This window comes from Plecotus auritus (assembly GCF_963455305.1).
Source record: "Plecotus auritus genome assembly, chromosome: 10".
In the NCBI taxonomy this organism is placed as follows: domain Eukaryota; kingdom Metazoa; phylum Chordata; class Mammalia; order Chiroptera; family Vespertilionidae; genus Plecotus; species Plecotus auritus.
The window spans coordinates 60,406,922-60,514,699 of NC_137785.1; the positions used below are offsets into that span (position 1 = coordinate 60,406,922).

The 107,778-nt window shown below is 54.1% G+C and overlaps 4 protein-coding genes across 6 annotated transcripts; 3 read left to right on the forward strand and 1 right to left on the reverse strand.

Moving 5' to 3' along the window:
- Positions 1 to 3,278: 3,278 nt before the first annotated feature.
- Positions 3,279 to 16,646, forward strand: DNAJA2 (DnaJ heat shock protein family (Hsp40) member A2). Its single transcript, XM_080644863.1, has 9 exons — positions 3,279 to 3,862; positions 5,285 to 5,344; positions 5,636 to 5,859; positions 8,545 to 8,625; positions 8,853 to 8,986; positions 10,706 to 10,902; positions 14,928 to 15,072; positions 15,215 to 15,342; positions 15,876 to 16,646. The coding sequence occupies exons 1-9, from the start codon at positions 3,785 to 3,787 to the stop codon at positions 16,065 to 16,067; spliced, it is 1,239 nt and encodes a 412-aa protein (XP_080500989.1). The 5' UTR covers positions 3,279 to 3,784; the 3' UTR covers positions 16,068 to 16,646.
- A 6,745-nt stretch (positions 16,647 to 23,391) lies between these two features.
- Positions 23,392 to 46,637, reverse strand: GPT2 (glutamic--pyruvic transaminase 2). 3 transcript variants are annotated; one of them, XM_080645727.1, is made up of 12 exons: positions 46,513 to 46,615; positions 46,027 to 46,290; positions 39,732 to 39,821; positions 37,669 to 37,777; positions 34,925 to 35,058; positions 34,133 to 34,376; positions 31,471 to 31,550; positions 29,934 to 30,070; positions 28,372 to 28,546; positions 27,593 to 27,748; positions 26,968 to 27,080; positions 23,392 to 25,644 (listed from the first exon to the last, which is right to left on the reverse strand). In XM_080645727.1, exons 2-12 carry the CDS (start codon positions 46,267 to 46,269, stop codon positions 25,554 to 25,556), a joined length of 1,572 nt encoding a protein of 523 aa, XP_080501853.1. In that variant the 5' UTR covers positions 46,270 to 46,290; positions 46,513 to 46,615; the 3' UTR covers positions 23,392 to 25,553. The 3 variants fall into 3 exon arrangements, with proteins under 3 accessions (XP_080501853.1, XP_080501855.1, XP_080501854.1); XM_080645729.1 differs by having other exon boundaries at positions 23,557 to 25,644; positions 29,934 to 30,019; positions 46,502 to 46,637; XM_080645728.1 differs by having other exon boundaries at positions 23,557 to 25,644; positions 46,502 to 46,637.
- Positions 46,638 to 63,464: 16,827 nt separating this feature from the next.
- Positions 63,465 to 72,936, forward strand: LOC308235395 (histone-lysine N-methyltransferase SETMAR-like). The gene is made up of 3 exons (XM_080644152.1): positions 63,465 to 63,622; positions 66,340 to 66,436; positions 68,752 to 72,936. The coding sequence occupies exons 1-3, from the start codon at positions 63,557 to 63,559 to the stop codon at positions 69,126 to 69,128; spliced, it is 540 nt and encodes a 179-aa protein (XP_080500278.1). The 5' UTR covers positions 63,465 to 63,556; the 3' UTR covers positions 69,129 to 72,936.
- A 2,719-nt stretch (positions 72,937 to 75,655) lies between these two features.
- LOC308236383 (UPF0547 protein C16orf87) lies at positions 75,656 to 94,335 on the forward strand. The gene is made up of 4 exons (XM_080646040.1): positions 75,656 to 75,844; positions 81,882 to 81,978; positions 86,527 to 86,709; positions 92,803 to 94,335. Exons 1-4 carry the CDS (start codon positions 75,779 to 75,781, stop codon positions 92,919 to 92,921), a joined length of 465 nt encoding a protein of 154 aa, XP_080502166.1. The 5' UTR covers positions 75,656 to 75,778; the 3' UTR covers positions 92,922 to 94,335.
- The last annotated feature ends 13,443 nt before the right edge of the window (positions 94,336 to 107,778 follow it).

Genomic DNA, 107,778 nt, shown 5'->3' on the forward strand with positions numbered 1-107,778 from the left:
AATAGACTCGCCCAGGCCGTGGTATTTTGTGGAAGAGCCACACTCAAGGGGCCAAAGAGCCGCATGTGGCTCGTGAGCCGCAGTTTGCCGACCATGGGGCTAGCAGAAGCCAAACATGAACCACCAGAGGGCCTTTCCCTTGAAAAAAAAAAAGAAAAAGAAGAAAAGAAGAAAACTGAAACAAATGAGACAAGTCCAGCTCTTCTGGACTCTTTAGAGCAGAAAGAAAAGAAGATAAACGATGTGGCCCTCACCAGTTTGGCTCAGTGGATAGAGCGTCGGCCTGCGGACTGAAGGGTCCCAGGTTCGATTCCGGTCAAGGGCATGTACCTTGGTTGCGGGCACATCCCCAGTGGGAGGTGTGCAGGAGGCAGCTGATCGATGTTTCTAATTCTCTATACCTCTCCTTCCCTCTCTGTAAAAAATCAATAAAATATATTTTAAAAAATAAAATAAAATAAATAAATAAATAAAAGAAAAAGAAAAAAAATTTTTTAAAAAACAACAACAATGTGCCGAAACCGGTTTGGCTCAGTGGATAGAGCGTCGGCCTGCGGACTGAGGGGTCCCGGGTTCGATTCCGGTCAAGGGCATGTGCCTTGGTTGCGGGCACATCCCCGGTGGGGGGGTGTGCGGGAGGCAGCTGACCGATGTTTCTCTCTCATCGATGTTTCTGGCTTTCTATCCCTCTCCCTTCCTCTCTGTAAAAAATCAATAAAATATATTTTAAAAAAAACAACAACAACAACAACAATGTGAAGGCCACTGAAAGCCAACGTGTGGGAGAGGCTTTGAGGACCCGGTGGGGGAGGAGAACATGGTCACTGCCACGCACGGAGACCTGGAGAGGGGAGACCATGAGAAGGGACGGAGGGAGGGCAGTCCCCAGCGCACAGAGGGAAACCCCACTGGGGGAGCCAGGGACTGAGAGGGAGGAAGACAGTGAGCAGAGATGTGGGGACAGCCTGTAGGCAGACGGACCAAACATAAAACTGCTCATGGTTATTTGTTTCAGCTCCTGTTCTAAGTGCCCCATCTGGGTAACTCTAACCCTCAAAGCAAGCCCACGGTCTAAATACCGTGAAACCCCACGTGGCGCAGGAGGGACCCGCCTGGGACACGTCGCTTGCTCGCAGCCACGTTGTTAACGAACGGCTGAGCCAGGCCCGCCACCCACACCCTCTGACTCCACCACAGCTTCATACCGCCCCTTGGGAACGTCTCAAAAGGCGAAAAGGAAGCGGGGAAACGGAAATGGTGGAGGCCTCCCCTGCGTTCAGAGCCAGACCTTGTGGGGGCGCAGATTTCCCCCTAAGAAACCTGCAGCCTACAGGTGGAGCTCAGACTCACACCAAAATCCCGCTGAAATCCCAGGTCAGACCTGCCTCCCAAAGGCCCAGCCAAGGGCCGTGGGGCCTCCAGGGGACAGCCTGCCCCCAGGCTGTGGCATCCAGCAAGAGCAACGTTTTTATAGGATTTGTGGGAAAGGGAAGAGGTAGGTGGAAGGAGTGTCCGGGTTTCCAGGGATAGGTTTGCAAATCCCTTGGCATGTACTCCGGGCCCTCCACAATTAGGTCTTTAAAATGTGGGTGGGGTTTTTTTGTTTGTTTGTTTCATAGGTTATTATTCTTGATTTGAGAGAGAGAGGAAGGGAGAGGGGAAGACAAACATCAATGTGAGAAAGGAAGAAAGTGACATGGATGAGCCACCTCCTGCCTCCTGTACCCGGGCATGTGCCCTTGACCTGGAATCAAACCTGCGACCTCTCCGTGCAGGGGAGAACGCCCAACCGCCCGGGCCACCCCGGCCACGGCCACGGCCACCCCGGGTCTTGAGGAATGCCAAGGAAGAGAGTATCCGGAGATGCGGATGCTGGGTCTTTACTAACTCCCAGAGCGGGCTCCAAAGGAGCAGACATCCTGTTTGTCTGTGTTCATAAATATGGCTTATCCTTTTGTAACACTTCTTTTCTCCAAATTTTATTTTCCTTCATTTTATCTTATTTTTAAAATTATTTTTTCATTTTCATTTCTTTATTGATTGAGGTATTACATATTTCTCCTCCTCCCCCTTTGCCCCCCCTTTCCTCCCTCATGCCCTCACCCCTGGTGTCTGTGTCCTTTGATTAGGCTTATATGCATGCATACAAGTCCTTTGGTTGATTCCTCCCCCTTACCCCCACCCTCCCCTACCTTCTCCCTCTGAGGTTTGACGGTCTGATCGATGCTTCCCTGTCTCAGGATCTGCTTTTGTTCATCAGTTTATGTTGTTCATTATTTCCCATAGATGAGTGAGATCAGGTGATATTTATCTTTCTCTGGCTTATTTCACTTAGCATCATGCTCTCCAGGTCCATCCATGCTGCTGAAAATGGTAAGAACTCCTTTTTTACCGCAGCGTAGTATTCCATTGTGTAGATGGACCACAGTTTTCTAATCCACTCATCTGCTGATGGGCACTTAGGCTGTTTCCAAATCTTAGCTATGGTGAATTGTGCTGCTATGAACATAGGGGTGCATATATCCTTTCTGATGGGTGTTTCTAGTTTCTTTTTTTAAAATATATTTTATTGATTTTTTACAGAGAGGAAGGGAGAGGGATAGAGAGTTAGAAACATCCATCAGCTGCCTCCTGCACACTCCCCACCGGGGAAGTGCCTGCAACCCAAGGTACATGCCCTTGACCGGAATCAAACCTGGGACCCTTGAGTCTGCAGGCTGATGCTCTATCCACTGAGCCAAACCGGTTAGGGCCGTGTTTCTAGTTTCTTGGGATATATTCCTAGAAGTGGGATCACTGGGTCAAATGGGAGCTCCATTTTCAGTTTTTTGAGGAAACTCCATACTGTTCCCCACAGTGGCTGCACCAGTCTGCATTCCCACCAGCAGTGCACGAGGGTTCCTTTCTTTGGCAACACGTTTGTCTACCACCTTAAAACGAGTGTGATGCCGCCTTACAAAGTCATCTTTTATTATTATTATTATTATTGATCTCCAGAGAATTATTATTATTGATCTCCAGAGATAGAGACAGCAATGATGAGAGAGAATCATGGATGGGCTGCCTCCTGCACGCCCCCCACTGGGGATCCAGCCTGCAACCGGGCACGTGCCCTGACCGGGACTCGAACCCGGGACCCTTCAGTGCGCAGGCCGCTGCTCTATCCACGGAGCCAAGGCGGCCAGGGCCACGGTCGCCTATGAGATGCGCACGTGTTTAGGACACAGGGTGTTAGGAAATAAGCGGTTTCCCTTAAAACGCTGGAGGTTAGGAAACAGGGGGGTGACATGTGACTGCGGTGCTCTTGGGTGTAACCTGCTGCTTCTGGCGAACGTTTGGACATGCCCGGAAGGGAAACACGCGACACGCGCACCCCCTGCCGTTTTCACCGTCAGCCCCGAGGGAGCCAGCCCCAGGGCAGCCGGCATCTGGGACGGAGGCTCCCAGCGCCCGGCTCGATGCTGACCGCCGGGCCGGCTCCGTGACCGCCCCGAGCAGGGAGCCCGGGTGCTGGGAGCGCCGCGCAGGGCGCCCCCGGAGGCCGCGCGGGCCCCGGACGCGGAGGGAGGCAAGCGCATGCGCGCTGCGTTACCACCCCGACCCCAGCGGCCGCCGGCGCAAGGGACGGCTGCGCGCGGTGACGTCACGGCGCGCCGTGCGCCGGGTCAAAGTGCAGCCCCGCCCCCGCTTTCCCCTCGCTGTCTCCTCGGCCTGCGCCGCCGCTCCGCAGCTCCGTCCGCTCCGCCGCCTTCCTGCCCTAGCGCCGCCCGGCCGGCCGCCCGCCATGGCGAACGTGGTCGACACGAAGCTGTACGACATCCTGGGCGTGCCGCCCGGCGCCAGTGAGAACGAGCTGAAGAAGGTACCGGGAGCGGCCGGCGGCGGGGGTGGGGGCACGGGCCTGCGCGGCGGCGGGGAAGCCAGGCCGCGCTCCCGGGCGGCCTGCGAGCCGGCGCCGGGCCCAGGCCGGGGGGCGGCGCGGCGAGACCGGCCAGCCGCGGGCCGCGCGCTTCGGCCTCGCCTGACCTTGGCCGCCGGCCCCGCCCGCCCGCAGCTGCAGCAAACACAACCCACCGCTGCGCGCACGCCGGGCGCTTCCTTCCTCCCTCCCGCGGCGGGCGCCGGGGTCACCAGCCTGGAAAAACAGGTTGGGCCGAGGCTCCCGGCCCCGGGAGGGACGTCTACGCCGCGGACGCCGGCGCCGCGTCGGGCGGGGCCCCGGACCCAGCGGGAAGGAGGGTCGCGGCCGCCGGCCGGTGCGGCGGGGCAGGTGGTCTGTTTCCTGGGGGCCGCGGCCGCTCCGCCCTTCCTCCCTCCTTCCCTTCCTTCCGCGTGGACTCGCGCGGCGGGGGCCTGTGTCTGGGCGCATGGTCCGGGCAGGTAACCTGGCGGGTGCTGCACCCGCTTCGGGAGGCAGCGTGGGTCCCAGCCAAACACCTGAGTGTCCGCCGACTAAAAATAAATGGGAGGCCTCATTATCGCGCCGCGCAGGGCCGCGAGGCTGACAGCGCAGGATTGCACAGCACCCGAGGCGTCTGATGACACCCCGCGGCATCTCCACGGGGCCCGGAGGCTCCGCACCCGCGAACGGAGAAAACCCGAATCTGCCCCTTAGGCGGCGGGACGGGGACTGTTGGGAGGCAAAGGGACTTCCTGTTAGCTTACCGGAAATGCCGGCCCATTATGTAATTCATGGGCCTGTGAAGGAAGACTTGGGTGCAGGGGAGCTCAGCCACCTCCATCCCTTAGACCCAGGCTCACTCAGGTCCTAGGACCCCAGGTTAGGCCCCCGATGAAAATAAAACACGACCCAAACACGACCCGGAGCTCCTCCTGGCTTGCCCGGATGTTACAATTGGAGGATCCATCCTGAGCAGGAATTCTCACCTTGGCTTGGTTTTTGGTGACAATGTCTTGCAGTTTGTAAAGCTTTACTGACACTTCTCATCGAAGTCTTCTTGACCCGGTTACTGGCCATCAAAGACGTTGGGCAGCCGTGAAGATGAGGAGCGTTTCAATGTTTTGGGTTTTTCCTGTGGCATTGTTTGCATCAGGCTTCAATATAACCTCTTTGCAAGCATAACTGCTGTCTGCTTTATTGCGTTAAATCAGTGAGTACACAGTGTTAAGATGGAAAGCGGCAATGATTCCAGTGAATGCAAGCTATCTTTGAAAGGTTATGATGCTTCTCCGGAAAGTGGCTAAGTTAGGACTCGCCAATCTTTAAACTGGTCTTCGTGTATAACCCTCCCTTTCTTTGTTTGTTTTTTACCCCTTATTGAAGGCCTACAGAAAACTAGCCAAGGAATACCACCCCGATAAGAATCCAAACGCTGGTGACAAAGTAAGTAATTTGAGACTTTTTCCCCCAAGGTTTCAGTCTTAAACTTAGGTTGCCCTCCTGGTAAAAGGATGTAAGAAAAGTCCATGTATGCCCGTGAGCCCAGTTTTTATACTCGGAGTATTCAGTTTTGTGACAGGCATGCTAACGTTCTGGGCAGCGGTAGGTGATGCGTGGGGCCAGGATCAAACCAAAGGCAGCTTGCACCTTCCAGAGTTAAGTGGACTCTGGATTCCTGTAGCCTTTCTCCACCCTTCTAGTTAAAAATCTGATGGTTTTCCTTCTTCTTGCTAGTTCAAAGAAATCAGTTTTGCGTATGAAGTGCTATCCAACCCTGAGAAACGCGAGTTGTATGACCGGTACGGAGAGCAAGGCCTTCGGGAAGGCAGCGGCGGAGGCGGTGGCATGGACGATATCTTCTCGCACATTTTCGGCGGGGGACTGTTTGGCTTCATGGGCAATCAGAGTAGAAGTCGAAATGGCAGAAGAAGAGGAGAAGATATGATGCATCCACTCAAGTGAATATCTCTTTTTCCTTTTAAAAAAAGTGCTTTCCTCCGAATAGTAATAGTAGAAGAGAACAGGTCTCAAAAAGGGTTTTATCTCTCATCAGAAAGCAAACTGGTCCGTGACCTCACTGTTCCCATTGGGTGACAAGTTGAATTTGGTAACCTGGGTGTGGGCGCTTTGCTACAAATCCGAAAGGGTGGCTGGTGTTGGCACTGAGTGGGAAGATGGTTTTGTTAATGTGCTCCCCAGGCGGAGTGTATGATTGGCATTTCCAATGATGGAGGTTCTCTTTGAAGTATTTAAATCTTCCAAGTCACTTTTTATTAAAAACATACTAGCTGAGTGCCTGCCCGCCTCGTTTGTTTGCATGGCGTAGTCCCTCATTACTTGATTACTTGATCCTCAGTGAGAACTCTCCGAAATTGGTTTCCATGGAGCTTGCTGGCTTTAAGCCTGGCGTTAACCTGCCAACATATGAATGGGTCTGACCTTGACCTTAGACTGTGAGCTCATGAACCTGCTACAGTTTGAAATGAGCTTTTTTACTTCGTAAAATTTGTGAGGCCTTGGGTCCTGTCAGCTTTTCAAACGAATAATGATTTTACAAGCAAATGCCAGGGGCTGAATTTCCAGCATTTAAAGTATTTCATATTATCTATTCATTTGAATAGATTAGAGGAAGTGAAATATAACCTGTTACATTGTTTGACTCTCATTCTCAAGTTTGTATGTTGAAAGAATTTATCCTTAGAAATGTTATCATTTGGATATTATTCCAAGAGGAACACTTGTGAAGTATTGGTTAGTTGTTGTTTTTTTCCCCCATGTTTTTCTTTGACAAAGAAGTGGTGTGAGGGCTGGCCAGGATGGCGTAGTGGTTGAACATCAACCTATAAACCAGGAGGTCAGGGTTTGATTCCCAGTCAGGGAACATCCTCGGCTTATGGGCTCGATCCCCAGTGTGGGGTATGTAGGAGGCAGCCGATCCATGATTCTTTCTCATCATTGATGTTTCTCTTCCTCCCCCTTCCTCTCTGAAATCAATAAAAACATTAAAAAAAGAAAAGAAAGAAATGGCCTGAGAAGTAAGAGTGCTCGATTTCCTGGTTCCTCATATCTGCTTTAAATTTTGTTTCCTAGGATGCAGTCCGTGCAGTTTTATTTCCCGCTGCGTTCTTTTCGCATCATTGAACGTTCCCTGTTAATGATGGCATTTCGTGTTGGGTGGCTTGATGCTCCCGCCTTGGCATTTAGTCGCTCCCCTTTCCCTGGGAGGTTGCCAGTGTCTCCTGTGAGCGCGGTGCTGCTGAGTATCTGTGCGCAGCGCTCGCTCCTTGGCAGAGATTGCCAGGCAGGCGGCCGTGTTTGAGGCCGAGAAGACAGCCCCGTCTCCTGGTAGAATCTAGCCGGTTTCGTCCCACTGGCGAAGAGTTCCAGCTTTGCAGACCATTGCCCACATTTTCCCTTTCTTGGCCACGTTGGCTGAAACGAGGGCTTTGCTGGCCTCCCGGTGTGGTTTTGTGTACTGACTGTAATGTAATAGCCACGGAGAAGCCCTACCGGTTTGTTCTCTGTCAGTGATTTGGTTCAAGGTTCTTAGGAAAAGTAAAAGGCGGATACAACCAGGGGCTTTTGTCCAGGGTGTCGCTGTGGACATGGCATTACCCCGGTGCTGGGAATGTTCGGCCATCAGCGTTTCACTCTCATCCTGCCTGGAACATGTCAAGCCTTAGCTCCAGATGGCAATTTTGAGAAGTTTGAGTACCGCAAAAGACTATGTTCTGTGCAACATACTTCCAACTGTTTTTTTGTTCCTCTATTTTATTTTTATTTTTTTAATATTTTTATTGATTTTAGAGAGGAAGGGAGAGAGAGAGAAACATCAATGATGAGAGAGAATCATTGATCAGCTGCCTCCTGCACGCCCCCCACTGGGGATCGAGCCCCCAACCCAGGCATATGCCCTTGACTGGAGTCAAACCCGGGCCCCTTCAGTCCGCAGGCCGACGCTCCATCCCCTGAGCCAAACCAGCTAGGGCTAAGTCATATATTTTTAATAGACCTTTTAACTCCACCCTTTTTCTGTCTTAGAACTCTGAAAATTTGGTGAAAGTTGATGCAGTTTTGCTTAGAATTCGCTGGGTTCTTTAGAGCTTTGAGACTTGCAGGCCGTCCGTTAAAAACCTGTCCCTCTCCTCCTCTCGGTCACACGGTGGATAAGGCCACTTTTTCCCTTTCTTTTTTGAGACATGCACTCCGAATGCCACCCTCAAGTTGTAAAAGGACTTCGTGGCCTTTCTGAGTTGTCCTCGGAGGGTGCGGAGCCTTGTGGTGGAGTGAGGACTGCCGTAGCCTCGCTGTGCCCGGTCTGTCCTGGAAGCGGGGGTTCCTGCCTGAGGCCAGAGGAAGGTTGTGCACTTGAGTTTGCAGTGATCCGCTTTATCAGAAAATGCAAGCGCACGCTGCTGGCCTGACTGGTGCTGGCTTTAGGCACATCGGTGCTGTCCAGGACCATAAGACCTTTCTGATAATTCAGGCCTCCAAACAAAACCTCGGTTGGTGGCTTCATGAAAGATGGTTTTTAATTCTTGGTTTGCGAAGACTATAGTGAAATTGGCCGTTTCGGCTGACATTCATGTCTGTGTTTAAGAGAACTGGGCAACATTGGATTGACCCCATTCTTTTCTCCGCAGAGTGTCTCTAGAAGATCTGTATAACGGCAAGACCACCAAGCTACAGCTCAGCAAGAACGTGCTCTGCAGTGCGTGCAGCGGGTAAGTGTGTCCTGGTCACCGTGTCACTTTCACCGGCGCTCCGCGGCACCCTGGGCGGCTGCCAGGTAAAAGTTGTTCTTGGTTTAAACCTCACTACCCAACACCGAACATTGCTGAGCCCTCTGACAGTCAGCTTACTCAGTCACTGCGGGGCTGAAGGTGGAAGCACAGTTCCCACTTGCCTGGGTCAGTGGGCAAACCTCTAACGGAGCCTTTGCTTGCTTCAGCCAAGGTGGAAAGTCGGGGGCTGTTCAGAAGTGCAGTGCCTGCCGGGGCCGCGGCGTCCGCATCATGATCCGACAGCTGGCCCCGGGGATGGTGCAGCAGATGCAGTCCGTGTGCTCCGACTGCAGCGGAGAAGGTGCGTGCTGGGCTCGGCTTCCAGGCCGCGGTGGGCGCGTGGTTTTTCCTTCTCAGCGCGGCTGTATCTTCCTGTTAAATAATAAGAAGCCACGGAGAGTTCTGGAAGGAAATGTGAAAAGAATTACTCCATCAGGCCTAGGCCCAGTGAACCCAGATGAACCATAAATTTGTGTTCCGTTCAGTGAAACGTTCCTCGTTTCTAATAGCGAGAAGGTGGACGAGAGGTTTTGTAAAACCCTTCAGATGTGTAAGGTAACGTTTGGTGGAGGGGAACAGCCAGTGTTTGGCTACCATTCTGAGAGGAGGAGGCTTACTGTGAGACAACATGGAACCCGCCGGCCGGGCTGCCTTCCGGTAGACATGACTTACGGTCGGGCCCGCGGCCTCAGAGCGGTGCTGGCCAAAAGGATTTTCACGTGATGGCCGGGATGCTCTGTGGATGCAACGTCCAGAGCAGTAAGCACCGGCTTCCCGTGGCTACCGAGTTCTTAAATGTGACTGAGGGGCTGCGCCTTAAACGTACAGCCGTGGCTGGCAGCGGCTCTCACGGTGCCTCGCACGGGTTTAGAGCGTCCTTTTCCCATGCTGCTGGGAGGGCCGCGGTCACTGGGAAAGCTGCCTGTTACCTGCCCCTGCGAGGGAGGCTCGGTGCGTTTCCCTTTCGCAGTGGCTGACGGGCCGCTGTCCAGAAGCCAAAGTGGGCAGACCTGCCCGGGTGCCATCGCCACTTGGAGGAACTGCTATTTTGCAGAACATGCTTTGCAAAGTGTCCTAGAAACAGACTCGGAAGTTACTGATTATACATGTCCTCTAAGCCTTAAAGGGGCCAGTCAGCCATTAGAAATGGACACTTTTTCACAATCTATGTACAACTTCCAGTTTACTTCATTAGACACTAATCAGATGTGTCAAAGCGTGCGTGGGGAGGAAGGGAAGCTGCGTGTCCCGAAAGTGGTGTGGAGGGACTCGGGTCACTAAATGCAGCATCTAGCGGTTGTCCTTGATCGTGACCTACCGAAGGGAGACCCATAGGAGGGCGCCGTGCAGCTTTGGTCTGTGAGGTAAATGGAACTCACTGCCAGCGGCACGGTGCAATGATGAGCCACGAGGACACTTAGGTTTTCATTTGGGCTGTAAACGCGTGACACTGAGGCTGAACACAAAAAGGACACGTTTATAGAGTCCAGAACCTGACACCCCTTTTTTTTTAATATATATTTTTATTGATTTCAGAGAGGAAAGCAGGGGGAGAGAGAAACATCCATGATGAGAGAGAATTATGGATTGGCTACCTCTTGCACGCCCCCTAGTGGGGATGGAGCCTGCAACCCGGGCATGTGCCCTTGACTGAAATTGAACCAGGGACCCTTCAGTCCACAGGCCGACGCTCTATCCACAGGCACACCGGCCAGGGCACCTGACACCTTTTTGTTCCCGGGCCCTCGGCTTTGTTTTCACTCCAGGCAGAGTCTGGACCGGGAAGGGCTTAAGGCACATTGTGCTCGGGAATGGCGAGGCCCGGGTAGCTCGGCCCTCGGGGAACCAGCAGGGAGGTGTGAGCTTTGAGATTAAGAATGATTCTTTAAACAAAACGTTAGGTGGCCGTTAAAGGAGTTCAGAAAATGTATTTAATGAATAAAGGTCTTAGCAAGACCTACCTGACTTATGAGGGCAGCCGAGTCATCTCACCGGAAGCTTGAATGGCCTCTCTTCCCAGGAGAGGTCATTAATGAGAAGGACCGCTGTAAAAAGTGCGAAGGGAAGAAGGTGATTAAAGAAGTCAAGATTCTCGAGGTCCACGTGGACAAGGGCATGAAGCACGGCCAGAGGATCACGTTCGCGGGGGAAGCAGACCAGGCCCCCGGCGTGGAGCCGGGCGACATCGTGCTCCTGCTGCAAGAGAAGGAGCATGAGGTAACGGCCTCGGTGGTCGCCTTATTCCGGGTGGGCGTGGCGAGCGAGGTGCGGGGCAGGTGGGCGTGGGTTTCCTGGAGCAGCACTGCGCACCGTGAAGCGCCCAGTCCGGCTGAGGTGTGGGGTGGCCCCACCTTGGTGTGGACTAGCCTGCAACGCGTCGTCTGGTGGTCTCTGTCCCCAGCTTCCGTGTCTGAAAGCGAGGGCCCGGACCAGGGGCCGAAGGCAGCGCCCTTTCCCTGCACAGCCCCTGGGGGGGTGAGGGGCGGGGGGGGGGTGGGCAAGGCTTCAGTCCTCAGTGCTGCCCTGTTCACTTGTTTTACACACGGTGCCCAGGTGAGGTTCTCTTGGAAGAAAAGGTTCTGCAGTGGAACAGTTTTGTATTTTAAGTTTCTGATGGAAGTGTATGTTATGTACAAGGCAAAACCCACTGGGCCCACAGTTTGGTCTGGAGTGTGGTGCTGGGGCTGGGCCGTGGCGCTGTATTTACGGTGCTGTGTGGTGCTGGGGCTGGGCCGTGGCGCTGTATTTACGGTGCTGTGTGGTGCGCTGTAGGCCTTTACTCATGAAGAATAGATCGAGCTACTTGTGCAACAGCCCTTTAGTGATCACCCAGATGCTTTTTAAAAAATTAATGTTTATTTCATAGATTGCAGCGAGGGAGAGGGGAAGAGGGATAGAAACATCAGTGATGAGAGAGAATCACTGATCTGCTGCCTCCTGCACGCCCACACTGGGGATCAAGTGCGAAATGCGGGAATTGAACTGTTCATAGCAGGGGTCCTCAAACTTTTTAAACGGGACCAGTTCACTGTCCCTCAGACCGTTGGAGGGCCGGACTGTAGTTTAAAAAAACAACTATGAACAAATTCCTATGCGCACTGCGGGCCCGGGACGCGTCGGCTGCTAAGCAGGACAGGCAGCGGCACCCGGCGGGCCGGATAAATGTCCTCCGCGGGCCGCAGTTTGAGGACGCCTGGTTCATAGGTTGGTGCTCAGCCACTGACCACAGTGGCCGGGCCCCGAATGCTTGGCTGCAGAAGCGTTTGACGGGCTCTGGCTTTGTCCTTGGTCACACTGACTCGGTTCCAGTGAAAGTCTTCACAGGTCAACCCCCTTCTTAGTTTACACCGAAATTTTCTCCCTTTTGATGGTGATTTCTGTCAATCAAGTTTTTTAAATCACTTCACGAACCCAGTAGAGGTGAAGCCGCGGTGCGATGCAGGTTCGGGAACGGGACTGGGCTCCTTCCCCGCTGGGAGAGTTGCTGCCCCAGCCTTTCTCGGGGTGCCAGTCTCCCTACATCTGGGCCCTTGGGCGACATTGCCAAGCTCACCAAAAGCGAGGGTCTCTTAGGTTGCTGAAAGACAGTAATTTCTCGAGTTCTGCCTTAGGGTCTCATAGGTGGCAGTATCTGTAGCTCTGGTACGAGAGTCTGTTCATTGGCACTGTGTTCGCCTTGCCCTCCATGCACAGCACCATGCAAGGCATTAAAGGCACAAAGATAGAGAGATGGCCAAGGAGTTGAGATGGTCAGTCAGCTTGGGCACGAGCAAGCCGGGTTGTAAGATGGTGCCGCTGTGTATGGTGCTCCCGTGACGCATCACGGGGGCGTGGGGGCCGTTACCATGCGGTGTCTGCGTGCCGCGGCAGGAGGGTGGCGAGGAAGTAGGAGGGGAGTGGGAATGGTGGTTCGGTGTTCTGGCACGTCGGACTGACAGGAGACCTTGTCCCCCTAAGTTCAGCCTTTACTGTGGCTGTGAATTCAATGGGGACTTCAAATGGAGGTCGGTGGACTTGGAGATAAAGGACTTTGGTCAGTTCTGACTCGCGTGTACCAGCATTGGCCTCCCTGGGCTTGGCGCAACCGGACACACAGCCGGTCCTCCCTCGGGGCGGTCACCCTCAGGGCAGTCAGCGGGCCCAGGGAGGCGATGCCCAAGTGCCCCCCTGGTGGGGCCGCGGGGAGGTGTCGGAGCAGTCACGTGGCTCCTTGGAGCTGTGCAGTGCATGGTTTGCAGCAGACGGCGGCCCCGGTGGCGGGCTCCCGGGAGATGGCAGAGGCCAGCGTGGGAGCGCACCTAGGGAGGGCAGGGTCCTCCTTGGTTTTGGGGCCCGTAAATTGGAGCCCACGATGAGATGTGGGCAGTTTTTGTTTTTAATGTTTTTTATTGATTTCAGAGAGGAATGGAGAGGGACAGGGAGAGAGAAACATCCATGAGGAGAGAGAATCATGGACCGGCTGCCTCCTGCACGCCCCACATTGGGGATGGAGCCCACAACCCGGGCTGTGCCCTGACCGGGAATCGAACCCTGACCTCCTGGTTCCTAGGTCGACGCTCAACCCCTGAGCCTCGCCAGCCGCATTGGGCAGTTTCTACCACTGAACACATTCCGAACCTTCTGAAGAAACCTTGACTGGTTTGAACTAGTTCATGAGAAATCTTGTACTTACTCCGTTTTTCTCTGTTTTTCACTCCCAACTCTGGTGCTGAAGTAAGTAACGGTGAGGCCGTGAGGAGCGGGTGGGCGCTGTGTCTGCAGCGCTTGTCCATCTCCTGAGGAAAGCGCTTGCTGCTGGGAGTCTGCATGTCATGTGTGTGCGTGTGTGTGTGTGTGCGCGTGCGTGCACATGCGTGTGCTGGTGATCGGGCTGCCAAGGGCGTTTGCACAAAGGACCGTAGGGTCTGGTGATGCCAGCCCTCCTGTTCGTTCTCCAGGTGTGATGGTCATTTTAAGTGGTTTGCTGCCTCGTTCTCGGGAGTTTCTTCATTAATCCTGTTTTTCAAAAGTTTCCTAATGCTTGCTTGTGTGTTCTCTGAATTTTAGCCTCAAATTGGCTAGCCTAACCACCCCCACCCCCACCCCAACATACTCTGAGACCGTTTTTTACTGGAATCACATCCAAGTGAGCCCTGCTGTCCAAGATGCCCAAGAGCGGCGCCCCCCTGCCCTCCTGGATAGCTGCTTTTTTACCGAAGTGAGCCCAAGTGGGCTGCTTTGGCTCGCTGGGAGCTCAGAGAAAAGGGGGCCTTGAAAGCAGGTGCAGGGGGTGAGCCTAGAATGCGCTGCCGCTGCCCACTGGCTCAGTCTCGGAGGGGAGCGCGCCGACGTAGCCTTACCTGCTGAGGGCATATCGTTCCGAACGGCCGTTCCCGGCTGCGGCTGCGGGGCCTGGACGCTGGTCAGGAGGAGGGGTGAGGTCAGCTTTCCTTCGCGGGCAGATTTGGGAGGAGGATTGGGCAGGCTGTCTTTCAGCTTCCTCTCTTCTCTGAACTGTCCAGCATTCTTTGGAAGAGAGACCAGTATTGAAAAAATCTAGGCGACCTTTTGCTGCAGTTAACTTTATTAAATTTCACAAGTGAAGCGCCTGTTTGTGAGCGCTCGTAAGGAGAGCTGCGAGGCAGGCGTGTGTGCAGCTGGATGGGTTTTCCTGCCGTTGAAGCTCGGAGACATTCTCGATGTTGATGGAGTGACCTTTGCACTCGTTGCTGAGTCCACGGGTTTATTGTTGACTTGCATTCCTCTAAACGGGTTTGGAGTTTTAGGTGAGAGGAAACTTGTTCATACATGTGTGACGTGACGCGTGGTATTTGAGCGCCTCATTGGCTGAGCATTGCTGGTGGAACTGTTTATGTTGAACTTGGCCCTCCCTTGCCCTTGTTTGGATCGTGTCTGGGGAGCACTCCGGGGGCGAACCGGCTCACAGAATCCCGCTGGGCCCCCTGCACCCTTAGCCCGGCGCCGGGCCAGGAAAGGGGCGTGCAGGGCACGCCTGCTTGTGTCTGCGGCCTCAGCTGTGACTTCGGTTTGAGCCATTGCCTCCCAGTTCCAGGGCTTGCCTGCTGGGAGTTTCTGGCATGTTCCTTGAGAACGGCTAGGTCTTCCTACATAAATAAACGTGGGGGTTGGGGACGGGGCTTTTGCACTGGATGGTAAAAGGGAAGTTTTGAAGTCACTTCGCGGCACAGAGCACAGCAGTGTGGCTCCGTCCCGAGGAGATGTGTGCGCGGCTCTCCCCACAGGTGTTCCAACGGGATGGCAACGACCTGCACATGACGTACAAGATCGGCCTCGTGGAGGCCCTCTGCGGCTTCCAGTTCACCTTCAAGCACCTCGATGCCCGCCAGATCGTGGTGAAGTACCCGCCCGGCAAGGTCATCGAGCCGGGTGAGTCTCCCCCCGAGGCGGCCCCCCTGCTCTGGGAATGCCTGGTGTAACAATGGGAGGGTCTCTTGGAAAGAACATTACTGCGTCCTCTTCTTCTCGGACAGAGTTCTTATACTTTCCCCACGGCTTGCTCAAATGACAGGGTGCGTCCGGGTGGTTCGAGGGGAAGGAATGCCGCAGTATCGTAACCCCTTCGAGAAAGGCGACCTGTACATCAAGTTCGACGTGCAGTTTCCTGAGAACAACTGGGTCAGCCCCGACAAGCTCTCTGTAAGTGTCCCTGGCTTCAGGACAGGTGCTGCCTTCCAGGCCGGTCCTAGTTGAGTTTCTTTGTCACCTTCCGTTGGTTTGTGGTGCCAAGATGAGGTCACCAGATACAAGTGCTTCTGAAGGATGTGATCAGTGGCTGTGCGGTTGTTACTGAGATGAGGATCGCTGCTGTCCGTGTCCAGGGGCCGCAGGTGGTGGAAAAGCAGAGCCCCCTGGGCGTGGTGTGCTGGTGGGAGGGGGGAGCTGGGGGTGGGGGGCTCCATGCCTGAAGGAGGCACCCCCAGCCAGCCGGCTGGCTCTTCGTGCAGGAAGGCGTGTCTGCGTGTCCCATGTTTCAGAGTGGGCCGATGGTGGCTTGTTTTCTAAGCAGCAGAGGTCGCACAGAAGGTGTCTGCGGTGTGGCCTGCGGTCTCTGCTGCTCTCGCCGGGGCAGCGCTGCTCACTGGGAAGGAGCCCGCCCCTTGGCTGTGTGTGGGCAGGGCCTCCTGCAGACAGTGACAGCGACCTTTTTTGTTTGTGTCGTTTTAACGAAGGAACTAGAAGACCTTCTGCCATCCCGGCCGGAAGTCCCAAACATCATCGGGGACACAGAGGAGGTGGAGCTCCAGGAATTCGACAGCACCCGGGGCTCGGGAGGCGGGCAGCGGCGCGAGGCCTACAACGACAGCTCCGACGAGGAGAGCAGCAGCCACCACGGCCCAGGCGTGCAGTGCGCCCACCAGTGAGCCGCTCGGCGCGGGCGGGTCTCCTCCGCGTGCCCGGCGGTCTTCACGGCCCAGCCAGAGGGTCTGTCGACCCGAACGAACTGATGGCTATTTCCTGGTCTATGTGTAACTTTAAGTCGGTATAGTATCTACAGAGTGTATAATTTAACTAACCGCAGCGCTCTGCATCTTGGTCTGACGGGTCTGTGCAGAGGAGAGCACTCGAGGAGGCAGGACTGACACGCGTGCCCAGGCCGCCGGGTCTGCGCGGCGCGGTTCCTATCGGTTCCGTGTAGATTTCTGTTCCATGTTCGCACCTCGAAGCCCGCGTTGTAACGTCTGTCCAGTGTGTCCTGGAGCCTGTGTTTGGCTGCGCCCGCGTCACAGCTGCCGCAGCAGAATAAAGAGTCTCGGAGCCTGCGTCTCGCTTGGGTGCATGGGCGTGGGCTTGGCCACGGGGCGTGGCGCTGGCTGCCTGGGAACGGCGGGAAGGACGTCAGCGGTGGTCGGCATGTTGTTGGGTTTTCCTCTTTTTCTTGTTTTTTATCATCTTGTGAAAGGTTTCGAAACGCGGTAATAAAAAGCAGTTGGTGTAAATTATTTTTGTGTCACATTTTTAGGAGGAAGAACACACATTTTTAAAATGGATTTTAGAGAGAGGCCGGGAGAGAGAAACATCGATGTGAGAGAGAGAGAGGGACATTGCTGGGTTGCCTTCCATGCCAGCCCTGACTGGGGGGGGACCCACAACCTGGTGTGTGCCCGACCAGGCATTGCAGCCGCCACCCTTCAGTGCACGGAATGATGCTCCGAGCTGCACTGGCCGGGGCCCAGGAAGAGCATACTTTGAACTGTCAGATGGACCCTGGAGCTGGAGAAGGTCTTCTTAGTTGTGGCTCTCAGGCAGCCCTTGAAACCTGGGCTGGACGTGGATGCTCAGGCGCACGCCCGTTGGATCATTTGACACCACGAGCGAGAGTTGGTGACGTTGGTAGAAACAGGCTTTATTGACGTCCGTGGATGCTATGTAGAATCCAGGACATCCGGGCCACACAACTCCTCAGTCAGGGCCTGCGCATGGGGGCACATAGCCTCTGTACCCCACCATCGCCCCTCTTTAAAAGCAGGGAAACTGCAAATCAATATTGGAACCGTGTCCGCATAGAACCTGTTTCATTAAACGTTAAGTTAAAGATTCTGTCTTCATCAGGCTGAGTATTTGAGGTGGGGGGAGGGGTTGTGATTGGTGAGATTGAGGATGGACTTCGCTGCTGTCTGATAGAAAAGCAGGCCCGGATTGGTGTGAGAACAGGCGGGCCAAACCACTGTGTGAAGGGTGTCGTGTTGCTCTTCCCACCTTTCTCACTGGGACCTTGCCCTTCCCAGGACACCCTGGGATTGGAAGGAGCAGAGCCCTCCGCTGTACGCTTCACATGTGTGAGAACAGAGGAGGGAAACGGAAAGGGAAGTGATTCACGTGACGCCACCCCTGACCTAAGTCTAACGCGCCGTCTGTCCTAGGTCCGCCGGAACCTGAAGGGGCAGCAAGGTGCCCTGGCATTTGTCCCAGCGCGGGGTTTCGGTTACTGTCCTCTGCTCTACCTCCGTTGTACGAAAACGATTCTACGGCCGGCCTGGCGAGAGCAGCACGGTAGTTTTGTATCCGAGTTCCTTCCCCACGCACCACTTGAAGCGTAAGAAATGCAGCGGCAATATGCGGTTTTCGCCTTTCCAATAAAGGTTTATGAACTGGTCCGGTGTGGTCTGTCTGTCTGTGCAGGCGTCTTTTCCCGGAGCGGGTGGTAGGCCGCGTTCGGATCTGTTATTGCCCGCGGTCTTGTTGCGCTCTGCAGAGCTGTCCAGGGAAGAGGCCTTTAGAGCGTCACCTGCACAATGAATCTCCCCTCAGAAGTAATAGCGCATATACCGTTCAATAGGCCTTTAAAGGGGTGCAACTCGGGGCAGGGGGCTTAGTACACTGAGGACTTGGCAGCCTTCACCACGCTCCCTCTCCAGAACATTCCACCTTGGAAAGGAACCTGTTAGCATTCGCTCTGGTCCCTTCCTCTGGTGCAGTCACTCATCTGGTGTGTGTTTCTCAGGCTTGGCCAATTTCGGACGGTTGGTATAAAATAGGATTCTTATTTTTTTAAGTCCTCATCTAAGAGTATGTTTTCCGTTAATCTTTAGAGGGAGGGAGGGAGGGAGGAGAGGAACACTGATGTGATCGCCTTGCCCACACGCCCCAACGGGCCGGGGATCGAACCTGTGACCCATCAGTCCACAGACTGACGCTCTGACCACAGTGAAACTGGCCGGGGCTCCAGTGGGATTCTAACCTACTCTGTGTTCAGGGCTCACCCCTGACAGCGCACAGTTCTGACTTGCTATTGCCAGGTCACACTCCTGGCACAGGCACGCACACGCCTGCTCACCGCTCGTCGCCGGTGGACACGAGGTTTCCCGTTGGGAACATGCTATGAACATTCACACACAGCTTTGTGTGGGCGTCTGTCCAGTTCTGGGTAGATGCCGAGGAGTGAAGTGACTGGCTCCCCCGGTAACCGTCTAATCCTTTGCCAAGCTTCTAAAAAGGGCCGCCCCATCGGACAATCCTGCCAGCGGCGGAGGAGAGAATTCCTTTTCCACAACTGCCCGCGTGGACCGCCTGAGGACAGCCTTCGCGGTGGGGAGGGGTTGAGACCTGCATCCGCCTAGTGACGAGTGACACGCATCTTGCCGTGTGCTCACTGGCCACGCGTGTACCTTGGGAGCAGCGCGTCACTCGGGCTATCTCCGTGTCACCTCCCTCTGCTGCAGGTGTGTGTTACGTCGTCTTCCCTGCGTGGGCACCGCCTGGCTGGCATGGCCCTCAGGCCGTGCGGGGTGACCTAGACAAGGCTGAGGACGATGGTCAGGTATGGCGTGGACTGCTCCTGCTAACGTCCATGTGGGAGTGGCTTCCAACCGCCCCACCTGCCAGACTCAGCGCAGCTGTTTCAGCGAAACATCGGGAAACCTTGCCCGGCACCTGCCAATCATTCCTTTAGTTCAGGTCCAGGAAGAGCATTGGTGGCCCCACCACGTGGGGAACAACCGCGGACTAGAGTACAGTGCTGAGCATCGTCCCTTACACCTTTTCAAATGTTATTGTTGTTAGTTGTTAGTCCTCACCCGAGGATATTTTTCCTATTGGTTTTTACAGAGAATGGGAGGGGGAGGGAGAAAGACACATCGATTCATTGCCTCCCGCACACACCCCGACTGGGGCCAGGGGTCAGGGGTTGAGCCTGCAACCCAGGTACATGCCTTTGACCAGAACAACCCACAACCCTTCAGTCTGCAGGCCAACACTATCCACTGAGCCACACTGGCCAGGACTGTATATATTTCCTAATTTTCATCACCATCCTTGTCATATGTCTTTTATATATATATATTTTTATTGGTTTCAGAGGAAGGGAGAGAGAGAAACATCAATGATGAGAGAGAATCATTGATCGGTTGCCTCCTGCACGTCCCCCCCTGGGGATCGAGCCCACAATCCAGGCATGTGCCCTGACCGGAATCGAACGTGGGACCCTTCAGTCCGCAGGCCGACGCTCTATCCACTGAGCCAAAGTGGCCAGCGCAGCATATGTTTGATTTGCAAATATTCCTCCCATTCTAAGGGTTGCCTTTCTTAATGGTCTTTTGAGGCACAAATGTTCTTAAAATTTTTGAGAACGTCTAACTTATCAATTTCATCTCTCATAAACCATTTTACCCAAAAGCTGTGGCCCGGAGCAGCCCCGTGTTCACTCCCCGCGGAGTGGCTGGGCCCGGCAGCCCCGTCTGCTGACGCCACAGGAAGCCCCTGTTCAGCAACTCCCCATCGGGCTCGGGGTTCTGTCCCAAGTGCTGATCACACCCACCCCGTGTCTGTGAGACGGCCACGCCACCGGGACCGACGCGGCAGGAAGAAGTGCCGCCTCCGCCTGCACAGCCGCCGCACCGAGGAGGGGCCAGCCCGGCGGCTGAGTGCTCCCTGTTCCCGTGTCACCTCCCCGCCCTGCCAGCGCCCGTTCACAGGAAGTATGCGGTAAGAAGGCTTCCAGAGAAGCCACAGGCCAGGAAGCGATGGAGAAAGGGTCCCAGGTCAAGTCCAACCCCAAGGCCCACACGCTTCGAGGACGTGCCACACAACCCGTCAGCAGCCCCGGGAGAGCTGCTCCCTTCTCCACGCTTCCAGCACAAGGCCTGGGGGAGCTCAGTGACCTGGTGTCAGTCGGCCATCCTAGAACCTGTCGCCGGGGTCAGGCTCACCGGGCCTGGATCCCACGCCCAACCGTTCCTACCTCAGTGCCCGCGTTTCCATGAAGAGCAAGCATGTCAAACTCAAAGGCTAACAGGCCAAGTAAACGAGGCGTGCGGCCCGTGGTCCTCGAGTTTGACATGCTTGATGCAGAGGGGCCTTGCTTTGGAAGGGGACACGTCTTAGGTGTTTGAGAGACATCCATTGTCAGCATGGGGGGAGCAGGGAGTGGGGCCTCTCCTTTTCCACTGCCATCTTTATATATACGCAGAGTGGCCAGATTATTATGATCTCTGAACGCATAATAATCTGGCCACTCAGTGTGTGTGTGTGTGTGTGTGTGTGTGTACACATACTAGTGACCCGGTGCACATTAAAAGGGGATTAATTAGAGGAAATAATTTAATATTGCTATTTGCTCTTTCTCTATAATAGAAGTGTCAAAGATGAAAGAAAATTGGTAAAATGTACATGAAAACCTTCCTCCTGTCAGACTCAGGGGCTCACCACAGGACCCAGAGTCAAGTCCCTGCCCACCCACATGCACCTCAAAATCACATGACACCCAGACCTGGCCTCCTCCCTCCCCCACATTGGGCTAGATCCGGACCCGGCCAGTCCCACCCTTGTCAAGCCCTGCTGGGCAGGGGCGTAGCCTCAGGTCCCCTGGCCCTGAGCCAGGACGGGGGGCATGGCCTGAGGTCCCCCAGCCCAGCACTGGGGGTGCACCTTGAGGTCCCCCGTCAAGCTCCGCTTTGTGGGGAGGATGGCCTGAGGTCCCCTGTCAAGCCCTGCCAGGTGGGGGGCTCGGTCTGAGGTCCCCCAGCCTGGTGCCGGGGTGGGGGACGCAGCCTGAAGTTCCCTGTCAAGCCCCACCTGGTGGGGGCTGTGGCCTGAGGTCCCCCAGCCTGGCGCTGGGGCGGGGGAGCAACCTGAGGTCCCCTAGCCCAGCACCAGGATGGGAAGTGCACCTTGAGGTCCCCTGTCAAGCCCTGCCGGGTTGGGGGACACAGCCTGATTGCTCGTTAAGGCTCCTTATGGGAACTTGGCCTCAGCTTTGGGTGCAGCCATCTTTGTGACACAGTGATGGTCAATTAGCATATTCCCTCTTATTAGATAGGATTAGAGGCCCAATGCATGAATTCGTGCATGGGTGGGGTTTGGCCAGCCTGGCCAGGGGGAGGGGACATGGGCGGTTGGCAGGCCTGCCTGCTGGTCGAGGGGACAATTTGCATATTAGCCTTTTATTATATAGGATAGACACTGAGTGGCCAGATTATTATGCATTCAGAGATCATCATCATCTGGCCACTCAGTGTGTGTGTGTGTGTGTAATATTTTTTAACTATTTCAGAGAGGAAGGGAGAGAGAGAAACATCAATGATGAGAGAGGACCATTGATCGGCTACCTCCTACACAACCCCCACTGGGGATCGAGCCCACAACCTGGGCCTGTGCCCTGACCGGGAATGGAACCCTGACCTCCTGGTTCATGGGTCCACCCTCAACCACTGAGCCTCGCCGGCCGGGCTCCACGGCCATCTCTGAGCAGCAGGAATGTTGGGAGGCTGTCCCGAGAGCCCCCTTCCTGACAAATGTGGGGCAGCAGCGGGCCTGAGGCCACCTCTGGGGCAAGTCAGCTGTTCAGTATCTCCCTCTCCTTCCCTGCGCCCAGGGAGGGTCACACAGAGCTCTCCAGGCCAGGCACGGCCCACATAACCACCAGGCTGCGTGCAGAGCGAGCACGTACCAGGAAGAATGGCTCGACCGCGAAAACCTGCCCTGCCAGTGACGCAGCCCGGAAGGCCGACGGAAGGAGTTCTCCCGACGGCACCCGTGTGCATGTCCACCCTCCCCCACCCACCGCAGTGCAGTCTGGACTCACATCACTGGCATCCGTGCATACCTCGTTAGCCCACGCCGCCCGTCTCAGCAAGAGGCATGGGTGACAGGCAGCGCTTAGACCAGCCTTGGGCAAACTACGGCCCGCGGGCCGGATCCGGCTGTTCCATCTGGTTCTCTTGCTCTCCCCTCCGCTCCTTTACTTTGAATTTATATTAGTTCACACAAACACTCCATCCATGCTTTTGTTCCGGCTCTCCGGTCCAGTTTAAGAACCCATTGTGGCCCTCGAGTCAAAAAGTTTGCCCACCCCTGGCTTAGGACCTGTGTGTCCAGGTCTCGTGACAAAGCTGAACCACCACCGTGCAGGTGGGTGGGCCCGGCTGCCGAGTTAGAGGGATGTGTTTGCTTTTCAGTGAGACCCCGCCACGCCCTGGCCAGGTAGCTCAGTGGGTTAGAGCCATGGTCGGCAAACTGCGGCTCGAGAGCCACAGGCGGCTCTTTGGCCCCTTGAGTGTGGCTCTTCCACAAAATACCACGGCCTGGGCGAGTCTATTTTGAAGAAGTGGCGTTAGAAGAAGAAGTTTAAGTTTAAAAAATTTGGCTCTCCAAAGAAATTTCAATCGTCGTACTGTTGATATTTGGCTCTGTGGACTAATGAGTTTGCCGACCACTGGGTTAGAGCATCAAACCGATGCACCAAGGTTGCAGGTTCAATCCCCGGTCAGGGCAGACAAGAATCAATCGAGTGTGTAAGTAAGGGGAACGGTAAGTCAATGTTTCTTTCCCTCTCCCTTCCTCTCTCAAATCAATAAAGAGGAAACTAAATTAAAGGAAATGAATACATTACTGCTGCTGGGGACCCCATTGGTGCTTAAACATTTTTTTCATCTGGAAACTCCCTTCCTCGTAGGGAGAGGATGGCTGTGCACAAGATCAACTCAAGAATGTTTGCGGAGAGAGGGACGGTGACTGTGAGGAAGCGGACGTTACCCGGACATCCCCCGTTACATCCCATTGTAGCCCTCCAATGCCCGGTATGTAGCTGTTAAAAAACAATGTTGTGACGTGCTTTATGGCATGTTAAATAGTAGAACATGCATCCGTGTGCTGCTGCTTTTAAGACACATGCCTCCCTCGCGGTGCCGAGAGCGGGCACGCCGAGTCGAAAATAATGATGTCCTCTGCGTTCGAGGCTTGCGGTTGTTTAAATGTTTTTATGACAAAAATATACAGAAAAGTCAAATAACGGAACGAACCTCCATACGCCCGTGGCCGCGGCATCCGGGGGAAACGCTCACTGCGCTGCAGAGACGTTGCAGAGCGGGGTGTCCGCCGGAGTGTGAAATCTAAACAAGGACAGGGGCCCAGGGACCGCTTTTGACACAAAGTGTTTTATTTTGAAATTCCCAGCAGAGCTCTCATCCTCAGTGCCTTCTCGGAAGCCGCCTGTGAGAACCCAGACCGGAACCGGGGCAGACAGGCCTGCCGGCCCCCAGCCCCCCCCCACCGGCGGGTCTAAATGGACAGAATCCCTCAAGGGTGTGGATTTACAGAGTGGCCCCAAGTGGCCAATGTCTCCGTCCGGTGGTGCCCAAACAAGACACCAGGATGGAAGCTGTAGGAGAGGAGATCTCGCTGGGTCTGCGTTCACCGTGGTAAAGGCAAACCAAGTGTAAGCGGCGGCATCGTCTTAAACACCATGTAAACATTGCAAGGACTTCAGGGTTATTTAGCATCCAAAGAGATAGATATTAAAAAACTACTGGACTTGTTAAGACTACAAATACCAGCCCACCCTCCGCCCGTGAAAAAAGCAGTTGTTACAAAAATATAAAAAATAGACTCGCCTCTGCTCTGCAACCGTCCCGCCAGCCGCTCGCCGCTGCGGGCCGCGTCCTGGTTACAGACCGCGCCCTGGTTACGGACCCCGCCAGAGCCCGGCGCCATGTCCGAGCCTTTCAGGGAAGGCAGCAGTCCCCGATACCGTTCCTCGAGGCTGCGGCTGCCTTTTTCTGGGGACTGACGCCAGCGAGGGGGCCGTGGGGAGTCCGTCGGCGCATCCCCTGCCCGGAAGCTAGAGCCCGGGAGGCTGCTTTCCAAGCTCACTGCTTCGCAATCCAGCTCCTTCCTTTCTACCTTGGGACGTGCTGGGTCCCCGGACTCCTGTGCTGACCTTGGGCTCTCTAACTGCCCACTGGGGAGGCGGGGGGCACGCCTGCTCCCACTCTCTGGAGGGTGGGTAGGGCCCCGGCCAGGTGTGCTAAGCCAGGGAAGCTGCGGCGAGGGGGGTGCCCACCCCGGCCTGGGCAGGTGCAGATGCTGTGGGAGCCCTGGCTGTCTGGGAGGGCAGCCAGCAGCCGGTGTGGAGGCAAACACTGCCCGGAGTGAAACATGTTTCTGCACTCCGATGGACCGCACGTGTGCCACAGCAGCCGGGCTGCCAGGCGCGTCGCCAGTTCATGGGCAGGAAATGGGCCAAACGCAGTTTGCAAGGACTCGGCGGACACTGTGGAGACGGGGTGACTGTCCAGCCCTCGAGGAGGCCCCTCGGGCTTCAGGACCCTGTCAGTGTCTCACTGTTCCTGCTCTCGCCAGCAGAGGGCGGTGTATGTCAAGGCTCAACCGAGCCCTGGGCGAGAACCATTGTTGGGGGAAAGCAGGATGGATCCCCTCGCCACCAGGCAGACGCCTCACACAGACTGGCCCAGGTCCCAGCCAACCCAGCACCCCCAAAGCCTGGTGGGTGCATGGAGTCCTTGCTACCTGGTAGCCTGGTCACCTGGCTCACACCCCCTCGTCCCCTGCAGGACACAAGGAAAACAGAACCACCACCATGGCCTGGCACCCCCCGCGACCCACGCTCCACCTGCACTGAGACGCGCTGTCTGCCTCCGGCCAGAAGGGGGCGCCCCCTGAGCCTGCAGTGGACTCCGGGCCCCCGGCTGGGAGGCTGGGTTCTGCACCAGCGGTTTTATTTCACAGATCACGCGGCGGTCGGGGATGTCCAGTCCTCTCCGGGGTGAAGCCCTCATTTCCAGCCTCTTGTTCTTCAGAGCAGCCTCTGACCCAGCCCGCGTGCTTCTCACCCCGACGAGCCCCAGGAGCAGCGGCGGCAGCAGGTCCAGACAGCGCCCCCCACAGGCGGGCCACGTCCCCTCGACTTTGGTTGCATCAAAAAACAAGAAGAAAAACAGGGTTTCTGGGACATCCCCATTCACATCGGCTGGGAGAGACGCGCTCCCCACATCAAGGCACAAAGGAGGCTCCTGGGGCAGGATGGCGAGGAAGGCGACCGGTGGCCCTGGCGGGCCTGAGGCAGGTCGCTGGGAGGGGCTCAGTGGGGGGCGTCGAGGAGGCGGCCGGGGGCCTCAGGCGAACTCCCCGAGGAACTGGATGTGGAAGTCCTTCACCCTCTGCAGCACCGTCTTCAGCTTCTCCACGGGCGGGAGGATGGTCATCCTGGGGAGAGAGCAGGTCAGCCTGGCCGTGAGCCGCCCGCAGAGGGCAGAGGGCAGAGGCGCGGACCCTGCCGCTCGGGCCCCCCACCTGCCATCCCCGAGGAGGCGCGGGCCAGCTGCCCTGTCCACACCACGGCTCCAGCCCCGACAGCAGCAGCTCCAGCACCCGGCACCTGTCCAACCCCTATCCCCCCATTCATACACTGTTCTTATTTTTCCAACTTTAAAAACAATTTTTATGTTTTTATTGATTTCACAGAGAAGCATCCATGATGAGAGAGAATCATGGACCGGCTGCCTCCTGCACGCCCCGCACTGGGGATGGAGCCCGCAACCCAGGCCTGTGCCCTGACCGGGAATCGAACCCTGACCTCCTGGTCCATCGGTCAACCCTCAGCCACTGAGCCACGCCGGCCGGGCGCATACCTTGTTTACCCAAGTGACACATGCAAACAAAAGCCACAGCCAGGGAGGGCAGCATTGGGCCCAGCAGCCCGGCCATCATGGCAGGCGGTCTGCGGGCACGGACGACACACACACCTCCCGGAGCGGACTCACGTTTCCTACAGACACAGGCTCCCGCCAGAGGGGCCTCCCCATCTCCCCCCGCGGTCTCATCCAGGGAGAACCCCGAGGACTCCCACGTCCTCCAGCCCTGAAGGCAGGCAGCGCGCTGGGTGAGCCCTGGCTGCCCACGTGAGCCCAGCTCGAGGGGGAAAGGCCAGCCATCGCACGTGTCCGTGGGGGCACGCTGCCCACGACCCTGACCGCTGCCCACCACCCTGACCGCTGCCCACCACCCTGACCGGGTGGACACTCGGCCCAGGTGCCACCTGAGCTCATGACGGCTCTTTGTAGCGTCTGCCCAGGGACATCTGAGAGCCCTGTGCAGAGGGGGCCCCGTCCCGGACGGGTCTGGCCTCTGGGGAACCCTGGGGAGGGGAGGGGCTCCAGCTCGCTCAGCCCGAGGGCCCATCACACGGGGCCCCTGGGAACTTTGTGTTTGGACGCGGGACCTCCGCAGGCCTGTGGGACAGCGGAGGCACCGCTGAGCCCCGAAGCCAGATGCGGCCGTCGTGGGGTGAACAGGGACTCAAGTCAGCACACCAGCGGGAGCTTCCCAGGTGGCAGGTGATGGATGGAGGCAGAGAGAGGGGACGGCCCAGGAGTGACCCTGGCACGGGGCTCAGGGGGCTCTGCAGGACAGCGGGGGTGCGGGGGGGGGGGTAGCCCAGGGAGGCCAGGCTGCACATGTCTCAGTCCCCGCAGCCAGACCCTGCTGGGCGCTCCGGAGCCCCAGTTCCCAAGACAAGCCGGGTGGTACCTGAAGTGGTAGGTGCCTTCCCGCTGCCCGAAGCCGCTGCCGGGAACCACACAGATGCCCGTCTCCTCCAGGAGCTTCATGCAGTAGAACATGTCGGGGGCCATGTTGTGGGCCTGCGGGGACAGGCGGCCTCGGTTCACCGGCTTTGCACAAACGCCACCAAAAACTCCGCAAACAGTAGAACCGGAGGTTCCTTCCTGCGGCCAGGCCCCCCCCCCCCTCCCTCCGAGGACCCGCCAGATGCTGGGTGCTGCTGTGGCTGGTGCAGGGAGCAAGGGCCTGGGGGAGGCTTGAGGGTGGGAATACTTGATCCTCAGAGTAGGGTCTGTGGCACCGCCTGAGAAACTGTTAGAAGCGGATCTTGGACCCTCCCGGCTTCCTGAACCCCAAGTTCGCCGAGGGAAGCTCTGGGGCAGATGGCCGGGGAGAGGGGACGAGAGAGGGCCCTGCCTCAGGCCCCCGCACCCACAGGGCCCAGATCAGCACGCCGCCAGCCAGCACAGCAAGCAGGGCCTGGGCCTGGGGGTCGCCTTCACCCCCAGGGCCCACGGAGCGCAGAGCCCAGGGGAGGAGCGGCCCCAGCCCCACAGCCCGGGAGCCGGAGGGAGCCCCCGCCCGCGCCCACCTGAGCTGCCTCCACGGCTCTGGGCGGGAGGAGGATCTGGGGGAAGGCGTACATGGCCCCCTGCAGGGGGTTGCAGCGGATTCCCGGGACTTGGTTGAACAGGTCTTCCGTCAGCTTCGCTTTCGCGGCCAGATTGCTCAGCACGGACTCCTTCTCCTGCGGGACAGAGCGGGAGTCGGCACCCGATGTCACCGCCTGGCTGCCGCCACCGCAAACCGCCCTTCCGCGCCAGGACCGGGCGGACGTGAGGGCGAGCCTGCGTGCGTGCGTCCCGCCGGTGTTGTCACTTGCTATCGAAAGGGTCTGAACGGCCCGGCCGGTGTGGCTCAGTGGTTCGATTCCCGGTCAGGGCACAGGCCCGGGTTTCGGGCTCCATCCCCAGTGCGGGGCGTGCAGGAAGCAGCCGGTCCGTGATTCTCTCTCATCACGGATGTTTCTGTGCTGTTTCTGTCTCTCCCTCCCTCTCCCTTCCTCTCTGAAATCAATGACAATATGTATTTTTAAAAAGGGCCTGAATGGACCGCTTTAAGAGCGGAGGATGTCTGCTGAGGCCAGAGGCAGGCCGTGGTCCTTCTCTCTGGGTGCCCATCCGTGGGGCCCACAGGGAAGGGAGAAGAAAGAGGTGGCCACATTCACCCCAACACTCGCCCCGCCGCACCCTCAGACTCCGCCTCCTGCGGTTCTCCCGCGCCCGGAGGAACCACGCGAGCCCCCCGAGAACATGCCCTGGGCGCTGGGGCCCTGGCTGGGGCGGGGTGGCGACGGGCCCCGGGCCTCACCCTGATGAACTGCTCGAAGGACTCCTCCCCGGGCCCCGGCGGGTTCACCACGATGTCCATGGCGGCCTGCCCCGACACGGGCGGGCACAGGCGGACCGAGAGCAGCTTCACCAGCTGGCCTTTGATCTCGGGGTGCAGGTTGATCACCTCCATGTAGCCTCCCCGGTAGCCGCACCTGCGGGGAGGAGGGGCAGGAGACGCACTGAGTGCCGTCCGCCAGCCGGAAGCTTCCGGGGCCATCCCCGCGCCTGACACAGAGGGGCGGGCCTGCTGAGCTCCTACGGGGAGCGTGACGGGGAGGGACATGTATGTGCACACGCATGCCTGCTTACGAGGAGCAAGCACGCGCTCTCTCCTTCTCTCTCCCCGAGGTGGGGGCGCTGGGGCAGCAGCCTCAGGCCAGAGATGGACCCACATGCCAGGAGGGCAGGGCTGGCCCCCCGGTCGCCCTCGAGTGACCTTGTGGACGTCCCCCGCCTTGGACTGTTATGTCAGACACACGCTTTCATCTCGGTTGAGCTGCTGTATTTGGGGGCCTCTTTGTTACAGCAGCTGAGCCTGAACCCCCACGAATACGCTAGCCTCGTTCCAGAGGGGCCCGATTCAGGCCTGGCACCCCGCACAGGGGAAAGGTCCTTCCGGGGCACCGGCCTGGACGGTCGCTGGGTGTTCTGCTGCCTGAAAACAGCGGCAGCCCACGGGGGCGCAGCGCTGAGAGCGAGGGCGGGAGGGAGGCGGCACACAGCCCCGCGGACAACCTCCTCCGGCGGCCAGCTCTCCGGGCTCCCGCTGACGGGGAGCGGGGTCTGTGACTTAGCGCCGAGCGGAGCCAGGCTCACAGACAAGCTGAGATGTGCGAGTTTAAAAAATACACGACCTGCCCTAACCGGTTTGGCTCAGTGGATAGAGCGTCGGCCTGCGGACTGAGGGGTCCCGGGTTCGATTCCAATCAAGGGCATGTACCTTGGTTGCGGGCACATCCCCAGTGGGAGGTGTGCAGGAGGCACCTGATCGGTGTTTCTCTCTCATTGATGTTTCTAGCTCTCTATCCCTTTCCCTTCCTCTCTGTAAAAAATCAATAAAATATAAAACAAACAAACAAAAAAAAAACACGACCTTTCAGAACGAGACCTGCCCCATCAGGGCATCTCCTGGGGCCTCTTCCCCCCGCCCCCCGCCCCCGCTCGGGACTGACTGACAAATGCAGACTAATGACCGAATGCAGGCACCGAGGCAGGAACCGGCCCCCGCTTCCTCGCTGCCCCCGCACCCTCAGCCTCAGAGCAGGGCGTGACGACACCCCGCCAAACGCTCTCAGAAGCCCTGGCAGACGGCTTCCGCCTGACCCCTGGACTGGGCTCCCCATGTGAGCACACAGGCCCGGCACCCCAGCAAGGCTCCCTCCACCTGCCCTCGGCCGCACCGCACCAGGCTGGCCCCGACCGGGCTCCCGGGGGGCGTGCGGCCTGTCTGGCGTCTCGGAGCAGCAGAGGCTGAGGTTAGGGAGGCCCTCACTGTAGGGGGGCTTGACGGGGGGCGGGCGGGGGCGGGGGGGCACGTACTCGCCCATGTAGCCCTTGGAGGTGGAGTGGAAGGAGGCGAGCTCCACGTTGCTGGAGTACTCGGGGCCCAGCTCCGACAGCACCTTCTTGAAGGAGTGGAAGCGGCAGTCGGCGGAGTACACGTTGTCCTGGTACACCTGCGGACGGGGCTCGGCTCGGCTGCTTCCGGGGACCAGCCACACGGCCCGGAACCTTCCCGAAGGAGGAGAGGCCTCGGCCGGACGCAGACGCGTCCTCCCACACGAACCCCCACCCGGCCTCCGGGCCTCCTTCCCACCTCGTGTGACCAGCGACGAGACGGAGGACCCCCCGGCCCGGGCAGGGGCACCCGGGGGTGCGAGGTGGCTTCCTTCCAAGGTCAGTGACGCGAGCAGTTCCCGGCCTGTCCCGCCTCACACCTGCCCGGCTGGACCTGCACGGCCCCTGTCCCTGTCCACGCCATGTGCGCCCCCCAGACCACCCGCCCCCCCACAGACCACCTGTCCCCACCAGACTACCCGCCCCCCACCAGACCACCTGTCCCCCACCAGACCACCCGTGCCCCACCAGACCACCTGCTCCCCACAGACCACCTGCTCCCCACAGACCACCCGCCCCCCAACAGACCACCCGCCCCCCCACAGACCACCCGCCCCCCACAGACCACCCGCCCCCACACAGACCACCCGCCCCCCACACAGACCACCCGCCCCCCACAGACCACCCGCCCCCCACAGACCACCCATCCCCCACAGACCACCCGCCCCCACACAGACCACCCGCCCCCACACAGACCACCCATCCCCCACAGACCACCCGTCCCCCACCAGACCACCTGCTCCCCACAGACCACCCGCGCCCCACCAGACCACCCGTGCCCCACAGACCACCCGCCCCCCACCAGACCACCCGTCCCCCACAGACCACCCGTCCCCCACAGACATGCGTCCCCCTCTAAACCGTGGACAGGAGCGGCTCCCATGCCTGCTGGTTCTCTCCTGTCCTTGTGGCCGCAGCACCCCGCGGCAGCCCCCCAGCACCCACTCTCCTGCTTGAGAAAGGGCCCAATGTGCCACGGGAACACCTTCCCTGCTCTCGCTCTGCAGGTTCGGGGGGCAGGGCCTGGTCACTTTGCAGCCTGCCACCCCCGCCCACAGGGAGCGGTTCAGCAGTGGGGTGCCCGCCGCCCCAGGGGGTGCAGTCCTGACGCCTGTGCTGGAACCGCCGGGAAGAAATGGCTTTCTAGGCGGGACGTTAGCGGGCCTGCGTGCGGGGCCCACGGGCCGGGACGGAACGGGAGAGAATCCAGTGTGAGATGCGCGCTGAGCCCCTGCACCCGCCCCACACCTGTGCGTCCAATGCCTTTTTTCCTCTTTCTAAGTGCTTGGCGTTAGAGTTCTGGGGTTTATAACCCAGAGTCTAAACCAGTGTAGGGATGACTCGGCCACAGTCTCAGAGGTGGACCCCCCACAACACCCAAGCAGCTCGGTCAGGCCTGGATGCGCCCCCAGAAGAGCGAGACCCCCCCCACCCGCCCGCCGCGGGCAGCTGCTCGTACCTCGTCCGCCAGGAGGAAGAGCTTCTCCTCCCACGCGAAGTGGATCACGTCTTCTATGCACTTCCTGCTCTGCACTTGGCCTGGGAACCAACAAACCGATCGCAGGTCGTGCCGGTTAGAGTCTCCAGGTAAGAACCCCCCACAGTGACGCGGGCGTCACCCCTGCTCCCTGTGACCGCGAGGGACCACCTTCCCCCGGGCTGTGCCTGATGGGGTATAACGCACAGATATACACGGAGTGGCCGGATGATGATGATCTCTGAACGCATTATCATCTGGCCACTCCGTGTCTATCCTATAGAATAAAAGGCTCATATGCAAATGGTCTCCTCCACCAGGAGTTCGACCAGCAGGCAGGCCGGCCAACCGCCCATGTCCCCTCCCCCTGGCTAGGCTGGCCGGATCCCACCCGTGCACGAATTCATGCACCAGGCCTCTAATATATATACACTGAGTGGCCAGATTATTATGCGTTCAGAGATCATCACCATCTGGCCCCTCAGTGTGTATGCACATACGTTACTTGTATATACATATGTATCTGATGCAAAGCAGTACATCGAGTATGTTACCCTTTGTCACCAATAAAAACACCTGTCCTCCTGTCTATGCAAGAACATCAAGAACACGTCTGAAAAAGTAGAGCGGAACAGGTGGTGATTCAGCTGGTATCTGGCCTTGAACTGCCTAAGCGCTGAAGCAGCTCCTCGGCTAAGGGACCGACTAGTGTCCCGCCAAGCAAGGCCGACCAGGCTGCCCTGAAGCAAGCCCAGGGTTCTGGGACTCGGGGGGTGGGGAGGGCAGCACCCCTGGAGCTCCAGGTGGGTTTCTAGCCGCCACGCCCCATCTCCCAGCAGCTGACCGCGTTTCACACACTCAGACCCCAGCGAGCACAGGGGGCCCTGCCCGCTCATGACGTTACTCCTGTAAGACCTGTGCATGGCAGCATGCGCTCCTACCATAAGAGACGGTCATTTTGCCGAAACCGGTTTGGCTCAGTGGATAGAGCGTCGGCCTGCAGACTGAAAGGTCCCAGGTTCGATTCCGGTCAAGGGCATGTACCTCGGTTGCGGGCATGTCCCCAGTAGGGGGTGTGCAAGAGGCAGCTGATCGATGTTTCTCTCTCATCGATGTTTCTAACTCTCTATCCCTCTCCCTTCCTCTCTGTAAAAAATCAATAAAATATATTAAAAAAAATTTAAAAAAAAAAAAAAATATCAATAAAATATATTATAAAAAAAAAAAAAAAGAGACGGTCATTTCTTCCCAGGCAGCCGGGTGGATGGCTGTCCACACCCAGCCCGGAAGGCAGGCCCCTCTCCCCTCCACAGGGAGGCAGGGACTCCCTGGGAGGCGGGACTTGCTGCTCCCGGGGAGGGACCAGCAGCCTGGCTGGGAGCTTGTGGGAAATGCAGATTAGCCCAGCCCAGCCAATCACAGCAGAGCGCCTGGGAGTGGGGGCCAGTGGCTGGTTTCCCTGAGAGGGCTGCTCAGAATACTGATGCCCCCAGGACTCTGGGGTGCGGCCTGGCCTGGCCTGGCATTTCTAAAAATGCTCCCTTTGAGATTCTAAGGTACAGCCAGGATGGAGCAGCTGCTCCGGCTGCCTGGCCAGAACGTTCATCCCACACACCAGGACAGCCAGCGGCCCGGGGGCGGAGCTCCAGGGTTCAAGTGGCCGTGCAGCTGATGTCCCCAAGCGGCAGGTTCCACAGCGTCCTCGGCCCTGACCCAACTCATCTCCACCCAGGAGAGGGAGCCCTGGTTCTCGGCACCCGGGCGGCATCCTGATCGCACCAGGGCCTGCGAGGCCAGCAGCCCAGAGAGGCCAAAACGGGCGGGACGGGTGCTTTTTGCTTTTTAAGAAAAATATGCAAAATGAGGAGTGATTTTCAGCTTGTGGAAACAGTTCCCGCTTTTGTCTTTAGGTGGCATTTCCTGTTCAGACTCCAGGTCTGGCGATACTCCTCCAAGAAACACAAAACACACCCCCCAGTGTTTTTCAGAAAAACAGCCCGAGGCCCAGGATGAATGGGAACCTCGAGAAGGAGATTGCAAATACCAGAACAGAACAGCCCTGCCCAGGAGAAGGCCACGCCCACAGAACAGCCCTGCCCAGGAGAAGGCCACGCCCACAGAACAGCCCTGCCCAGGAGAAGGCCACGCCCACAGAACAGCCCTGCCCAGGAGAAGGCCACGCCCACAGAACAGCCCTGCCCAGAAGGCCACGCCCACAGAACAGCCCTGCCCAGGAGAAGGCCATGCCCACAGAACAGCCCTGCCCAGGAGAAGGCCACGCCCACAGAACAGCCCTGCCCAGAAGGCCACGCCCACAGAACAGCCCTGCCCAGGAGAAGGCCACGCCCACAGAACAGCCCTGCCCAGGAGAAGGCCACGCCCACAGAACAGCCCTGCCCAGGAGAAGGCCACGCCCACAGAACAGCCCTGCCCAGGAGAAGGCCACGCCCATAGAACAGCCCTGCCCAGGAGAAGGCCACGCCCACAGAACAGCCCTGCCCAGGAGAAGGCCACGCCCCCGCAGCCTGAAGAAAGCGGGAGCAAAGGGGACTTCACGTCATTCCTTAACTCTTCAGCGCCCAGACGTGGTGCACCAGCCCTTGCCCCGCCCCCGGCACCAGCGAGGAAGGAGGAGCAGCCACACCTGTGGGGTTCCCGGGGTTGATGATGCACAGCACCTTGGGGTCACAGTGCTCCTTGGCCTCCCGCACGGCCCGCCGGAGCTCCTGCACGTTCAGGGCCCAGCAGTTCTCCTCGTCCAGGTAATAGTTCACCTGCACGGCGCCGAGCTCGGAGATGACCGCCGAGTAGAGGGGGTACTGGGGGATCGGGATCATCACCCCCGTCCGCGACTTGCCGCCCCCGGAAACCAGGATCTTCAGGATCGTCTGCAACGGAGACAAATCGCATCGTCCAGGGCCACCGCTGCTGACAGCGGATGAGCCAGAGGCCCCAAGACCAGCCTCGCCCCAGCCTTGCCCCAGCCTCACCCCGGGCCAGCCTCCAGTGCAACCCTCGGGGGAGGGGGTGCCTCACTTCCTGGGCCTCACTGTCATCTGTAAAATGGGGTCTGCCGTGGGAAGGAGCAAGATCAAACGCTTTCATGTTCCCGGCACCGTGCCGGCAGAGGAGGCACACGGGGCGAGCCGAGTCAGAGAAAGGGCCGTGTCGCCAGAAACGTGGGCTCCCCGGGGGCCTAGGGCGCCTCCCCCACTGCACCTGCTGCTGTTGCTCTGCGGGAAACTGAGGCTGCAGCCCCTCGGGCTCCAGAAGACGGAACAAGGTAAGGCCCGCAGCTCCCAGGGTCGGGGAGACAGCAGGGACCGCGGGGGCCCAACCCCCCCCCCAGGCCTGCCTCCCGGCCACGAGGCTCACGCACTTGCCCCTAACACGCAAGGCCGCCCTTCGTGGGCCACCCACCAGCCCTCCCACGTACAGTAATGCCGTCGCTGGCGCCGGTGGTCAGGTAGATGTTGTCGGGGTCCGCAGGCACGCCACCGTCTCGCCGGGTGATGTAGGCAGCCACGTCCTCCCGGATGCAATTAACGCCCTGGCTGGCGCTGTAAGAGCCTGTGAGACACCCAGCGACACAGTAACCAGGGCCAGTCGGCCATATCCCAACACACAACTAACAGAGGAGGGGGTTTGGGGGGGCTCCGTGGGGCCCGACGCCCACTGCTCTAAGCTCTGGGATCATGGCGAGCTGCTGAACCACCTACCTGGGCCTCATCCACCCACCCTCTCATGCATCCAGCCACCCACTCACCTACCCACCCACCACCTGTTCTCCCAGCCACCCAGCCCCCCACGCATCCTCCCAATATTCGCTGAAACCTTGGCTTCTCACCAGTGAGATGGTGCCCATACCTGGGTCACCTGCCCCCTGGGACTTATACGCAGCCCGTGACCGTATCAGTCATGACAGCTGGGATGGCTTTTTAAAAAAATATATATTTGTGTTGATTTCAGAGAGGAAGGGAGAGGGAGAAGCATCCATGATGAGAGAGAATCATGGATGGGCTGCCTCCTGCACGCCCCACACTGGGGACCGAGCCCACAACCCGGGCCTGTGCCCTGACCGGGAATCGAACCCATGACCTCCTGGTTCATAGGTCAACGCTCAACCACGGAGCCACGCCGGCCGGGCTGGGATTGCTGTTTCATCACCAGTGCCTACCGTGGTCCACCAATCTGGACAATGTGCCACCCACAATGCACCGCCTGCCCACCCAGGGGTCCGCAGCCCTGACCAAAACCAAGCCCAGATCCCAGGGGCTGCTGGGCCCCCTCATCCCACCCGTTCAGGGTTAGCAGCGGGGCCGCCATCTACACGTAGTGCAGGGACCGGCAAAGCCAGTTTCCCGTGCCGGGCGTTGCACGGTGGTGACGGCTCGGGCTCGGGTGTCGACTGCGAAGCGACAGAAGGTAGCCGTCTTCCTGCCCCCGGCTCACCCGCCCCCCCCACCCGGAATTCCCAGGCCCTCGCCCACTGGCTGCCCCGGCTCCTGCAGACCCTCTGGCTTTGTCCTTATCTCGTCGTGCTCCAACCCACACGGAGCCCCAAAGCTCACATCTCGTCCCTGCGGGGTCTGTCCTGGAGCCACGGCCTCCCCAGCCTCGGTTCTGCCTCTAAGTCCTCCGTGGCTTCACGTTGTGCAGGGACCCGGGCCGCTCCCGGGCTGGCTGAGAGTCCTGGCGGGCGGGGACCACGGCCCGCTTCTCCCCTGCATCTCAGCCAGAGCACCTGCCCCGCTGGGCCCGGCCCACACCCCACACCCCACACCCCAAGGGGCCACCTCTCAGGGCCAGCCAGGAAGGGAAGCACAGGGCTCTTCCTAAAGGGACAGAGTCCAGGGGGAGTGGAAGGGCAGGCAGATGACAGAGAGGCCGAGGGTGGCTGAGCCCCTGCGGGGCGAGCGCGAGCATCCCTGCCCCACTTTCCGGAACATTCGGGCGTGCGCCCTCAAAAAGCTCTAAGAGCAACTGTGTGTCCCCCCACACCCCCCGCCCCGGGGTCTACAGAGGGAAGCCGATCCCCTGCGCAGGCGCTGGGCAAGGAATGGGGCAAAAATAAACAGAAAAACCAGCAGGAGATGGGAACAAAGAGCAGAGGCCAAGGGCTGGAGTCCCATCTCTGCAGGGAAGGGAGAGAGAATGTCATTTTCATATCACGGGGCCTGGCTCTGGGGGGGGAGGCTGGGCTGGGCGGGGCGGGGCGGGGCTGGGCTGGGCTGGGCAGGGCAGGGCAGGGCAGGGCAGGGCAGGGCAGAGCAGGGCTGGGCAGGGGAGGGCAGGGCCAGGCTTCCAGCAGAGAGGCCCTTAGGCCAGGCGATGGGAACAATGAAGGGGGGGGCGGCGCGGAAACTGTTGGAACCATGGAAGCTGCCAAAAGAGGGTCCGAGGCCTGTGGCAGCGCCATCCTTCCCCAAGGACGGACCGCCAGCCCCCCAGCCAGGCCAGACGAGCTGGGGGCCCTGAGCCTCCACTCCGCCTCCTGAGGCTGAGGCCAGGCCCTGGTTAAACCTTCGGCTGACGGAGGGCTGTGTCCACGCAGGCTCCCAAGGCTAACCCCAAACCCAGCCTCCCATCCACCACGGATGGCATGTGCTGTGGGACCACCCATTGTCCTCCCGATCAGAAAAGTGTAAACACCAGCCCGGATGGACGCTGGTGAGCCAAGGGCCAGAGCGATGATGCACCGATTATTTAGTCGAGACAATGGTGGCTCAAGCAATTTCCTGACCAAACAGCCTCAGAGTAAATCTTTACTAATACTTACTGACCTGTAAGGTCGTCTGTCTGCTATCGGAATGCCTGCCTGACTCAGGGCTGGACGTGCATCCACAATGGAATAAAAGGCCGGCAGGGCCTGGGCACCAGCGAAGTCCTCCCCCTGTGTTGGACCTCCGCCTGGCCCCCAAGTTCCAAATTATTATTTCCTGTCTTGTCATTTGGCCACGGCCCTTCTCCAGATCCCGAACCCAGAACCGCACGGGCCGTGGCTTTTCACAAGGTACCCCATCAGCCCGCAAACAGGACGCTCACAGCCGGAGGCTCGCAGCCGGATGACAAGAGGACCCAGCCACCCGCCACGCACACTCCCGCGCACGCCCATCGGCCGAGGCCCAGAACACTCGTTCACGTCCCCTCCGCCCTCCGGGACCGGCAGGCGGGCCTCACCCAGGCTGTTCCCGCCGCAGGCCTGCAGGATCCGCCGGGCTCGCTTCTTGGCATCTTCCGGGAAGCTGGGGCTGTCCAGCAGGTTTGGGTAGGTGCACAGTGCCATTACCTGGGGGGACAGAGGCGCGGGCTAGGCTCCTGCACCCCCTGCCCCAGAGCGCCAGGAGGGGCACGAACAACCTCGGGCAGGACAACTCGGAGGCCCGTGGGCTCCGGGGGGAGGGGTGCTTGGTGACCTGGGCTCTGGGGGGGAGGGGTGCTTGGTGACTTGGGCTCGGGGGGAGGGGTGCTTGGTGACCTGGGCTCCGGGGGGAGGGGTGCTTGGTGACCTGGGCTCCGGGGGGAGGGGTGCTTGGTGACCTGGGCTCCGGGGGGAGGGGTGCTTGGTGACCTGGGCTCCGGGGGGGAGGGGTGCTTGGTGACCTGGGCTCTGGGGGGGAGGGGTGCTTGGTGACTTGGGCTCGGGGGGAGGGGTGCTTGGTGACCTGGGCTCCGGGGGGAGGGGTGCTTGGTGACCTGGGCTCCGGGGGGAGGGGTGCTTGGTGACCTGGGCCACCGCGGGAGGAGCCCAGGGACAGGAGGCTGCCCCAGCCCCGACGCTGCCATACGGGCCAGCGGCTCCCGCACCCCCGGCCACAAGAACCAGGGGTTTCCTGGGCAGGAGGCCAGGGCTGAGCGGGCAGCACAGACCCCCTCCCGACGCCCAGCCTGAGCCCCCATCCCTGGCCTGGGTCACCCCCCTCCTCACCATCACCCCTTTCCTGGCTCAGCTGTCTGTCTCTGGAACAGCCCACCCTCACTTCACAGGTGAAGAGGAGGAAGCAAGGGCCTGTTTGCCAACGGAAGCCCGGCTCTGGGGCAGGTCCCGCGGGAGCAGGAGCCATGTCAGGTGCGCCGAGGGGGCTGCACCGCTCTGACCGGCTGGGTGACTTGGAGCCCGGCTTCTCTTCCTTTGCACGGGGGCGGGGGGGGGGGTGACCCGGCCTACCCCTCCCAGGGCCCTGCGGGGAGCAGGGGGGCTGGAGGGGCCAGCACCCGTGGGAGAGGCCGGGCCTCCACTGGCCCTGGCAGGCCGGGGTTTGGAAATGCCAGCCCCCCAAAAGGCTGAGGCAACAGGAACCTATGCTGCTGGAGCCCCAGGGGGACATTCCCCAGTGGGGAGCCTCTGCTGGGCGCCCCCCTCCAAACTCCCTGCTTCCAGGGCAACCAGGACCCCCGACCTCCCAGCCTCGACCTCCCGGGGGAGCCAGCCCGTTTGGTCTGACCCACTTCCCTGTCCTGGCCCAGCTGATGGGCCCCGGCAGCCTCCTGTGAGCTCCCCGCAGGCCGAGCCCGTGGTCCCCACCCCCACCCAGACGGCAGGGCAGGGGAAGGGGAACCGGGGTACCCAGCCCCCCGGCCTGCCCCACCTGGACCAGGAGCCACACGAGGAACACGTCTTGCTCCCAAACGGGCTCCGATTCCTGGTGGGCAAAGCTCCAGCCCCAGCTGGTCTCCGGCCTCCGTCTGGGAGACCCTATGGCTTCTCCCCTCTCCCACCCATCCCACAGCTCTGGCCCATGAGCATCTCTGTGGCTGGCGCTCAGCCTGCCTCCTGGAACCCCGGGCTCTGGGCTGGGCCAGGGGCCAGGCCTCCACGGCCATCATGCCATCGAGGCCAGCAGCCCTCCCAGGCAGGCCGGGGTGAGCTTGCCAAGGCCGCCTGGAGCCAGCACTCAACCTGGGAAGCCTCGCTACCCCCCCATGCCCTCACCAGCCAAGCCCCAAACTCAGCAACCAGGACCCCACCCTGAGTGAGGCAGAGCCTCCCTGGACCTGGTCCACCGGGGAACCCCCCCCCCACCCCCCATGGGCTCGGGAATTTCAGACAATTTTGCAAGGGGCGGGGGGCTGAGGGAGACAGCGGGCGCTGGAGGGGCCGCTACTTCCCGGGCACCCCCGTGGGATTCTGGTGCCCGCCTGGTCCCGAGGGGCTGGCCAGGCAGGGAGGGAGGCAGGCAGAGGTGAGAGGAGACAGCGGGCCCTCCCAACCTGTTCCCGCCCTCCCCGTGGCCTCCGCTCACCTGGCGGAGGAAGGTGATTGGCTGCTGGCCCATGGCCTGGGCGTCCCCGATGTTGGCACGGATGACCTCGGTGAATGGCTTTTTGATGCCCTGGGCAGACAGAGGGCGACAGCTGGTTTCGAGAGCCTCTCGGATGCTGGATTCCCGAGGCCGAGCGAGGGTCCCACGGACGGTAACCAGCAGCCCTGTTCCAGCCTCACCGGGTGTCGGGCACAGTGCCAAGCCGGGGACCCGCAGGGCCCCACTGACCCGTCACCACCAGCCGTGAGGAAGAATTAGCATTCGTCTCACTTTACGATGTGGACGCGGCTTCAGAGACTACAGACACGTCCCCGAGGCCACATAAACGCACACACAGCGCTGGGGCCTGCAGCCAAACCCACAAGCATTCATTCTTCTTACCCACACGCTCCGCCATCCCCCTTCCTCCCCAAAAGGCCACAAGGCCCGTCCTGTTCCGCCAGGGCCCCCGGGAGGCAGCTGCAGGCCACAGACCTGGGCGGCCTCAGCGCCGTGTCTGAATGAGGGTCCTGGGCGCACGTGGCGTTGGGAGGCCAAGGTCAGGGGAGAGGCCCCCACAGGCCCTGCTCCCGCCCCGGGGCCGCTCCCCCAAACAGCCCAGTAACCGGACTGCGGACGCCCTCCCACCCCTCCCCTCCCGTCAGCAGGGAGCGCTCAGGGTCATTCCCTGCGACCTTGGCTTTGCAGGATGAAGAACGTGGGCTGATTTTCACATTGGAAACACAAAAACATCGGGCAGAAGAGACCGGCTGAGGAGCAAAATCAGGGCCTCGGCCAGAGCCCAGAAAACAGATCCCAGAGAGCCGAGGAGCCCGCCGGCCCCTCCGGGGGTGGGCAACGACCTGCGAACCAGGGGGTGGAGGTTCGCTTCCGGTCAGGGCACATGCCGGGGCACATGCCGGGGTTGCAGGCTCGATTCCCAGGTGGGGGCATGCAGGAGGCAGCCAATCCATGATTCTCATCATTGATGTATCTCTCTCTCTCACTCACCCTCTCCCTTCCTCTCTGACATCAATAAAAATATATATAAAAAGAGAGAGAGAGCCAAAACCGGTTTGGCTCAGTGGATAGAGCGTCGGCCTGCGGACTGAAGGGTCCCGGGTTCGATTCCGGTCAAGGGCATGTACCTTGGTTGCGGGCACATCTCCAGTAGGAGGTGTGCAGGAGGCAGCTGATCGATGTTTCTCTCTCATCGATGTTTCTAACTCTCTATCCCTCTCCCTTCCTCTCTGTAAAATATCAATAAAATATATTAAAAAAAATTTCTTAAAAAAAAAAAAAAAAAGAGAGAGAGAAAGAGAGAGAGAGAGAGAGAGAGAGAGAGAGAGCACGAAGGAATCAGAGGCCCCGGTGAGGACACCACTGGGGGTGACAAGAACACGGGGTCTGGACGGAGGGCAGCGGGGATCGGGACCGTGGGGGTGCCCCCAGCTGCTGGAACTGCAGGCTCAGCCTGGAAGAGTGAGAAGCAACAACAGGTTCGAGGACCTCCCGGGGCGGCTGCAAAGACCATCGGAGACAAACGGGGTGAAGCTCTCACACGTCATCGTCTCACAAAGCTGCCAGGAGCGAGGCCGCCAGGCCCCGGTGGAGGGAGAAGGCCGTGGGCCAAGGCGGTGGCAGTGCCCGGGGTGACCGGGTGGGAGGCCTGAGGCACCCTCAATGCCCCCGCTAAAGGCAGGAGGCGGTCACTTTAACACTGGCCTTCCCCCTTTCGCACAACGTGTGAACCAAAGCAACTTGAGGGAACGTTCCCTTAAAAAAAAAAATTTATTTTTATTGATTTCAGAGAGGAAGGGAGAGGGAGATGGAAACTTCCACAATGAGAATCATGGATCGGCTGCCTCCTGCACACCCCCCGACTGGGGATGGAGCCTGCAACCCGGGCCTGTGCCCTGACCGGGAATCGAACCCTGACCTCCTGGTTCCTAGGTCCACACTCAAGCACGGAGCCACGCCGGCCGGGCAAAGCTTTCCCATTTTAATCAGTAATATGCACCTTATGCAAAAGCCAGTGGGCTTACGGGATGACAGCAGCTGCCAGTCAAGTGTTCCCGACCCTCCTTCCCCCCCCTCAGCCCCTCCCCATAGAAATTCTCCAGGGGCTTCTGGAGGAGGCCTGGGGGGGCGTGAGGAGGGCACCCCAGAAATGACCTTCGCCAGCAGGGCCTGACACGTCTCCAAAAGCCATGTTTCTGGGGGAAAGAGGCCTCTTCATCTCCTGGTGCCCTTCTGCCGAGTCCTGGGGGCTGGCCAACACGGAAGGCTGCCCTGGGGGCACGGAGGAGGAGGCAGTGTCCGAAGGCCAGCGGGGCGGGGCGCTGCCCCCTGCTCCGGGATGGGCCACGGGTGAGAGGAGGCGCCGGGAGACAGGCTGCAGGCAGGCGTGTGGCCTCGGGGCTCACCTTGCAGGCGCAGGCGGGAGCCAGGAAGGCTGGGGACAGGAGTGGCCCAGGCCATGGTGCAAAGTGGCGGGCCTAACACCGCCCCCCCCCCCTCCCCCCCGGGCGCAGGCCTGGCTGGGCTCCTGGCGCGGCCCCTCTGTCAGCACCGAATCGCCCAGCCCCCCAGGCCCGGCCCCCTGAACGCAGGTGATCCCCATGGCGCGGGCACAGCTCATTCTGCCGTGGGGAGTCACGTTCTGGGCCGGGAACCAGCACAGCTGTGGGCGCGCCGCCAGCCCGTGCAGGGAGAATAATGCCTGGAGCCGGGCCTGGGCCTGCCCTGCACGGCTCAGCCAATGACGGGCCTGGGAACACCGATCACCTCCTTTCTCGGGTCCGGGGACTACGATGGATGAGCTGGGGTGGGACCCAGCCAAGGGCCGCCATACAGGACACTGTTCTGGGCGGCCTCCTGCCCACACCGCCTCATCCCGGTGGCAGGCACACCACGGCGACCAGGCCTCAGCCTCGCCCCTGGGGCCTGCCAGGCCAGCAGGTGGCATTCCTTCCCCTTGAGCCCACCTGTCACCCCCCTGCACCCACCCTGCCCGCTGCCTCGCTGTGGGCTCTCAGGTGAGTTCTACCCCCGGGGCTCCCCTCCCACCCCTCGGCCTGAGCAGAGATGGGGAGCAGGCTGCCAGCGGCTTGCACCTGTCGGTGGGGAGGAGGTTAAGAGGTGTCACGGGCCTTCCGTGAGTCCTGCACTACAAATTTCTTTCTTTTCTTTCTTTTTTGTTAATCCTCACCTGAGGGCATTTTCCCATTGGCTTTTAGAGAGGGTAGAAGAGAGGGAGGGAGGGAGACTGAGAGAAACATTGATGTGAGAGAGACACATCGATTAGTTGCCTCCCACATGTGCCCCAACTGGGACCGGGGATTGAGCCTGGAATTGAACCCAGGACCCTTCAGCCCACAGGCCAAAGCTCTATCCACTGAGCCAAACCGGCCAGGGCCAAATTTCTTTCTTTTAAAGGAGCCGCTAACTGGAAAGGAAATGACCCCTCGATTTCACCACCTGTGCCTGCCCCACCCCCACTTCCAGTTTTGGTTCTCAGCTGCTGCAGGCACAGCCTGGGGGCCTCCGAGGTTACCTGCTCACACACCCTGATGCGGACAGCAGTGACTGCTCTTCCCTCCAGCTAGGGATGTTCTGGCCCAGCTGCGGACATAACAAACAACTCCCCCGCTCTCCGCCCAGTACAAAGCAGGAAGGACAGGAAGGCAAGGGGCAGAGGAGGCTGAGGAAGGACTGACAGATCTTCAAACTCCGCTCCCTGCAGCTTTCGTAAAGTGCTGCTCCCAGGGCACACGGACCCGAGACGCTGATGGGTCGGTCCTTCCCTCGGAGGTACCGGACCATCAGGAGGAAGGAAAAACAGCCCCACCCAGACGGGGCAGGAGAATGTTACCTTTCACAGGCAGGGCACTGCCCTCCGCCTCGGCCCTCCTGAGCGTTCTCCACGCCCAGTCACCGAAGCGGGAAGGACGGGACTCGCCAGGGGAGCCACCCCAAAGCCAAACACCGGAGCCACGTGGCCAGCCAGAGCCGTTCCTGTTGGCAGAGCACCTGGAGACGGAGGCGGTATGAAGGCCTGGGTGGACAAAGCTCACCCCAAGCCACCCTCCTCCCTACACATCCCTGCCCGTCCCGTCTAGAACCGAGCGGGACCACGTATAACAAGCCCAGTTTTCATCACTGCAGTTCAACACGGAGAAGCCAAAGCTGGGCCAAGTCAAACAAAAAAAAAAAAAAACGGCGGGGAATCCAGGGCTCTCAGAGGGGCGCCGAGGAAGCCAGGCTGTCTCTGGAGTGAGGGGTTGGGGGGGGCGGGAGCGGAGGCTGTGCTCGCCTGGCCCGGCTCTCTCACCAGCACCAACAGCCAGGCACCCGGGACCCAACAAAGGAGAAGGGGTGAGCCAGCGAGGGCACTGGGAACTGTAGGTGGACGAAAAGAGCGGCTCAGTTCACGCAGAGGGAGGGCGTGGGGTGTGGGGCGTCTGTCCCAGAAATCATAGCGTGTTTCTGGCTCAAGTGACCAAGAACTGTGTTCACCCGCCGACAACCCTTCCTGATCCCGCACCTTCACACCCAAACCTCCCACCTTAAAAGCCTGAGCCCAGCACACACGTGTCTCATCCATCTTTCCCGTCTCATCCGTCTCGTCTCCCTCTGCCCAGCAATTCTCCACACAGCACCGCCTGCTCCCCAAGTGCCCACACCACCCCACCTCCTCCAGGCTTTGCTCACAGTCCCGCCCTCACATCCTCTCTGTCTGCGGAGAAGTCCCACTGACCCTTAAAGGACTGGGGCGGGGGGGGGGGGGGGGGGTTCAGGCCCAGAGAACAGAGCAGCCAGCAGTCTGGAGGCAAAGGCAGAGTCCCTGCCAGTCCTCGTCCTGGTCCTCGGGCACTTCCTTCCAGGAGCCTACACCTAGGTTGGTATTTAGCAAATCGCAGAGGTAACCCCTGACCCCCAGCCAGCTCTAGAAGCAGAGAGATCAGCTGGAAAGCATAATAAACCTTGAACAAGGTAACCTCAGCTTGGTTGCGACAGGAAGATTGTTATCACTCCAGCCTGCCAGGTTATCAGCCAGGGGCAGGGCAGCCTTAACCTGCGTGCCCCGCCCGGCCCACCTCGGGGCCAAGGGAGGGCCAGAAATCAGACCCAGCCAGCCTAGGAGCCAGCTTCAAACTTGGCCCTGCAGAGAGCCAGAGGGAGTCGCTGACGCTGGCTGGTCCAGCTCACGGTTTTGAGTCAGCAGAACTGGGTGTCCCGAGCGAGGTGTCTGCAGGCCAAGAGCTCATCCAGCCCCCAGAGGCCCCGTCGGCATGGGGACCGAGTGTCACGGCCCGCCACGGCCTCCTGCCTTGGGACAGTAAGTGATCCGGTGCCTCTGAGAGCAAGATCCAGGAACCTCCCCCACCCCCATTCCGGGTCAGAACTATCTTGTTCAACTCTCTCAAACTCTTTTCCTACAAACCCTGGCGCATTTACCCTGTGACATGCCCCTCCAGACGCCACTTCACAAAGTCCACCCAGGATTGAAGTCCTCCAGGGCCACCCTCACGCCCATGCCAGCCACCTGGTTGTTCGGGGGGCAGAAAAATCACTCCTGGGTGTGTGGTCACTTGACACTCAGCGATGAACTAAGCCAAGACCCCAGCCAGCTGGCCACCAAGACGAAAAAAGTCCATCTCGGACTATGGGACAACTCACTGGGTGGCGGCTGTGTCCTCAGACAGAGAACAAAATGTGTCTGCAGATCAAGGTCCCACAGGGGGCCTAGATGGGGAACTAGGCAGGGACCCCTGCCGCCCCTGCTCTTGTCAGGGACTCACTAGGGAAGGACCCAAAAGGTCTCAGACATGGAGAGAGCAGGCGTGGGGCACAAGCCCTCTTCTTCTCCCTAGCGATCGCCTTCCCCCACCGCCACCACCCAGCACCCCATCCGGCCCCTCCATTGCACTTTCTCCAAAGGACTGACTCAGGCTCTGCACTTCTGACCTCTCCGCTGCTGCTTGTTGTCTCTCTATCCCCGCCCCCCCAAGGATCTGGATTCCAGGCGAGGAAGACAGCCCCCCAACATGCAGCGCCAGGCACGACGCGGCTCAACAAGTGACCCGTACCCGAGGGCCTGAGTGTGCCGAGTGCGGGGCACTGGTGGGTGAAGGGGTGGGAGGAGGGCATTGTCTTGTTCAAGTCAAGCCTGGTCGAAAGCAGAAGCTGCCGCGGGGGTGGGGGGGAGGAAGGGAGTCGGGCGCGCGGACCCCGGCGGAGGACAGCTGCTCTGCGCCCCCATCGCGCCCCCCAGCCCCGCGCCCGCGCTCACCCTCTGCAGCTCCAGCTCGATCTCGCCCGCCTTGAGCACGATGGGTCCCCGCACCGCGTACTCCACCGCCTTCACCTGCGGGTTCATGGACTCGAGCGTCAGGATGCGCTCGCGCCGGCTCCGCTCGGGCCGCACTTGGAGCACAGCTGGGGCCTCGGCGGCCGCGCTGCTCCGACAACGGCGCCAGGGGCCCGGGGGCCCGGGGCAGCAGCCCCGCCGGACCAACGCCGCCGCTCGCTGCATCGCGCACCCGCACAGAGAAACCTTGGCACAAAACAAAAAAGAAAAAAAAAAAAACACGTCGCTCACAGCCCAAGGCGGGTACCCAGGCTCCTGCCCCCAAGCCCGGCCAAGCGGTCGCCAGCCAGGCTCGGGGACCGTGTGCCCATCCCCCGGCGATCGGACCCTCCACGCGCCACTGCGGAGCCAAAGCGCTGCACAATCGGGGACTGCCAAGGCTGTGCCCAGTGCATGCCTGCAACGTGCCTGTCGCCTCCCGGCCACCCCTCGCCGGCCCCGCTAGCGCGCGAGTCTCCAGCTGCTCTCAGGCTCCGGCGTCCGCTCCCGCATCCCAGCGCCTGGCGTCGGCACCGCCAGGTCCCCTGCGCTCGCACACCCACAGCCCGCGAGTCCGCCCCGGGCTTCCCGCTGGCCCCTGGGTTTTGTAGTTCCCCAGGGTATTTCTGAAGCATATGTGGAGGGCTGGCCGAACTACAAGTCCCATAGTGCCCCGCGCTGGTCTGGCTGATGGGGGCGGGGCGGGGCGGAGGCGGGCGCTGGAGTCTGGCTCTATCCCGGGCTGAGCGGGCGGGAGTCGGGGTCTGGCTCAGCCCCCGCGGGGGCCTAGCAAGGGGCTCGGCATGTCTCAAACTTCTGTGAATGTAAAGCTGTTTGCAGATTCTCCCTGGAGGCGCGTCTCCCCCAAACCCTCAACCCCTTCAAGGACGCCCGCTGAATGGTGGTGCAGCCCTCCGGCGGGGTTTCATCATCCAGGTGGCAGCGGCTGGTGGGAAGTGGTGGGTAGGAGTTTGGGACCGGACTGCCACGCTTACCCCTTCGGAACGTGGAGTTCCGTGTTGGCAAAACGGAGTCGTGCCCACAGCCTGTCCGGGTGGGTGGGAGGATGGGAGGTTCCGCACCTGGCATGGCACGTGGTCGGGCTTCTCCTGGCCCCTCCGTCCGAGCTCTCCCCCGCCTCCATGACCCCTTTTGATCTCCTTCCAAGCATCGGACATGATCTTGCTCAGACACTTTTTTTCTGGTGTACGGTCCTCCTCCATGGAAGCTCCAGAATGGCTGGGGCAGCGCGCTTCCTGGTATGACCGCCCCTCTAAGGGTTTCCAGCACGTAGTAGCCGCTCTAAATGTTGGCTGAGGAATGAATGCTTAACACAGGATGGATTATTTTTACATTGACTTCAGAGAGGAAGGGAGAGAGAGACGGAAACATCAATGATGAGACTCATTGATCCATTGATTGGCTGCCTCCTGACGCTCCACACCGGGGATCGGAGCGAGCCCACAGCCCGGGCATGTGCCCTGATCCGGAATCAAACCGTGACCACCCGGTTCATAGGTCCATACTCAACCACTGAGCCACGCGGGCCTGGCGGGTGGCTGTTGTGTTTGGCAAAGGTCCCACAGGTCAAGGCTCCCTGGCTCACCCGGAGCCCGTGCAGAGCAGGAGACACCAGGTCCGAGACACCAGGTCCCACAGTGAGGGTGTGGGAGTACTCGCTCACCTGCCCGAGCCTCAGCTTCTCTACCCGCAAGCAGATCGCCTAAGTGACCTTCGGGCCCTTTCCCCTCTGGAAATTCTGGGCCTACACCAGCTCCTTCCCCGCCTCTGTCTCCAAGGCCAGTCTCCAGGTGACTCCCCGGGGAGCTTAGCTTTTCTAAGAACTCCCTGCCTCCCACGTCATGTTCTCACCCGCTCTGCGCACTTAGGGAGATGCACATCCAGACACTCCCCCTCCCCCCCCGCCGCCACCTCCACCCCCAAAACACACGTAACCTTGACCTGCAGATGACCAAAGCATAGGCCCTCACTGCTCACCCGAGGGTCAGTCCACTTCCTGCTGCTCTACCCCCATCCGAAGGGACAAGGGAGCTGGGCGGCTGGGCGGGCTTAGAGGGGGAGTACACATCATTTGCACAACCGGGCACACCCACGCGCAGCACACAGCCCGTGTCCGCGGCTCCCACGTCATCACGGTAGGAAACAAGTGCGTGTCCCCATGATGTCCTTTGCCCACCGGTCATGGACGCGTGAGAAGAGAGCGCCCTTGCCTTCTTGTGAGCCCCGTGTGCCAATCTGCAAAACACGGTCTGGCCCAGGGGTGGGCAAACTTTTTGACTCGAGGGCCACAATGGGTTCTTAAACTGGACCGGAGGGCCGGAACAAAAGCATGGATGGAGTGTTTGTGTGAACTAATATAAATTCTAAGTAAAGGAGCGGAGGGGAGAGCAAGAGAACCGGATAAAACAGCCGGATCCGGCCCGCGGGCCGTACTTTGCCCAAGGCTGGTCTGGCCTCTCCCTGCATTTGAACCCAGCAGACCTCAGTGAGGAAGAAAAGGCAGGCGTTATCCCCATCTTACAGCCGAGGCTCAGAGGTTGAGCGACTTGTTCGGGTGGCATTTAAGGGTAGAGCAGGGAGCGTGGTTCCTGGCCCAGGGCTGCGGCCCCTGCATACAAGGACCAGGCTCCCGGGTTTGGGCATTTGAGTTGCCCGTTGGAACGCACAGCGCCCTTACAGGCTTGGAGGTGGTAGCTGTGGCGATGGGTGGGGTCATAGTGTGATCTTTGTCCCGTTTTTGCCTTCCAGAGCAGGTAGGGGTGGGGCAGGAGCAGGATCCTAAATACATATATTTTTTAATATATTTTACTGATTTCAGAGAGGAAGGGAGGGAGAGAGACAGAGAGCGAGAAAGAGAAACATCAAAGATGGAATCATGGATCGGCGGCCTCCTGCACGCCTCACACCGGGGTTTGAGCCTGCAACCCGGGCCTGTGCCCTGACTTGAATCAAACCGTGACCTCCTGGTTCAGAGGTCAACGCTCAACCACTGCACCACGCTGGCCTGGTGAGGCTCCTGAATAGGAAAGATGACACCTGATTGCAAGGACCCTGCGTGTCCCCCCCCTGAGAATGGAAGGAGAGCTTCAAGCACACGGCCGGCTCCTCAGGCTCTGCAGCTCCGAGCGCCCCGTGTTCGCAGGACTGCGCTCCGCGCTCCGTAACACATTCTCACCGGCTACGTTTTGGGACTGCGGCGAGTCACGAAGACGGCCCCTCCCTGCACAGAGGGTACAGTCTCTGAGGGTCCACAGATACCAACTAGATAATCGCACCCACGAACTGTCATTCCTGTGGTAACTGCTGCGGGGAGAGGAACCGAGTTGTATGGCAGCTCAGAGCCCAGAGTCTGGGCGAAGGTTTCCCTTGGGAAGTGTCCGTGGTGAGGCTGCCCGGAGGCCTGGCAGGCGACGTGGGCAGCAGCACAGTCAGGGGACAGCTTCCTCCAGCCAGGGCGGTGCAGTCGGCATTCGGCCTCGGCCAGCAGTGCCACCTCCCCTGCTGGGCCACCTCCCCTGCGGGGCCACCTCCCCTCCTGGAACCACCTCCCCTGCTGGGCCACCTCCCCTGCACGGGGCACCCTGCCCGAGGTCGCCATCCTGCCCGAGCTGGAGAAGTCCGCTCAGTGCTGAGCGAGACTTGGGACTTGCCCTAGCCAGTTTGCTCAGGGGCTAGAGCATCAGCCTGTGGACTCAAGAGTCTCGGGTTCGATTCCCGTCGCGGGCACACACCTCTACGGCTACCAAGTGATGTGTTTCCTCTCTCTACCTCTTCCCCTCCCCTCCCCACCCTAAAAATCAGTGGGAAAATATCCTTGGGTGAGGATTTAAAACTAAGTAATAAAAGTAAAACCCACCGGCTTTAAAAAACACAGACGCAGGACCTGTTAGCACAGTCTTCGGCCCAGGGCTTCCCAGAGGGCTGGCCGGCTCTGTCCCGGCCCCATCCTGCTTCCTCCCACCTCCGCCCACGGGACTGCTTCCCTACACCAGCTCCTTGCACCCCACGCTCCATCTCGCTCAGTGGTGAGGCGGACAGCACCCCAGGCCAGGGAGCGCGGAAGGCCTCGGGTCTGAGGAGCTCCGGGAAGGCGGGAGGGTGCCTGCGGGGCAGACAGAAGGAGGGGGCAGGTCAGAGGGGGCCGGTGGGTGTTGGGACAGGCAGGGTGGGTCCCGAAGGTAAGAATTTTGGTCTTGCCCTGGCCGGGTTGCTCAGTAGTTGGAGGATCGTCGTCCATACACCAAAAGATGGCGGGTTCGAATCCTGGTGTGGGCACACACCCAGTTTGTGGGTTCAGTCTCCGTCAGGGTGCCTATGGGAGGCGACCAACTGATGCTTCTCTCTCACATCCATGTTTCTCTCTCCCCCCACCTCCTCTCTATCTAAAACCAATGAGAACATCACCTCGGGTGTCTTTCCAGACCCTGAGGGAAGAAAGAGCCAGGAGATCTCAGGAAGTGGAGTCTTCTATTTGTTCCCAGGGCGGGCCGGGCCCATGGCCTGCACCTGAGCCACCGGAGGGAGGGGTGGCAGAAGGAGGACCCCAGGAAGCAAGCGACCCCTTTTTGAATTCCATACCAAAGAGGCAGAAACAGGCCAGGCGCCCACTCGGCTTCCTAGAACCTGTCACACTTCCGGGGGCTCCCCGGCTCCCCAAAAAGGAACGCTCACCCCCATCTAAGGTCATGCCGTTGCAGACTTGCCATTCAACCCTCACGGTTTTAAAGTTCGTTTTTAATTATGTGAATAATTGACAAACGTGCTCCTTTCTAAGAGATTCACACAGGCGAGGCTGAAGTCCGCCCTGGCCACCAGCTCTCCTGGCCGTTTTGCGGCCTGGCTGACGTTGCCCCGTCTCCCACCACCTTCTGGCTCGTGACCGCCCTTCCCTGCTGGGAGCGCTTCAGGTCACTTGCACACTAAGCAGCGTGGGCCCTGGCTGGTGGGTTCAGTTGGTTGAGCGTCGTCCCGTGCACAGAGAGGTCGCTGGGTCAGTCCCTGGCCCTGACAATCCACATGGCCAGGTTTCCGGATCGATCCCCAGTGGGGGGCGTGCAGGAGGCAGCTGAACGATGTGTCGTCCTCCCCCACCCCCCGGCCCCCCAGCCTCAGCTTCCTCAGAATCTCTGAATGAAGAGGAAGGGGGGGCAGTCAGGCACAGTTAACAGCGGGGCCGTGAGGAGGGGTCGCTCAGCCTGGCTTAGCAGGCACCCCTCCTGCAGGCCAGGCAGTGCAGCAGAGAGGCTCGGAGCCATGTGACCTTCGTCCTAAGGCTGGCTTCACGACCTAAGGGCTGCATGACCTTGGACGAGGCACCCAACCTCTTCGCGTTACGGGTCGGGACTGGCCCTGAGCGGGTCTGTGGGTTCTTGACTAGGCGCAGGAAAGCATTCACAGCGCGAGTGTCGGTGACTTTGAGGGAACGTCCGTGAAAGCTGGGACAGGGGGACAGGAGGGGCCTGGCAGAGACGAGGCAACAGGAGGGCCTGGGTGGGGCGGCCTTCGCTCCCGGGGACGTCAGAGAAGAGGGGGCCTTGGCGAACGTTCAGGGGTGAACCCAGAGTGAGCTGCCGTTGCCCACTGCTCCCCTGCTTGCAGAACTCACCTCTCTTTTTTAAAAAATATTTTTATTGAGCCCTAGCCGGTGTGGCTCAGTGGATAGAGCGTCGGCCTGCGGACTGAAGGGTCCCGGGTTCGATTCCGGCCAAGGGCACGTGCCCCGGTTGTGGGCTCGATCCCCAATAGGGGGCGTGCAGGAGGCAGCCGATCAATGATTCTCTCTCATCATGGATGTTTCTATCTCTCTATCCCTCTCCCTTCCTCTCTGAAGTCAATAAAGATATATATTTAGCCGAAACCGGTTTGGCTCAGTGGATAGAGCGTCAGCCTGCGGACTGAAGGATCCCGGGTTCGATTCCGGTCAAGGGCATGTACCTTGGTTGCAGGCACATCCCCAGTGGGAGGTGTGCAGGAGGCAGCTGATCGATGTTTCTCTCTCATCGATGTTTCTAGCTCTCTATCCCTCTCCCTTCCTCTCTGTAAACTATCAATAAAATATATATATTTTTAAAAAGATATATATTTTAAAAATATTTTTATTGATTTCAGAAAGGACGGGACAGGGAGAGAGAGAGAAACATCCATGATGAGAGAGAATCATCGATCGGCTGCTTCCTGCACGCCCCCTACTGAGGACTGAGCCCACAACCCGGGCATGTGCCCTTGACCGGAATCGAACCCAGGACCTTCCAGTCCGAAAGCCAATGCTCTAACCACTGAGCAAAACCAGCCAGGGCAAGGCTCAGCTCTCTTGCTGGTGGGAATCGTAGGGGAGGTCTCAGGTGGGGGGCGGGGGGTTCAGCAGAATTTTCCAGGTGCGCCCTTTCAGGGTGGAGGGCTCCACTGACTGGTCGGCGCCAGGGCAGGGGTCATTGGCCATGGCCGCTGGTCTTTGCTGCTGTTCTGGGCCTGGAGCTGAAACCCAGCTGTTACTCCAGGGACGTGGCCTTCTGTGCCTGTGGGACAGGCCTAGGTGCGTCCCCTTTATTATTGAAAGGGGTGGGTCCTGAGCAGAGTCTATAGTCAGCGAACGGAATAAAGGGCTGCTTTAAAAAAAAGACTAATAATTGTATTCATTTCAGAGAGGGAGAGAGAGAGAGAGAGAGAGAGAAACATCCGTGACAAGAGAGAATCATGGACCAGCTGCCTCCTGCACGCCCCACACTGGGGATGGAGCCCCCATCCCGGGCCTGTGTCCTGACGGGAAATTGAACCGTGACCTCCTGGTTCATGGGTGATGCTCACTCACTGAGCCATGTGGGCCGGGCCAAATGAAGGGCTCCTTTGCCTGTGGCTGTGAGTCAGCTCCTCAGCTCATCCCTTGTCACGTGGAGTGAGAGGCGCCAGGGATGTGGCTCCCATGGGGGGTCTCTGGGGTGAGGCCATCCCCGCTGAGTGGCATGAAGGACCACCATCCACAGTGAGATCTGATTCACAGACCCTGTCCTAGAACTTTAGCCTCTGATTCAGGATTTCACTGCCAGCCTGTGACGCACCCCGATGTCTTTATGAACCATTTACAGGCCTCTCCACAGCCAGGCCTCCGGTGAGCCAGGGGCCAGGGAAGGGCAGGTGGGGAGAGACCGGGATTGAACTTTCTTTTCTTTTTTTTTTTAAATATATTTTATTGATATTTTACAGAGAGGAAGGGAGAGGGATAGAGAGCTAGAAACATCGATGAGAGAGAAACATCGATCAGCTGCCTCCTGCACACCCCCTACTGGGGATGTGCCCGCAACCAAGGTACATGCTCCTGACCGGAATCGAACCCGGGACCCTTCAGTCCGCAGGCCGACGCTCTACCCACTGAGCCAAACCGGTTTCGGCTGAACTTTCTTTATAATGCATAGCGCTGTCTTCAAGAATCCCAGGTTGCCAACAGGGTGATGCACAGGAGCCTGAAGAACAGGAGCGGTCTGTGTGCCAGGCAGGCCTTCTCTACAAACCCCCGAAGGTTGGATGCCCGCTGCCCCGTCGCGGCCTGGCATCCAAGCCCCCCCCCCCCAGCCTCTCTGAGTATCAGTCGCAGCGCCTGGCAGCCAATGGCATTTTTATTCTGCACAGACACGGTTACATAAACCTGCCTGTTTTAAAGTAATTTCCTTCGCCCTTTATTTCTTTTGTGTGCTTTGGAGTCTGCGTGGGCTCCCAATGAGGTCTAGCCCTGGCTGGCTTCATGCTCTGTTTTAACAAAAACCGGTGGAGCCCCGGCCGGGGAGCATAGTTGGGTCATCAGTTGGGGGGCATATGTCCCAATACGCCAAGGCTGGGGGTTCCATCCCGGGTCAGGGCACAGACAAGAATCAACCAATGATGCATCAATAAGTGGAACAGCGAATCGATGTTTCTCTCTCTCTCCCTAAAATAAAAATAAAAAGAAAAACCCATTGATTGCAATGACTCCCCCAGGCATTGGCACATTTATTGAGGGCCTACTGTGTGGCAGCTGCCCTGCCAGGTGCTGGTGGAATCCCTTTTAAAGTAGTGCTTTGTCCAAAAAATTCTCCTTTTGACACCACCCCCTTTCCTTCCTCCCTCCCTCCCTCCCTCCCTCTCTTCCTCCCTCCCTCCCTTCCTTCCTGCCTCTGTTTCTTTCTTTCTTCTTTTTTAAATATATTTTTATTAATTTCAGAGCGGAAGAGAGAGGGAGAGAGAGAGAGAAACACCAACGATGAGAGGAACATCAATCATTGATCACCTGCCTCCTGCACGCCCCACTCTGGGGATCGAGCCACTACCTAGCCACGTGCCCTGACCGGGAATCGAACCCTGACCTCCTGGTTCATAGGTCCATGCCCAAACCCCTGAGCCACACCAGCCAGGCTCTTTCTTCTTTTTTTTTTTTAAATATATTTTATTGATTTTTTACAGAGAGGAAAGGAGAGGGATAGAGAATGAGAAACATCGATGAGAGAGAAACATCGATTCAGCTGCCTCTTGCACACTCCCCACTGGGGATGTGCCCGCAACCAAGGTACATGCCCTTGACCAGAATCGAACCTGGGACCCTTCAGTCCGCAGGCTGACGCTCTATCCACTGAGCCAAACCAGCCAGGGCCAGGCTCTTTCTTTTAAAGAAAGGCATTGGCTTAACCAAACACCCCCATTCCTGCATAGAGACCCCTGTTCTGGAGGGTTAACGCCGAGGGACTCAGCATCAGGCCTCCCTCCCACCCACCTCCCCCGGAACACACAGGCTACACTGCATTCCCTTGCTTTCCACCGTGTCTGTGAGGGCCGCCTCCTCCTCCTCCTCCTTCTCCTCCTCCTCCTCCTCCTCCTCCTCTCCTCCACCTGGCTTCTGTCTTCTCACTGCTGTGAACTTGGGCCAACGTCATGTCCTCAGGGAAGCTCTCCTGGATCCCTGTGACTCAGCTGTTTCTCCCCGGCTTCCGCAGAGGCTGTTCTGGGAGAAAGCATAGCAGTTGGCCAGTGATTGTGGCCGCCCAGCCTGCCCCCCAGGGCGGGAGCCAGGCAGGGGCCATATCTGCTTGGACTCACCGTCCCGAGTCTTACGGGTCAGCGGCAAAGGGCTGAGTGGACATGTGCTTACTGAGCACCTACTATGTACTGACCAGTCGCCGTCCGAGGCTTACCCCTGGGTCTGCGTGTACTTATGCAGACCTTGGCTCTTGGAAGATTATCTTCCAGAGCAGCTGATGTTCAACCTTTTCCATCTCGTGGCACAGAAATGAATTTCTAAAATTCTGCGGCACTCCAAACACATATTGTCTTGTTGCCGATCCGGCAACAACAATAGGTACAATTTTGATTCATTCGCACCGGGCGGCTATTATTGTGTTGGTTGTCATTTTTTATTTCATTTTATTTATTTATTTAAAAATATATTTTATTGATTTTTTTTTTTTTACAGAGAGGAAGGGAGAGGGGTAGAGAGCTAGAAACATCGATGAGAGAGAAACATCCATCAGCTGCCTCTGGCACACCTCCTACTGGGGATGTGCCCGCAACCCAGGTACATGCCCTTGACCGGAATCGAACCTGGGACCCTCCCCCCAGTCCGCAGGCCGACGCTCTATCCACTGAGCCAAACCGGTCAGGGCTATTTATTTATTTTTTATTGTCATTTTTTAATTTGACAGTCCAAGAGGGAAAGAGGTCAGTGCCCCTGACTAAAGAGTCAGGTATTGCCCTGACTGGTTTGGCTCAGTAGATAGAGCGTCGGCCTGCAGACTGAAAGGTCCCGGGTTCGATTCCGGTCAAGGGCATGTACCGTGGTTGCGGGCACATCCCCCTGTGGGAGGTGTGCGGGAGGCAGCTGATCGATGTTTCTTTCCCATCGATGTTTCTAACTCTCTATCCCTCTCCCTTTCTCTTTGTAAAAAATCAATAAAATATATTAAAAAAAATAGTCAGGTATTGCATGTTTTAAAACTTCTTGTACCCTAACCGATTTGGCTCAGTGGATAGAGCGTCAGCCTGTGGACTGAGGGGGTCCCGGGTTCGATTCCGGTCAAGGGCATGTACCTTGGTTGCGGGCACATCCCCAGTAGGGGGTGTGCAGGAGGCAGCTGATGGATGTTTCTCTCTCATGGATGTTCCTAACTCTCTATCCCTCTCCCTTCCTCTCTGTAAAAGATCAATAAAATATATTAAAAAAAAAAAACTTCTTGTGGAACAACAGTTTAATAATCACACATGTTACTATGTAATCTTTTTTTTTTAATATATATTTTTATTGACTTCAGAGAGGAAGGGAGAGGAGAGAGAGAAACATCAATGATGAGAGAGAATCATGGATCGGCTGCCTCCTGCACGCCCCACCATGGGGATGGGGCCCGGAACCCAGACATGTGCCCTGACTGGGAATTGACCTGTGACCTCCTGGTTCCTAGGTCAACGCTCAACCACGGAGGCACGGCTCCAGGCTTTGGAGAAGAGGATGTTAGGGGATGGCGGTGGGGGCCCGGCGGCCGGGTGAGCAGCGCTGTTACCTGGCAGCGCCGGTCCACGCAGACCCCGGGGTAAGGCGGAGACTGAAATCTCACCTCCGCAGGCAGCATGCGGGGAAGGCACAGACACGGCCTGGTCCCCCCCACCCCCCAGCCGGTAATTAATAGGGTTTATTAAGGGAAACTTGCCTCTGAGTCATGTCCTGGGCAAGAGCAAGATGAAATGGATCCCCACTCACTTGGCAGGAGCCAAAGAAGTCTATGGGGTAAAGCCGTGGTCGGCAAACCGCGGCTCGCGAGCCACAGGCGGCTCTTTGGCCCCTTGAGTGCGGCTCTTCCACAAAATACCACGGCCTGGGCGAGTCTATTTGGAAGAAGTGGCGTTCGAAGAAGTTTACGTTTAAAAAATTCGGCTCTCCAGAGAAATTTCCATCGTTGTGCTGTGGGTAGTTGGCTCTGTGGACGAAGGAGTTTGCCGACCCCTGGCGGTAAGGGTGGGGGAGGCATCACGTGAGTGCCACCAGATGTAGGCAATTCCGTCACGTGCTTGACCTGGTCAGGAGCCAGCACCCAGCTCGTCGCAGGAGGCCGGGGAGGGGTGCTGATTCATGTCAGAGTGACTGTCAGCCAGGATCGGACCGCCTGCGAGCGGGGCTTCCAGAAAGCAACCTCTGCCCCAGCCGGGCCAGCTCCTGGGCCAGAGGGCAGCTGAGTCACAGCACAGCCTCTCCCCCGCAGGCCGCCCGGAAGGCCCGCGGGGTGTGCTTCAGGCAGGGGACCGGTGAGCGAGCGGGCGGGGAAGGGCGCATCTGCTGACTTGGCTCGCCCTGGGTCCCTTCTTCAGGTGACAGCACCCTGGGGCTTTTCCTCGGGGAGCCAAGCCTCCCTCATTCTCATCCTGACCTCTGCCTCCCTTAGCCAAACTGGACAAGCCATCTCCGGGATGCCGCCCATGGTCAGTCTAGGCATGAGTTTGGACCCAAGTCAAGTCTGGGAGTCTTTTTTTTAAAATATATTTTATTGCCTTCCCACAGAGAGGAAGGGAGAGGGACAGAGAGCTAGAAACATCGATGAGAGAGAAACATCCATCAGCTGCCTCCTGCACACCCTCCACTGGGGATGCACACACAACCAAGGTACATGCCCTTGACCGGAATCGAACCCGGGAGGGACCCTTCAGTCCGCAGGCCGACGCTCCATCCACTGAGCCACACCGGCCAGGGCAAGTCTGGGAGTCTTGAAGAAAGACTCCCAGGACCGTGAAGAAAGATGTAGATCTCGTTCATAACTTGGGAGTTTGTGCTCAAGAGAGAGGGGAGGAGATAGATGGAGACAGATCGATGTCTCATGATTTTCCTCCAGCACCTGGATCCAGCCATGCCTGAAACCCATATGGATATGATTGTGTCTAAATTTACATACTACATATGGCCCTTAAAGCTATTGACTGAAACATTTCTCCCATCTCTCTGTTTGTCTTAAGCTCATTGTCACAGGACTTTGGTTACTAAAGGTGCCTTTATTAAGACAACGATTTTAACTCCTGTCACTCACCTGCTAAATCCAAAGGCAGTGAGGACACCAGGTAAAGCCATTGTGCGCCTTCTCCTTCCAGAGAGCACACCTGTGCCATTCTCTCCCCCCTCCCTTCCCCCACAGGCTCGTATCCCCAACCTCGAAGGGACCCCATGAGACTTGCAACTAGGGGAGCACTGGGCAGCAGCCACTTGTCCCAGGCTCACCCCCGAATCTGTCTCCAAGGCCCCCTGTTCGCTGACTTCCCCGTGAGCTCAAGCAGCCCTGGGCTCTCCAGTTGCTTCCCCTATGCCTTCCTTGCGTCACTGCCTGAGTATATTTTTGCTGTGCTCAATACATTCTTGCTTGCTTTTCTACCCAAAAAAAAAAAAAAAAAAAAAAAAAAAAAATGCCGTTGTGGAAGTCGGTCATTTAGCAAGGGGGAGGGGCAGCCCGACACACCGATAGTCCCCGCACCGGGAGGGTTCCTCCTAAGCCTCAGACTCTGCAGCCTCTTCCCCAGGGCCCCAGGCCCTTGGGTGTGCAAGGGTGCCTAGCAACAGACACCCCGAGGGCGGGCCAGTGCAGGGAGGTACACACAGGAGCATTAGTGGCCCTGGCGGGGCAGGGAGGCCCCGGGCCCCAGGTTCCGTGTGGAGGAATTGGTGGGGGGGTGGGGGGAGGGCTGCCCTGATTTGGGAGTGGGGACCTGGCAGGAGCGCTGGCTTTGTGGGACTGTGAAACCCGAACCGCAGGGCCAGGCGGGCTGGGACTGGGAATGGCTCCTGTGAGCCAGGGCACCGCCTTGTCACGCCTGCCATCTAGTGCTAGCTGTCACCGTTTGCAAGTTGTTTATGGCTGCTCCCAGCGGGAAGGCCTTCTGAGGGCCCCTCAGAGGGAGGAAGCCCTAGCCTCTGCCTTCCCAGCAGGAAAAACCTCAACGTCAGACTTTCTATATCATCCCTCCTTTATTATTATTATTATTATTTTTTTAAAAATACATTTTATTGATTTTTTACAGAGAGGAAAGGAGAGGGATAGAGAGTTAGAAACATCGATCAGCTGCTTCCTGCCACACTCCCCACTGGGTATGTGCCCGTAACCACGGCACATGCCCTTGACTGGAATCGAACCCGGGACCCTTGAGTCCGCAGGCCGATGCTCCATCCACTGAGCCAAACCAGTTAGGGCTATTATTATTTTTTAAAAAATATATTTATTGATTTCAGAGAGGCAGGGAGAGGGGGAGAGAGAGAGAGAAACATCAATGATGAGAATCATGGATCAGCTGCCTCCCGCACGCCCCCTACTGGGGGGGGCGGTCAAGCCCGCAATCTGGGCAGGTGCCCTGACCGGGAATGAACCGAGATTGGCTGAGCTTCCTGCTGCTCTTCCCCTCTTCTCCCACCAAAAATGTACACGTTTTAATGTTCTGAACGTTAAAATGATGGGAGGGGAGGCGGGGCTGCTACGCTCAGTGCTCGGTCGCTGAGGAAGCCCACGTCCTAATTACAGGGAGATCAAACAGTGGCTTTGAAGAGCCACCCTGGCTCACCGAGTACATAATCCCTGCTATTAGAGACGCCCTGCCTGGTCTAATTGCTTATTGTGAGCCTGGCTCCCGCCGCTGCGGCAGCTGCGGGAGTGATCCTGCGTGAAGTCAGAACCTGCTAGCATCCGAGGCGGGTGGAGAGCTCGCCCCTCCGGCACCCGTCCTGCTTTCTTTCCTTTTGTCTCCTGACCTCTCTGATCCTGCTCAACTTTCTCAGCGTCTGTCACTTTCCTCGGGGGGCCCTCCCCAGCATGCTCAGCATGCCCTGACAGAATTAGCCACTGCTTCCTGTGGGTACCTGTGGTGGCCAGCAGCCAGGACGACCCCCGGGACCCCTGCTTTCCCGGGATACGTGCCCCGATTTAGTCCCTTCCATGCGGAATGAAGCTGACCGGGGTGAGCACTGTGATACTGCAGAGATGAAGTCAGGCCACCAAAGACACTGCGGGTTCTTTCTTGTTTTCTCTCGGATCACTGCTCTGTGGAAGGCCAGCTGCCATGTCATAAGGCCGCCCCGAGCCGCCCTATGGAGAGGCCCCGTGGGGAGGAGCCGAGGCCTCCCGCCAGCAGCCAGGGTGGTGGTTTTTTTTTTTTTTAAATATATTTTATTGATTTTTTACAGAGAGGAAGAGAGAGGGATAGAGAGCTAGAAACATCGATGAGAGAGAAACATCCATCAGCTGCCTCCTGCACACCCCCCACTGGGGATGTGCCCACAACCAAGGTACATGCCCTTGACCGGAATCGAACCCGGGACCCTTCAGTCCGCAGGCCGACGCTCTATCCACTGAGCCAAACCGGTTTCGGCCAGGGTGGTGGTTTTGAAAGATGTCCACAGATTCTTCAAGACACCGCCCGTCAGGAGGTGGGCCTCAATTCCCTCCTTTTCGAGTGTGGAGTGGCCTTGTTGATTCACTCTAATCGTGAAGAACATCATTATCGCCCAAAATTACCACCTGTGGCGGGTCCACCAAGCTCAGTGACTCAGCACCAGGCTGGTGTGATCACACATTCCTAACTGGGCAGGTGATGTGGGTAGTCATGACCCAAGCCTATAGCTCCCTTAGCGAGGGGCAGTCTTCACCTTAAGAAAACACTGCCCAGGGTGTGTGTGTGCGTGTGTGTGTGTGCGTTTAATTTGTTGATTTTAGAGAGAGAGGGAAGGAGAGAGAGAAATGTGATTTTTAAAAATATATTTTATTGATATTTTACAGAGATGAAGGGAGAGGGATAGAGAGCTAGAAACATCAATGAGAGAGAAACATCCATCAGCTGCCTCCTGCACACCTCCCACTGGGGATGTGCCCGCAACCAAGGTACATGCCCTTGACCGGAATCGAACCCGGGACCCTTCAGTCCGCAGGCCGACGCTCTATCCACTGAGCCAAACCGGTTTCAGCTAATTTGTTGATTTTAGAGAGAGAGGGAAGGAGAGAGAAATGTGATTTGTGTGGTTTTTTAAAAATATATTTTATTGATATTTAACAGAGAAGAAGGGAGAGGGATAGAGAGCTAGAAACATCGATGAGAGAGAAACATCGATCAGCTGCCTCCTGCACACCTCCCACCGGGGATGTGCCCCCAACCAAGACACGTGCCCTTGACCGGAATCGAACCCGGGACCCTCCAGTCCGCAGGCCGACGCTCCATCCACTGAGCAAACCGGTCTCGGCAAGAAATGTGATTTGTTGTTCCACTTATTTATGCATTCATTGGTGGATTGTCCTAGGTGCCTGACCAGGGATTGAACCCCCCACCTTGGCCTATCTGGACAACGCTCTGATCCACTGAGCTACTTGGCCAGTGCTCCCTGTCCATTGTTCTCGAGCATCTAAGATAACACACGTTTGAAATGTCCAAGTAATTTTCTTTTCCAGACTCCTCGACGGCACAGCCACAGGCACGAGACCAGAGAACCCTCACCCTTCTCTTGCTCCCCGCGTCACCCCGTCTCCAGGTGCCATAACTGTTAACTATGAATTATCCTGTACCACCCATGGGAGAGCCATATGCGTTTCTCCATATTTGACCCAGTCCTGAAGATTTCCCCACCTGGTTTTCTCCCGCCTCCTTAATCTACCACCAGTGGATGCCATGTATCTCCTTTATGTTTCTCTTCTGATTCAAAATTCGAAACTGTCATTCTCTGGAGCATTTTCTCAGTTTTTTGAGATCTTACTTCCGGGCGTGTCCTCAAAAACGTGGCTCCACGGGGGTATGGGAGGGGGGGGGAGGTCAATGGGGAAAAAAAAGGAGACATATGTACTACTATTGGTAATACTTCAAACAATAAAAAAAAAACAAAAAAAAACAAAAAAAAAACGTGGCTCCAATAAACTCTATCTCTCTTTTTTTTTTTTAGAGAGAGTGGAAGAGAGAGGAAAAGGCAGAGAAAGATCCATGTGAGAGAAACACATCCATTGGTTGCCTCCTGCACACAGCCCGGATCAGGGCCCGGACCAGGGCAGACCCTGCAAATGTGGTATGTGCCCTTGATCGGAATCAAACCCAGGACCCTTTGGTCCACAGGCCAACACTCTATTACTGAGCCAAACGGGCGAGGGCTCCAGTAAATTCTTATTAAACTTTTCTCCACAGCTTACGATGACAATGAGAACTTAGAAATAGTTTAGGCATAAGTTTTCCTCTGCGAGTAATGCTTTTATTAATCCAACCTAGGTTAGATAAATGACCAGTGAAGGAGCAACCTCATTTGTAACATTGAAAACTTTGCATATTTATACACGTTGTATTTATTCAAAATGTGCTTACAGGCCCTTAATGTGCAGAAGAGAACTATGGCTCAGACCGTGTTTTAGTTACAATAGAACAGCCAGTTACCCGAGTAACAGCCATTGTCTGTCATCAGCGCCGACGGGCAAATTTTCTCTGAGCAAAGTGTACAGTTTCTTAAATTATGTTCTCTCTTGTTTGTTCCTGTTGTTTATTGAAATGTGATTTTATGTCGACTTCCATATTTTAAAAAATGAACTTGCACTTGTATATATGTTTTTCATGTCATTTTATGAGGTGTTGATTCTGACCTTAGTTTAGTAGCTCTATGACAAATGGATCAAAAAGCAGGTGTTTTTCATGGCGGAACTGGCACCACAGTGAGCCTTAGGCAATTATTTATTAAATCCGTGGTGGGCAAACTGCGGCTTGCGAGCCACATGCGGCTCTTTGGCCCCTTGTGTGTGGCTCTTCCACAAAATACCACGGCCTGGGAGAGTCTATTTTGAAGAGGTGGCATTAGAAGAAGTTTAAGTTTAAAAAATTTGGCTCTCCAAAGAAATTTCAATCGTTGTGCTGTTGCTATTTGGCTCTGTTGACTAATAATTAAGTAAAGGGATGCATTTCAATCCCCGACCCTGGGTGCAGGGCGTTAATCGGGTGTCTCCTACAACTCCTCCTGATGAGACTTGCTAACAGTTGCTGAAGTTAACTAAACGCCAGGACCCCTGCTGGACGATTTACCTCCCACACCCCCCACACACCCCCCTTTTTCCCCCCGGGGAAGGCGTGCCCAGCACCTAGCTAGCTGCATCCTGTGCACTCACTGGTGGAGCCCGACGCCCGTCACTGCCAGGTCCCGCCCTAGCCACGCCCCCACGCCGTTGCAGAACCCAGAGAAGACGTGGTCATTGTCTCGCTGGAGGGTCCGCCCTTCGCGTGGGTTTGGTGGGAGCGCGGTCCCATGAGCCAGCGCACGCTGCACCCGCCCCGCCCCCTCGCACGTCGGGCCCCGCCCCTAGCACGCAGGCCCCGCCCCTAGCACGCAGGCCCCGCCCAACCTCGCGCATGCGCGCGCGCATCCAGCAGTGCCTCGGGGCAGCAGGACAGGGAGGGCGGAGGTCTGGCTCTCCAGGTGCGAAGGGAGGAGCCCGTGTCGCCGCCGCCGCCGGAGAGGACCATGTCTGCGAGTCGAGCCAAGAAAGTGAAGATGGCCACCAAATCGTGCCCAGAGTGCGACCTACAGGTGAGCGGCGGGCCGGCGGGCGAGGGTCAGTCCTACGGGCAAGGGTTCCTCCTGCGGCCGGCGGCGCGGAAGGGGGCGTGGGCTTGTCCCTGGTCGCCAGGCGGTTCCGGTGACAGCGGCGGGTCTGTGCCCGTCAGCCCCTGTGTCCCGACGGGAGAGCGCCGTGTGGCCGCCTGGAGGGTGGCTTTGTTCCCATCAGACCCGGGACCCGACTGTCCCCGCCGCGCCCTTGGGTCCTAGGATGCTCAGCGCTCCAGGGCTTTCTCCGATGGCCCCGGCGGAGGGAGACATCACGGTGCTCGCGGTGGCAAGAGCGACTGTGGCGGGGAAGTTTCTAGTTTTTTTCTAGGCTTCCAAGGTTTTGCAGGGAATGGCATGATCACGCTGTGGTTAGGGAAACCAAAGCTAGGGCCTGTCACCAGCTGAGATGGGGCAGGGGTCCTGGGTGCCATCCCGTCTCCTAGTAACACAGGTGACATTCCACCGTTGTAGGGCTGGCGGGGCCAGAGCGCTAGGGGAAGGGTAATCAAAGCTTCTTTTTCGGTTCTTTGGAGAAGTTCTGTTAATCTTTTTGTTTTTAATGTTATTTATTTATTTATTTATTTATTTATTAAATATATTTTATTGATTTTTTACAGAGAGGAAGGTAGAGGGACAGATGAGAGAGAAACATCGATCAGCCGCCTCCTGCACACCTCCTACTGGGGATGTGCCCGCAACCAAGGCACATGTCCCGGACCGGAATCGAACCTGGGACCCTTCAGTCCGCAGGCTGACGCTCTATCCACTGAGCCAAACCGGTTTTGGCAGTTTATTTTTTTAAAAATATACTTTATTGATTTTTTACAGAGAGGAAGGGAGAGGGAGAGAGAGTTAGAAACATCGATGAGAGAGAAACATCGATCAGCTGCCTCCTGCACACCTCCCACCGGGGATGTGCCCGCAACCAAGGTACATGCCCTTGATTGGAATGGAACCTGGGACCCTTGAGTCCGCAGGCCGACGCTCTATCCACTGAGCCATCTGGTTAGGGCTTAATATGTTTTTAAAAATATTTTTATTGATTTCAGATTGGAAGGGGGAGGGAGAGAGAGAGAGAAACAGAGTATGATGTTAGTTGTGGGTTTTTCATAAGTTCATTTTACCATGTTGAGGAAGTTCCCTTCTGTTTCTCACTGTTCAGTGTTTTAAAGTGAAGGGTGAAAGGCATTGCCATCACCCAGGAAATGCCAAGGGATTTAGGAACTTTGTGTCCGGAGTTGGGATAAAGACCACCGATTGGCCAGAAGATGCTCCTCGTACTCTTACGAGATTGCAAGGCTTGTAGGAGCTGCCAGAACCAGGGGCAGATACGGATGTACTAGAGGCCCAGTGCACCACATCTGTGCGCTGGGGGAGGTTTCTCAGCCCAGCCTGTGCCCTCTCGCAGTTGGACATCCTTAGCGCTGCCACCACTGCGCTCGCCAGTCCCTAGCCTGGCTTCTGGCTGAGCCGCGCTGGGGGGGGGGGGGCGCACTGACCACGAGGGGGCAGCTCCTGCATTGAGCATCTGCCCTCTGGTGGTCAGTGTGCGTCATAGCGACCCATCATCACACCGTTTGGTCGATTTGCATATTAGCCTTTTATTATATAGGGTGTGTGTGTGTGTGTGTGTGTGTGTGTGTGTGTGTATTTCTATTATCCCACAGTGGTGTTTCTTTTTTTTTTTTTTTTTAAATATATTCTACCAATTTCTTACAGAGAGGAAGGGAGAGGGATAGAGAGTTAGAAACATCAATCAGCTGCCTCCTGCACACCCCCCACCGGGGACGTGCCCACAACCAAGGTACATGCCCCCGACTGGAATCGAACCTGGGACCCCTCAGTCCGCAGAATGGCGCTCCATCCACTGAGCCAAACCGGTTAGGGCCACAGTGGTGTTTCTTTTTATTTTTTTCTTTCCACTTGTTAGTGTCTGGCCCTCTTCCCCTTCCCGTTCCAACTTTTAGACTAATTTTCAGTTCTGTTTTATCATCAGTAATCAGTTTGTATCCAAGTCTTATTCTTTTCTTCCTTTGAAATGTTTGTTAAATGTATATTTTAAAAAAATACATTCCCCCTGCCAGCATAGTAGAGCAGGCCAATAGCTCTCATCCTGGGATTATGTAATAATTTCCTAAACCAGTTCCTTTCTTCTAGACTAATCCATTTTGTAACTATTCTGACACTGACACTTTAGGAAATTATTTTTGCCCTTCACATTCAGCATTATTAAACATTTGCTATATTCACGGATCTGTAGAGGACTAGGAGGATAGATGTGATTTTTTGTTGTTGTTAATTTTCACCCGAGGATATTTTCCCATTGGTTTTTAGAGAGAGTGGAAAGGAGAGGAGAGACAGAGAGAGAGAAACATCCATGTGAGAGAGACACGTCAAGTGGTTGCTTCCTGCACGGGCCCCTACGAGGGCTGGAGCCTGCAACCGAAGTACGTGCCCTTGGCCAGAATTGAACCTGGGACCCTTCAGTCCACAGGCTACTGCGCTACCCACTGAGCAAAACTGGCTAGGGCTAGATGTGGTTCTTCTCTCAGTGCATATGAGGAGGTAGAATTTAAATGTAAATGTGATTTCTTCCTTCAAGTTACTTATTGTTTAGTTGAAGAGACCACAGAAACACTCGAGAAGTCTGATAAACAGTAAAATGTAATATATGTTCTCTCTTTTTCCCCCTCCAGGTTCCTGTTGCATGTAAATCTTGTCCCTGCGGTTATATATTTATTAACAGGAAACTCCTGAAGGTAAAACAGTCAGATAAGTCGTCACCTTTTACAGGTAATTGCAAGTTTACCATCTTTTCAGCTTTTATGGTTTTTGTTACATAGATTAAACATTAATTTTTGTTAATGAAATATTTTTTTCTGCTGCTGAAGTTACAATATTAAAAGTCTGTTGAGCCCTGGCTCATGTAGCTCAGTTGAGCATCGTCCCATGTACTTTGTGGTCGCCGGTTATATTCCCAGTCAGGGCAGCCAATCAATGTTTCTCTCTCTCTTTCTTTCCCCTCCCCTTTTTTATTTTTATTTTTATTTTTTTAATATGTTTTATTGACTTTTTACAGAGAGGAAGGGAGAGGGATAGAGAGTTAGAAACATCAATGAGAGAGAAACATCGATCAGCTGCCTCCTGCACACCCCCTACTGGGGATGTGCCTGCAACCAGGGTACATGCCCTTGACCGGAATCGAACCCGGCACCCTTTATTCTGTAGGCTGACACTCTGTCCACCAAGCCAAACGGGCTAAGGCAGAATGTCTTATTTTAACTTGCCTGAAAATGTCTCTGTTTTAGATTGTTCTGTTATTTGTATGCAGTTCTGAGGTATGAATTCTATTCCTGCGTCCCCTCACCACAGTGGCTTTGAGGTTCCCCGCCCCCCTTATGCATTTGGGAAAATCTTCTGCTTTTGGGTTTAGCTCTGTAGTAAAACAAGTTTTGTCTTTGATTGTATCTTAACAGCATGTTTGTTTGAAGTAGAAGAGCTGGCTTTCTGCATTAGTTAAATCTATATGGACAGGAAAGCTTTCTCCTCAATTTCTATGTCATTTAGAAACAATAGGGTGAATTGCTTTCAGTATATTAGGAACTAAAATAAAGCTACTAACTTTCCTAATACCTTATAGTTGAAAGATATTTTTGGTTTTTGGTAATAATATATTATTGTTGAGGTCACATTTTTTCTGCTCTTGTAATAGAAGATTAATTACTGACTTATTTGAAATAGTGTAACTTAGACTTTAAGCAAAGGTACTTCACCGTCTCGGAAGGCAGAAAAGTTGCTGTGAAGGGATGTGTATTTATAAGGGGCTCTAATTAAAGCTGTTGAAAGAGAAATCTTCCTCCTTACTGCCCCACAGTTTCCCCCCAAAATTGTCCATAATTGAATTCTGCTGAATTTCTCTTCCTTTTTTAAAAAAAAACCTTCGGTGAGTTTAGGAAAGGTGTGTTATGGTTGTGTTTCACTGGGCAGTGGACTATAGAGCCATTTAAAATACGTAAAAGATGCGACTGCTGGGGTGGGGTGCAAACTTAGGCAAACGGTTCTTTCACGTCCCTAAAGTCCATTATTTTTACTTGTCTACACCAAAAGTAAGTGTGAAGCCAAGAGCAGTGAAATAGAGGGGCTGAAAGAAGATACAGAGGCCCATCTGAGACAGGGAAGAGGAAGACCTAAAAACACTGTCAGGAAGCATAAGGAACAGGTATTTATCAACCCATCATGGGAGGATGTTTTTCTAAGCATCAAATCGATCTGAGATCTTAATTTGATAGCACTGAAAAAAATGGAAGGCGTTGAGTTCCTGGATCTCAAAGCACAACTCATATATTTTTAAAAAATATATATTTTATTGATCTCAGAGAGGAAGGGAGTGGGAGAGAGAGAGAGAAACATCAATGATGTGAAAGAATCATTGATTGGCCGCCTTCTGCACGCCCCCTACTGGGGATTGAGCCCGCAACCCAGGCATGTGCCCTTGGCCGGAACTGAACTCCGGACCCTTCAGTCCTCAGGCCGACGCTCTATCCGCTGAGCCACACCAGCTAGGGCAGCACAACTCATATTTTAGTTCAAAATAATTTTTTCTTTTTATTAAAAAATATATTTTATTGATTTCTTTTTTAAAAATATGTTTTTATTGATTTCAGAGAGGAAGTGAGAGGGAGAGAGATAGAAACAGCAATGATGAGAGAGACTCATTGATTGGTTGCCTCCTGCACGCCCCCTATGGGGATTGAGCCCGCAACCAAGGTACATGCCCTTGACCAGAATCGAACCTGGGACCCCTTCAGTCTGCAGGCCAACGCTCTTTCCACTGAGCCAAACCAGTTAGGGCTCAAAAATAATTTTTTCTGTGGTAGATGCTTATGAAATTACTGGCAATTGGATTCCTATGGGAAAACCAAAAGATTTCAACATAACATCCAGCGGCTAGAAGCTGTGATCCAAACACTTACCCTCTGAATGAGATGGCTGCGGCTTGACCGGCCGCAGCAGAACGGATGGCGAAGTAGGTGTCATTTGGGGCTTGTGATGATGACGTGCTCTGCAGTCGTCTTTGACGATTGAGCTTCTGTTTATTTTCTCCACAGAGGTGAGCAATACCATGTCTTTGAAAGATTTGCGAATACTTTTCTTATATGAGTTTAAACTCGGACACAGTGCAGCCACGGCAAGCAGGAACATCATTTCCGTCTTTGGAGAAGGCTCCGTGAACGAGAGGACGATCCGGTGGTGGTTTGAAAAATTCCGTTCTGGGGATCTGAGTCTGAAAAACGAGCCTCGCGGGAGACCCAGGTCTGTCCTAAACGAAGACGAGCTGCGAGCCCTGGTGGAAGCGAACCCCAAGACCGCAATCCGAGGCCTCGCCGCAGACCTCGGCGTCTCCGCGACCACCATTTCTCGACACCTGGCCGCAATAGGGAAGGTGAAGAAGCTGGACAAGTGGGTGACAGCCGTTGATGGATGATCATGAACAGGTGGTTGGAGAGACGACCATCCCTTAAGATTTGAAAGAGCAGAGACTTTATGAGGGCGTCATAAGTGTGACAGGAATGAAATCGAAAGTGATCTGGACAATGGCTGGATGTTGATGAAGTTTCCAAAAGTGTTAAAACCACCGTTCAACCAAAAAAGGATCTGGTAACGGTTGGTGGTGTGCAAAAGGGTGTTTCAACACTGCTTGTTCACCCAAACTGCTTCTCCCGTTTTACAACGAGCTCGCATTGTCACAGCGGAACTCACGGACCCGAATCGCCCTAGAGCACTCTGCGTGGTCTGCCGACGTGGACCTAGCCTTCCCGTGGCCACAGCTGACCGCACACGTCCCAGAGCGCCCCGGGGAGGTCACTGAATCGGGCAAAGGAATTTAGCGCGTCCACAGACTCACCTGACCTTTTACAACAGATCACTACTGTTTTTGTCTTTTGTAACCAAGAAACAGAACATTCTCCGATTGAGAAGCAGGAATTGAATATCTTTTAACAAGCCTGAATTTTATAAATGTAGTGTATTCCTTTAATATTGGGGGAACTTTATCACTTGGAGAAAGCAGCTAATACTATTAGATCATATTTTGGTTGAATGAAGCTGTTGTTTTTCTAAAAAAAAATACAGCATTTTCCTGTTGACCTACAGAAGGCAATCTCACGTGGTTCACCCCGACCACTTCCCAGATCCCGGCAGAACCCGGGACGGAAAGGCACTCAGGGACCCAAGCTGCCAGCTGCTCCGAGGACGGGCTTCTTCCTGATGGTGCGAGCAACCCAGGGAGGGCACATGCACGCGTGTGTGCGTGTGTATGCGTGCGTGCGTGTGTGTGTGCTTCCGTGCATGCGTGTGTGCATGTGCGTGCGTGCGTGCGTGTGTGTGCGTGCTTGCGTGTGTGTGAGAAAGACCTTAGGAGTCGGCCGTGCAGAGACGGAGGTGAAGAGTGTTCTGGGAGTGAGCGGCCTTGTCAAAGGCCCTCGGGTTCTGGGAACACGTTTTAGAATAAAGAAGTGAAAGCTGTTTGTCACGCCGGAAGCCACGCACAGGAGATGTGCCCAGCGGTGCTTTTGGGCGATAGTGCTGCTTCCATGCGTTCCCCACTCCGAGCCTTTGTTTTCTAATGTAGGGAGCCTTCGTTTTCTAATGCAGGGGGCTCGGAGACCTCTTAGCCTTGGAGGGGGATTGCATCTCCTCTGGGGCACCCAGGGTAGGGTTGGGTAAAGATCCCGAGCTGGTCCTCTTCCTGCCCCTCTCCCTCCTGACAACCTGTGGCGTCCGTCCCATTAGGAATAGATCCGCGGTGTCTGTCCCGTTAGGAATAGATCTGAGGTGTCTGTTCCGTTAGGAATAGATCCGCGGCGTCCGTCCCACTAGGAATAGATCCGCGGCGTCCGTCCCGTTAGGAATAGATCCGCGGCGTCCGTCCCGTTAGGAATAGATCCGCGGCGTCCGTCCCGTTAGGAATAGATCCGCTGTGTCCGTCCCGTTAGGAATAGATCCGCTGTGTCCGTCCCGTTAGGAATAGATCCGCGGCGTCCGTCCCGTTAGGAATAGATCCGCGGCGTCCGTCCCGTTAGGAACAGATCCGCTGTGTCTGTCCCGTTAGGAATAGATCCGCGGTGTCTGTCCTGTTAGGAATAGATCCGCGGTGTCTGTCCCGTTAGGAATAGATCCGCGGTGTCTGTCCCGTTAGGAATAGATCCGCTGTGTCTGTCCTGTTAGGAATAGATCCACTGTGTCTGTCCCATTAGGAATAGATCCGCTGTGTCTGTCCCACTAGGAATAGATCCGCGGTGTCTGTCCCACTAGGAATAGATCCGCTGTGTCTGTCCCGTTAGGAATAGATCCGCTGTGTCTGTCCCGTTAGGAATAGATCCGCGGTGTCTGTCCCGTTAGAAATAGATCCGCAGTGTCTGTCCCGTTAGGAATAGATCCGCGGTGTCTGTCCCGTTAGGAATAGATCCGCCGTGTCTGTCCCATTAGGAATAGATCCGAGGTGTCTGTTGCAGCCTGCTCAGTGTGAAGGAGGGTGGCCTCTGGAGGTCCTGAGCCTGTGGCTTTCCTGCATTCGCAGCTCCCTGACCCAGGCGCTATTGGTCACGAAGGAGGAAAAGAGCCCCCTTTTGGGCTCAGAACGAGGCTTCTCATCCTCCTTGTCTTTACCTCGGCGATGGATGGTGCCTTTGTCTTCTTTGCCGTAGATGGTAACTTGAAAACACAGAGTGTAAAGGGACAGAATGACTACGTTTCCTCCTTGTGGGCCTCACCTCCCTGGCCCTGGAAAAGTGGGATTGCAGCTTTAAGGTCAGAACTTTAATGGAGGAGCTCTATTGGCTTTTCAAGAGAACCGGGAACCTGACAAACGCAGGGGCCTGCCCGCCAGGCAGCCCGGTGCTCACCCCGCTCTCCCAGGGAAGAAGGAAAGCTGTGAAAGGCTCCTGGTGGGCACTCTGGTTGAGTGTCCAAAGAAAGGAAGGAGTGGAGCTGGAGGCTGCTACATCCCCCTCCCCCCTCAGCACTGCCACCCTCATCTCCCTGAGGAAGCTTGGGTCCTGACGCTAAAAGTGGCTCTGAGTAGGCATTTGTTCACGTCCATGGTGCCTGCCGTTAAAGACGCGCCCGCCCGCCGCTCTAATTGCTCCTGGTGAGGTGAGCACTGTGGCCTCTGGAGCAGCCTCCGAGCAGCAGCAGGAAAGGTCCCGAGCAGAGTCAGCGTCGGAGGCCTGGGGTGGGGGGTGGTCAGTGCCAACCCACCAAGGGGACATCGGGAACACTGTCAACAATAAAGCCCTTGAGAAAGAAAAAAAAAAAAGGAATAAAAGAATAATAATAAAAAAAAAGAAATAGCATTAGAAGCCGGTGGAAAAGGACTCTCCAAGCACCCATCCTCATGCTGGATTCTTTCTTCTTTCTGTCGGTGCCTCGGCCTCCTTCACGTCCTCTGACCTCAGCTACTTTGCTCACGGTGTGCTTTCTGTCTGAATGTTTGCTGTTCCTCTTCACCTTATTAACTCTACCCATCATGCACTTTTCCTCCAGGAAGTCTTCCCTGGTTGCCCCGCCCCCACCCCAGGTCAGGTCCCCTTGATGGCCTAAGAATCCCAGTATTGTTCCTGCATAATGTGATCACAGACCTAATATATTTATTTGTGTGATAATATGTGTCTGTCTGTCTTTTCTGCTAGATTATAAGACTCACAACAGCAGGGACTGAGTTTTTACGCATAAGATCATACCCCCGTCAAGGGCACAAGGTCTAGTACAAGCATGTCAAACTCGGCCCGCGGGCTACATGCGGCCCACAATGAATATTTTTGTGGCCCAGCCAATATAACAGTATGTAAGGAACGCTTTAATAAACATTTTGTAAGTTAATTTTTACAATGTCCTGTTATACATCATTATTAATAACGAACTACAACCTTTGCTAATGACTGATGACTATCATCGTGTTGCATCCATTTACCTGATGCGCCTTACGCACAGGTGCACCATTTCTCCCCACTAATACCAGCAGCGAATATTTTAACAGCCGATTGCCACGTGATTAGTCTTGTACTGACTTGTTTGGTGTGCGCAACAAAATATTTCGCTTTTGGAGAACAAGAAAAATAGGTTTATTTGTGTTTTGCTTATTAATTTGTGCAGTTATTCAGTGTCTGGTAAGTTAATGTTCAAGAAAAATATTGTTATTAAAATGTTCTATTATTTTATGTTAACGATGACTCATTTATTTCAGCCCTTTGTATTCAGCATGTCTCTTATTGAAATAAACCTACGTTCCTATGAAAACTGAAGCTTTTGTATTTTTGCAGCCCACATACACTTAAACCTTGTTTACTTGGCCCGTGTTAGCCTTTGAGTGTGACATGCTTGGTCTAGTACATAGTAGACACCTATTAATGTTTGTTCAATGAATGAATAAATGCGAGGGCCAGTTCATCCACTTTGTAGAAAATCCATGTTTTGTTATTGTGAGGATATATTTGACAGCAAGTAATTAACAACCAAATGAACAGTAGTTTAAAAAAGTAGGTTTTGTTTTCTCTAACTTATGAAAATGTTCAAACATGTTCTAGTATATTCCATATACTTGAATTTTACAGTGATCCTCTGTAGCCTTTTATGAATAAAGCCGTTACGAATATTCTTGCAGTCTTTTTGTGGACATACGTTTACATTTCTCTGGGTAAATACCTAAAATTGGAGAACCTGAGTCATAGGCTATGTGTATATTTCATTTTCCTAGACATTTCCCCAACATGATTACACCATTTTATATTCCCTCTCACTAATACTTGATGTTATTAGTCTTTAAATTTTTTTTTTAAATCCTCACCTCAGGATATTTATTTCCACTGATTTTTTTTTTTTTTTAAGAGAGAGGGAGGGCAAGAGAGAGAAACATCATGTGAGAGACACATCCTGGTGGGTGTGGGCCGCATCTTATTTTGAGCCACTTTCCGCTGGGGTAGCTATGGTTGGGGTAGCTATGCAGCAGCGCTGTTGGGGGCCCAGGCACTCCCTAGCTTTCTGCTCATCCTTCTCAGTGGACTGATGGTCATTCCATGCATGCCTCCTCGGAGGCAGCCTCTGAGACGGCTCCGAGTGCTCGCTGCCTCCTGCCGTTCCTGTCCTCCCTCAGCGCCACGTCATCCCGTGTGGGCTGGGCTCCGTGACTGGCTTCTGCTAGAATTCAGCACGAGGGATGGGCTGCCATTTTGGAGATTAATTTATAAGAAGCACGTGGCTTGCTTCGGTCTCACGTGTTCTTCCTGGCTCTATCTTAGCTCACTCGTTCAGGGAAGGAGCCAGCTGCCATGTTGTGAGGCCGCTCAGCGAAGAGCCCCCTCCCCCTAGTTGAGCATTCAGATGGGATTGCACAGCCACCTGGGTTTCTGACCCACAGACATGGAGGTAATATTTTTTAAAAATATGTTGTTACTGATTTCAGAGAGGGAGGGAGAGGGAGGGAGAGAGAAACTTCAATGATGAGAGAGAATCCCGAGTCCTTTTTAAGCCCAACTCCTGCCCAGGGTGACAAAGACCCTGCACAGCTGAACATGGCCCTCCTCTCCTTACCTCTGTCCTTTTTTTTTTAAAATATATTTTATTGATATTTTACAGAGAGGAAGGGAGAGAGAGAGATAGAAACATCGATGAGAGAGAAACATCGATCAACTGCCTCCTGCACACCTCCTACTGGGGATGTGCACGCAACCCAGGCACGCAACCCAGGTACATGCCCTTGACCGGAATCGAACCCGGGACCCTTCAGTCCGCAGGCCGACGCTCTATCCACTGAGCCAAACCGGTCAGGGCTTGGAGCCAACTCTTTAGAAAGCCTTCGAGGACCACCAACTCCCTCAACAGTGGGTCAGGGGCCTCCTCAGTAGCTGTGTACAAATCCTTATTCCTTTTTTTGGGAGGGGGGAAGGAAGCTCCATTGTTTAGCTTGATCTAGTAGAAAATTAAAATAATACAATAGGACATGGAATGAAAAACAAGTCTTCTCCTCCCCCTGCCGTGTTCCGTACCTTGTTTTTCCAATGCACTATTTGGGAGGTCATTCTGTCGCCCCATATAGATCTACCTCATGCTTTTGCGGAGCTGCAGTGACATTCTGTGTTATACATGTTTCAATTTGCTCAAGTCATTTGTTGGCGCACACCTGGGCTGCTGCTGTTTTGCTCCGACAAGCAGTGCTGTCCAGGGCAACATCTTTGCACAAGTGGATTTGGGTGGGGAGTATCTTTTCTTCAAATTCTTAGGGACAGGATTGCTAATTCACAAGCTAAGTGGATTTCAGCCGCTTTCCTTTACCCATCAACCACCCAACTGCTCTGGAGTCGAATGTTAGTTAGGTCGCCTGCACTAGACGGGGCGATTCTGAGCGCAGCACTTCCTAGTCTTCACCCTCGTGTGGCAGACTGGCCCGCAATACGTATCTGACAACGAATATTGTATCTCGCGGCGCCGACTCCAGGGCCTGGCATATAGTAGACGCATCAGATGTCTACAGCTCCTCAATGATTAGACTTACAGTTACTGAAGTTAACTAAACGCCACAACTGGTGGCGACGGGCCTCCCACCCCCGCCTCCTCACCCTCCCTCTCTCCTTCCTTCCGGGGCGAGGCGTGGCCAGCACCTATTGTTGTTCTGTGCACTCATTGGTCGAGCCAGATGCCCGTCATTGTCAGATCCCGTCCGAGCCACGCCTCCACGCTGTTCGCCTAACCGAGAGAAGGCGTGGCCATAGGGTCTCGCGGGAGGGTCCGCCCGTCTACGTCTGGTGAGAATCCAGACGCGCTTGAGTGGGTGGGTGGGTGGGTGGGTGGGTGGGAGCGCGGTCCCTTGTCCCACGGAGCTAGGCGCACGCCACGTCGCGCCACGCCCCCTTGCAGCCGCGCCCCCTCGTACGCAGGCCCCGTCCCCCTCGCACGCCGCGCCCCACCCCCTTGCACGCCGCGCCCCCTCGCACGCAGGCTCCGCCCAACCTCGCGCACGCGCGCGCGCACCGGGCAGCGCCTCAGTCTGGGCAGCGGGGCCGGGCGGGCGGAGGCTGGGCCTCTGAGGTGCGAGGGGAGGAGCCCGAGCCGTCGCCACCGCCGCCGCTGCCGGAGGGGAGCATGTCTGCGAGTCGAGCCAAGAAAGTGAAGATGGCCACCAAATCGTGCCCCGAGTGCGACCAACAGGTGGGCGGCGGGCCGGCGGGCGGGCGGCCGTTGCTGGCGGCGGTTGGCTGCGGAGAGGCCCCGCCGCCGGGTCCCGGCGGCCGAGCGGTGGGCCGGCCTTTGGGCTCGGCGGCCACGGGGCACCCGGACCGCAGGCGGAGCCCGAGGTGGCCGGGCCGGCGCTCACCTGGCGGCGGTGAGACGGCCCTGCGGCGGGCGGCGCGGAAGGGGGCGTGGGCTTGTCCCCGCTATCCCGGCGGCTCCGGTGACAGCGTCGGGTCTGCGCCCTTCAGCCCCTCGTGCCCCGACGGGAACGCGCGGCTGCCCCCTGGAGCCGGCTCCTGGCGCCGGACGCCCCGTCCTGCCCGCAGGGTGGCTTTGTTCCCCTGGCGGGGGAGCGGGCACCCCGCTGTCCCCGCCGCGCCCCGGGCGGACGCCCACATGTGACAAAAGGGGCCGCCGTGTCACGGTTTTCTATTTCGGCGAGTTTGGAGACCTTTTTTTTTTTTTTTTTTCCTTCTAAATATACTTCCTAGGTTTGTGACGTGAGTCACGGTGCATTCTTTCTTTACGTTGTTGTACATGACGGACTAACGCCCCCGGGTGGCCCTTCCCTCCCGGCGCCCACGACCCCGCCCGCCACGGCAGCCCCTACTGAAAACTGGGCGTTTCTGCTTCCAGATCTGAAAATAAAAATTAAAAAGTATTATATAAATTACTATACAAATTATAAAAATTAAAAAGAATATAATAAAATATACACATATATTTTGTGTGTGTGTATATATATATGTGTGTGTGTGTGTATATATATATATATATATATATATATATATATATATATATATATATGGTTCCGGGCATTTTAAATGACTGCTTTCCACACAGAATCCATGGTGCCGGAAGTGTAATGTTAAAATTCCCATTTATTGTGTTTTCCTTTAAGCGTGCCTCCTCCTTTACCAGAATAATAGCCGTCCCCCCCTCCACGGCCCCCCCCCCCTCCCTGGTCTAATGAGCGAAAACTCTCAATTAAAACCAGTCGCGAGGCCCTCGTTTCATGCCAGCATGCGGATCTGGGTGTGTTTTTTTTTTTTTCTTCTTTTCCACTGAGAGAATTTTTTCAAAATGACTACCTTTCTCCTCCCTCTCCCCGCCCCCCCTTTTATTTATTTATTTATTTATTTATTTATTTATTTATTTATTTATTATTTATTTATTATTTATTTTTTGATCAGGAGTGATTTGAAATGGCTGGAGACTTGTAATAAGCTGACTTTTAGGGCATTCTTTAAGGAGCCACCTTACCCATGGATCGGCCCTTGTAACAGAAAATGTTGGCATGTTTTATCCAGCATCTTTTACGGGCCGTGGCAGAGATTCTGATCCGACCGGGTATCGATCTTAGGAGTTGGCGTGTGCGATATAAAAACGGTGTAGTCATGGCTTCCAAAGTGCAGGGGTCAACTTCCATTCTTACCCAGAAACCCAGTGTGTGAAATTCTGACGAAATTGGGACTTGGCGGTTTCAGTTTCTTTGCCGGGGTTTATTCCAGTGTGTAAATCATTTCCATCCATCCCGGCGAGGAGAGCGGAGGGTAAGGTTTACGTGGTATGTACGATGCATTCCAGTTTTCTGTTGGGTGCAAGTTCTTGCAAATCCTGGCCTTGTTTTACTTGGCAAGAAGTAACCTTTTGGGGAAAATAACCTGCTTTTGATATCCCGGTTAAAGGAAGAGGAAAGAATGATAAACTTACCGGAGCCCTGTAACTGTTCGACAGAAGGTGATGAGCATTTTATGGGGAGAGCACATCGCTCTGTTGTACACACATCGCCCCCCTCGCTGCCGTGAAAGGCCGCAGATGGCGGCTCCGCCAGCAGGTTACTTCCTCCCGGTCCAGAGGCTGGAGGTCCCGGTCTTGGCAGAGCTCTCCGGTGTCTCTTGTTATAGAGGCGCTGATCTCCTCCTGAGATACCTCATCTTCTCATCGCCAAACGCCACCCCATTGCGGGGTAGGGCTTCGGTGTATGAACTTGGGATGAGAGGTGGGACACAGTTCAGTCCATAGCAAGCCACTGCATAGTTTAAAAATATTAAATGCAAATTTACTTTATAAATACAAACGTAAAACCTTTAGCACTGGCCTGTGTGGTCCAGTTGGTCGGCGTGTCATCCCGGTGGGTTCGATTCCGGGTCAGGGAATATACCCAGATTGGGTGTTGGATCTCCTGGGGGTGTGTGTGGGAGGCAACTGATGACTGTTTCTCACATAGATGATTTTCTCTCTCTCTCTCTCCCTCCTTCCACTCTGAAAATCAATTGAAAATAAAAAAAAAAATCTTCAAAATTTGAGGAGATGGCCCCCATTAGATACATATGTGTGTGTATAAGTTTAAAAACAGGTAGAGAGAGAGCAGCAAAGAAGACAGCCCTAGATTTTCAGTTGCTTTTGAACATACCTTTTAAATGCCTCCATTTGAAAATATAGTTCTGAAACATCTAAACCACAATACTTTTCATTTTCACATCCACTAAACCCAAATTACTGTGCATAATACTATTGATGATTCTAGTTACTTTTCTGGTATTTTTGTGTATGTTTCTGTTTTTGCCTTAATTTTTAAAAATAGAACAGCTGTTTGTTTTTTCATTTATAAGAAATTTTATGTGACATATAGCAAACATGCCCACTATAGGTAACTTTCTTTTATTTAGCAGCAAAGAATATGAATTCGTTCTCTATAATGCGGTTATTTTAGAGCTTTTTTAAATCACTGAAACAATAAAGGAACAGGATTTTGTTTCTTGTAAACCTGTTTTACTTGTAAAACATACAAACAACCTAAATACGCTTTTCAAGAAATAAATTGATACACAATAAGCCATCAGTAAACAAAATTTTGGATTTTTTTTCTATTTATTTATTTTAAATATCTATTTTTATTGATTTCAGGGATAAAGGGAGGGAGGGACGGGGGGAATGTCAATGATGAGAGAGAATCATTGATTGGCTGCCTCCTGCACACCACCTACTGGGGATGGAGCCCACAACCCCGGCATGTGCCCTGACCAGGAATCGAACCGTGACCTCCTGGTTCATAGGCTCAACCAACTAAGCCACATCAGCCAGGTTGGATTTCTTTTTCTATTTTAAATTCCTGAAAGTGTGGCATTAGACCTTTCAATATCTTTGACATTGCAACTGAAATTTGAAGGAATTTTAGGCTGTTTAAAATAAAAATTATACTATAAAGAGGTTAATGAAGTTGTCTACCCTATTTAATAATTATTTTTATAGGATTTGGGTTTTGGTGGTGGTTGGTTGGTTGTGTGTGTATGTGGGTGGGTGGGTGGGTGGATTGGGGTCGGGGAAAGGAACTTTCCTTTTTGAAAAGGACTTTAGGGTGACTTAGCTCAGGTGCATTGAATGTTTCTTGAGCATAAAACACTGGCATTAAGGGATGAAAATCAACCTATTAAGTAGTCAGTATTTGTGTATTCTTCATCCCAAGGCCAAATGTACATTTCTCATCTAACTAGCAATCTCTGCTAATTTCAGTTATGGGCTGATACATTTTTTAGTAATAGGACAGAGACTTCACTAGAAATGTATTGACTTTCAGCAGGTAGAAGAAATGCTTGCTGAGGAGCAGGGGTCTCTTAAATAAGAACATCAGGTTTTCTGTGGTTTGAATGGCATTAATTTAAAACAATTTATATTCCTGTGACTGCCCTTAATGATGTGATTAAGGGTAAGGGAAATGAGTCAGTGCCTTTTAGCTTGGTTTCTATGAAGATGTGAAATTTTTAAAATGACAAACGTATCTATTTTGGGCAGATTTTACACTATTAAAAGCGTAATGTTACATTTTCTGTCACGGTTTGAAAGAATCTCATCACATTTTAAATAGAGCAAGCTGTTAGACATATCTGGATTTTTATTATTTTTATAGGATTTATTTATTGTTATTTTTCTTAAATTCAAACTAGGTATCCTTTGTTCAGTATTTTTATGCAAAGAAAAGGAAATCTGCCAAATTTTTTATTTAGCTTAATGAAAGTTTATATTCTAGAGTATGAGGCATTTCACACATACACGGATAAAAAGCTTTATGATCGTAACTAAACTTTTAACAAGCAGAACAATGGGAAAATTAATTTATCTTACAAAGGGAATTGCAATTTTCTGATTAATTATTCTGAGTATTTTTTGTTGAGATTAATTTCTGGTTTTTTATTAACATGTCTGGTTTTTTATTAACATGACTCCAAGGATCATTAAAGTTAATTTAGTGAAATGGTTATTGGGGGAAATGTGAAATTTTTTTCAATAATTTTCAAGAACATTTGAAATGGAGAAAGGGGCCATTTGTATTTTACGTTCTTTAGAAGTAGAAGCATGAAGAGTTTAAGTGTTGTCCACTGATTGTTGTTGGCACCAATTGAACACCAATAGGAATCCCCAATTTGGAGAGTGGTGAAGAAAGAGGCTTTATCAGTGCAAACAGCTCAGTTGTGATACAACACAGTGTTACAGCTCAATTACGGAGCCGCGCAGCTGTGAGGTGGCTGGGGCGAGGCCCCTCCCTGGCTGACAGCTCTCTTCTGCCCTGCTCTGCCTGTTCTCCCCACTCGGGAGTGGGCAGGCATCTTTGGTGTTCCATCTTCAGTGTTTCGGCTCCAGCTGGGGAAACAGTCTTGAGTCTTCAATGAAAAGGGTGTGGGAGCTGACTTACATAAGAAGTCCCTGCCCCGGGCCCCTGATTGGTTGGTTCATCCTCATGCAAATGAGGACTTCAATTTCTCACAGTTTGATTGGTCCCAAAAGCACTGTCCTACTTGGTCAGAATGGAGCGACTCTGATTGGGTGGTGAAGATGTTGGTCCCTGAAGCACAGTGTGTCTGAGTGGCCCCCATGTAGAAACAGCTGGTAGGCCCCATTTTGTAATCTTGAGCCCAGTTAGCCTTGAGCCTTCCCGGTAGGTGCCTTCTTTCTCAGAGCCCATCCACATGGTTTTATCCAGTGTCCTCTCTGGACTGAGACTGTCTGACCCTAGATCTCAACTGCTACTTCCTCCTGCATTCTCTTTTGCTTGTAATGTAATTTTGCCCCTCAAACTGGTTATTGTAAACTAGTGTGTGTGTGTGTTATTGGTAATTGGCATCTTACCTTATCATATATGACCTGAGTCATTTTCACTTCTTTCTTCCTTTTGGCATGTCTGGCAGAGATCTTCTTTTTCTCCATATCCGTTCTGACTACTGTTCCCGGTTGGGCCCTCATACTCTTATGCTGGGATTGTTTAATGACTTCCCAGCCTCATTTCCCTCTCCAGTTCTATGTAAACTGCTAGTAGTCAGGCTCATCTTTTTCTTTTTTTTTTTCTTTTTGAAAGTAAAACGTAGTCAACTTTTTCCCCCCTTATACCACAAAATAGTCTTTGGTTGTACAAACATCACTAGTTACAGTCTTGCCAAGAGGTACCAGCTAGCAAAGTAATCTTTTTTTTTTTCCTTTTAAATATATTTTTATTGATTTCAGAGAGGAAGGGGGAGGGAGAGAGAGATAGAAACATCAGGGATGAGAGAGAATCATGGATCGGCTGCCTTCTACACGTCCCCTATTGAGGATTGAGCCCGAAACCCAGACATGTGCCCTGACCGGAATCGTACCGTGACCTCCTGGTTCATAGGTCCACACTCAACCTCTGAGCCACAGTGGCCTGGCCAAACTAATCTTTTAAGAAATGTTACCTTTCTTTTCCACATGTTTTTCCTGGCTTTGATTCTATTATGCTTTTCTGTTGGTCACTTTCATCAGTACGTGTTTTTTATTCATTTACCTGTTCATGGTATTGTAAAGCCTTAGGGGAATATGAAGATGTATAGGACACAATACCCATCTCAAATAATTTGTTGTAAGGAGCTGGGGTTTAAATAAATCTATGATTCCTACTTTAAGTAATTTATCATTCAGTTTAGGAGACTTTGTAAACATTGGGAAGGTTAACAATAGAAAAATAGTAATAATACATATTTTTATTTTTTTCCTACAGGTTCCTGTTGCATGTAAGTCATGTCCCTGTGGTTACATATTTATTAGCAGAAAACTTTTAAATGCAAAGCACCCAGAGAAATCACCACCTTCAACAGGTAATTGAGAGTTTACCACATTTTTAGATTTGATGTAGAAATTTAATTTTTTTTGTGAATTTGCTATTTACATTTTTGTTGAAGTTAAACATTAAAATCTATTGAAGTGTGTCTGGTTTTTATTAGCTGTTGGAAGTCAGCTTATGACATTAGTTTGCTGTTCCTTCATTTAAATGATAATCCCTTATATTGCTGATAAACTTGTAACAAACTTTCTGTTTTTGGAGTACGGAGAGCCACTGAAGGATTTTAATGCAAGGGTGTGTACCCGATTTGATTTAAAAAAAAATCTAAGGTATAATTGACATTCAACAAGTCACACATATTTGAAGTGTTCAGTTTGGTAAGTTTTGTCATATGTTTACACCAATCAGTCACCACAGTCAAGATAATGAGCATGTCCTTCATCCCCAAAAGTGTCCTAGTTCCCCTTTGTAGTCTTGCCACCCCCAGCCCCAGCTAACTGCTGCTCTGTTTTCTGTTGCTATTCTAGAACTTAATATAAATAGAATCATATAATACGTATTCTTTTTTGTCTGGCTTCTTGCACTGAGCTAGTTTAAGACTCAGCCACGTTGTTGTTTACATCAAGAAAAAGTAATCCTTTTTATTGCTTAGTAGTATTCTTCGCATGGATATGCCACAATTTGTTTATGTAGTTACTGGTTGATGGACATTTGGGTTTTTTCCTCTCATCATGCTGATAAAATTTATAACAACTTTTGAGTTTTTTAAACTAGTGACTGGAAAAATATAACTTGATTTTGGTGTGAATGTAATTTTTAGACATATTGATTATTGTTTATAATTTCCTGATTTAGAAGATCTAAAAATAATTTTATTTTACATTCCCATTAACTAGACAAATTGGATTTATTTAATGGATATACTTATTAAAAGATGAAATTTTGTTACTTATTCTTTGGTAAAATCAGACTTCATATAGTGATGATCCTCAAATAAGAGTAGGTTGATTACAAATATGTTCTGAGCACCTGCTGTATGCTAGGCACTACTCAGAGCCTTGGCCCTAAATGAATGAATGACTGTCCTATCGAGGTGGCTCACTGCTGTCATGGAGCTAAAGCTCCTGTGAGCAGGAGATAGACAGTGAACAAATCAACGGAGAATATCAGCTTGTGCTATTCTCCAAAATCAGAAAGTTTGTTACAACTTTATCAGCATAAGTGCCTTGTAGGAAATTCAAATATAGTACTGTGCCAGCGTGTGACTAGAAGGCTCCTTTTGATTGAATGGCTGGAGAAGGCCTCTCTGAGAAGTGCCATTTAAGGTGAGGCTGAATGGAACAAGGGACTAGTCATGATCAGATCAGGGAGAACATTCTTGACAGATGAAATAGCAGATGCAAAAATTCTAAGGCTGGAAAAAGTGGTATATTTTAGGAACATGAAGACTAATGTGGTTGCAGTGTAGACAGCGGGAGAGTGTGGAGATGAGGCCAGAGGGTTAGGCCGGGGCCAGATTAAGTAGGACTTTGTAAACGAGTAAGAAGTTTGAATTTAAAATAAAAAAGAGCCGTCTTTAAACCTAAAATTGTACTAACTTAAAAAGTGAAATCAAAGCAATAAAAGATAATTTTTTAATTTTAAAAATAAATTTTATTGATTTCAGAGAGGAAGGGAGAGGGAGAGAGAGAAACATCAATGGGTGAGAATCATTAATTAGCTGCCCCCTGCATGCCCCCTACTGGACCTAGAGCCTGCAACCTGGGCATATGCCCTGACCGGGAATAAAGTCATGATCTCCTGGTTCATAGGTCGATGTTCAACCACAGAGCCATACCGGACCTTTTTTAATAGAATCCTCTGACTTCTAATAAAGAACAGTTTTAGGCCTTTGCAAAAGACAACCTAATTGTGTGTTGTGGGCTCCATCCACAGAGTGGGGAGTGCAGGAGGCAGCCGATCAGTGATGCTCTCCTATTATTGATGTTTCTGTCTCTCTCATTCCATCTCACTTCCTCTCTGAAATCAATAAAAATAAACTTTATGTACCTTTTTCTTTTTTTAACCCATGTGTTTTTATCTCTGGAACAAATTTTGCAGAAATTGTTTCCGACCTGGAAAAATTTTCATGAAAAACATGTGGTGATGCATTTCCTACCTTGCATGTGGTGAATGCCTTTACTTTGCACTTAAGTGTTCCCATTCTCCCGTGGCATCCAGGCCTTTCCCCTTGGACGCTCCGGGGTGCAGCTTAGGGCAGTTTCACCTGTGTATCTTCTCCGCCATTGTTCCCCCTTTTCCTTTGGGCAATACTTACTGGATGATACATAAGGACCACCGTCCACAGCAAACCTGACTGGCCCTGGTTGGACAGAGTTTGCCGTCCCAGTTTAGTGAAGAAAGATGACGTTGGCACCACAGGACTGGGGTTCAGTGATATCATCAAGGACCTAGGTTCTTCTCTTCCTTCCATCTGAGAAGCTGTAGATTTCACCCTATGACAAGGTAGCTGTTCTGCCCCAGGCATCCTATAAGCATCCTAAGCAGGAAGAAGAGGGAAGGACAGAGGGGCTTGCCAGCCATGCTTATCCCCTTAAAAAATCTTTCTGGAAACCTTACTCATCCACTTACATGTCATTGGCCAGAACTGAATTTCATGGCCGCTTCACATGAGGAGTCTCAGATGTGTCTATTTTAGCTTGCACATGGTCCCAGTGAACAGAACAGGATTCTGTTCTTACTCAAGAGGGGAGGCTGACTATGGGGTAGATACTTACAATGTTGTCATAGATGAGCAGTATTAGATTTCTTGGACCTTTCTCCTTTCTCTTCACTTACTGCCACATATTCTCTCTTTTTGTCCTTCTGCTTTGTTCCAGGAACTTTAATTGAATTTCCTTTCTAGATCTGTAATTTGGTCTGCAGACATGCTATTTTTTAGTGTGTCCTTTGCACTTTAATTTTTAGCAGTTCATCTTGTTTTATACTTTCTTCTTTTTGATCAAATCTTATTTTTTCATCTTTTATTGTGGTAAATTCACATAACGAAATTTAGTATTTTGATCATTTTAAGTACACAGTTCAGTGGCATTAAGTACATTCTTTTTTTTTTTTTTAATATATTTTATTGGTTTTTTACAGAGAGGAAGGGAAAGGGATAGAGAGCCAGAAACATTGATGTGAGAGAAACATCCATCAGCTGCCTCCTGCACACCCCCCACGGGGGATGTGCCCGCAACCAAGGTACATGCCCTTGACCGGAATCGAACCTGGGACCCCTGAGTCCGCAGGCTGACGCTCTATCCACTGAGCCAAACCAACCAGGGCAGTACATTCTTATCGTGTACTTAACCATCATCAGCATCCATCTCTAGAACTCTTTTCATCTTCCCAAACTGACACCCTGTACCCGTTAAACAGTACCCCCTCCTCCCTCCCCCGTCCCAGGCAGCCACTCTTCTCCTTTGTGTGCCTGTAAAGGTGACCCCTGTCTTTCCGGTGAGAGAAACCCTGCAGTGTCTGTCCTCTGTGTCGGTTTGTTCCCGTTAGCCGAATGTCTTCAGAGTTCATCCCTTTTGTGCCGTGTTTCCCTCCCCACAGCAATTTTTAAGCATTTGGGGAATGTTCTTCCCAGGCGTGTATTAAAGCAAGTTCTGGTTTCTGCTGTTTAAAAATTTTTGTTGTCTTGCTCTGACCGGTTTGGCTCAGTGGATAGAGCGTCGGCCTGCGGACTGAAGGGTCCCAGGTTCGATTCCGGTCAAGGGCATGTACCTTGGTTGCGGGCACATCCCCAGTGGGGGGTGTGCAGGAGGCAGCTGATGGATGTTTCTCTCTCATCAATGGTTCTAACTCTCTCTCCCTCTCCCTTCTTCTCTCTGTAAAATCAATAAAATATATATTTTTAAAAAAATTTTTGTTGTCTTATCAAATCAAACCATTTTGATTTGTTTGGAGGGAGAGAGTGGTTTCTTGTTATTAATTAGATTACCATATTGAGTCAAGTTCCTCTGTTGCTATTCCATTTAGGGATCAGCATGTTCTTAGAATGTCAGAAATGACCTCCTCTGTGGCTAAGGTGATGAAAACTACTTACTTTCCTAGTGTGGTTATATTTTCTGTGGATGTTTTCTGTTTGTTTTTTATTGGTAACTTTAATACATTATGGCAAGGTCAGTTTCGCTTCTGCCTACTTGACATATTTCAATAGTGGCAAAAAAGAATGAAACTCCCCCCCCCCCCCCTCTTTCTAATACGTCACCCTTTTTAGCTTGGAAGCAGAGAGAAAGGGCAGAAAGGTCACTGTGGAATTGTGCAGACTTGCAGGGGCTGGAGTTACAGGTGCCAAGTAAAGAAAAGTCTTCTGTTATAAGACTCCTCCCTCATGTGTCCATGGGTCACCTGGATGCTGGTGAATTTCTTTTTCCTGTGTGGATATGAGGGGCATAAATGTCATGGTGGTAGTTTAATGAAATTGGCCAGGCAGCAAACTCTAGTGCTTTTAGAAAGAAAAGAGAAGACGGGCAGAACCTGGGCACACAGTTCTTGCTAAGCCCTAAAACATATCACTTTTATTCATCCACAGAAAACAAGCACGAGGCCAAGAGGAGGCGCACAGAGAGAGCTAGGAGGGAGAAGATGCACCCGACGGGAAATAAGGACTTAGAAAACAGAAAACGGTCTCGGAGTAACAGCCACTCAGATCACAGCAGGCGAGGAAGAGGAAGGCCTAAGAGTGCGTCTGCCAAAAAACATGAGGAAGAAAGAGGTATGATGATCCGCTCCTTTGTTTTCCACGGCCCTGATCAGAGAGCAGACCCTGATTAGAGAGCAGACCCTGATTAGAGAGCAGACCCTGATCAGAGAGCAGCGGGAAGTGTGCGCGGCCTGGAGCTCCGGCCTTACGAAACCCCGCTTACGTTTTAGTTTGAAAGCATTGCCTTGCCTGGCCAGTGCGGCTCAATGGCTGAGCATCAACCCGTGCACTAAGAGGCCTCTGGTTCGATTCCTGGTCAGGGCACGTGCCCAGGTTGCAGGCTCGATCCCCAGTGAGGGGTGTGCAGGGGCAGCCAGTCGATGGTGATGTTTTTCATCGATGTAATTCTTTTTTTTTTTTTTTAATATATTTTATTGATTTTTTTTTTTTACAGAGAGGAAGGGAGAGGATAGAGAGTTAGAAACATCGATGAGAGAGAAACATCGATCAGCTGCCTCCTGCACGCCCCCTACTGGAGATGTGCTTGCAACCAAGGTACATGCCCTTGACCGGAATCCAACCTGGGACCTTTCAGTCCGCAGGCTGATGCTCTGTCCACTGAGCCAAACTGCTTAGGGCCATCGATGTAATTCTTATTAGAAAACCAAAGGCTTGCCGAAACCGGTTTGGCTCAGTGGATAGAGCGTCGGCCTGCGGACTGAAGGGTCCCGGGTTCGATTCCGGTCAAGGGCATGTACCTTGGTTGCGGGCACATCCCCAGTGGGGGGCGTGCAGGAGGCAGCTGATCGATGTTTCTCTCTCATCGATGTTTCTAGCTCTCTATCCCTCTCCCTTCCTCTCTGTGAAATATCAATAAAATATATAAAAAAAAAAAAAAAAAAAAAAAAAAGAAAACCAAAGGCTTAAATTAGGTAATAGCCACCTCGCTGTGAATTGATGGGAGTGGAGTTCAGAGATGATAATGGTATGTGACTACCTGTTCAAGTGGCTGTGCTTTATTTTTAAAGGTAGATCTGGGTTCTGTTAAGACGTATTTAAAACTGCTGCACTGTGAGTCTTTAATGTTAACTACTGAAAATGTTCTCAGTATAGCTGCTCTTTGTAATTCTCTAAAAACCTCTTAAAGTAACTTCATCTTCAGTGAAATGCGTTTCTTAGTTGTTTGTGAGTTGTGCTCTGCTTTTTCAGGTGTTCAGTCTTAGGTATTCAAATATTGAGCATAAATGTAAATTCCTCCTTTTTTAGACATTGAGAAAATTTCACCTGTTTATCATTTTTCTCTGCTTTTATTTGAATAAAGTAACTGCTGTTAGGGAAAATGACTTCACTGATACAGCTGTCCTTAACTTTTGTCAAAGTAAAGATTTTCTGTTGTATGGCTAAAGGAGTAGTGTTTAGATTGAGTTTGGCTGTCTCCTGTGAAGACTGTCCTTACTCATGAATTCCTGGGGTGATTTTACTGCCTTTTCTCCTTCCTTCTGTTACACTGCTCCCCGGAGAGCTTGAATTATTCTCTCAATTTGAACGGGGTGCTTTAACAGTGGGATGATGAGAAAAATCAGTGCTGCACTAGGTAGATAAAGTCACCAGGAAGAAGAAAGAGAGGAAACTACTGCCTGGCCCGGAAAACAGAACATTCTTTTCAGCTGAAGTAAAGGAATATAACCAAAGAACGGAGAAGGAATGCTTCTGGTGGAGGGTGAGCGGAGGGGAGGAAACGGAGTGAGGTCTGGTTGTGCCAGGGCCTTATATGCAGGTTGGAACTTTGCGTTCCTGGTAACGTGGAAGAGAGACGCATTGGTTTGGCTATACATCTTTTTCAAGTATTTTTAGTTTATTATAAAAAAAATTTTAAGAAATTATTTCTAGAATAAAATATGGCTTAATTTATTTGCTCCTAATACAAACAGGAAAGTGCTCAGAGCAACTTCTGTAGAATAAACAAATCTTTCAGTGTGGACCCAGGGGTGGGGTGGATGGTCAGCGAACATTTTCGGTGAGGAGCCAGATACACACTTTAGGCTTTGTGGGCCTTACAGTCTCCGTCACGGCTACTCTGCTCTGTCACTGTGGCTGGAACACAGCCATGGACACTGTAAATGCATGGGCAGGGCTGTGTGCCAGTTGGACTTGACAAAAACAGGTGGTGGGCCAGGCTCGGCTCCTAGGCTGCACTTTGCTAACCTTTGAGGCAGACCAAGTTTTCTAAATATAGAAAGGAAATAGGACTTTTGGAGTGTCTATATATTTTAGAATAGACTTCTTTGATATGCTTCTTAGTGTTAAGTAGCTATTTAATTTAGTTCTTATTGTCTGCTCATGGGGCACTTGAAAAGCTTGAAGCAAGGTTTGCCATTATTTTAATAAGATCAACCTGACAGTGTTTCTAAAAACACCTTTTGAATTGACTTTCTTGTTTCCAGTATTTTGAGAAAGAACAGGAAGAGGAAAGAATAGAAAACGAAAGTTTATTAGGCATCCAGATAACAGCATGTCCTATAAAATCATAAAAACAATCATTAAACATAACAAGGCTGATTTAAGATAAGTCTTCATTTTATATGTGGCGAGTATGATTACTTGGGTATTAGTAATGTAGTGACATTTTTGACTAAAATATATTGGGCAATTCTGAATGTCTTACTAATGAACATACAGAATTCCTGCAGACTTCAAGGTAAAGATGGTGCTTGAATAAACACATTTAGCTCTGCATCCTCCCCAATCCTAGTAAAAGGATATTTTCACAAATGGCAAAGTCCCACAAGGACAAGGAATGGGAGAAACAGCAAAATTCTGGGAAATGATAACTGCTTTAGCACACCTGTGAAACCTAAATTGTAAGCTCCTTTGGCGAAAGCTAAGAAAAAAACTGATTTTTTTTACACAACTGCCTTAAGATGAGGAATTTGTACATCAGTTATGTCGGGAAGTATAGAGGTGAAAGTGAGGCTAAAAACAATGTTGTTTGAAAGACTGTTTTTTAGAATATCCCGTTAAGGCTGTGTCCCTCGTCCTCGCCTCTCTCCAAGTTTACCCTTTGAGAAAGATGAGACAAAGCGAGTCTCTGGCCCGGGGAGCACCAGGCTTCACTGAGGGCGGGGGTACTAGGTGAAGATCTAGGCGAGGTGAGGATTGGAGCTGGTAGATAGGGAGTTCTGCAGGTAAGGCTGTGTCTTCCAGGTACGAGAGGAGAAGTATCTTCTCTGAAGAGCCCAAGGGCAGAGGCCTGAACTAAAGACACTCTCATTGTGATCGCACAGAGGAACGCCCCGCAGATCATCCTGAAGGGACGGCCACCGTGTGTGCAGGAGCGAATCAGCTCTTTTTGTCCCACTCCCCAGTATGAGCATGTCGCCAGGAATTACCCGGATGTATGGAAGAAAGCATCTAGTGGGAAAGGCTAAGACCAAACCATCAGGGAAGAAAAAACATTGGAATAAAACAAGTTTTTGCAGGGAGAAGAAAAAATTAAGGCTATTATAAATATTCATAGTAAGAGAACGTATTGGCACAAAACAAGAACAAGATGATATTTAAACAAAAATTGCCAGTGTCCAAAAAAAGTACCTGGAAAAGGAACTTTAAAATATGAACACACACACACACACACACACACACACACACACACACACACATATGTATATGATTTTCAGAAATGAAAAACCATCACCAAAGGCTTACAGACAAAATTGAAGAAATGTACCAGAGCGTAGAACAACAGGATATGAGGTGAAAACAATAGAATGGGAAGGGTAAGAAATTCAGAGGACCAGTTTGAGATCGCCATCTGTAAGTAACGGGCATTGCAGAAGAGAGCATAGAGATGGAGGAGAAGGCCGTCTTCAGTGAAACAATCCAAGGAGTTTTCCCAAACCTGAAGAGCACTGAGTTCCATACTGAAGCACCCACCACATTCTCAGTGGGTGGTCAAAGGCAGAGTTCGTCCAAAGCACATGATCATGAGTCATCTCTCTGGTTAAAGGGAACCCTCCAATATTCAGGGGAAAAGACAAAAGAATCAAAATGGTATTAGAACTGATACAGTGGAACAAGCTACTGATACATGAACAGCACCAGTGCATTTCAAGAACATGTTAAACAACAGAAGCTAGACACCAAACAGTACGATGTCATTTATATGAAGTTCAAGAGTAGGCAAAATTATCCTGTGGCGATGGAATCAGAAGTCATTGCTGATGGGGTGGGGAGGGGTTGTCGGGAAAGGAGTGTGAGGAATTTTCGGTATGGTGATTGTGGTGTGGGGGACATTGGCGTGTGTTCGTTAAAATCCCTCCAATTACACACTTTGATCTAGTTTATGTATTTCACTGCAGATTTAGCAATAATTTTTTAAAAACTGTAAGAAGGGGTTGTTTTGTTTTTTTTTTTTAGCGGTAGCACCAGTTAATGGAAGACAGTTTTTTGCCTTCATAATGCTGAGTGGAAATCTACGAGTCTTTAGTCAACCACACTATGAATTAGTGTGAGGGTAGACTAAAGATGTATTTTGGACCTTTAGGGTCTCAAAAATTTGCTGCCTATACTCCCTTTCTCAGGACCTACTGCAAGATACATGCCATCAAAATGAAGAAGTGGCCCTGACCGGTTTGGCTCAGTGGGTAGATCGTCAGCCTGCGGACTGAAGGGTCCCGGGTTTGATTCCGGTCAAGGGCATGTACCTTGGTTGCGGGCACATCCCAAGTAGGGGGTGTGCAGGAGGCAGCTGATCGATGTTTCTCATCGATGTTTCTGACTATTCCTCTCCCTTCCTCTCTGAAAAAAAAAAAAAATCAATAAAATATATTTTTAAAAAATGAAGAAGGGAACCAAGACAGTATCCTGGGACATGGGACACAGGGTCCAGCTTGAGAGAGGGATGCGAGAATCTCCAGCATGATGTTGGAGAGAGATCGCAAGATGATAATGTGCCATCCGTAAGCTCAGAAAGCGACCGTTTCAGATTGGAGCAGAGCAGAAGAGCTGCAGAGATTTATTCAGGAAGAAAAATTGATATAATACCTGATTATGTATAAACATTCTGAAAATTTTATGCAGTCGGAGAGGGTTTGGTTCAATTAGTAATGAAAAGTAAGCAGATGTAAAAAGAGAATCTTTTCAGGGAGGACAGTGCACGTAAAGTGAAGTCATTTACGGAGTCAGAATGATGTGGATATTGAACAGCAGTCTCACCAAAATTGTGATGTAACTGTAATGGGAAGGTGGGCGGGAAGCACGTGGTGGGTGGGGGCAAGAGATGGAAGACAATACAGCCCTGATTGTCCACTGTGGAAAGTCAGTGCCTCAAACAAACAAACAAAACCCAAGCAGTAGCATCAGATAAAAATGTTCTTTACAGACAGAGGCAAAAACAAGGAGGAACAGCTGAAGAAGAATGTGGGTGCATGTGGAGCGTGGGAAACGTGCACAGGAGGAGGACTTGGGACTTCGGGGACCAGTTCTGTGACAGTGATTGGACTTTCAGACAGATGGATATTTCACTTGGGTTACGGAGCAAAACAAAACAGCATAAAAACCAGACAAAAGCAGAATCATGGTAGAGCCTGAAGAAATTTTGGAAGAATGTACACAAAAATGCTGATTGTGAGTTTAGCTGACCTATGAGCTAGGTGCTCTTTTTGTCCTTGTGTATTTAAAAATTTTTCTACCGTGAACTTGGATTGCATTTTTAATCAGGAAAGGAAAAATAGAAATAAAAGTTTGTTATTATATTTGGTAGCAAGGCTAAGGTGAAGAAGTTAATATAGTCACAAAGACACCATTGATTTTCAGGAAGGACTATCTTTAGGGTGAGAAAATTCATTTTGGTACAGTCATTTGGCCCATACTAGCGAGGAGAAGGAAATATTTGAGATTCTTACAGAAATGATGTAGATATTAGAAGATATATAGAAATATATATAGTTTTTCCATTTAGTCTTTAGAATGTAGTTCATGACATTTCAATAACTCCTTTGAATTAATTTTTTTTTCAGTTCAGTAGCATAATACTTTGAAATACTTAATGTACATCGTAGCATCATGTATAATATTGTCATTTAAATACTTGAAAGCTTTAAATTTGTAAACAAAAACACTGCGTCTACTGCCTTTACAGTAAGCTTTCCCTTTTTCTTTTAACAGAAAAACAGGAGAAGGAAATTGACATCTATGCTAACCTCTCTGATGAAAAGGCTTTTGTGTTTTCAGTCGCCTTGGCAGAAATAAATAGAAAAATTATCAATCAAAGACTTATTCTCTGACATTTGTCTGCAGAATGTGTTGACACTTTCTCCGGGATTGCATCAGCAAAGTCTCAAACAGCTGTGGACTCTCGGGAGCACCCTGAGGCATCAGGAGGGCCGACGGTGGCCTGCCTGTCCCTGCGCCTGGGCCACGCTTTGGGAGCAAAGCTGGAGGCTGGGGCTGCCTGGGCTTTCCTTGGCTCCCAAGGAGTATTGTCAGTGTTTTGTGTTTGGGATATAAGTAAGTGTATTTACAAAAACAAAAAAAGAAAAGGAAAAAAAAGCTGGCTGACTGTTAAAGGTGAAAGCGGTAGGGACGGGAGCAGAAGTATGAAACTTGGGAAATAAAATGCTGGATAATCTTCAGGCTTGCCACCAGAGATGCAATATTTTAAATACTTTGAGAAAGAATGACTTTTAAAAATATATATTTCAGATTTTCAGCACTGATGGATTGCATATATACAGTTCATTTACTTTTAACAATTGGCAGTTGGTATTTTATTGAATGGGGAATTAATATAAATGGTAAATTTTGTCTTAAATTGATTTTTTGCTTGGCCTTTATTTTTATGACTTAAAGTATGAGTTATATTTTGGGAGATACTTTCTAGACAGTTTGGAAGTTTGGGTGCTATATTAAGAAAAACATTTAAAGTTATCTGATACTTCAGATATAAACACCTTGTTTTCCTGAATGTAATTTATTTATTGGTTATGAAAAAATACTTTTCTGCTCTCGAGATGGTGCTTGTTAACCTAAACATTAAATATATTTATTACATGCAAAATATTTCGTATCCACTTTTAAGCAGTAATGTTTTATCTGAATGGATGTTCATTTAATACATCCTGATAATTATTTAAATTGTTACTTAATCTCACTCTGAAAAAAATAAACCTTAATATTTAAACGAATAGATTATATAATATTACAAGCTTATTGTTCTAGTGGAGTTTGTGAAATATATTTAAATTCTTAATTTTCCAGTGTTAAATGCTAACCATTTATAATTGTTTCGTTTTATATTAAATGCTTTTGTAGTTTTGCATATCGATGTAATGATTAACATATTCAGACTTGACAAGAAGTCTCCCTATTTTAAACCTACCCCCCTGGGCCACCTCTGTTTGGAAACCCTACAGCCTGATGCGGGAAGGCAGGCAGCAGGCTTAGCCTCAACAGCACCCTCAGTTCCACCCCACATCTCACCTCCCAGCAGCTCCCCAGGGAAAAGAGGCTCATGGCTGGTTTTGGTTTTTACTCCGTTTAAACGGTAGCCACAGAGGGAGCTTAAGAGATACTCTAGCTAGGATGTAGAATTTTCCGAAGAATTCCTTTCCCTTCAACCCCCATATTTATCTGCAGGTACTAGTGCCCTTTTCTTGTGTGCATTTTAAAGCCATCATAATAAAGCCCTAGAATAATTCTTATTCCTGAGAATACTAATGTGATTTTTATCTTTGAAACATAAGAAAACGATCTCATTTTGAGAAAAAAAATCGTAAAAATGGTTAATACCGAAAATGCCGTGAACCAAATATATGTCCCCGGAGAAAGCAAGAACAGCTTACTGAGCAGGCATCTCCTTAAAGAATTCTCGATGTCAGAGTCTGTCCCTTTAAGCAGAAAGCCTTAGAGGAGTCACGCTGAGCTAGTCATTGGATGAGGGAGGAGCCTGGTGGCTGGGCTGCAGCTTGCCACCGCGTAGGAAGTAATGTGTCTCAGACGCTAAGCATTGGCTCATTTGGAAAGTTCTTTGTAGAGGGACAGACTGGCTCCTCTGTGTGTGATGTGATCTGTTTAACCATTTCTTCCCTCTCGGTGACTGAGGCTCTGGAAAGGCTTTTCCCCGGGGGTTGGCCTTTGTCCCGGAGAAAGATGCCGGTGTCTTTCAGGGCGGTGGTTATTTCTTCTCTCTGTTAGAGCTGTGAGGGGACTCCTTCTTGGTTCTGAACTGCGAGAACCTGGCAGGAGCCTAGCAGTACCCGTGACAGCGTGCCCTCTGCCCACCAGACTGCAGCCAGGCGTGTCTCACACGCTAGTCCCGGCGGCGCCCAGCGTGCGGCAGAAACACCGCGGAGGTGCTGCTGCCCCGGCTTCAGAGGTTCTGCTGGAGTCCTTCCTCTCTGCTCCGTGCGGGCACCTCCAGGCCCCAGGGCGGCGGTGTGCCCCCAGCCTCAGCTCCTTGGTGGGCCCCAGAGGAGGCTCTGAGTTCTCGTTTCTTCAGCTCTTTCCTGAGAAGGATGGCAGTGAGGACTTCCAGTCCCCTTCCTGTCCACTGAAACTGGAAGTCAATACAGACGGTCACACCTACAAAATATCCAGTAACAGAGCCTAGTTAATATTTAAACTAGAAACCGGCCCCGCCGGCGGGGCTCAGGGGCTGAGCGTCGACCTATGACCCAGGAGGTCACGGTTCGATTCCCAGTCAGGGCACAGCCCGGGTCGTGGGCTCCATCCCAGTAGGGGGTGTGCAGGAGGCACCCGATCCATGATTCTCTCTCGTTGTTTTTATCTCCCCTTCCTCTCTGAAACCAATACAAATAAACTTTAAAAAGGAGTAAATATAAATAAAAATTTAAAAAGAAATGACTTTTGTGCCACTTGGTCATGACCAGAATCTCACAGTACAAACGTGGCTGCTGGGAGAGTACTGATGAGGACTGGTGGGGACATTCTGGAAAAGGCCGAATGTTTCCTAGCCAGGCACTCACCCAGGCCGTCGAGAAAAGTCCTGATGTCCTTGTAAACAAGATGGAGGGAGCTGCGTGCAGCCACAGCAGGTGAACCACCGATCCGAAGAGGGTGCACTGGCCTTAGCCAGGAGGCAGGGCATTGGTGATGAGCCGCAGCGCTCAGCCCCTGCCCTGGTGGTGGCATCTCGCAGTGACGCAGGTGGGTTATACCTGGGGTGCGCGTGCCCAGAGGACAGAGGGTGTATGGCCTGGCTCCCTCGGTGTGGTCGGGCCACATCAACAAAGTGGTATCACTTGCCATTTCCTCACCACCAGCTCCCCTTCCTGAGTACACCATCCCCCAGTCTTGGGGTGCTAAGTCCAGGGGCTCCCATCCGAGCTCCCCTGAGAAGGAGTGATGCAAAGATGGGGGAGTGGCTGGCTTCATCCACCCGTCCCTGCCCTCCCAGCCGTCTCTTCTCCCAGACCTCCATTGAGGAGCACTGGGTTTCTGGTTTTATCTGTTCCTCCCCATTTTCTCTCTTATCCTGTGCTCCCGTAGACTCTCTCTACTTTATCTCAGGGTTCTTCGGAACGTTTTAGCGATCCTATTTTAAATCTCGGATTGCTTTTCAGATCGCTCTCTGGTTATTTTTTATTTTTATTTTTATTTTTTTATTTTATTTTTATTTTTATTTTTTTTAATTGTTTGAAGTATTAAAAATAGTAGTACATATGTCTCTTTTTTCCCCCCATTGACCTCCCCCCACTCTCCCCTTCCCCCCAGTACATGCCTTTACCTGCACCCCCCCAGTGTCTTGTATCCATTGGTTATGCTTATATGCATGCGTACAAGTCCTTCGGTTGATCTCTTACAGCCCCCCCACCCCCAACCTCCCCTGCCTTCCCGCTGTAGTTTGACAGTCTGTTCAATGCTTCTTTGCTTCTGTATCTATTTTCCCCCCTTTTCTTTCCTTTAAAAAATCTTGCCTCTGCAGACTAGAAATAAACATAATAACAAAAAATGTTTGAGTCCCAATTTCCATGTCCAACAGTTCTGATTCCCCGTTTCAATGTCAAACAGTTCCTTATGTGTACATGTCAGCAATGATATCTGGTGGTTATTTCTTTTTTAAATCGGCCTCTTCTGGTTCTGTCAAACCTTTCTGAAATCTCTTTGAGCCGACTGTTCTCCTATTTCCTGCCCGCCGTCGTCCGCACCAGGATTTTTACATCTGTGCATCTTTGCCTTTCTCAAGCTGCTGCGTCTGCTCACATCCAGAGCTTTGCGTGTAAGGTCCATGGGCCGGTGGCAGCTCCCCAGCGACACTCCTACCTGGCGCTCTGGACCCGAGGTGGGCGAGGGGGACAGGAACTCATTTGTAGGCCGAGGCCACCTGAACGCCAGGATGAGGACGTGAGTGTGGGACCTCGAGCCTTGATGAAAAAGCCTCGGTTCTCCATTGTGGAAGTTCAGTGTCTTTCGAGAAGAGCTGCCAGCATGTGTCTTTATTTTCGCTGGAGGGTCAGTGCCAGCTGCCTGTACTCACTGGGTGTGTGTGAGGGATGGGTGGTTAAGTGGGTGGTGGAGCAGAGCAGGTGGGGACAGTTGAGCCACCCCCTGCCCGGGCTCCCTCAGCCTGAGGGACAGCCCCCCTCTGCAGCCCTCAGCCCTTGTCCTGCCCCCCTCGGTGTCCTGTCTCTGCTAACTCTCTCCCATCAGCCTCGGGGCTTCCAGGTCCACGTCAGTCTCACCCTGCTTGGCACTCACTTGCCTGTTCTCCTTCAGGCTGGCTTCGCTCCTCTGGGTGTTTCTGTGCCTTTCAGACAGAGAACAAAGCAGGGAGCACGTTAGTTCATTAATAAAGGTTCAACACAGTTACTGATAGTTACCCCAAGTAGCATTTCTAGCAAAAGAACTATACATATTTCCAGTGAGATAAATTTTATTGCTTAGAAAGTAAACAAGTAATAATGAAAACGTGCTCCTTACGAAGATGCAAACGCAGGAGCGTGGCCTACGCAGGGAAGTTGCCTTTTCTAATCGGACCAGCTGTCTTCCTCTCCGCCCCCCCCCCCCGCCCCCCGCCCACCGCCACGAGGTCTCTAAGTGGCCCCCGCTGAGATGCTTTACAGAGGGGACCAAGGTTTCTGTTTGGGTGGGACGTGTGCTAAGGGCCAAGGAAACAGAAAAGCAGTAGATGTTGCCTTTTTAGAAAAAAAGAAACACCGCAAACTAAAATGTTAACCAGGAGGGGATAGAAAGTCACCCAAGGTGACGGGCCAAGTTAAAGCTCTCAAAGCAGCACATCAAAAAGTTGATCCGCCCGGCCAGTGTGGCTCAGTGGTCGAGCATCTACCTACGAACCAGGAGGTCATGTTTTGATTCCCCATCAGGGCACAGGCCTGGGTGCGGGCTCGATCCCCAGTGTGGGGCCTGCAGGAGGCAGCCGATCCATGATTCTCTCTCATCACGGATGTTCCTCTCTTTCCCTCTCCCTTCCTCTCTGACATCAATAAAAACATACTAAAAAGTAGTTGATCCTATCTAAATTAACAAAGTGGACAGCCCGAAAGCCAGATACGTGGGCACAGACGTGTAAACATATTAGCAGTGGGCAAGGCTGTCCCCCCAATGACTAGCTGCGTCACTTCCCGGGAGAAGAGCAGGTGCTAAGGGCTGCTCTCCCCGCGGCTGAGCTGGGGCCCAAGGAGATGGCCTTGGACTTGGTTTGTCCACCCAGCTCCCAGAGACGTCATCGCTAAGCTTGTGCGTTGCCCTGGGCTAGTAATGGCGGCGTTCGCTGCGTGGCCTGGAGTGGCTCTTGGCCTCGCAGGCTGACACATGCCACTTAGGTTTCCAAGCAGCCAGGCTGTCCCCCTCACGCAGGGCTGATGCACTTGTGGCTAAATGCGGTGTAGCCAGGCCCCGGGCCAGCTGCAGGGCAGGAAATAGAGCGCCACCTCCATCACCAGGGAGACAATGGTCTGGTGCAGGGTTTAAAACGGCGCCAGCCAGAGCGCAAAGGCAGGTCCGCGGAGAAGCGGAGGCCGGAAGAGCAGAGGGCGGCCGCCCCAGCTTCGTCTTGGGCTGTAGCTGCTGCCGAGCCACCGCACGCCCCCGTGTGAGTGGATCTGTATAAGATGGGGGTGATATTTGCACAGCTCCCCGGGGACTTGCGCAAGGATTTCTGACGGACCACTGGGATCCATGGATAGAAGGTGGTATGTAAGTGCACATGCTAAACGTTCCGCGCGCGTGCGTGTGCGTGTGCGTGTGTGTGTGCGTGTGTGTGTGTGTGTGTGTGTGTGTGTGTGTGTGTGGTCAGCAGGTGCACGAGGGGCATGTGGACCGGCTGGGGAACCGTTTTAGAGTCTGGTCAGAACCAGACCACAGTGACGGCGCGCCCTTTTCTGGGCACGGATCTGCCTTCGGTCCTGTGCAGGTTTGGGGGAGTCGCGCGTGTAAGCCAGGCTTGAGAACGGTTTTCACACCGACCGCTCCGGTGAGCAACGAGCTGCTGTAAGCAGTGAGCTGCTTTAGGTCATCAGAGGGGCGTCCCCAGATGCTTGCCGACTTTGCTCTAAAAAACTCCCCAGTGAACCCCACCGGGAAGTTTCCGAGCTGCACGTGGAGTCGGCAGATTTGCTTTGCACTTGGACGGCGGTGAAGTCTACTTTAAAACCAAGTGCAAAGAGGAGCCCTTCTCTCTCCCCCGGGGTTTGCTGTCCCGAGGCGTCCGAGCTCTGTTCCTTTAAGGCTGAGCAAGCAGTTGAGCTCGGCCGTCCCGAGAAGGTGGTCGGATGTTGTCTGTCAGCCGGGGTCCCGAAGGAGCCTGTCACCTGCTCTTGGTGCATACAACCTCTTGGGTACATACTGTCTGGAAGATTCCTGTGGGTCCAGGGGCATGGTGACCGTTACAGGAAAACAAACTTGTTGGATAATGCAGGGAATACACGTTTTTAAAAATCAAAGTAAGGCCGAAACCGGTGTGGCTCAGTGGATAGAGCGTCGGCCTGCGGCCTGAAAGGTCCCAGGTTCGATTCCGGTCAAGGGCATGTACCTTGGTTGCGGGCACATCCCCAGTGGGAGGTGTGCAGGAGGCAGCGGATCGATGTTTCTCTCTCATCGATGTTTCTAGCTCTCTATCCTTCTCCCTTCCTCTCTGTGAAATATCAATAAAATATATTTAAAAAAAATCAAAGTAAGTGTGTAAGTGAAAAACATAGGAGACGGGCCGGCGTAGCTCCGCGGTTGAGCATCGACCCAGGAGCCAAAGGCCACCGATGCTGTTCCCGGTCAGGCACAGGCCCTGCTTGCAGGCTGGATCCTCTGTTGGTGTGTGTGTTGGGGGTGCAGGTTGCAGCCAATCGATGATGTTTCTCTCTCATCCATGTTTCTCTCTATCTCTTTCACTCCCTCAAAAATCAATAAAAAGCATTTAAAAATAAGTAAATGAAACATGGAAAGTAAAGGTCACCTGCAGTTCGCGCGTGCAGACTTAGCCGTCCTGGCATCTGTATGTTTTACACAAAAATGGGATTCTATTGTGTGCACTTGTTTCTCGACCTGCCTTGGGGGTGAGGTTGTCCCCTGTGGGCTTAGAAGGAATGTCACAGATCCTCGGGGTCTCCGGCCAGCTGTTGTGTGGGGGGCCCGCTTCTGCTGCGGGCATGGGGGGTGGTGGAATGTGGGCCGGCACTTGTAAAAGAACTTCCCGAGAGTCCTTCTCTCCGATGCCTCCGCCTCCTTGGTGCCCCTGTGTTTTGGCAACAGTGCCCCCGGGACTGGTAAACACTGGCTGGTTTCCACTTCTGTGTGGAGGAGGAACCGGGGCCTGCCCCTCCATTTGTACCTGCCGTCAGGTTCACCCCTCCTGTTATTTTTTTTTATTTTTTATTTTTTTAAATATATTTTATTGATATTTTACAGAGAGGAAGGGAGAGGGATAGAGAGCTAGAAACATCGATGAGAGAGAAACATCGATCAGCTGCCTCCTGCACACCTCCCACTGGGGATGTGCCCGCAACCAAGGCACACGCCCTTGACCGGAATCAAACCCGGGACCCTTCAGTCCGCAGGCCGACGCTCTATCCACTGAGCCAAACCGGTTTCGGCCCTCCTGTTATTTTTTTAAAAATATATATTTTATTGATTTTTTACAGAGAGGAAGGGAGAGGGATAGAGAGTTAGAAACATCGATGGGAGAGAAACATCGATCAGCTGCCTCCTGCACACCTCCTACTGGGGATGTGCCCGCAACCAAGGTACACGCCCTTGACGGGAATCGAACCTGGGACCCTTCAGTCCGCAGGCCGACGCTCTATCCACTGAGCCACACCAGTCAGGGCACCTCCTGTTATTTTTTAAAATATGTTTTTATGGATTTCAGAGAGGGAGAGAGAAACCTCAATGATGAGAGAGAATCATGGACCCGCTGCCTCCTGCACGCCCCACCCTGGGAATCGAGTCCACAACCCGGGCCTGTGTCATTGACGGGCATCGAAGCCAGAAACTTTCAGTCCACAGGCCGGCGCTCTATCCACTGAGCCACACCGGCTAGGGCTGCCCCCTCCTGTTCTTCATGCCAACAACCTGGTGGAGGCATAACTGATGGGCAGTCCAGGGCACCGACCGAGCAGCTGCTGAGTCCAGCACCGCAGAGGTGTGCGTGCCAGCCTCCCGAGGGGACTCCGTGCCCCCCAGGTCAGTGCCCTGCACGCAGGCCTCGCTTCATCCATCTCAAATGCGAGCTTCGTCCTCTCACTCCCCACTCAGGACATCCTGTAGGGCTGCCGTCCCCTTCTCCTGCTGCTTTGGGTCCGCAGGTCTCTGCCTGGATTTCCCCGCCCTCTCTCTCTCTGGGTCCCGCCTGCTGGACCACTGGGCCTGTGGGGTTTGGCTCCCTGTGTCCTTACACAACTGCCCTTGCCGTGGCTTCCCCGCAGCACACCCCTCCTTGCAGGCTCAGCTCAAGTCCCACTTCCTCCAGGAAGTCCTCCCTCTTTGCCAAAAGGTTTTCCAATTTCTTCACCTCCCTCCACACCCTGAAGGAGTGAGTTGTCACCGTGTGACTGGGTGTCTGCAAAGTGCAGGAGCCCTGGACGCCCCACCGGGACGCCGCTCCTCCTCCCCACTCCCAGGGGCCAGTCTGTCCCGCCGTAGGCCTGGCAACCCTTCCTTCTCTCCTCGCTCTCGCACCTCTCCCGACCCAGACCCTGCTCCCTTCTGTCTACCCCCGCTTCCCCCGCTCCCGGCTCTTCACCACCCAGCTCAGCCCCATCCTCTCCCAGACCACAGGTCCCACCAACCCATTCTTCAGATGTGACATCAAGACCTCTTGTCGGGCCGGCGTGGCTCAGGGGTTGAGCGTCAACCTTGAACCAGGAGGTCACAGTTCAGTTCCCGGTCAGGGCACAGGCCCGGGTGGCGGGCTCGATCCCTGGTAGGGGGCGTGCAGGAGGCAGCCGGTCCATGATTCTCTCTCATCATGGATGTTTCTCTCTCTCTCCTTCTTCCTTCCTCTCTGAAATCAATAAAGAAATATTTAAAAGAAATTCCTGAGACTAGGCTCCCAGGCTGAGTGCAAGGAAGCGCTTCCTCCCCCTGCCCCCCACTGTGTTGCTGGTCAGGCCTCCCGCTGCCCCAGGTCCACCTGCAGCAGCGATTCCAGATCCCAGCCAGATTCCCAGCGCATCCCCGAGCCCCACCCCGGGCCTCTGGGGTCTGAACTCAGGTCAGCTCGGCCCTCAGGCTCCCCTCCTCCCCTCCTCCCTCCTTCCCCTCCTGGGACCACACGGGGTTTGTTTCCCAACTGGACACTCCGCTAAGTGATGCAGGAAGTGGGCCCTCAGGGAGAGACAGCCAGCAGAGCTGATAACAAGTGACGCTGGGGCGCCTTGGGGCCGGGGCAGGGTCAGATAAGCGGAAATGCCAGGCTTATCGAAGCTGCCTGAGTTCTAGAGAGATGTCCCTGCCGTCCAGCCCACCTCACTCCCCGCGGGCGGGCGGCCGGGCATCTCCAGGGCAGTAAACACGGAGTTGGCAGAGTCCCGCAGCGGCAGCATGAGGACGCTGTGCCCATCTCCGGCACTGCGCGGCCCGGGCGCCAGGGGCCAGCCGCGGGCGTCGGGTTACACCCAGATATTTGCGGTAAGGCAGCCTCTGGCCCGTCTGCTTTGAAGTGGGAGCCGAGGAGCAATTGTTATGGCCAGGGAACTAAGGGAGCCGGCGACAGCTGGTCCCCAGACCTGCGGCCTCGGGACCACGAGACTCAGCAGGGTCCCGGTGGGGCTGGTCAGCGTGGGCCCTTCCTGACTCCGGAAGGAGGTCACGTGCGGACCAGGCCAGGGGAGCTGCCCTGTGTTATTTGGTCCGGACCCCGCGAGGCTGGCTGGGCTCTGGTCACCTCTGGGGTCCTTTCCTCCGTTCCACGTGAGCCTCAGCTAATGGTGCCTGCAGGGAAGGTGGCCTGAGCCGGGGCCTGCAGGGAAGGTGGTCTGGGTGGGCAGGTGCCTTCAGGGAAGGTGGCCTGGGTGAGCCGGGGCCTGCAGGGAAGGTGGTCTGGGTGGGCTGGTGCCAGCAGGGAAGGTGGCCTGGGTGGGCTGGGGCCTGCAGGGAAGGTGGCCTGGGTGGGCTGGGGCCTGCAGGGAAGGTGGCCTGGGCTGGGGCCTGCAGGGAAGGTGGTCTGGGTGGGCTGGGGCCTGCAGGGAAGGTGGCCTGGGCTGGGGCCTGCAGGGAAGGTGGCCTGGGCTGGGGCCTGCAGGGAAGGTGGCCTGGGTGGGCTGGGGCCTGCAGGGAAGGTGGCCTGGGCTGGGGCCTGCAGGGAAGGTGGCCTGGGCTGGGGCCTGCAGGGAAGGTGGCCTGGGCTGGGGCTTGCAGGGAAGGTGGCCTGGGCTGGTGCCTGCAGGGAAGGTGGCCTGGGTGAGCTGGGGCCTGCAGGGAAGGTGGCCTGAGCTGGGGCCTGCAGGGAAGGTGGCCTGGGTGAGCTGGGGTCTGCAGGGAAGGTGGCCTGGGCTGGGGCCTGCAGGGAAGGTGGCCTGGGTGGGCTGGGGCCTGCAGGGAAGGTGGCCTGGGCTGGGGCCTGCAGGGAAGGTGGCCTGGGCTGGGGCTGCAGGGAAGGTGGCCTGGGTGAGCTGGGGCCTGCAGGGAAGGTGGCCTGGGTGGGCTGGGGTTGCAGGGAAGGTGGCCTGGGTGAGCTGGGGCCTGCAGGGAAGGTGGCCTGGGTGGGCTGGGGTTGCAGGGAAGGTGGCCTGGGTGAGCTGGGGCCTGCAGGGAAGGTGGCCTGGGTGAGCTGGGGCCTGCAGGGAAGGTGGCCTGGGTGGGCTGGGGTTGCAGGGAAGGTGGCCTGGGTGAGCTGGGGCCTGCAGGGAAGGTGGCCTGGGAGGTGGTGCCTGCAGGGAAGGTGGCCTGGGTGAGCTGGGGCCTGCAGGGAAGGTGGCCTGGGCTGGTGCCTGCAGGGAAGGTGGCCTGGGCTGGGGCTGCAGGGAAGGTGGCCTGGGTGAGCTGGGGCCTGCAGGGAAGGTGGCCTGGGTGGGCTGGGGTTGCAGGGAAGGTGGCCTGGGTGAGCTGGGGCCTGCAGGGAAGGTGGCCTGGGTGAGCTGGGGCCTGCAGGGAAGGTGGCCTGGGTGAGCTGGGGCCTGCAGGGAAGGTGGCCTGGGCTGGGGCCTGCAGGGAAGGTGGCCTGAGCTGGGGCCTGCAGGGAAGGTGGCCTGGGCTGGGGTTGCAGGGAAGGTGGCCTGGGTGAGCTGGGGTCTGCAGGGAAGGTGGCCTGGGCCAGGTGCCTGGGGAGCAGAGTAAGGCTGGGGGGAGCAGGGTGGCCTTCTCCCTCCTGCCCCAACCTACACCGAGGTGACTGACACATCCTGTTGGCTGGCTCTCTGGGGTGGGGTGGGGTGGGTGGGGGTGGCCAGTTTTGATCTCTACAGTTGCTTTCTTTTTTTTTTTTTTTTGATATTTTTATTGATTTCAGAGGGAGGGAGAGGAAGAGAGATAGAAACATCAATGATGAGTCATTGATCGCTGCCTCCTGCACGCCCCACACTGGGGATTGAGCCTGCAACCCGGGCCTGTGCCCTGACCGGGAATTAAACCCGGGACCCTTCAGTCTGTAGGCTGGCGCTCTATCCACTGAGCCACACCGGCTGGGGACAATAGTTATCTTCGTAAGGCATAATATCACCGTGCAAACGTTACCAACGGAAAAGGTACGCACTTCACTGTCACTCTTTCTCGGAAGCCCTGGGAGTTTCTTGGAGTCTCTGGTTCCTTCTGCTCCGCGTCGCCCATTGGCCTGCGTCCCTCCGGTGGCTGGAGCTGAGCACTCGCTCTGCGCCAAGCACATTCCAGGTCCTCGTTACCCGCCTCACGGAACCGTCCCGTCGCCACGCCACGGAGGCATTGTTACTCTCGGGCTGCAGCCAGGAAGCCGGGCTCTGAGGCCAAGCAGACAGCCCACGGGCCCGCCCCCAGCACCGGCAGCGGCAGGCGTGGAGCCCAGACAGTGTGACGCCGGGCACCCTCCACGTTTTACCGCGTGTCTTTAGTCCGTTCCGTCGGGGACCGTTTTCTCCCGGAGGCCTCCCTTCTGCGGGCTCTCCATCCTCCGGCTGCAGCTCGGACCGAGGCGGACGCTGCTGCTCCCTGGGCTCGGGGTCTCGATGGGCCAGGCCCTCGTTCTGCGGGAGCAGGGCCTCCGAGCAGGTCCTTGCACAGGGGCCGCGCAGCGTCTCCCGCCTTTGCACCCGTCAAGCTCTTCTTCGCTCTGTGCTCGGCCGTGGACGGTGTCTTCAGGAGCCGAAGGGGACATGCTTTCTATTGTATTGGGTCCATTTCTTATTTTTTTATGTATGTTTTTTAATCCTTGCCAGGGATATTTTCCCATTGATTTTTATTTTTTATTTTATTTTTATTATTTATTTATTTTTTAAAATATATTTTATTGATATTTTAGAGAGAGGAAGGGAGAGGGATAGAGAGCTAGAAACATCGATGAGAGAGAAACATCGATCAGCTGCCTCCTGCACACCTCCCACGGGGGATGTGCCCGCAACCAAGGTACATGCCCTTGACCGGAATCGAACCCGGGACCCTTCAGTCCACAGACCGACGCTCTATCCACTGAGCCAAACTGGTTTCGGCATTTATGTATGTTTTTTAATCCTTGCCAGGGATATTTTCCCATTGATTTTTATTTTATTTTTATTATTTATTTATTTTTTAAAATATATTTTATTGATATTTTAGAGAGAGGAAGGGAGAGGGATAGAGAGTTAGAAACATCGATCAGCTGCCTCCTGCACACCTCCTACTGGGGATGTGCCCGCAACCAAGGTACGTGCCCTTGACCGGAATCGAACCCGGGACCTTTCAGTCCCCAGGTCGACGCTCTATCCACTGAGCCAAACCGGTTTCGGCCCCAATGATTTTTAGAGAGAGTAGAAGGCAGGGGCAGAGACAGAGAGAAACGTCGATATGAAACACATCGATTGGTTGCTTCCTGCGCTCACCCCGACCAGGCCCGGGGAACCTGCAACTGAGGTACGTACGTGCCCTCGACGAGACGCAAACCCAGGACCCTTCAGTCCGAGGGCCGACGCTCTATCCACGGAGCCACACCGGCCAGGGCTTAAACTTTGCATCGAACCTGCCCGCCAGCGTCCAGCTGCTGTGAGATGGGAAGTCTGCTGTCACGCCGACATCAGGGCTCTGACACGGGACTTTCCCTCTCGTTTTGGGGAGACGGCCGTTACCCCACGTGCTAGAGCTGCATAAAGGCGGAGGGTGAGGCTTGGCTTGGTTGGGGATGAACAGACGGACCCGCAGAGCCAGCACGTCCCTCCTGAAACAGTCCTCCGACCCCCAGGGAGGGTGGGGTCCTCCTCGCCACACCCAGGTGGGGGAGTGGGGGCCGCCGCTCTGGAATGAACCCCTCAACCTTGCATTTCTGTTTCCCTCTTCCTCCACCTGGGGTCTCAGGGAAAGCCGGCTGTCTCCAGACAGGCCAGCGAAGCGTCTCGGGGTTCAGTGGGGGCTGACCCAGCCCATGGCAAACCGAGGTCATCCTTGGTTTTCAGGAGTGGATCGGCTGCCCCATGCTCACCCGGGACCCCAGCTGAGCTCTCCTGGGGCGGCCAAGAGCCTGGGGCACCATCCCTCTGGTCTCCCTCTCTCCCTCTGAGGGCCTGGAAGGAAACGGAGAAGGTGAGCGGCTTCCCAGTGGCCTGGGGACTCGGTGGCACACCCCCAGCGTCCCCACCTGATGTCGACTTGGGCATTTGCTTTCGTCGGCTTTATGCAATGCCGCCCCGTCCAAGTTCATTGGAAACAAGGGCTGTGAGGCCCGGACGCTTGGAGACCGCAGGAAACCGGGCCTCTGGGTCACTAGGGCCTGACCCTAGTCGGTTTCAGGGGAGCCGCTGTCGGGGGCGCAGGCCTCGCTGGCATATGTGCCCCAGAGGGTCCTGGGAGGAGCACGGCCTGCAGAGCACTTGGCGAGGATAGCCGAGGCCATTGAGCCTCACTCCTATTTTTAGATACAAGTGCCGAGTGACGGAGGGCCTGGTGTGGGGACTCACCCCCAGGCAGCCTGACACGGCTGGGGACATCTGCAAAGCAGGAGCGAGCGCCAATGTTACTTTAATCAATTTTTTTATTTGAGAGAGAGAGAGGAAGGGAGAGAGAAACATCAAATTTGTTATTCCACTTATCCATGCATTCATTGGTTGATTCTTCTTTTATTTTATTGGTTTTCAATTGATTTCAGAGAAGAAGGGAGAGGGAGAGAGAGAGAAACTCAATGAGGAGAGAGAATCATGGATTGATTGCCTCCTACACGCCCCACACTGGGGATGGAGCCTGCAACCCGGGCCTGTGCCCTGACCGGGAATCGAACCGTGACCTCCTGGTTCCTAGGTCCATGCTCAACCACGGAGCCACGCCGACCGGGCCGTTGGTTGATTCTTGTGTGTGCCCTCGCCCGGGATCGAACCCGCGGCCTTGGCGTATGGGGACAACGCTCTCACCTACCGAGCTACTGGCCAAGGCCCAGGTTTTGTGTTTAACTTGCAGAAGCTTCGCCGGTTCCATCCCGGCACACGTCAGGGCGGCCTCGCCTTTGTTCTCGGTCTTGCTTCTCGTTGTGAGTTTGTGTGTGTGTGTGGCAGGTGGGACCCCACAGCCCCGAGATTCCTGAGG

Bases quoted from the DNA above. Each gene is read 5' to 3' on its own strand.
- LOC308235395 (XM_080644152.1), top strand. From the start codon at position 63,557: ATGTCTGCGAGTCGAGCCAAGAAAGTGAAGATGGCCACCAAATCGTGC. The intron at 63,623-66,339 runs GTGAGCGGCGGG...TTCCCCCTCCAG, and splicing joins GCCCAGAGTGCGACCTACAG to GTTCCTGTTGCATGTAAATC. The intron at 66,437-68,751 runs GTAATTGCAAGT...TTTTCTCCACAG, and splicing joins TAAGTCGTCACCTTTTACAG to AGGTGAGCAATACCATGTCT.
- DNAJA2 (XM_080644863.1), top strand. From the start codon at position 3,785: ATGGCGAACGTGGTCGACACGAAGCTGTACGACATCCTGGGCGTGCCG. The intron at 5,345-5,635 runs GTAAGTAATTTG...TCTTCTTGCTAG, and splicing joins ATCCAAACGCTGGTGACAAA to TTCAAAGAAATCAGTTTTGC. The intron at 10,903-14,927 runs GTAACGGCCTCG...CTCTCCCCACAG, and splicing joins TGCAAGAGAAGGAGCATGAG to GTGTTCCAACGGGATGGCAA.
- GPT2 (XM_080645727.1), bottom strand. From the start codon at position 46,269: ATGCAGCGAGCGGCGGCGTTGGTCCGGCGGGGCTGCTGCCCCGGGCCC. The intron at 30,071-31,470 runs GTACGAGCAGCT...CCCCGTCCGCAG, and splicing joins TCTTCCTCCTGGCGGACGAG to GTGTACCAGGACAACGTGTA. The intron at 25,645-26,967 runs GTACCACCCGGC...CTCTCTCCCCAG, and splicing joins GAAGGCACCTACCACTTCAG to GATGACCATCCTCCCGCCCG.
- LOC308236383 (XM_080646040.1), top strand. From the start codon at position 75,779: ATGTCTGCGAGTCGAGCCAAGAAAGTGAAGATGGCCACCAAATCGTGC. The intron at 75,845-81,881 runs GTGGGCGGCGGG...TTTTTCCTACAG, and splicing joins GCCCCGAGTGCGACCAACAG to GTTCCTGTTGCATGTAAGTC. The intron at 81,979-86,526 runs GTAATTGAGAGT...ATTCATCCACAG, and splicing joins GAAATCACCACCTTCAACAG to AAAACAAGCACGAGGCCAAG.